The sequence below is a fragment of the Haliotis rufescens genome, unplaced genomic scaffold (assembly GCF_023055435.1).
Source record: "Haliotis rufescens isolate VD_foot unplaced genomic scaffold, xgHalRufe1.0.p SCAF_5, whole genome shotgun sequence".
NCBI classification, from domain to species: Eukaryota; Metazoa; Mollusca; class Gastropoda; order Lepetellida; family Haliotidae; genus Haliotis; species Haliotis rufescens.
This window is the reverse complement of record NW_025964223.1, coordinates 47,483,925-47,606,222: the sequence shown is the minus strand read 5'-3', so window position 1 is coordinate 47,606,222 and position 122,298 is coordinate 47,483,925. Positions and strand designations below refer to the sequence as shown.

General features: G+C 40.2%; 4 protein-coding genes across 5 annotated transcripts; 3 read left to right on the top strand and 1 right to left on the bottom strand.

Moving 5' to 3' along the window:
• The first annotated feature begins 39,605 nt into the window (after nt 1-39,605).
• Nucleotides 39,606-59,424, top strand: LOC124137129. The gene is made up of 9 exons (XM_046503306.2): nt 39,606-39,948; nt 42,374-42,481; nt 43,492-43,637; nt 44,049-44,207; nt 45,565-45,674; nt 46,829-46,940; nt 48,010-48,137; nt 49,864-50,011; nt 56,690-59,424. Exons 1-9 carry the CDS (start codon nt 39,676-39,678, stop codon nt 56,739-56,741), a joined length of 1,236 nt encoding a protein of 411 aa, XP_046359262.2. The 5' UTR covers nt 39,606-39,675; the 3' UTR covers nt 56,742-59,424.
• Nucleotides 59,425-61,313: 1,889 nt separating this feature from the next.
• Nucleotides 61,314-107,749, bottom strand: LOC124137130. 2 transcript variants are annotated; one of them, XM_046503307.2, is made up of 18 exons: nt 107,550-107,749; nt 83,941-84,165; nt 77,363-77,550; nt 76,766-76,908; nt 75,848-76,039; nt 74,516-74,740; nt 73,707-73,822; nt 73,325-73,453; nt 72,791-73,050; nt 71,498-71,693; nt 70,031-70,589; nt 68,174-68,298; nt 67,361-67,491; nt 66,818-67,020; nt 66,136-66,232; nt 65,440-65,595; nt 65,097-65,179; nt 61,314-63,778 (listed from the first exon to the last, which is right to left on the bottom strand). In XM_046503307.2, exons 2-18 carry the CDS (start codon nt 84,087-84,089, stop codon nt 63,719-63,721), a joined length of 3,012 nt encoding a protein of 1,003 aa, XP_046359263.2. In that variant the 5' UTR covers nt 84,090-84,165; nt 107,550-107,749; the 3' UTR covers nt 61,314-63,718. The 2 variants fall into 2 exon arrangements, with proteins under 2 accessions (XP_046359263.2, XP_046359264.2); XM_046503308.2 differs by lacking the exon at nt 107,550-107,749 and adding an exon at nt 85,838-85,877.
• LOC124137131 (PEST proteolytic signal-containing nuclear protein-like) lies at nt 86,077-94,630 on the top strand. The gene is made up of 5 exons (XM_046503310.2): nt 86,077-86,107; nt 88,832-89,031; nt 90,031-90,108; nt 90,489-90,544; nt 92,298-94,630. The coding sequence occupies exons 1-5, from the start codon at nt 86,086-86,088 to the stop codon at nt 92,419-92,421; spliced, it is 480 nt and encodes a 159-aa protein (XP_046359266.1). The 5' UTR covers nt 86,077-86,085; the 3' UTR covers nt 92,422-94,630.
• A 5,194-nt stretch (nt 107,750-112,943) lies between the features above and the next one.
• Nucleotides 112,944-119,049, top strand: LOC124137132 (glycine N-acyltransferase-like protein Keg1). Its single transcript, XM_046503311.2, has 5 exons — nt 112,944-113,250; nt 115,189-115,305; nt 116,027-116,138; nt 116,842-116,959; nt 118,066-119,049. The coding sequence occupies exons 1-5, from the start codon at nt 113,176-113,178 to the stop codon at nt 118,505-118,507; spliced, it is 864 nt and encodes a 287-aa protein (XP_046359267.2). The 5' UTR covers nt 112,944-113,175; the 3' UTR covers nt 118,508-119,049.
• The last annotated feature ends 3,249 nt before the right edge of the window (nt 119,050-122,298 follow it).

Below are 122,298 nucleotides of genomic sequence, written 5' to 3'. Positions count from 1 at the left end.
TTATTCTTTGAAAAAATACCACAATGAAGATAAGGTCTGGGTAACATCGTCTTAAAGATAAAGGCGTTTACAGCGTTTCACAGTCATCTGTCTTGTAGATTCGATCTTCATAATAATTTGCCTTGTCACGAAACGTTCTACCGGTTCTATTCAGTTATCTATATCTACATTTCTCGTGTTCATGTACATGTGTTTTAACATTTATCAACATTGTCTTTGGTTGAATTTATACAAATTCATATCAATAACTCTTATGTCTTATAATCTTCCCTTTTGACGGTATCAATAACTCTTATGTCTTATAAACCTCCCTTTTGAAGGTATGAAACACCAGGCATATATTTTCGATAAAAAACTAGTGCCCCTCCAAAACACAAGAGGCATAAGCTGCTGCACTATGGCGGTATGACACACAGGGCTATATCTGTGATAAACAACATCTCACCGGCTGCACCCACCTGTCTAGGACACGTCCCTGCACATAACCCGGAAACAGAGGACAGAGGACATTGCATTTTGACCTCGCACCCATTGTCCTTTCACAATCACCTGCTAACAGAAAACGTTATAACATACTCTCAACTCGGTCGCACCCACACCTCATACTGGGATCAGTTTACGCAGTATTTTGTCACAGGGAAGAAATTTGTAATTTGAATGTAAATGCTACTATTATAATGGAGACCGTCCTAGTACGCCCTCCCGTATTTTATTCACATGCAAATTTCATTTCGATAACAGATTTGATTAGTTTCAGGCGTCTACTTCGTTGTAGTGTTAACCATTGAAGTCATTCATCTTCTTTACGATCACTGAAAGTGAAGAGTGTTAATTTCAACATGCGACATCAAAGGTAAGTACAACACCAGAATCTAAGTGCATCATGATCATGTGATAATTTATCTCAGATGCATATCTAACTTCTTCTTCTTCTTTTTCTTCTTATATAGGTATATATACTGAAATATACTGCCGATTCGGGGTGGACGGAACATTCAGTTTTGTACTCATATTCGTGTATATACGAAGTTGGTTTTTTTTCGAATTTCAGAGTGAACAATTTGACGGATCTGTATAACGAAGTTTACGACGTACGACTTGCCGTGTAGACGGATTAGTATTTCTAGTTGTGTTAACCAGTGTTGCTGACCACACCACACATATCATGTTTTATTTTGGCGACAAGAAGTTTCACGTTTCTATAAACAGCTGTAAATCTCGAACCTTACAACCATCTGCAAACAATGACAAACCTTACCTGCCTGTTCTATATTCAAGCTATGACATGGATTAAAACTCAGTCGGCCACCTTTGCAAACAGTACTCCATGTCTCACCACTCCTCCCCCAGTATGTATACAAGCTATACCCTATCTCCCGTACCATCAATGGGCATTTGTCGCCTTGATAGTAAGTTCAAATTGGCTGATGATAAAGATATAAAGGTCTTACTTAATATTTTTGAAGGAATGCATTATGATCCCTATCATCCTATGATGGTGTGTAATAGCCGTGTCTGCTGTAATCTTTGACACCTTTGCTCACAATCCATCTGTCCACCTCTGTGTTATCAGAGCAATCTGTGAAGAACTTAGTTCTGCTCTGATGACTTAAAAAGGGATTCTGTCTCGTTGATATCAAGCGATCCCGCATATTGTTCGTTTATCACACACGTGAGCGAGTGGTTTAAGTGCTGTACTGTGTTGGTGGGATACAAGGATTAGGTGTAGGAGTCAGGTCTCGGTACAGTGTCGAACTTTCATTGTGATGGATACTCCGTAGTGTGTACATTCAGGGCAACACTTGCTTGAGTTGCTTGCCTCTTTGTGTTGAACGGTTACTTTATTTGTTACCCAGGACCAGACTTTTTAAAACTTATTTCATGAATTCGCCGACACCCAAAAATTAAAATTTGAAAAAAATAAAATAAAAAGAAGTGTTGTTTTTATACCGCTGACCAAAAATAAGTAAAATGAAACATCTAGATGTATTTGCTTTCGCTATCAATGTTAACACATTATTTAAACATCTAAACTACTAAACAACGAATTATGATAAAACCCTATAACTCTCAATCCCAACTTTTTACTTAAATTTATATTTTAAAATATACAAAGTTTAAGGAAATAATGTTACTTATTTGTAATACGATTTATTTATTATATTTCATCCTATCCATATAAGTTTGGGGCCAAACATCCGTAAACCAAAAGAAAAATGTCTGGCCCTATGGTACTATTATCCTTGGCTTGTAAATATAGTGTAATTGTAAATGTGTCCATGTGTGATTGTGTAGGTGTGTGTAAATAGTTGTGTCTGTCTGTGTTGGTGTTTACGAATATACATTAACACTTGAATGTATGTATGCTCGTATAAGCATGTAGATATTTATGGAGGTGTGTATATGATCGGGTATAGAAACGACTGTTGGCCTAGGTCTATTTGTGATACGTATAAATGGCATATAAATATACTTATTGGTTTTGTGTGATTCAATGTTTCTTTTATTGTATCTTAGAGTGTAACGATGTCTCATAGGCCCTTGAGGTCGGGTGCTGTGCATCCATTGTCAGACAATACGTACGCTTCAACCTGGTGTACATAAAGTGCCTTCTTAATATTATATATATCATACTAATTTCTTCATTTTCTTTTTCAGATCTTCTTCTATATCACATGCATCCTGAATGCTCATTTGATTTTTAACAAATGACAATAACGTGACATTACTTTGTCAAGTCTACCCGACTATCATGCGTTTCATTGTTTTACGTACATCAGTTGAATCTCTTTCTGATTTTAACTCATCCCTCTAACGGAGAGTATATTTACATGACTAGGAAGCCAGCAAACAGCCTACATGGGGAAAAATATACATGTAAGCCGTAGCGTTATAGTGGGGTAAGTGGGGACATTCTTCAGGAGTGGAGGGTGGTTATATATTATACGGAATGAGAAAGGGAGGGACAGGTGCCGAATTGAAGTTAAGGGGAAGATGAATCAAATATATGAAATACATAGAATCTTTTCTTATGCCGCAGTTGTTTTTTCCCACTGATATCACGACATACACTGACCTATATACCGGTAAACAACCCGGTAGAGCCAATTACGGGTTGATTGATCGATACTTAGATCTACAGTGAGACCGATACATATAGCCTATTACGGCTTGACTGATCGATACATAGATATACATACCGGTAAACAACCCGATACATATAGCCTATTACGGCTTGACTGATCGATACATAGATATACATACCGGTAAACAACCCGATACATATAGCCTATTACGGCTTGACTGATCGATACATAGATATACATACCGGTAAACAACCCGATACATATAGCCTATTACGGCTTGCCTGATCGATACATAGATATACATACCGGTAAACAACCCGATACATATAGCCTATTACGGCTTGACTGATCGATACATAGATATACATACCGGTAAACAACCCGATACATAGAGCCATTTACGAGTTGCCTGATCGATACATAGATCTACGTACCGGTAAACAACCCGATACATATAACCCATTACGGGTCGACTGATCGATACATAGATATACATACCGGTAAACAAACCGATACATAGAGCCATTTACGGGCTGGCTGATCGATACATAGATCTATATACCGGTAAACAACCCGATACATATAGCCATTTACGGGTTGACTAATCGATACATAGATCTACATACAGGTACATTACGAGACCGATACGTAGGGCCAATTAGAGCCGATTTGTCATAACAGAGATTTCAATCCGATAAACGTCAGGGACATTACATCGCATTTTTCGTTTAGGACAGCCTTTCGGTGGTCTTTGCGTCCCCCTATGTGGCAGTGTACGTGTTTAGGAAGAAAAAGCCCGACGTTGTAAACCTTCTGGGTGCCTGTTGAATGTACACACATGGTGTAACGGAAGAAGGGGACGTGAAAAATCGTCACCTGGGGAATATTAGCAGACGACAGTGGAATTCGTCAATATTTCAAAAATAGCACGTCTGGTCAAACTCCTATCTTGTCTATTCTAGAGGAGTGATCGTCGGATCACTGTCGTCTGCTTAGGGGAATAGGGTCACGAGACTTTTCCGATTGTCGTCTGCCACATTTGTTCGCCATCTGAAACGTACGGAGGGAGGCGATGTCATTTCCGGTGTTTGAACCGGAGTCGTGATATGGTGATTGTTTTATACACTTCCACACGGAGGAGGAAACATCTGAAAGAAATGAAAAGTTTGCCCTGAGTGTCTGACGTGTATGGGGGTCACATTTGTCAAACATTGGCATACATGATACGTCCCTGACATACTGAAACACTGGCCTACATTTGTATACACACAATTAAAGCGTTTAAGTAATGATTATATCACAGCAACACATTAGATATGCTGGGTGAACATAGGATCAGGTGTTTGCGTCTCTCATGGAAGAAGGAGTGAGACCTTTTGTTTTAGTTAACGCGATTTTGATTTTATATTTAGACAATGAATGAATGTCATCTTTGGGAATTGATTCCATCATTTCCACAGATCTTGAGTAGGGTTAGATTTGGCAACAATTGTCCTCTAAATGGTTGGGAACAGGAAACTGACTGTGTTGGTTGGCAAGGTAGCCTTTCACGGTCGTGTTGTGAACACACGACAAGACTATTACACACGGGCAGCATGAAAAACAACGGAACAAGATCAAGGCTGTAATGTTCATTGTTATAGTTAAACGTTGTCCTACATACCATCTACATTGCAATACATAAGTCCAGGTGATACCTATTTATTTTATCCCGCCGTGATATTGCTGGAATATTGCTAAAAGCGGCGTAAAACCATACTCACTCACTATACATTTTATCTCTGTCAAGTGCAATATTCCCATATCATAACTCGAGTTAGTCACATGTACGATCTACACTGCATTACATAAGTCCATGTGACACTTATTATTTTATCTCTGTCAAATGAAATAGTTAATGCAATGTTTCCATATCATAACTCGAGGTTGTCCCAGGGATGTGGTGATGCATTGATTTCCGTCTTGCAATTCCAATGAAACAGTGTCAATCCCATCGTCGTAGGTCTGTCGTTATACGTTTACGTTACGAAAAAGATCATTAAAAAACTCGGGACGCTCAATATGCGCTGTCTCACCGGTAACACCTGATGTCGCTATTGCTATGTTGTTGGTTCTAAACACACAGCAGCATCCTCCAAGTCTACGAAATGGATGTTTTCGCCTGCGTCAGCGGTACTCGTATTTTCGAGACTAATGTGCACATCGGGCACCCTCTAAAGAACTATCGAATTATTAAAATCATTCGAAGCGATCCTGACAAGCAATCTTGGGGGCACAGGTGATCAAGGCTTCTGTGGAGAGTTGCGTCCCTTAGGCGTTCCAGGAACATATCATCACAATACGAGTCCCTAATTCGCTCTGACTATGGCTCTTTGGTTTAGGCCCCCAAAACATTGGGCTTTCCTCCCCCTTTACGCTGACACACCCAGGTGTAACGGGAATACTGTTCAAACAGCTTATACCAAACACACTCACTCACTCCATCTATCCTGATAAGAAACAAAGGTTTTCCCCAAACATAAAAAAGTTGTTAATCAAATATTTACTCACATACCACGCAAAAGAAAAATGCGATATCGTTAAACGGGAATACGTCAGTCCAGGTATGTTGTACATGGTAAATTTTGTCAAATTAACGGTTTATAGTGCGAGGAATTTGGGGAATGCAGTGTTATAACAGTCATGGCGGATACCGACCACCATGGAGGAGACGCCGCACAATGGAGTGGAGAACGTAAATGTCGATCTCAGTCTATACCGGATCAAACGGGACTATAAACTCATTGATTTTTTAAATCCCTCGTCTCCTGATCTATCATTTATCAACCTGTATTGCTAAGATTACCCAACATTCACCAATCCGATATTTCAGGATCACGTGACACAAAAGGTCTGTGTTCACAAATTACAATTAGTGTGTCAGCGATATAAATCAGAAGCTTAATCCCACTCTTTATGCAATGCTCGTTTTGATTAGCCTTGGCGGCAGATCTGTCTTTGATGTCGTTGTAACGAGTCAGACCGGAGGCGATATTTCTTATGATAAATTTAAATCACATATCTTATTCTCATTAATATATGTCTTAATATGAGAAAACTATTTGTTTTTATGAACCTCTTGGCTTTTGATAGGGCGGTTTCTATGAAGTTTAGCCATATCCTTCTTTAGAATAGTTATGTGTAAAACAATCGAAAAAGAAACAAAATGAGATATACCATGATTTATTACTTATACACCAAGTGATCCCTAATAACAGACACTGAGATATATTGTCTTTTGTGAATCAGACGGCAAATGTTAGCTTTTAAAATTCCCAATCATAAATAAAATTGTTCAAAGAAATGCAAAGTCCTATAATGGGGTTGCATTACTCTGCGAGCTTGATGCAGAACACTACATGTCACAATTTGTGTGTGACTCACAAGACTGTACTTAAAACACTCCATTAAGAAACGTTTATGTAATAGAGAAAGTAATATATCTCTTTTCAATGGAGGCACATAAAAAAAATATATACCGTCTTTCTAAGGAGGGCATTTTCGATCAATTACACTTCTTCACATGGATGTAGTTGTATATAGGTAAATATACTCGTATGTTTTTTATCACGTTATGTGACATACACCGTGTCCTGTTTTAAAGTTTAAAAAATGTTCTGAATTAAAACGAATGATTGAATTTCTATTTATGACGAACTCGTGATAACGGAAGTACATGTACGAACAGGGCCAAGGAGGAACGGGCAAGATCATGTCAAAAGTCACCCGCACACGCACACATAAATATACACACACACACACACACACACACACACACACACACACACACACACACACACACACACACACACACACACACACACACACACACACACACACACACACACACACACACACACACACACACACACACACACACACACACACAAACAAACACATAAATGTGCACAAATACACGCACATACACAAACAAACACAAACACACACATTTACACAAAAACACACGCACGCACACACATACACATGTGCACACACAAAGACACACACACATGTACACAAAGACACAGACACACAAACACACGCATACATGTACACAAAGACAACAGATACACACAGACCCAGACCCAGACCCCCCCCACACACACACACACGCGCACGCACGCACGCACGCACAAGCACACGCACACGCACACACACACGGATACAACACACATATATCTATAAGCCCTCACAACAATTTTTTTTTTTTCAGCAATACATTAATCAGCCAGTGGACATACAGGAGTCATATTTCACATGCAGCCTGTAATGGCAATGCGTTTTAATGGGCGCGTTTACCTAAATTTTATACAGTGATAAAACTCTGGCAGACACACTGAATCTTAAAATGATAAATGCGTAAGGCATCGACAGATTGCGGCTACGGCAGTAGAGATGTGTTATAAATAATTGTCTTACAAATTAAACATTCTACTACGATACGCCATTGGGGTCGCATACTCTTTTTTACGACAATTTACATTTTAATAATGCATCGACACACACACACACACACACACACATACACACACACACACACACACACACACACACACACACACACACACACACACACACACACACACACACACACACACACACACACACACACACACACACACACACACACACACACACACATTCTGTAGTTGACCTCACAGTGTATTCTTCGTACTGATAATCGATGTAAGAAATCACCAGCCAGATTATCTCGGTCGCGTTGGTAGCATTCGTCCAATGTTCCTCTCATTGGACTCTAAATACCGATCCAGCCATCGAGATCATTTCAATTACTCCCTAAAATTATACCTTCGTTAATGAGAATAAAAATGAACCAAATGTACATTACCCCCTTATCTTAGTATTTATTGAAGTGCCCTGGTCCGTCTATCCTTGGAGTCTCACCATCACACTACACCCTACACCCTACAAGTGGTCTAACATCTAGACCTTCACCACTTTGCCTTTCTCCCACATCAAGCTGACGTGCCGTTATATAACGGTAATACTGTTCAAAGCGGCATTAAACCCAACCCAGTCACTCACTAATCGTTATACAAACCCCGCTTAGAGCATTATAGTATTATACGTAGTACAGGCATAATTTCCTGTAAATTATTTCCCAAGATGACGTGAATTCAGGTATTCTCTAGTTATATTACTACATACTCAGAAAAGTTCCAATATGAAATTTTTGGGCTGTCGGAAAAATAAATAAATATGTATCTAATTAATTTATCCCAAACAAAACGCCTGCCAGTTTGTAACCTGAAACATTCACAGTCGTCTCTCGTCGTCACAGTCGCTATTTATTAGCCATCATATTATTGCCTAGGTCTACTTATCCAAAACGCAATCACTCATATAAAATTAAAATTTGCGAAGAAAATAAGTGCATCCCTTACAGACCAAGAAAGTCAGGCCTGAAAGATCTCGTTTAAAACCCACCCTCTTCCTATTCATGCGATCACGTCTTCCTGTGTTCGGGTAGCCACATGTTACTTTGACTGATCCATCCGTTACAACAGCCCCATCTCCATTAAACGACTTCAGTTGTAGAGACATCACGATATAATACAAATCCTGGCCTTTCTTTCTGCGGTTTTACCTCAGTGGTTGTCATAGTTACGAGTATATGCAGAACATTCATATTCTAAAATCACAAACAACTTCTGTATCCGTCCCACCCAGAATTATGTATGTTAAACTCAGTTCGTTACACCTCCCACAATGCATTCAGCAGAGGGTACGATGGATGGTATTATGCGAGCCACAATGCATGGTTCGTTCTTAAGGCAGTATGAAACAACTTTGTTTATATCTATCTTCCACATGCCTTGTTCTGAATGGCTGGGATATTACATATATGATTGCTTAGCCAGTTTATACGTGACTTATGCGACCTAGTCTAATTGCTCCCCACTCCTCCTACCCCTACCAACAATCCAGTCGATCGTGAGCCTCACACCTGTATAGGGCAGGTGAATATTAAGGTGTGGTTATGTTCTCAGGTTAAGCTTACAGATCAATCAAGAATCGCTTTGCTATGACAAACAGAATCGATTCATTTAAGGTTAAGTGGATTTCTTGAAAGGAATGTGAACATAGGTATATTTTGAAGGGGAATGAACTTATATGACACCAAAGAATATATTAGGTTAACATATGTGTGGTCCTGATGAATTAGGTTAAATACTTACATATCGTATGTGGTTCGTTACGTTCATTGTATACTGTGTGGGTGGGTCGCGAATTATAACAGTGACCCAGTTATCCACTGGTCGAATGTGCCATGGCTTGCTTACTATTTAGCTGTCATGAGTTGGGTCCGGGGCTTGTGTCACTCACTCACTCACTCACTCACTCACTCACCCAAACTCACCCAAACTCACTCACTCACTCACTCACTCACTCACTCACTCACTCACTCACTCACTCACTCACTCACTCAGTTCAAGGCGGTGGTGGTTATTGCATACTTGACGTACCAAACAACATCTACATTGCATTACACAAGTGCATACATGTCGAATATGTGGTTGTATGTTGTGTTATACGTTAACTTCCATATCATAACTCGAATGCAACAGAGTTGGTCCCATGGTCGTAGCTAGGTCTGTCGTTATACCTTTATTTCCATGTTACAATTTTTTTTTTTTAAACTCGGGAGAATCAATATGGCCTCTCTCCGGTAACACCCGTGTGTGTCGATGTCACTATTGCTATGCTGCTGGTTCTAAACACACACAGACGTCCGTCACGTCTACGAAATAGATTTCTTCACCTGCGTCATGGGTACTTATATTTTCCAGACTAATATGTACATTGGACACCCTCTACAGAACTTTAGGATTTTTAAAATCATTCGACGCGATTCTTGCAAGCATTCTTTGGAGCATCAGGCGTCTGTGGAGAGTTGCGTACCTTGGGCGTTCCAGGAACATACTATCGCCATACGAATCACCATCCCACCCACTCACTCACTCAATCTCTCAATCAATCAATCACCCAATAACTTTGTAATTGATTACCCCCCACCCACACCCCCTCACCTCCTCGAATAAAAAAGGGCGAACCACAGTTCCTATATGCGTATTTACTTTTCCAACATCACACTTACACATAGACAGTTTGATAATGTACCCATATAGCATACATCTTATACCCTGGCACGTACGTTCCTGCGTGTCTACATGAACAGGAAATTACAGTTTCTCTTGCACATTTGATCATAAATGTAATTGCTGCAAAAAATGTTATTTCCCGTAGCGATGTTTACAGCATGTTTTGTCCGCAAGAAGTGAAAAATATAATGATAAGTATTGTAGACATTGTATAAAAGGCGCCCCACCCCGCGTTCACGCGTCACCAAGCCAGTGTGTGACGGAGCGACACCCAGTAGTCACCGACCGTCGTGGTGATATGACAGCCATTAGCAGGTGTGTACCTCCATGTCACGTAGATATATCCACTCGCAGAGGAATAGATTATATAAACAGTACATATCATATATAAGTGGCACTGATCGCCTTGAGAGCTGTGTTGATATGACAGCCAACACCAGGTGCTTATCTCCATGTCACGTTGATGTATCCACTCACTGAGGAATAGACCATGTAACCAGTACAGTACAGATCATATATAAGTGGCACTGATCGCCTTGAGAGCTGTGTTGATATGACAGCCAACACCAGGTGCTTATCTCCATGTCACGTTGATGTATCCACTCACTGAGGAAAAGGCCATGTAACCAGTACAGTACAGGTCATATATAAGTGGCACTGATCGCCTTGAGAGCTGTGTTGATATGACAGCCAACACCAGGTGCTTATCTCCATGTCACGTTGATGTATCCACTCACTAAGGAATAGACCATGTAACCAGTACAGTACAGATCATATATAAGTGGCACTGATCGCCTTGAGAGCTGTGTTGATATGACAGCCAACACCAGGTGCTTATCTCCATGTCACGTTGATGTATCCACTCACTGAGGAATAGGCCATGTAACCAGTACAGTACAGATCATATATAAGTGGCACTGATCGCCTTGAGAGCTGTGTTGATATGGCAGCCAACACCAGGTGCTTATCTCCATGTCACGTTGATGTATCCACTCACTGAGGAATAGTCCATGTAACCAGTACAGTACAGATCATCTGTAAGTGACACCTGAGACCTAGAAACTACATATGTAATAAAGAGTGGTGTTAATGATGTTAGTTGACAGCATGCGCTGTCAAAGTATCAAAGTTAATCATACATCACTAGTTTAATTTTCCGTTATTGTGCGGCTTAATGTTGAAGGGACGCCTAACACATGTCGTAGACATTAAATTTGCTCTGTGGTAAAACCCACGAGTACAGACTAAGGATCATAATCAGGGCTTATCTCAGATTCACACGTATGATAGCGGATCCTGATACATAAGCGCACAAGCGCCACCTGTACTACCAGTTCCAAGTATGTAACATACAGGACATGCGAAGTCATACACAGCACACAAGATCACAGGATATATAACTTACTTTTCTAAATGTTCAATACTGAATGCTTAAGGAAATGTCTACAAACTAGCAACAAATCTCAAATGGATATGTACCAAACCTGCAATACCAGCTGTGCCGAAACCATTATATAAACAAGTGTTTTTGTGTTAAATTCTAATTTGACGACTTTGCCATCGATCAATGCATTCAAGATGTGCTTACACATGTTAGTGAGTGAGTGAGTGAGTGAGTGAGTGAGCCTTTAGCAATATATATCACGGAGGGGGAACACCAGAAATGGGCTTCACACCTTGTACCCAAATGGGGAATCGATCCCGGGTCTTCGGCGTGACGAGCGAACGCTTTAACCACTAGGCTACCCACAGTCCCTACAATGCAATCTGTTTCATAGGGAACTCGAAACTAGTTATTCTCTGGCGTCGACATTTTATATCTAGAGCACACAACATAATGTCTATACAGAATATGCGGTCATGGCATTTAATGTAGTAGGACGCAGTATTTAAACATATGTTGGTGAGTGTTTGTTGTTGTAGCAGTTAATCTATAACACGATGTTCTATGAACAATCGGGAACAGGCAACCAGGTTATGTCACGATCAATGATCCTTAGATAGCACTCGTAATAATCAATCAGATCACACATTGTAACAGCTCGATCCTAATTAGTCATCTCTTACGACAAACTCCGAGTGCTGGGACCTATTTTGCCCCGGAACCCTAAAATCGTCAAGAATTCTGCACATCGAAAAAAAATGGTCGTGGGTTCGAATCCCGGTTCGCCCCGATTAAGTTTCTAGGTTTGTCAGCACCATACCCGTGCTCATGGGTTTCACCAAAGTCAGACCGACATTACTTCAGGCTTTCCTTCCACATTAAGCTGACGCGCTGTGATATAACTGGGATTTGTAGGGAATTGAATAACTGAAATACTATTCAAAGCGGCGTTAAACCAAACTCACTATCACTCACCGTAAACCGCTTCCACAGGGATGACACGGGGTCAAATACACTATGCAAGCCGCCGCAATATAACTATGACACTACGGCTCACAGACTCGCACACTCCCAATTGTAGGTGGTTATTTGTGTAAGGTACTGTATGTTCTCTATCCCTCTACAGTATACCAGTACAGACAGTTTGACATAATGACATTAGTCCGTCATATTGACTTGAGTGTAGGTCAATTATAAAGTGTTTTATACGACTAGTTCTGCACATTTTCAATGGCAAGTTAATTATATAGAGTGTTTACATGCACAGCAGAGGTGTCACCAAGTGCTGTCGTGAACACACTCAAACACAAAGTGACCTGCCAGTCAATGGACTTTTAACAAAATGTTTGAGAGGTTACTATACTTTCTACAAATATTATTGCCGTATAAATACCATGTAAAATAGTGTACGTGTGACTTGGTTCACCTATTGGGGCTATTGCCTTTTGTACCGCAGGGTTCAGCTAATACATGTACAAGTTTACATTTGAGCGAAATGAGTCCAGCATATTGCAATTGAACAGAGGTCTTCGCTGCGATTTTTCACATTAACCTCGCCATTGTGTGAATAATTTATCGTTGGGCGTTTCCAGAATTGTGAATTAAAAACAACATCTGAAGAGTGTACCTTAAATCTTGCACCGTTTGGTATATATGTTAGGTATTCTACGTATGTAAGTCAGGCTTACCTATGAAATCACATCTCGATCTTTGAACGAAGAAAAGAATAATTTTCATATATGTTGTGAGAACCTATTCTCTTGAATGCATCACATGTGACGTCATAGATTCACTGCTCGAGATCGACCTTGTGTCTCGTGTATAATTAGCGTGTACAGTTTAGAGATCACTGCACCTTATCGTGATAAGAATAAAGGCACACTGTACTAACACTTCACTGATTGTTAGTTTGGGCATTAAGTGGTACACATTGGAATCATCTTTTCTTAGCGTACATATTTTGTAAATGTTTCTATGGTTCGCGTTTCTTTTGGCGGTGAGTGTATAATTATATATAGTCAACACCTCGAGGTAAGTTGTTTTAACACTATATCGGGAACACATTAAAATGTTACAGGATAATATTCACATAATTTGTTGAATAATCTCAGGTTCAGTTTATGTACGTGAGGTTTCTTTTGCAGTCGTTGCCTTTATATTTTCACCAGTATACATTCATTAATGCTGAGATGTACTCATATACAGAAATTACTTATACTCATTACAAATTACGCTGAGGTAGATGATAGCTCTAGCATGATGTATAACGATATTGAGAGATCCCAGATATCATTCATCTTGCCCAGTGTAGTATCAGTCAAAGCGAATGATATGAGGATGCAATCATAATTTGGGTGTTGTGGAGTAAATGTTTTATGACAAAGTCTTTCGTGGTTAAAAAAAACATTTAAAAATCCCTTGAAACTGTTGGGCGGTGTTCATAAATCAACTTTTTGAACATCCAATCAAAGAAGTGCTTCCGGCAATCTCGTTCCTGCGTTCCATACATCATATTGTTGTTGGGCGTGTTCTCCAAACTCGACAGGAGGACAGTGAAACAGGTAATAATTGGCAGTTAACACACACCAATACACATGGTAGGAGGGAACACACGCGGACTCATCTAATGTAATTTATTCATTTATATAAAATGTAACAGTGATTATATATGTATATATATAATACATAAATCCGTAGAACTCTTTAATGTTTTACTAAGCTCTTAATGAGATGCCACCTATGGGTGAAACCTTAATTTATATAAGTTAATATTTAAATATAGTTAAATTATACAGGAGGAAACACTTTGCTACCACCACTTGATCAATGCGCGGCATCATTAAGTTGTACCGCGAAAATAGACAACATTCTGTATTTGTATAGAGATAAAGAAAAAAACGATGGAACGAACCCAGGTAAATATTCGTTTTCCTGCTTCCAAGGGTGTAAATTCAAGCTGTAATCACATTAGCATCTACGGAATGCGTTTTATGATTCACGAGCCAATTTACTTCACAAATGAAGAATTAGAATTTGTATTGCCTCAAAATAAAATATCGCATTGAAGCGTGAGGCGACCTCAGGGTGCTTTTACATAGAATACGTGACCTGATGAATAGACTCCTAAAACGCTCCGGTTCTAAAACCATGAAATATCAACAGTCTTTTCACCAATATTACACTACGGGGCCTCGGAGAACTATAGCAAAAGTGGAGTGTTTGTGGGAGACGTTAAGTATGTAGACAAAGGCCAAACATGTTATTTTCCCATCGAAATTACGGGTAAAATGTGTGCGCCGCATTTTCACCCTGTGTTCATTTAATGGCTGCAAATTCACTAAATTGGGTGGACTATTTCAGCTTAAACGCAAAGGGTCGCCAAGTGTTTCCAAGGTCAGTATTTCCAAACACTGGATTGTTTGTCATCACTGATACCTTTCCCGTCTACGCAATCTCTGCCGGTGTGTTTATCCTCGTCATCTGGAAACTGGAATTGAGAGCAACTGGATTTTTGAACATGGACTGTATGGAAAGGTTGGAGATTTTGAACAGTACATGTAAAATGTGTCAGGAAATATTCAGCCATAGTTTCTTCTGATTCACCAGATGATATACATAGCGTCATGTTTTTAAACAAAGCTGTGACCATCGGAATACGTTGCCTGGATCACCTTGTTTGTTGTTGGCGTTGTGATGCTGTTTATGTTATGTAGATAAAAAAAAATATCAGTCGTTCCTGCACGTCGGGTTGTGAAAAGAAATCTGTAAAATAATAACAGGACTGTGTCGTAAATGTGAATACGCGCCAGGCTTGTGAACATGCATATACGACTACTTTCTAAATGCTCACAAGAAACCAACACTATGCTCTTTCATTAAAGTTATGTTGTCACATTTTCCTAATTAATTTAAACACATAGTTATATTTACACACTTATTCGTATGCGTGTTCGCAATGTGTATTGTGATATTGTGAACTGATAATGAAATATGAAAATCTTCTCTGGAGTGAGTGAGTGAGTGAGATTGGTTTAACGCCGATTTTAACAGTATTCCAGTTAATATAACAACGTGTCAGTCTAATGTGGAAGGAAAGCCCGAAGTGATGCAGGTCTCAGACGTTTACCACTTCCGTGAAACCCAAGAACACTGGTATGGTGCTGACAAACCTAGGAACCGAATCGGGGTGAACCACAATCATAGTTGCTGGCGTACCCACGGGAGGCAACTCTTCAAGGGAATTGCGGCGCCTTAGACGACTGGGCCACCATCTGCTGTGGAAATATGACATCGAGTTTCTAGTCTATACAGGATTAGCGTATTCGGACATATGTATTGCATTGTGTGTTTCTCACTACTACTACTACTACTACTACTACTACTACTACTACTACTACCACTACCACTACCACTACCACTACTACTACTACTAATGGTAGAGCGACCGCTCGGAGAGGGGAAGGTCCGGGGTTCGATCCCCGACCGCGTCATATCAAAAGACGTTAAAAGATGGTACTTGTTGTTACCCTATCTTGCGCTCGGCATTACGGTGCTAAAACAAGGACTGGTCGGCTCGGAGTCAGTATACTGTGTCTGAGTGGGGTATTCATATCAAACTGCGGCATGGTATCTCAGTGAGCTAGCACCTTAAATCGGCATCAGTCCGGACTAGTAGCCACACACACACATACACGTGCATGCACGTCGCTATATAAGTGCAATAATCTTGGACGCGACGTTAAACCCCATTTCACCTCACCTCACTACTACTACTACTACTACTACTACTACTACTACTACTGGATGGGGTAGCCTCACGCCGAAGACCCGGGTTATATTCCCCTAATGGGTACAATGTGTGAAGCCAATTTTCCGGTGTCCCCTGCCGTGATATTGCTGAAATGTTGATAATGTAAAACCATACTCAATAACTCACTACTACTACTACTACTACTGCTGCTGCTGCTGCTGCTGCTGCTGCTTATTGCTACATCTGTAATAGTACCACGTGACCTTTGTGGACTTGCTGCCCTGGCCACGTTAACACGTTAACATATGGGGATATAACAAGGACTTGGCGGTTTGGAGTTAGTTAAATTTGTATGAGTGGGGATTAATGTTAAAATGCGTCACCTCATGATCAGTGTTCTAGCACTATAAAAACGCGTACACGCCCGCACTAGTAGAAGCAGCCACACACATACAAACATACACGTCGCTGTAGAAATGAAATAATCTTCAAAATCTTCAACGCGCCGTTCAACCTCATTTCACCTCTCCCCACCTTTAACTGGCAGTGTCTCAGTTACGACAGAAACACCACCATCAATGTCATTTATCTTGACAACTGTGACTGCTTGGCATCGACCTGTCTCGGGAGACGACCATGATCGAAGGAGCCAGACAATCAGCATTGGGACTCCGTGTTGAGCTATAGCTCAGATCCGTCGCAAAACAATACCGAGGATAATTTATAAAAATATATTGAAATCTACAATAATTCAGAGGGATCAACTCTTAAGCTTCTTGTCTAAAAAGTGAGTGAGTGATATAATGAATATTCCGACTATTTCACGGCAGACTGTAAATAACCGATTTCGGATCGTGTCAACTAGTGAGGAAATCTACAATAATTCAGAGAGATCAAATCTTAAGCTTCTTGTCTAAAAAGTGAGTGAGTGATATAATATTCCGACTATTTCATGGCAGAATGTAAATAACCGATTTCGGATCATGTCAACTAGTGAGTGAAATCTACAATAATTCAGAAAGATCAAATCTTAAGCTTCTTGTCTAAAAAGTGAGTGAGTGATATAATATTCCGACTATTTCACGGCAGACTGTAAATAACCGATTTCGGATCATGTCAACTAGTGAGTGCAAGCATGTGCAACTATCCAAACAATCAACACACAATCAGCTAAGTCGCAGAACTCAACCATCCAATTCACTTGAGTCTTTTAGCGAATCTGACCACCCGATCCCGTCGAATCGCTTCTTACGACAAGGGTGAGTTGCTGAAGACCAATTCTAACCTGGATCTTCACGAGGGTCCACGTCAGTTACTTCCGATAAGCAATGGAATATTGCGAACAAATTATAACTGAGGATCCCAGTTGTGAGAAATTGTGGCATGATTTTTTTTCTACCACGGCAAATTTCAATTACGCGCCAGTGGTTCTTATAAAGCACATGGTCACCGATGTCCGAACGTAGAGACATCAACCACACGTCTGCTGGCCGATGTTGACTCAGGTCTCCCTCAACGCACGGAGGGGATTATTCACACCTGGGTGTTGTGTAGATACACAGACAGCACGGGACGCGCTGTTTGCAGGGATACATTCAAATAAGACCACAGGGGAAGTACAGGCGGGTGTATGAGGACATCGTTAGCAAATCTTAGTGTTTCAATACAGTTGCCATTTAATATATCTTATATCTTTAATATATTAAGTATATGAAGTATTTAGTTGTTAAATCCTAATTTTACATGTCTCAGTCTGAAGAATGCTTGATTCTGATTGGTCAAAATCGGGTATTCGGGTATCCAATTCCATTCGATACCTCAAACTTCACATGCCTTTAGACGCATAAACCTTGCGTATGAAAACATTGATCTATCCATAACCTACCTACACATCGATACATATGACAATGGCTGTCGATAACCCACTAGAATTGCATACGTTTGATATCAGAACAAACAGCTTATCAAACATGATGAAATCTTTTTCAGAACACACACAGTTAGGTAAAACATGCACTAACCACTCTCCAAACTAGTCTCTCAGAGTCTCTCGTGTCGTACAGTGCCGACTCGTGTTCATCTAAAAATATTTGAATTCAGCCATACTTCCGGGTGGTTCGGTTGACAGTAAGGTTGTGCCAGCTGTAAATCATTACGTTCATGGTGAACATCATCACAGATCGGAGTTGTCCTCTTGGTTAAATTTGTAAACAACACTTTCACCAACTATTTTGACAGCCACTGACAGTGAAGAGTAACAGAAGTAGGTCCAGTTCAGTCATGTCGAAGGTTGGGATGGAGAGGAAGTCATTCTGAATATGTATTACTGTTACTAGTCAGTTAATTAACTGTCTTACAATCATAAACGATTTCGTTCTTGGAGCCTTTCAAAAGTGAGAATTATGCTTCGATGAGCAATGCACTAACGTGGCAATTTGTTTTATATACTCTTGATAACACAAAGTGATTTGTAACACAACATAAGCCAACCTCAGTACCCTTATATCAGAGCTTCATCACACACCCACTTCTGTACCAGCACGGGAAATTAGAGTTATCTCCCTTGTTTGCTTTCACGCCGTATCTTTCACCTGAGCTGACCTGTCGCGAACAAGATTAACTTTTTACCATGATCTGTCTGCTGGTGAAAGTTACTTCACAAGCACCGCTTTCAGCACCATTGAAGATGAGTCTCGGCTCTATAGTTTTGTCGGACTTACCTACTACAACTCACGAATTATAAAGAGAGCTTAGTTTAAACGCAGCTTTGAACAGCTGTTCAGTGAATAAATTAATGAATTGTCTTTTTATCATAGTGTCACTCATAAAATTACACGAACAGATACATGGTAAAAAAAGGTGGTATATGTATACAAGGCCTTATTAGACCGACGAGACACTTACAAATGTGTATGCTCAGATAAATTATCCATGTGGTATTAAAACATGTTTATATACTGTTTTCAATTTCACGTAAAAAGATATACAAAAACATCATATAACTTTGAGACATTTACGACTGAAAGAACACTTTTCAACATATTTACCCAATTTTTCTAACATAACATTATTTTGAAGTAAAAAATTCAATTTAACATCTTGGGTGTTATTGACAAATGCTGGATTATTAAAAATATATGATAATTTAGCTAAACGGCTATCATCATCAAATGGACATTGTAAACAAAAATGCCTTTTATGTTCGATACATTTTAACAAAATTTACTTACTCTTTGATTTAGTGTAAGAGGGGGATTACAATATCTTCTATTTCTAGTTTTAAAGAGCCACACCTTAAAGAAGCTAAAATAGAATGTTTGTAACGTGGGAGCTTAAAGGTTCTGTATTACCAGACAACTTAAAGAGCTTGTATATGTTCTTAATTTGGGCATTGGCTGGACGTTTTGCCAAGCGCAGTCTGTGTCATTGAGGCATATATATATATATATATATATATATATATATATATATATATATATAAGCTAGTGTCCAAAAGAAACGATACCAACTTATTTTCAAAATTGTTTTTTACTAAGTGAATTGTCAAGTATGAAAACATGCCAATTCCTATTGCACATCCCAAACACAGCATAGTCGATAAAAAATACCGGGAACACGTGATCACTTCCGGGGAAAAACGTAAATTTCGTGAAAGTGACATTTCCCTCTCTAGCATGTTCTGCACGTGCAGAAAAACTGTATAAAACGGCTGATCAGACACGTTGATATCACAGCAACAAAAAGAACACAAGATATGCCACGTTTGACAGCCATCGAGAGAGAGAGAGCCGTTGGAATGGTCCAACAAGGAGCGTCACACGTCGACGTCGCCAGAAGGTTGGGCTGCGCACGCATCACTATCACCAGGTTGATGCAGCGGTTACGTCAGACAGGTCAGACAGGCCCAGGAGTGGAAGACCACGAGTAACCACGCCCCGTGAAGATCGTTACATCCGGGTATTACACCTGAGGAACCGCACCGTAACAGCGACGTCCACGGCGGCTACAGCACTGGGACACAGGTTCAGTCGACAGACCGTCTACAGGAGACTACGGCAGTATGGTATCCGGCCACGTCATCCCTACCGCGGACCGCTCCTGACGCCTTGACACCGGAACAACAGACTGATCTGGGCCAGGCGAGTTCGACGTTGGCAACGGCGGGACTGGGCACGTGTTATGTTCTCTGATGAGAGCAGATTCCTCATCTTCAGAAACGATGGACGGCAGCTTGTATACCGACGATTTGGTGAACGTTTGGCGCCTAACTGTATCCAACAGGTCCGGCCGTTTGGAGGTGGAGGGTTAATGGTTTGGGGTGGCATATGTGGTGACGTCAAAACGATGCTTGTCGTAATTCGTGGAAACCTGAATGCACAGCGTTATCTTGATGACATCCTACGGCCTGTTGTGGTGCCCTTAATCAGCAACAGCCTCGTGGACTCCTTTTCCAACATGACAATGCAAGGCCACACACAGCAAGATTGACACAGAACTTCCTTGCCAACGCCAACGTACAGGTTTTGCCATGGCCCGCATGTTCACCGGACATGAATCCCATCGAGCACTTATGGGACCACCTCGATCGGCAAATCCGACGTCGCCGTGTGCCTCCAGTCAACGTCCAGGACTTGGAACGATGTCTCCTCGAGGAATGGCAACGCATCACTCCCAACGTCATCAGTCCGTAGGCGTGTTCTGGCATGTATTGATGCTCACGGTGGACATACCCGCTACTGACTTGACTTTGAGACGTGTGGTGTGACATTTCCCGTTGTTTCTGTGATCAGTGCTCCAACGAAATGTTCATTTTTCGATCCCACCCATCTTTAAAGGCTTGTCATATTGGTTGTACAGATTTTATTGAAATGAAAATTTTGTACAGATGTTGTGAAAGGATTTCTCAAAAGCATAACACCAATCCTAAACTTCTGCATTGTTTAGTTTTTCTTTTATGTCGTTGCAAACAGGTGGTATCGTTTCTTTTGGACACTAGTTTGTATATATAATACAATAATCTATAAGAATGAAATGCTTCACATGTGAAACTACAGCGGACGAGTCTCATGATATACACAGTCTGTTTTCTCTGGTAATGCCAGTCAAGTGACCAGTCTCAACTGGGAGCTTATGATTCGTTATAATATATTTTAATATAGTATAGGCTATAGGTTTGGGCCAAAATAAGTTGCTGCTAAAAGAAGGTAGGTGTTTTTGATATTGGTAATATGTGCCTTTAGAAGTTGACATGGTATCACTTCGACATTTTTTTATATGATGAGACAAGAGAGCGGCTTTAAAAATTTAAGCTATTTAATAGTTACTGATTGTATGTGACATAACCAAAGACATACATGAGCGTTCGCATCGTCCCGAGGCAAGGGCGTTCACTAACCATTATAGTCAGTTAACGCCCTTGCCTCGGGATGATTAAACATAGAAACACGTGATTTTATATCTTTGCACATGTTTTGGGTTAACAGAAAGAATTTACCGTTATACCGCTCTTAAGTAGCTTGTTCCAGAGACCCAGCCTCCGGTGTGAGTGAGTTGGGTTTTACGCCGCTTTTAACAGTATTCGAGTTATATCGCGGCGTTTCAGCTTAATGTGGGAGGAAAGCCCGAAGTGATGCAGGTCTCAGACGTTTACCACTTCGATGAAACCCATGAGCACGGGTATGGTGCTGACAAACCTAGAAACATAATCGGGGCGAACCGGGATTCGAACCCACAATCATAGATTTCTGGCGTGTCCAAGGGACGCAACTCTGCACAGCGATTCGGACATTATCAAAGGCTTTAGAGAAGTCAATGAATGCACAATATTGTTTTAAAAAGAATAAATTTTGAGTATGTTATTGGGGAGGTGCATTACAAATATGTGATCAATTGTTGAATGATGCTTACGGAAACCTGCCTATTATTTGTTTCTAAGAATGTATTCAGCCTCCTGTTGAGAATACCTGTAAAACACTTTCCAAGAAAATACAAGATAGTGACAGGAGTTAGGATAAAGGAGTTGGGATCTTCTGTGTCTTCCCTTTACATTGGTTGAATGTCTCCAATTAACCATTGGTCTGGGACTATTCCAGGTGTTAGTATGAGGTTACACGATAGTGTACATAAATAATATTGAGTCAATAATAAAACCATTTTCAATGTCATTTATTACGTTTTAAAGACTTGACTGCTTCTCTGACTTCTTCAGCTGTAACTGTTCTATTTAAATATCGTAGTCAAATTAATTTGGTTCCACTTCTTCAAGATCATGATTTAGGTCGTGATCATCATATCGTTTAGAATGAATATCTGTTTAAAAGGTATAGAATTCCTTCAAAGGAGGTGACTTTGCGTCATTAATATTTTTACTTTTAGGATTTATCTTTTTCCAAACTCCTGTTGGTGAAATATTTTAAATGATTTGTATAAACGTGTATATCGGCGAGTCAGCTTAACGTGAGAAGAAAGCTTGGAGGACGCTTAATTGGTGACTTTGAACAATTACTATGACAGACAGATTTGGCTTCAGTACGGCGTGTCAGCTTGCTATCAGAGACTAACACAAGAGCAACATATGGTGTCGACAGATCAAGCATCATACCCGGGACGACTCCGGTATATAGCAGATCCTGGCACTGGGACGTCTGAGTAGTTGCGGCGGTTTACATCACTGGAACAAAAGAAGTGGTAGAACTGATGGCAAGGAAGCAGTAAGCAACTATCTATGGCAGGTTACAACAAATAAAGGACTTTACAATGGGATGTATTTTTTTCTATTAAAGAATTATCTTGAAAAGATATGTCAATGCGCAAAAACCAGAGGGGGTGGGGGAGACGTAAGTGTGGGTTGGGTGGTTGAGATGCCGGGGTAGCTCTCTTGCAGGGCTAAAAATATGTAAATTCGGACATTTTATCGGGTATACCTAATGTAAACGTATGAACGTATAAAATCAACTCATTTCGTGATATGTTTTCAACATAATTACTCGGCAACTCAACACGAATTACATAATAAAAGAACGCACCACTCCCTACCAAAACGTTGTATCCACGCTCACCGGGGACAGGCATGGCCACTAGTCCGGGACTCGTGAACAATTAGAGGGACCAGTTACTTTATCCTGAAGTCTTAGTTATTTTACACAACTCACTGGTCTGAAATGAGATCAGGACAAGTTGGATATGAATAATGGCGTCTACCCCTGCTGATCACAATAACAGAGCCTGAAACATCCTTCACCACGAGCGATGCTCAAATAGTGGATTGTGTGCTTCATGAGAACAAATGTTACAAACTTGAAATAATATTGCTTTGAAAGAATGTGCTAGAACAATATCCAAATCAAAATGTACGTCGTGCATTAAATGCAGTCAAAGAAAATGTTTATTTCTCAGCAATATGATATAGTTTAAAGGCTTTGCACTTGCCGGCTATCGTTAATACAAATACACTGTACAACGTACGTGCTGACACCGGCCTTGAAGACATGTCCCGTCATCTTCCAGCACAGAATCAACGTGCACGTGTACCTAACCAAGTCACATGTACTTGTGGCCGTGAACCTCTGTCCTCGTTATGTCAACCGATGCAGTCTTTGGTTCCTGCCTTGTAGTTTGTGTTGCTTAACAGTGATCACAAAGCTTTTCCTAACATTAAATCATATAGTAAATAAATCGATGATTATCTCTCGGGATCCTCTCGCCTACACTGAACCGAGTTAGATAGCACTGCCAGATATTTCAAACCGTTTGATGTTTGTCGTTTGACTGTTGTGATTATGTTTATAAGAACATATCTGATCTTTTTTCAAAATCGCCCCTTAGAAAGCCATCTTGAGAGAATAGCCTCTGGTCGAATCATCGGTTATTAATGTTTCTGGTTTATTGCATAGCGACATTTCGATGAAGATTCTTACACCGTTATCAAGCTAAGAATCTACAGTAGGAATCGACATGGACACGTCGGTATGTGCAATAAAGCAGAAGTTATTATCCATAAAGTTGTACGTGTTCTTATTTACTCACTAACCAATGCCAAACAAACTGTTGTATTTCATACGTCATCCTTATGACAGTGACGTCTTCTCCATCCGAAGACCCGGGTTCGATTCCCAACATGGATACAATGTGAAACCCATTTCTAGTGAACCCAATCCTGATATTGCTGGAATATTGTTAAAAGCGGCATAACACCATACTCACTCACTCACACTAACGTTGAATTCAGATAATATGTGTTTTAGATACCGATGTTATTACAACGAGTGTATTCCAAAGGTATCTAAAGGGCGAAAGCGGTATTCTCTATCAATACATCATGCGTGCTGACACAGGCCCACGCAATCTTCGAGCACATTTCAACTGAGTCAATGCAAAATGGAAAACAATAACTGAGACCCATCAATCACTGTATATCAACAGTGCTGACACCGTGTGTTCACATCTTCCCGAGGCAAGAGAGTTAAGTGACTATAAAAGTCCAGTTTCCACCCTTGCCGAACTAGGCTGGTATTATGGAGCTTGATTTTGGATGGACTAACGAGTCTATGCATAGTCAGCTGACTCTCTTGCCTCTGAAAGATGGGTGATCATGGAACGGCAAGTTTTGCTAAAGTCTTAAATCTTAGCATTATTTTTGCTTATATTATTGGTCGAGTGTAATAGGAAATGACAACACCTTTTCTTTCTAATGAATAGTTTTTTTGAAAAAAGAGACCCCTGACTGTTTTGGCTAAGAGATTTGAAAAATGGGTGCTGGTCCCAAATCTGTGGCATAGAAACCGGAACATGTGCTTTTCTGAATATTAAAGAACATCAAGGATAACAATCATCACATTTTAGGAAGTATTCATAATATGGATGGATATTTCAGCGTGTGTATTGTTGACAACATTTGAGTTGCATGGTGCCCCAGACAGTTGTGATCGGCAAATTGTTGTTAAAACTGACCTATTATGCACCCAGCATTGCAAATTGTGTGAATGGCAGGTGCTACCGGTGGAGCAGAACATACTTACCCTTTCGCGAACACCTGGTGTCATCACTGATTGTCAGTGGTTCATTCATATAATTTTCACAGCTGCTTACCCTTTAAACCAAATTTTAATCTGTTCCTGTGGATAATCTCTACTGGTTATCTTGCATTGACAATGTATACATCAGCCCTGTACTTTGATTTCTGAGAAGTGCTCTGACAAGCCCTGTCCTTACTGATTTAGAAATGATGTTCTACTGTGCGTTTGGAACATATTTGACAACTGTCAGCTTCACGACAGAAAGAAAGTATTGCATTCCCAAATATGGTCGTTAGGACGTGACGATATAAGCAATTGAAAACAAATTGGACATGAAGTTTCGTACCTGTAATTCTAAAAAAAAAAAACTATACATGTACATCATCTCCTACTTGCTCACCTTCACTGAAGGAACGCTGTTGTTTGTTGTTAAATAAGTGCGATACCCCTAGAAAATAACCATGTTTAAGTTTGTAACATATACCGCCCGAACCCTCTACCTCATGCCTACAGTGAGACGTCTGACGCCTTCCTGGGGTAGGTTCCTGTAGATTAGCTGCTGCTGGGTCCAACGATGGTCGTGATGGCGATCTGCTGGAGGAACTCTGTAACCTGTCGAGAAGGATATGGTCTCGCGTTGGCGTCCTTGTAGCCAGATGGCGGTTATCAAATTGTGGTTCAAAGATTTGGCACCTGTACCTGCCACCCCTCAGATTCCTCTGCAAGGTGACCATGCCCAGCTTGCAGACGCGGGAAAGGCAACCCCACATAATAAACTCCACCAAATGGGACTGTGGGACGAATGTTCCCGTGCGTGTATGCCATGTTTCTGTACCACCAGACGAGACCATCTGTGAAACCCAACAAAAACCTGCTCTCGTCCGACCAGTGGATCTTCCTCCATGTCCTCAGGTTCCAGTCATTCACCTTTCCAAACGGTCCCTTCTATGACAAAATTGACAGCATAAGGCGCTTGATCACCCTCCATGACATCGACCTGCGGAATTAAGTCTCACAGTCCAGGATGACAATGTCTGTGGGGCATCCAGTTATCCTTCAGACAGGTGCTTGTGGCAAAAGGTTGTCGCCTAACCAAGCGGAACAGGTCGCGATCTTCGCGTGCTGACCTCACACGGTACGGTTTTGGCCTTGGACGGCCTTTTACCTCATCACTTTGTCGATGTTTATGTGCCAGTCTGCTTATAACCGAATGACGGTAACCGAATCAGCGATCAACAGCTTTGTAGGACATTCCTGTAATTAATCATGTCTATTATTCGCCACTTTAACAGTCAAATAAGCCCCCACGGGCCATGTTGAACAAGAATTAGGATAATTTCCAATTGAGCTTAGATTTATTGTCGACTGATAGTGCGTTTTTATCAAGCGTGTCTTGTTGCACGTACAACATGCACAAGCTTTACGCGTCAGAATAGCTAGCGAACATTCACATCTTAGCTATGCATAACTGTTCGTGTCATTGCCAAAATGATTTTACCCATTACATTCGTGGTGGCGCGACAGTGATTAAACTTTCTCAGGGGGCGCTTAAGGTTTTTCTAGGTGTATACATCTACAGACTATACGTTATTTTACCTTCAACATTTCGTGTACACTCTGAAGCAGACACATGGAATCAAGCTGTGGTCAAGCGGCCTTTGTGAGCAGTACATCGGAGAGAGTGTGTGTCGTATCCACAGTTTACTGCCGGAGACCAGACTGTGCTAGCTAGAGATAACAATAGCTTCTAAATAAATTATACATACTATAGGAGATTACTTTTTATATGGGTCCCTCCAATAAATGAACCTGTAGTGATCAACGTGCTTATGGATGTTGACATAATTATACAGACCTTGGGATTACTCATTCTGCTTTGAGTTTGTAATAAATAACCAGTTTGACTAACATGTTCAAAGCTAGACTTTGGATACTGTCGATCTGAGATAGACTTGATATAAATACGCACGTAAATCATAGGCCAGAAGTTGATTTTTTAAAATAACCAGAATAAAAGAATGAAAGAAAGTATGCATCCTTGTTTGATTGCAAGGTGGCTAAAATGAGACAAACAAGAATTGGTTATTCGATAGAGATGGGCGACATCTCATGCCTCATATCAATGAGAATCTCACAACAGTTCATCCTGGTAAAGTTCTGATAGCGTTTGTAATGTTTTGATCAAATACAATTTTCTAGTGTATAATTTCTTTTGCCAGGCAGAATAATTTCATTCATGCCATCATGCAAATTCCGGTCTATACAGCTTTTAAATTACCATGACTTTGATAGGTTCTACATGCATATATCATTTTAAGAATGTTAAACCATCTGTTTAAACTTTTAACAATAATTTCACTACACATTAAAACAACTTGAATAGGCCTAATTGTAATCAGCGTAAACGTTACCTGCAAATTGTTTCGCGTTCATTTACACCCCAGCACAAACATCAAACCCGAAATACTACCGAAAATAGCACTATAAACACCTGGTTCCTACATGATCTAATCCTGCAGTTCTTTAGCAACCTTGGCCCCGCTTTACCCCCGGTCGTGAGTCGGGTACATTAACCTAGTGCGCGGTGTTAGTATTCATCAAGCATGCCAGGCCTCATCTCACAGTTTGTTGATGTCATTGACAACATCGAAGCTCGTGGTGGCGACAAATCGCCAGCTCCGCCACACCAGAATGAGATGAGTTCACTGCGGGACGCTAGAAAAGGTGGTCAATTACGAGATTATTTACACGAACAATATCTATTGCGCAACTCTGTTTAGAGAGACAATACATTGTTTGTTTTTAAATGATAGCGCCATTTTTTTCTCATATTGAGTTGCTGTGGTTTCATATGCTCGTGGACTATAGATAATGTCAATATCAACAGTTACACAATGTTGTTTATATTTCGGCAGTCGTATTAAATAAAGAATACAAATGTTTATTGGAGATATATATGTGCTATTGATTAAACGTGCTATCAAACAAGCTGTTACGGTACAAAGATTATTTTGCGTTGCTTTTGCTTTCATAATGTGTGACACGCCACTGTCATAAACTTTTGAGATGTACTGTTTCAACATTGACGAAATGGGAATTTAAATCTGCATACTAATGTCATCACTGTTAAATCACGCCAAACGTATTCTATGTATTTTCTAGATTTGCCAAGAGTGAAAATGTCATGTATCTGAATATGTGATAAGCATCCTCGTGTGTTTTTCATAAAACTTATAAACTCATTTTGCTTATTCTCTGAATGGGAGATTATGCATCGATGACTCCCTGCATGCGCCCCGTCGTCAGTGACATCTCAGCTACCAAACGTCTCTCAACTGGTGTGACAGCGTTTGGCGCTGTATGCAACGAAGTACTTTTCTGGTCTGTGGTTAATAAATAAAATATTATATCCAGTTGGTAGAAAATATTCAAAATATTACAAATATCCCTAACTTTATAATTAGCTGTAGTGAAGGAGTGATGTCTTCCATATTCAAAGCCGTGTCGAAGCTGACAGAATAAACATGACTTCAAAACTGATACGCTGTAACACCCTTACTATTAAGACATCCTTGGCAACACTAAGTGAACTTCGTCAACCATGGTATTTCCATTACGTCATCTGTGCTGAGGGGCACGGGTGGCCCAGTCGTCTAAGGCGCCGCGATTCGCTGTGCGGAGTTGCGTCCCATGGACACGCCAGAAACCTTTGATTGTGGGTTCGAATCCCGGTTCGCCCCGATTATGTTTCTAGGTTTGTCAACACCATATCCGTGCTCGTGGGTTTCAACGAAGTGGTAAACGTCTAAGACCTGCATCACTTCGGGCCTTCCTCCCAAATAAAGCCGACACGCCGTGATATAACTGGAATGCTGTTGAAAGCGGCGTTAAAACCCAATTCACTCACTCATATTTGCTGAAAATTCAAAATGTCAAGGCATCAAATATCTGCCGAGACAGTTTCCAAATGGTGGTAAAGGAAAAATAGTGATGAAAATTATATTAAAGCGGCGTTAAAACCAACTCACTCACTCACTCATATTTGCTGAAAATTCAAAATGTCAAGGCATCAAATATCTGCCGACACAGTTTCCAAAGGGTGTCAAAGGAAAAATAGTGATTAAAATTATATAAATGGATCACTGAAAATCAGTGATGACAACATATGTTCGCGAAAAGGGTAAGCATGTCCTTCTCTACCCGTAGCATCGCCACACACAATTTTCATTGTTAGTCCCAATACCATAGTATGAAATCGCGCACCATACTAACATAGTCTCATTATTACACGCGTACTTTTTATGTATTTTTCAGAACCCTTGAAAACATATGGATGATATATCTGTCCACGAAAGCAGCCCGAGCGCCGTCATGACATCACGGTTGTAAAACTGTCGGTATCAAGGACGTAAGAGGTCGTTACCATACCGTGATGAACCTCAGTTCGAGACCAACAGTGTTTAACTGGAGACTTGTCTGTACATAGAACACACATACATGGACCAGTTTTGAAATAGAAATCTGTTGTGAGTCTACGCTTTTGAGTATTCAACGTGACGTTGGGTCATAGAGCGATGTGTGACATCACGAACTCAAACAAGGTAAGAAGAGATGGAAGTGGTGATACCAAGATGTCTCCCAAAAGTACCTTGGCTAATAGAATTAACACTTACTCAACCCCAGAAGGTCACCTAACACGTGCTACCTGTGTGTCGGGGTCAGAGGTTCCGTCAACTTGTCATGTTCATGGAGTACACTGTAGCTGGGTATGCTTATTGTTCACAGTTGAAGTTGATGCTTGGGGATGGAACTATATATATACACAACGGTGTCCCGTTGTCGCAGAGTTTAGAGGGTCAGTAAGAGCTTAGTATAACCCTGTTCCTAGGTACAGGGGTTAGACGTAAGGTATTTTAAAGTTAAGTGCAACTGAAATCTTGGATCAAGAGACGGATAATGATTGGATTCGATATATCGATTTTCGGTAATATGCTTTTGTTTGTTGTTTATGGCGACACTCAGCAATATTCGATATCTATGACAGCGGTCTGTATAAAATAGCTGGGATGAGACAAACCATTGATATTGTCAGCAACGACGACATGCCATCAAAGACACCGGGCGTGACCCGCACAAGTTGCTGGGGACCAATTCTGACCTGTAGTCCCCACGGGGCACGTAATATGCAATCTAGTTTAATTGTTATAAGAAACATAGGATCATTATCACTTAATTATTGGCATGTAAAGCCCAGGAAGCGTTAAGCCCCGTCATACTCATGTTAGTTAGTTAATTGGGGATTTAAGTGCGCTTTCCGACATACAGCGAAAATATCGCAAGCGTATTTGCTCCCAATTAACTGACACTAAATTGTTTTATGATGGCGATCGGCTGATCATATTTCAATATTACTTTATCTTCAATAATATTATTTTTCTTTTGCCTCATGCATAATATATGTCTACTTTTTATACGTTTGAATCGTGTTTTTGTATCCATATTTAAACAACAATTAATGCTTCACTCCATTAGATAGTTTTGACGTTTACATTTATTTTTGCTGTGTGCTGAAGGCGTCACGAACTGCGAAGGCTAATATGTGAATTATTGCATTCAAATATTTAACACAGTTTCCAGAGGCAAATTAGACAGAAAACTCATATTTAACGATTTCTGGAGTAGAATTCACAACAATTCTAAATTTCCACTCAAAATGCATTGAACTGTTCTATATGTGTCAAGGAAGAATCCTACGGAAGAGCGAAATTTGTGGTATTTTATTTTTGATTTGAACAGGGGGATAAGGTTCTCTATCTTTCCTCGGAGCAAACACACCTCCCTACATCCCACCTCGCCAAACACGACGGCTCGCAAGCAATGTGCACGCTGTTTATTCTTTGTAATATCAGGCTTCCGTTACGTCACACTTTTTAGACATTTCTCGCCTTATTCAATCAACATCTCGCCCTTTACAACGTGAAGTGACGGGACTTTCTACGGAGATTTCGCCTGTCTTGACACAAGGAATAGACGATAGCTCGTATGTTGACAATACGAATACCGGAAAACGACTTCGTTGAAAACCTGTGATAACTAAACAGAAGAGTCAAACGGCAGCTTAACCTTGGCTTTTCCAGAGGATCCAGGCAGATTTGACGGTCAGTTGTTGTTGACCTTCATTTGAGTCCAATATCCGTCTCACGTTAACTACTCCGAAGTTTTTTTCTTGTTAAGCTTTGATGACGACATTTCTGTTCAGTTTCAAATAAGCTTGTTTTTTTATAGAAGTCTCTGTTCTTGTGTATTTGCCTTTTTTTAGCATTTCGTCAAACATTCACAGTACGAGGGTGTAGACTGCATAGCAGACAGGTGGGCAGGTTGTCGCCAGGACAGACGGGGGGACAAACAGACTGGAAGACATGGTGTCTGAAAGGACAGACGGACGAGCAGACTGGCATACATTGTGTCTGATTGAAAGGACAGACGGACGGGAAGACTGGCATACATTGTGTCTGATTGAAAGGACAGACGGACGGGAAGACTGGAAGACATGGTGTCTGATTGAAAGGACAGACGGACGGGCAGACTGGAAGACACGGTGTCTGATTGAAAGGACAGACGGACGGGCAGACTGGCAGACTGGAAGACATGGTGTCTGATTGAAAGGACAGACGGACGAGCAGACTGGAAGACACGGTGTCTGATTGAAAGGACAGACGGACGGGCAGACTGGAAGACACGGTGTCTGATTGAAAGGACAGACGGACGAGCAGACTGGCAGACCAAAAGACACGGTGTCTGATTGAAAGGACAGACGGACGAGCAGACTGGCAGACTGAAAGACATGGTGTCTGATTGAAAGGACAGACGGACGGGCAGACTGGAAGACACGGTGTCTGATTGAAAGGACAGACGGACGAGCAGACTGGAAGACTGAAAGACATGGTGCCTGATTGAAAGGACAGACGGACGAGCAGACTGGGAGACAGTAGGCATAACGACGGAAGGACAGGTGGACAGGTAAACAAACCAAAGGGCCACGACAAGATATACATATGAGCGGGCGGCAGAACGAAAGGTAAAACAGAGGAACAGATTGTCGGACGTATATATCCTGCACACAAAAAAGACTGAACACAGCAGAATATATGAAGGCATAACCCATGACGATAACACAATAACACAATTGTAGTCACAGCATATGTTCAGTCGGGTCATTTCAACAATATACTTTGTTTGCGTATACAAGTTAAGACCTGTGTTAAATTAACGCATTGTATGAAATTTGGAAAACTAGTCAAACTTTTTGCTGTACGGAAACTTAGCCCTGAGCCTTGTTTGTCTGTTTACAAGTAATAGGGTATTAACTCAAAACTTTAATGATTAAATCCACATGGATTATAAAGGACTCTCAGCCCAACTTCATAAACTCAAACATATGATCGTAAGACCAGGAATGAAGTTTGTGATTACATCAGTGGAATAAACACTAAGAAAACAGTGTCCGACACCTGCCCAAGATCGCTGAAATACAAATAAAAAATGTTGTTTATTGCAAGTTGTTTGTGATGGGCGTTATGCCACGTTAAACGTGACCTTGCCGCCCTGCGCCACCTGGTGGCATATCTCACAGTTCGGGCAGAAGTGAGATAAGGCGCGTAGCAAACCTCCTCCATCCGGGATACTTGCTCCCCGGCCATCCAGGCGACATCGTCCCACGGAGGTGGTTTTCTCAAAGATGTAGGTGGACATGGTACGCAAGGTCAATGACAGAGGCCAAAGAAGGTCACATCGGGTCAGCTTGACCTCACAGCAAAGACAAACGTTGCGCCATTGGAATTGTAACCGTCTGGCTGCTTATCAATATTATGAAGTTGCATTTCTGGTCTTTGACGTATGATAATTACTGGACAGTTGTCTTTAGTCCCAACAATACCATTGAGATGCAAACGAGTACAAATACGAAAACACATTCATGTATATTAATGAATTTATGATTGTTGTCAGGCCACAAACAAAATATTTTGTTTCTTTTCATGCCGAACCATAACGTTCCCGCAGACTCCAATGAATTTGAATATTGTTATTTTATTTTCATACCCGTTCGGCGATGTATCCTGGTCAGGGAAATTACAGTAATTGTCAAATACCAACAGTTAATTTATAAAATAATTGATCACTTGTACGTAGTAATTCTTAATGCTTTGCAGTATAGTGTAAACCTCAGGCTCATAAGGATTAGTAAGCCACCAATAGCTCTCTGACACACTGTCATACTGACATCTATTAAACAACATTATTTTGGCTCAAGGTTGGGTGTTGGCTGTTTTTGAACAAAATTACTCTGTTCCCGAAAAAGCTTCATGTCTTATCCAGGAAAATAAACTTTAAGGCTTTCACTGGACATGTTCTGTGACATGTGGGTCCCTCAAAACTTGTTTCTCTCTCCCATTCGTCATTCGTTATACTCGAAATCGTTATTTCCGCACATGGTCATGCTACAGTAGATGTTCAGACACTGTACATTTTTCCTGAACTATCATTATTCACAAACCACAATGCAATGAAATGTACATAGAAAGCCTTGTAAGTGTGTCACTTGTGCCTAATCCATGCATTTGACTTTTCTCAATAAAAATGTTTAAATAGGTTCCGACGGTCTAGTTTCCTAACCACTTCAGTTTTAATCAGTGTGACTTCTTCGCAGTACGCTCTACCACCATGGCCTGAATCACCCAACTCACACACCAACGAGGAAACACGTGCAAACACATGAGGGGATAAGTCTTCGGCCAATTTACAGTAATCTTATAAAATGATTTTGGCTTCTAGTTAAGGATTACCCTTAGTACAGAAATACGATCTATCAGTTATACACTAGACAGTAATCACAACGCCCTGATCAAGTTTTAAGACTCGAAATGAACCCAGTTACCGTGCAGCGTAGTGTACCATTAAACTTTTCAACAAATCTCAATTGAGTACTAACCCAGGATTTTGAGCATGAAATTGGGCTGAGCACGAATTTCCTCCTGTAACTTTTGGGCCGGGGAGTGTTGAATTCCATCTATCCATGTACTCCTCGTTTAGTTGGAACCAATTATACGGCCCCAGCCAAACCATCCGAGGGGAGGCCATCTTTAATTGTAACTGTAAATAATGTCAGTGTCAAGCCAGTGTGATGTCCTCAGTTCAAATTTACAGTAGGAATTTGACTCCGACACTTGGCTTGGTCCTCGTTCCACAAAGCGATCTTAGCGCTACGACTATATTAAGTCAATGTTGGATCGCTTTGTGGAATGAGGTCTTCGGTTTTAAGCGGAAACAAATTATCAGCTTTATCATTTCTCCGCAGTTGACCGCGGTACAGTAGAAGTTCAGCATCCACAAAACGGCAATTTTTTGGAAACAAAAGGTGTGTTTTGGGGAGGGGGCACTTGTTGCACTCCCTTCTGGAACGCTCAAAGCTCTGGACGAGAGTACGAGCATCACCTGAGCAAGGTCAAGGCCGAATTAGCATCTCTGACTCTTATTATCACCAATCAGCGAACGGCTGTTTTGGCAGCTCTATAATATTATTTAAATATTTCCGGTTATTTACATTCTCTGTTTCGTTTGTCCAGCATTTTTAAGGTAAAGGATTATGTTTCTGTTTACCCTGAACATACCAAATAGAAGGGTAGCAGACTTGCCTAGTCTGTTTTGGAAAGTGTTTGTTGAGTAGACAGGCCTTGGGATCGATCACTCTGTAAACCATACGGTCCATATGATCATAATCATTATGAATTTTCAAAAAATCAATCGATTGATAAAATCAAAATTACCTTTTCCTGTGAGTATACGTTCTTGTTCAGTTTCATGAAACGTTGTTTGCAAACATGTTTCCATATCGCACGATGAAACGAGTTTCAATAATAAACACTTGAATTTTATAACAGGTCGTACACAAACACCCACTGTGACCTCAAAATCCCTTCCTAACCATCAATGAAACCGTCACCCGACCCCTTACACCGTGTTATATCCCGACCATGGATAAAACAGCGGCGGCCCTGTTCGCGCGACAATCTAGGGATTATCCGGCCTACGCCCGACTGTTGGATCTTGTCCCCCAATACAGTCGGGGCGCCCAGGGGTGCTGAACTATGGGCTGGGGTTAACAACCTACCCTCGCATGTTTATTGACAAAAATGGGAAGAAACAGAGAGGACAATTTGTAATTATGACCGGAGGTGTGAAAATGAAGTGACCCGTATACATTTTAGTCAGGTGTTTTGACCGGATTTTGAGTATACATAGGCTGAAATCAGCTGACCAGTGTATGATATGGGATGATGGTGATTTGGATATTGAGAATGTGCAATGCCCGCGGGTAACTTAGGTTTTAGGTACGGGTAGTTAATGGGGGTGATGTTTATCATTTCAAAGGTGACCTCTGAAAGGTTTTAGAATATGGTATGCCGAGATGGATGATAAATAAAGACTACCGTACATACATATATTGTTATTTTAGTGTGCAAGAGAGGGCCTGAGAGCGCCATTCATGTAAGTGAGAACGTTTTAACTATACATGAAAAATTTAATATAGGATACACGTTGGTCACGTTGCATGAGTACACTAAGCTGAACATGTGCACATTTGGAAGTGGAAGAGCAGATGAATGGTGTTTTATGCCACAGTCAAAAATATTCAATGTCTATCATGAGATATTATAATTAATCGAATCTGGGACAGGCAAACCAATGGTTGACAGCATAAGCAACGATCCACGTCTTCGGGGCACGAAAACACACAATCGTGTAGATTACACGTTGAAATAAATCGATCATCATTATTATCTTACGATAAGCAGGGATATTTTGGAACTATTCAGCCCCGAAACTCCCAGAGGGATGAAAATCAGTAACTCCTAATACAGGTACATGTAGCTGGTATTTTTATCAAACATAACGCAATTTTCACGACTTGTGCATATGTAGATATAGACAATGACTCCTTGGGCCGTTTTTTGCATACATAGTGACATTTTGTCCGATGATTGGTTAGTGATTTCAGTCGGGACGCTACATTCCGGATTAACGGGGTTTCGCTGTACATGGGTTCTACGCGTTTTTTTGGTCTTTTGATTTTTCAGTAAGGCACTCATTGGATGGAGTTGTTGAAAAATAAGCTATTTGTGGGAAGTCACAATACTGGCAAAAAGATTCAGTTGACCTGCAGATGAGCACAATCGAGGCTCCTGTTTGCATATACAGTCTAACTCACGTAAACCGCTTTGTTGCTCTAGTTACATTAACTTTTCAAAGTTAATGTATGTTCGTCTGTGTTTTTACGATTTTGTCACTTGCAAATTGTGTAAACACTCCTATTTATAAGAGAGAAGGGGCGGCGAAATATTCACCTTAGACATATTAGGTATACTGTAAATGATATAAACAACAGAGCCAAAAAAAGAGTTGCTAGGCTTAAAACTGTCGCCGAAACACTGCAAACTACAATCACCGTCGAATAATCATTTCTATTTTGTTTCATTTTTAGTCACCACCAAACATGAATGTATACTTTCTTTTGCCCGACAGTTTATGATAATAAGTTCAATAAAGTACATATCTATTAGTCAAACAAAGACATGTTCATGAAGTAAACACACATATCGTATATATCCCGCAAGAAACGCCTCGTCATCCATGAAGCAGTGCCCTATCCTGTATATGTCGCGCTGTGTCACGGGAAATACCGGGGTTCCATTAACATGTTTACATGCTTTTACATCGTTTACATTTCATGTGGTGTGCCCCAGCACGCCATGTTTCATCCCCAACCCTATTATTAGTGTTAATTGCTCAATTAACATGTGAGAGCGAAGCCGGAGAGGGAGTTTTAGGTTAATACAGCCGCCGGCGGCTTCCACCCCAGAAACCAAAACATGGATAAGACAGGGATATCGCTTACCTCCTATCTCCTTCATGGATGGGCGTGTTACATATAGCATTAAATATTACGTACAAGCTATCGACATCGCTGTAATTGTTTTACACCTTGAACTGATATAATCATAACAACACATTAATGCTGAGTCAATAGCAGTAATATCCTGTTCAATCATGGGAATGTAAGAAACGTGTCATATCTAAATGTTTCTGTTCTTTTACCAAATATGCAATCGCAGGCTCAAGCCATGCATTATTATTGTTCCGATGCGATTTAAGGTAATTAAGTCAATAAAAGGTACCTCAATAATATTGACAAATCAATTTCCAAGGAAACCAATCTGTATTAGTTGGTTTCCAGGGTATTTCAGAAATAGACGCTTGTGCCTTCCATTAAAGGGATGCTGCCAGATTTAGGGGATATAGGTTAACGCCCATTGTGTATACATGGGAAAAACAACAAACTTACACTCACATCAATAAGACATTTTAAGCATACCCAATGTCATTATGTACACATTAATCACTGTCAGGCATGTAACCTCAAGCTACTTGCATAGTCTATACCAACATAAACGTATTATCTAATAATCGCGTGTCTAGCCACTGAATAATGCATGGCGACTTTTTTAAATCATAAGTAGACATGTACGTTTGTTTGGATATGAGACCGTCATATCGGGACTGTTTATATGCCACAAGGAATACGTTGATCGTGCTGTATGAGTAATTGTTTCACACTGTTGCACACTGAATCAAGACAGTAAAGATATTTGCAGTAAGATACTGAAAAGCTCTCGTGCAAATCCTAAAACACATAAAGATATTAGATTAAAATCCTTTCCAGTTGTTTTATTAAAGGTTAATCAGTGTATAGTCTTGGCGTTTCTTGGACGACCACAAACATGGTATAATTCATGCAAACAAAGCCCGTTTCTCACAGGGAGGACCCGGGAAGATCTGGGTTAAAATAGGTCTTCAGTTACCTATGCTTGTCGTAAGAGGCAACTAACGGGATCGGCTGGTCAAGCTCGCTGACTTGGTTAATGCGTGTCATCGTGTCCCAATTGCGTGTATCGATGCTCATGATGTCAATCACTGAATTGTCTGGTTCAAACTCGATTATTTACAGAACGCCGTCAGAGAGCTGGAATATTGCTGAGTGCGGCGTTAAACAACAAACAAACAAACAAATAAAACTCTTAGAGAGCCGTGCCAACAAATGTGACAGAAAGAGCTCTTAAAACGCAGCCATAACATCTGGTTCTACATGTGTTTCAAAAATGGTTAAAATTTGTTCAACATTTCCCTATTTTGAATCATCGAGGACGAGGGATATCTTCAAGATTGAAAGCAAATTTCTAGATTTTATTGGAGCTTCACTATGTTTACTCGCATGTCTGTTGAACGCTGGTGGAGTGCGGCGGTGTAGTCGTCATGCAGGTGAACGAAGGTGTAAGGAACATAAGAGATTAACAGCCTGCCAACCCCCTTCTGATACGCAAGACTCACGGTTCTATTTAGAGGTTATTCGGGAGTCAGCAGTGTCGTACGCGAGACTCATACAAAATCGTACTTGGTACGCAGATCGAACATTTATTTTAAAAAAGTAATGGCGTACGAAGATTTAAATAGATAGATATATATTTTCTTTTTCATGTTTTTTTAGAAATTTTGCTTGAAATCGGACTGTTTTCTCAATGTTTTTAAGATTTTTGTTAAGAAGTATTCAGGATTCGGGATGATCAAATCAGACTCAAAGTTAAAAAAAATAGATGGTATTCGGTATTCAGGGGAGGAGAGGGTTGGCACCCTCACATAAGTACACCATACCTTTTTGTTTTTCACTACGAATATTTCGTTGTCAAGTCGAAAGTCCACTTTTTTACCCTTTGGCTCTGTGATTCATTATTTCATTTCTAGACAATACTAGGGTTATTTTCATTGATACTGCGCTTCTTCGCCGAATCTAACATGTTTCACCAGCAAAGGAATCAATAGCGTTCGGTCGACATGAGGAGCTGTGTGCAGCAGCATTTTAAACACGTTGAAACGATCGACCTTCCTAGAAATTCTGGTGTCATTGTGGGATATTTTTTCCATGATAACTACTATTCAAAAATGACATACACCAAGTTAATGGTCTTTACAAATATTAATGAAAACAGACAGTAAAATGCACGGCATTCTAGCGGATTGAACTCACAATGATTTAAGGTCCATTAATTGACTGTTGACGGTCGTTGCATTTTGCAAGCAGTTTAGAGTTATCCGCCCTTGATCGAAGCATATCAACAAAACATCTCCACATGAACTTCGATCAGCGCGGATTCACCCTACTGTCAAAATGATCACACTCGTCATTGCTGGTGCTGTTGGTATTTTCTGCATCAAATGGATCTTGACACCAGAGCCACCACTGAAATGCGGCATTTACGTGCAGCCCAACAAATGGTACCCTCTCAAATATCTGATCTTTCGGGTTCTCATGTGGATGAGAAAACGACAAAATAAGAACTTGAAAAACACCAGCGGTGATGATGCTGGGTATGGTATGCGATCAAGAAGTTCACCCGAGGACATGGACAAAGTCCAGATACTACCACCTGAGCATCCAAAGGTAAATGACGCGTCGTGTTATCTTTGACTTTCTGTGAGTCACCACATGAACAACTGATGAACGGAACTTCGAACTGTTTTTAGAATAGCTATTACTGATCATAGTGATCAGTAGTGTGACAAGGAAGATTACAATAAGAATTTCAGTATAACAGTTATCATGAATTGAAATAACACTCTTTTGTTTACTGCTTAAGGCGGCACTCAGCAGTAATCCTTACATAAATATTATGGCGTACTGTAAATAATCAAGTCTTAACCAGTGATTGATATTATGAGCAAACATCCACACTGCTGGGGTATGTTGACATGCCATCAACCACATCTGAACTTTCAACCATGTAGTTGCCCTTAAGACTAGCATAGGTTGCTATGGACCAATTCTAACCCTGAATCTCAACTGGCAAGCGACCAGTTATCGCCGAGGACCAATTATCAGTCGCAGATGTAACGTGTACGCGAGACCGCTCTGCCGTCTCTTGTACGCGAGATGGGTGCGGTCCGCAGTACTCAGTGAAACGCTTGATACTAATTAATTCAATCACCGTGGCTGTGCTGTCACCCGCGACCTCCGCGAAAGTAATTAAAGCGCTATGTAAAATCACCCACTGCCGAGAGCGTTGAAAACATTGTAATAACATGTTATGAAATAGTTTCGCCTATGTTATAGCATGATGTTCTTGAATAACATTTTGAAAACATTTCAATAACATTTCATGAAATAGTTTCTGGCATAACATTTCTGTAATGTGTTGAAAACATTGTAATAACATGTTATGAAATAGTTTCGCCAATGTTTTAGCATGATGTTCTTGAATAACATTTTGAATAGTTGTAAAACATTTCTAAAACCTTAATAAAATGTTTTGTCAAAAATGTTTTTGAAGAACTACAATGAAATCTTTTGAAAATGTTATGTGTTTGCTGGGTCCCCGTTTTAGCGCATGTGATCGCATCTCATTTTACTTTTGCTAGTTTTCATTAGAAGAGAGAAATATTTATCCGAAAATGATGAACAATACGGACTCTTGTGAGGAAATATTTTTAAAGACCCACCATAATCACCTTGCTCAAATACAACTTTAGAAAAGACACGTGGGTGGTGTTACGTGACTAATTCACACGAAAATATAAAGCAAACACATGATGATGCACTTTCAGTTCTGTCATTGCTTTCTATCTGTCTGTTATTTCTTCCTCAAAATACAATTCTGAAACCTATTTGAACTATATTTCCAAAAATGCATAACCTGTATACATGTATGTAGCATAATTCATAGAACATAGTGAAGGGATAAACATGTGTGGATCGAATTGGGGGAATATTGTTTTTTGTCAGTTTGCAGACGACAAATTGATACCAGCATTTCTTATTCCTTTTGATGAATGAAAAAATTGAGGGCGATACCCGAGATACTAAAATATGTAATTTGTATAACTGAAGCCGTGTGCGTGATCACGTGGCATGTGCTGTTAAAATGATGGCAATAACTGGTACAGTAAGTCGACAGGAAAGTTCTATTCCACTGTTTTGATTCCTGGTCGTAGCGTTATAACCGAAATCAACTGAATCTTATTCCATTGACAGAAATAAGCACATTTGCTCATAGTTTCACAAAAAAGAAAGTTATTCGTACAGTCAACTTTGCACACGGAATATGTCAGAAATAATACGAAAAAATTGGCGATAACTAGTCAGTGACCAGTATATATGGGTTTCAACTTTAGGCACCTCCTGCAACTAGTGATAGGGTGCTGGGATACATTCTACCTTCTGGGGAATTTGATAAATGTACATTGTAACTTTTTGTGATTGCAAGAAAACAATGATAGATAGGTTGATAAGATACACCAATGAATAACAAAGTGTTGGAAGATAATATATGATAATCAAACCTAAGGCTTAAAGTCAGTCCATCCCTTGTCTAATTCCATTTCAGATGGTAATGTTATTTCTGTTTGTTGTTTAACATCAAACTCAGCAATAATAACCAGCTATGTGACAGTGGTCTGTAAATAATCAAGTCTGGACCAGACAATTCAGTGATTGACATCACAAGGATCTATTTATGCAATTGGGATACGATGACATGTATCAAGCAAGTCATCAAGTCTGACCACCTGATCCTGTTGGTCGCCTCTTAACACAAGCATAGATTGCTGAAGACCTATTCTAACCCGGATCTTCACTGGTTAATATTATTTCACAATATTACTTTCTAGACTCTCTACCATTTCTTAGGTCATGTATATATAGGATTTAGAACTATAATGTGTATTTGTATCATGCAAAATATCTGACATGATTTTACAACATGCTTTAAGTGTAACACTGTTACATGTTATTTACACTTACTTGTCTGTCCTGTAGATTTGATTGCTGGTGGCCATGATCACATGGTGTTGATAGACATGTTTATTTACAGGCTGTAGATGCTGTCTATTTCAATGGTGGAAACAAGGAAGGCTATTTTGTAGTCACAGCGACAGCAAGGCGGCACAAGAATCTTGTTCAGACTATAGTTTTACTTCGGGTAAGCATATTTGTTACCAGAAGCTACTTTCACACTTGCAACAATATTGCAATATGTGGGACACAGTAGAGACTTGCACAGCCTTTAAGGGAATAACATGTCATATATGCATCATAAAGTATAGATGTGCAACACTGTTGTTCAGTGTGGTAGTACATATGTTTTGTTTAGTTTGTTTTTAATACTGCACTCAGAAATTTCACCGTGGTATAGTGGAAAGAGCATCTGCTTGGAGAGCAGAAGGTCGGTGGTTAGATTCAGTGGGTCTATCATACCCAAAGACGTTGAAAGATGATACTTGTTACCATGCTTAGCTCTTTACATTAAGGGGATCAAGCAAGGACCGGTTGGCTGAGTGGGGTATCCATGTTAAACTGAGACATGGTATGTCAGTGGGCTAGCATGGCATTTGTCCTGACTTGTACAAGCTCCCACCCACACACACACCTGCAGGTGCCTGTGGTGGGTCTGTTGATGATGCCATCTTTGCCTGTTGATGATGCCATCTTTGCCTGTTGATGATGCCATCTTTGCCTGCAGGTGCCTGTGGTGGGTCTGTTGATGCCATCTGTACCTGTAGGTGCCTGGAGTGGGTCTGTTGATGATGCCGTCTGTGCCTACAGGTGCCTGGAGTGGGTCTGTTGACGATGCCGTCTATGCCTGCAGGTGCCTGTAGTGGGTCTGTTGACAATGCTGTCTATGCCTACAGGTGCCTGGAGTTGGTCTTTTGACGATGCCATATATGCCTGCAGGTGCCTGGAGTGGGTCTGTTGATGATGCCATCTATGCCTGCAGGTGCCTGGAGTGGGTCTGTTGATGATGCCGACTATGCCTACAGGTGCCTGGAGTGGGTCTGTTGACAATGCCGTCTATGCCTACAGGTGCCTGGAGTGGGTGTTTTGACGATGCCATCTATGCCTGCAGGTGCCTGGAGTGGGTCTGTTGACGATGCCATCTATGCCTGCAGGTGCCTGGAGTGGGTCTGTTGATGATGCCATCTATGCCTGCAGGTGCCTGGAGTGGGTCTGTTGATGATGCCGTCTATGCCTGACACCAACCTGACCGGTCCGGGGGACAGCTACTCGGCTGGGGGTCTCACCATGGAGGTTCTGGAACCCATGAAGACATGGAGAGTTGCCTTCCAGGGGAAACTCAGGTGAGGGGTAAATATAGTTACCATGTTTACTGGTTACCTATTCTGACCCTGAATCCTCCCAGGGTTGACATTCAGCAAATATGGGCAAGTTATAAGTTTGCAGTTTTATTTCATCTTGTTCATTGTATCACATATCGCAGACTGGCAACTTAAAGGTACCAGCCTTTCAGAATATCTCCATGGTTACCAAGCCTCTGACAAAATGTTAACTGACTCCTCGTCTGTCATCAGAACTTAGGGGCACACCTATTTGATTTTGAAAGTGATTTGGATAAAGGGAGACAACTTGCTCCCTCTGTGATCCTCTTACTTTAACCTCTCAGCAATGCAAGTCCTAAGGATTGTGATGCAGATTATCTTCAAGAAGAAAATATTATTGACATGACTTTAAGGATTTTCTTTGAATTGCAGACTTTCTGAGACAGGGGAAGAAAAGGCTGTCAGCTTTGATCTGAAATGGACAGCCATTACAAACTTCTTTGATTTTGACACTGACCTTCACCCTGCACCAACAGCAGACGCCATAGCCAGGGAGAAATGGTCAAGGGGATACTTCGAAAATCTGAAAACGTATGTCGGTTCAATCATTTGGCAAACATGACATACATCTGTAGTATTTGTTTGTACTCAACGCAGTCAGCAGCCTGCTTAAGGAAGTATTTTCATAACACACAAACATAGTTTTATAACCAGTAGGCTTGCATGTACAGAGCAAACTGTGTATAAAACTGTGACACTTTATGATGCAGCAGAATAGCACCCCCCCCCCCCCCCCCCCCGGTACCCCAGTCTCATCATGCCTGTCATTAAATCCAGATGTTTGAGGATCAGGGTACAATGTGTGACATGGTTAACCACTGTGGCCAGACTTTGTTATTGGAGGCCTCTATAATGATGATATATGACCAATCCCAAACACTGTGAAATATAGCTGTATGTACAGGATCATATATCATTCTCTCACTCATTCCCTTGTGATGCCGAAACAGGTCATCCAATGTCTCATAGATTAGATGGAAATGTGAAAGCAGAACCATCCAGTGTCAAAGAGGCAGTTTATGTTGTATACTCCCCAGGGTGCTGAGATTTAAAAAGATGTACACTGATGGGCAATCCATTGACTCAGAAAGTTATGGTGATCTGAGCATGCACTAATGATGACTGTGCCTCATTATACATGTATATGCTCCTAATTATCGTGATGATTATTATCATTATTTTGTTGTTGATGTTGTCATGTCATCATTGCAAGTGTCATAATGAAAACAAATTATCAATGCTTGTTTTCATTCATGTTGGACATCAGATTGATTTGAACAATTTGATTAGTACACTGTTACAGAGAAGATAGACACAATTTTATGGATAACAACTTCTTTAATACTGTAAAAAGCGACGTTTCGGTATAGATCCTTATACCGTTGTCAAGCAAGACTGAATGAGGGACATAGTGCAGAATATATATAGCAAGTGGAGGATTAACAGCAGAGGATTAACAGTAGAGGATTAACAGTAACAACAAGGGCATACATGAGTGGGATAACATAGGTAGGTGTGACAACAAGGATGATGCTATCACAACACGATGGACAGAAACCACATAGCTAGAAGCCAATGGGGCATGAAGCCAATAACAGGTGATTATTGTTTGATGAGTTCATAGTAGGCGGATGGGATGAAATAGCCTTGATCTCTGTTGATTGATGGGTTGTGGCGGCGAATGTGGACTGCTTCTGTTAGTTTTCTTTTGGTGAAATCATGGAGGTTGTTGGCAAGGATTTGGTTTGATTTGCTTGACAACGGTATAAGGATCTATACCGAAACGTCGCTTTTTACAGTATTAAAGGAGGTGTTATCCATAAAATTGTGTCTATCTTGTCATCCGCCAACTTCTAAGTAATGCCTATCAAACAAGTCACTGTTACAGAGTGCATCAGACCCACTATGAGCAGTTCGGGGAGCTGGTGGGTGATGTGTGTATCGAGGGAATGCAGCCGAAGCCACTCCGGGTCAGGGGAGTCCGGGATCACTCGTATGGTGAGATTCATGGAGGAAATGTCTTTCTGAGAATACGAGAGTGTTAGAAGCCGGTTTGAACAGCATTTCAGTTACATCAAGCCCTGTCAGTTTGGAGGCAAGACTGAAGTGATGCAGGTCTCAGACATGTAACATTTTTGTTCCAACCAGAGCATGGGTATGGTGCTGACAAACCTAGAAGCATTATCATGTCCAATCTCAGATTGAATCTCACAATCATAGATTTCCTGCATGCCTAAAAGATGCAGCTCTGCACATCAAATTGCAGCACAATAGATGACTAGGCCATCCTTATCCCACTCAGAATGAATATTGGTAAGATATACTCACTGCCAAAAGAAACTCGAACCATAGAAACATATTGAGAAGTATGTATATTAAGAAGAGATGTTTCCAATGTGTACCGCTTAATGACAAAACTAACAATCAGTCAAGTGTTACCACAGTGTCTTTATTCTTATCACGATATGCTACACGTGATTTCCAAGCTCTACACGCTAACCCTGCACGAGACAACTGGTGCATCTTGAGTCATGCATCTATGTCGTCACATGTACAGTGTTCATGAGCATCAGTTCACACAACATACCAGTATGTTTGTTTGTGCATTGAACCAATCAACTATATCTTGAATATGAGTAAGTCGTCATATATTAACCAACCTGTAAGGTGTTCGTGTTTCTTTTGGCGGGGAGTATATAAGTATACATGTGCATGTTGTATGTAATACAGACCAGGTCCCTCTGGACATTTGGGGTAGATTTGTTGATTATGGAGTTGACTTGGAGCACTACACGTCCTATAAGGAAACATTGTTGAAGGTAGAATGTTTCTGATGTGACTATTGTTGAGGGTATTATGTTTCTGATGTGACTATTGTTGAAGGTATAATGTTTCTGATGTGACTATCGTTGGAGGTATTAGGTTTCTGATGTGACTATTGTTGAAGGTATAATGTTTCTGATGTGACTATTGTTGAAGGTATAATGTTTCTGATGTGACTATTGTTGAAGGTATAATGTTTCTGAAGTGACAGTTCCTGAAAGACACCTTGATTTACGACAAAGCACTTTGTCTCTTGTCTTGCTTATTGTTAAGTCATCCCATTAAGGAGAGCTGCTACGTATTGTATTCAGTACCTATTTTCCTTTCAGGCAATATCCGAGACTGGAAGTACTTCCATCGGTATGGCCTGCAGTACGGCTACTTCAGTGACGGCACCTGCCTCTGTGTCGGCGCCATCTCCATGCCTATGTGTATGTCCAGGTATGTCCTCTCACAGCACCTATGAGTGAGTGTGTGTGAGTCTATATATGTGTGGGAGTGACTATCAATGATTTCTCAAAAGGAATTGTCAGTACTGTTTTTTTGCTCCATTTGGTGATCAATGCTTTACATGCCAAAATGCCTCCTGTCAAACTCCTGGTCGGGGATGTCATGGTGACAACTTGATGAGCATACAAAGTCTACATACACTGATTACCAGCTGGTTATTGACAAGGTGGGAGTCAGTCATGTGGAGACCACTTCCCGAGGCAAGGGCGTTAACTGACAACTACAAGTGTCCAGTTCCCACCCTTGCCGAACTAGGTTGGAATTTCCAGACTCGATCGTAGCGCCCCCATTGGCTGTTACGAGTTAGGTCCATTCTGTGTCCCTCCTATTGAGCAATCAGCTTCCATCACTCATATCACTTACATTTGCTTCAAACAAAATGGCAGTGCCCAGTCAAAACGATGTGATCGATAATCAAGATCTATATTGTAATAAAACGTGCTGACGGTGCGAAGTGCATCAAATTACTTGAACACCTTGATTAAAAACATGAAAAGATTTGCAAAATATCTGTCGACGCCCAATTGACAGTACTCACGCTTTGCAAATCCTGCAGTCGACCTAAATCTGCAAGTTGAAATCCATATAGTTTGTTATGTGATTTTGATTAGACTATGCATAGATAAATTAGTCCAGCTAAAATGTAACTCCGAAATACCAGCCTAGTTTAGCAAGGATGAGAACTAGTCTTTTCTACTCAGTTAACGCCCTTGCCTCAGGAATATGTGTGGAGACAGGTTGTGATGGTGCAAGCTGTGTCTTCCTGATTCCATTTGTAAGGAGGCCAGCATGGTTTAGTTTTGTAAAGACTGAGTGATTCACACATGTGAAGGTGTAAGTGTCTATATCATATTTATTGTCTTTTCCTTGATGTCTATAATTATTTGAAAGCTAGTGTCTTCTGTATTGAGACCAAGCCATGGCCACCTGCCCAGAGAACCAACACTATACGGTGCAACTGCTTTGTGAGACAGGGTCTAAAATGAAGTCTTTGTTACAGATTGTCCGTCGGCTACATGTTTCTGAAGGACGGCACTCTAGTCCCTGTGTCTCACACAGACTTTGAATTCTTCAACCATGGAGAAGATCAGAATCCCCCGAAACAGATGACTCTGGGGTTCACAGCAGGTATCTCTATCAAGCTGTGACACTTTACATTCTTGTGGGTGTCAATGGTGGCAGACTCTGAAGAACACTGACATAATACTGCACCTTTTCACATGAACATGCACTTTTTATTTGCATTAGTTGCTTTTAATTTACATCTATTGTTGCCAATGATATTTGATTAGTGTGCACAGCCCTCTTCACAGCTGTATTTTGGGAAAATAATCTCACGAAAATGCAGTACATAGCACATGACAGGGTAGATCAACCATTCTCATCCAGTCAGGTATATCACTACTACAGCACTCAAAGAGTGAGTGAGTGAGTTGGGTTTAACTCCGCTTTTAACAGTATTCCAGTTATATCGCGGCGTGTCAGCTTAATGTGGGAGGAAAGCCCGAAGTGGTGCAGGTCTCAGACGTTTACCACTTCGGTGAAACCCACGAGTAAATTGTGCTGGCAAACCTAGAAACATAATCGGGGCGAACCGGGATTCGAACCCACAATCATAGGTTTCTGGCTTGTCCAAGGGATGCAACTCTGCACAGCGAATCGCGGCGCCTTAGATGACTGGGCCACCTGTGCCCTCAAGTACTTAAAGAACACCTGATAGTCATGTGAAGAAAATTGGGTGTTCAACTTCTTTTGAGTAGTATGTATGTGTTATAGTAGACCAAAAGGCATTGTGAGGATGATCCAATGTATTCTCATTGATACAAATACATACCGTATGTAGCATTTATCATAAACCTGTTGCTTGTTTATTGACAAGATATGCATATATAATCCACTATGGGGATACAGGGTCTGAGTTGGTCCCCATCAAAATTACTGGTGCTGCTGTGCTTGTAGCAGACCTGAAATAGGAAATGGCACATTTGAAGTTTATGTACAGTGCCTCGTGGGCATGGCCATTTTCATTACAAGTACTTTTGTGGATTTTTATTTCATGTCTTGACAAAATTAAACTGTGAAGTGAAAATAGTTTTCCCCATTAGTTGCATGTTCCACTATCGCTAAACAACTGCCTGTTGTAAACTCAGTCAGCATTATTCAGTGGTTTCTGTTGACTATATCTTAATATATCTTACAGACGTTTGATGAGATGTTCCAGATAGCACGAAATACATTTGAATGTACTTGCTTTTTGCTGGAACATCACAAATATTGCGTAGGTCTTGCGGTTTAAACGGAAGTGGTTGTTCGTGTTGACTGTTTTGAGACACTGAGCAGATGGTCACTATTTGTCAAGATGTCTAAAAAAAACTCCACTAATTTTTATTTCTGTAGACCTAGATCTATGACTGTAACTTCTAATATAGTTACTGCAGTCAGTGAGCAAAGAACAACAGACTATAACGAGTGCTTGTGCTGACGTTGACATTGAAAAAATCCCTGTGAAGCAAATATTGAAGTTTTTCTAATTTGAAGCCTTTCCATGCATTATGGCTTGGGTGGTCAGGCTTGGTGACTTCGGTTGATTGCATGTCATCACACCTCCATCCCTTGGCAAGTTGGGTATAATATCAATGATTGGTATGTCTGGTTGGTTATTTACCATGTCTACAGGCCACTGTCATATAACTGGAATATTGCTGTGTACAGCATTATACAACAAACAAACAAACATGTCAATTTTCTAAGTACCCTGGGTGATTAATATGGCAAATACGGTATATGTATAAGTACAAAATATCTGTTGCTGAAATTCGGTTGCCATACCAATCAATCTTCCTTACCATTGCAGGTGGGACGAAGTACGAGCTGTCCATCGATGTGGTTCAGTGTCCAGTGTTCTACATGGGGGAGGAGTGGGATGCTAAAATCTTCGAGCGTCTGTGTAACTTCCGACTGAATGGTGTGGAGGGCTGGGGCATCAGTGAGTGGGACTACAGGTACAGTGGTTGTGACTAGTGGTACATCTAGCAGCTTCTGCAGATTAAAGTGGCTTTCCCCCCCACCCCACCTCACTCCTATAACCATAACCACATATCTCTGCTGAGATCAGCTGGGCCCACTTGCAAAGCGATCTTAGTGCTAAGGTTATTGTAAGCCTATCTTAACATATGGGAGTTACGCTCATCTTAGTGCTAAGATCGCTTTGTGCAAGTGGGCCCTGGTTTTAGTTGTGTGTTAACCTAGGGCGAGGAATAGTTGTTACACTAACCGATTGGTTTGTCTGATCACATGATCAAGACTGATGACGCCAGCAGGTTGTGGGGACATAGGCGGGGTGCTATTACTGACTCATAATTTGCAATATTCCAACTTATTGAACGAAATGTGTTGTTGAAAATATGCTCCTTCTTTGTAGGTGTTTTTTTGTAATTTGTCACTTGCCCTGGGACATATGTAAGACAAGACCTGGCATGAATCAAGAAAGTAGAAGCACTTGCTCACTGCACATACAGTCCAGTGGGGATGTTATGAACTTGTTTAGACTGGACAACAGCACAGGTCTCTAGTACTCTGTACATTACTGGTTACAGGGCTTTACAGTGTCCTGTACTTTACTCAGAGGTGCACTTCACTGTTTAATGTAATTTACAGGATGGTGTAATTTTTGTATTTTGCACTTTCATGTGGTGCAATTTACTGTGTGGTGTAGTTTACTGTGTGGTGCAATTTACTGTGTGGTGTAGTTTACTGTGTGGTGTAGTTTACTGTTTGATGTAGTTTACTGTCTGGTGTAGTTTACTGTGTGGTGTAGTTTACTGTGTGGTGTAGTTTACTGTATGGTGTAGTTTACTGTGTGGTGTAGTTTACTGTATGGTGTAGTTTACTGTGTGGTGTAGTTTACTGTGTGGTGTAGTTTACTGTGGGGTGTAGTTTACTGTATGGTGTAGTTTACTGTGTGGTGTAGTTTACTGTGTGGTGTAGTTTACTGTATGGTGTAGTTTACTGTTGGTGTAGTTTACTGTATGGTGTAGTTTACTGTATGGTGTAGTTTACTGTGTGGTGTAGTTTACTGTGTGGTGTAGTTTACTGTATGGTGTAGTTTACTGTGTGGTGTAGTTTACTGTATGGTGTAGTTTACTGTGTGGTGTAGTTTACTGTATGGTGTAGTTTACTGTGTGGTGTAGTTTACTGTGTGGTGTAGTTTACTGTATGGTGTAGTTTACTGTGTGGTGTAGTTTACTGTATGGTGTAGTTTACTGTATGGTGTAGTTTACTGTGTGGTGTAGTTTACTGTGTGGTGTAGTTTACTGTGGGGTGTAGTTTACTGTGTGGTGTAGTTTACTGTATGGTGTAGTTTACTGTGTGGTGTAGTTTACTGTGTGGTGTAGTTTACTGTATGGTGTAGTTTACTGTGGGGTGTAGTTTACTGTGTTTAGTAGTTTACTGTATGGTGTAGTTTACTGTGTGGTGTAGTTTACTGTGTGGTGTAGTTTACTGTATGGTGTAGTTTACTGTATGGTGTAGTTTACTGTGTGGTGTAGTTTACTGTGTGGTGTAGTTTACTGTATGGTGTAGTTTACTGTGTGGTGTAGTTTACTGTGTGGTGTAGTTTACTGTCTGGTGTAGTTTACTGTATGGTGTAGTTTACTGTATGGTGTAGTTTACTGTGTGGTGTAGTTTACTGTGTGGTGTAGTTTACTGTCTGGTGTAGTTTACTGTGTGATGTAGTTTACTGTCTGGTGTAGTTTACTGTGTGGTGTAGTTTACTGTGTGGTGTAGTTTACTGTATGGTGTAGTTTACTGTATGGTGTAGTTTACTGTGTGGTGTAGTTTACTGTATGGTGTAGTTTACTGTATGGTGTAGTTTACTGTGTGATGTAGTTTACTGATTGATGTAGTTTACTGTATGGTGTAGTTTACTGTGTGGTGTAGTTTACTGTGTGGTGTAGTTTACTGTATGGTGTAGTTTACTGTGTGATGTAGTTTACTGTGTGGTGTAGTTTACTGTATGGTGTAGTATACTGTCTGGTGTAGTTTACTGTGTGGTGTAGTTTACTGTATGGTGTAGTTTACTGTGTGGTGTAGTTTACTGTATGGTGTAGTTTACTGTATGGTGTAGTTTACTGTATGGTGTAGTTTACTGTGTAGTTTACTGTATGGTGTAGTTTACTGTATGGTGTAGTTTACTGTATGGTGTAGTTTACTGTGTGGTGTAGTTTACTGTATGGTGTAGTTTACTGTGTGGTGTAGTTTACTGTATGGTGTAGTTTACTGTGTGATGTAGTTTACTGTGTGGTGTAGTTTACTGTATGGTGTAGTATACTGTCTGGTGTAGTTTACTGTGTGGTGTAGTTTACTGTATGGTGTAGTTTACTGTGTGGTGTAGTTTACTGTATGGTGTAGTTTACTGTATGGTGTAGTTTACTGTATGGTGTAGTTTACTGTATGGTGTAGTTTACTGTGTAGTTTACTGTATGGTGTAGTTTACTGTATGGTGTAGTTTACTGTATGGTGTAGTTTACTGTGGGGTGTAGTTTACTGTGTAGTTGACTGTGTGGTGTAGTTTACTGTGTGGTGTAGTTTACTGTATGGTGTAGTTTACTGTATGGTGTAGTTTACTGTATGGTTTAGTTTACTGTATGGTGTAGTTTACTGTGTAGTTTACTGTATGGTGTAGTTTACTGTGTAGTTTACTGTGTGGTGTAGTTTACTGTGTAGTTTACTGTATGGTGTAGTTTACTGTGTAGTTTACTGTATGGTGTAGTTTACTGTGTAGTTTACTGTGTGGTGTAGTTTACTGTATGGTGTAGTTTACTGTGTGGTGTAGTTTACTGTATGGTGTAGTTTACTGTATGGTGTAGTTTACTGTGTGGTGTAGTTTACTGTATGGTGTAGTTTACTGTATGGTGTAGTTTACTGTGTAGTTTACTGTATGGTGTAGTTTACTGTGTAGTTTACTGTATGGTGTAGTTTACTGTGTAGTTTACTGTGTGGTGTAGTTTACTGTATGGTGTAGTTTACTGTATGGTGTAGTTTACTGTATGGTGTAGTTTACTGTATGGTGTAGTTTACTGTATGGTGTAGTTTACTGTGTAGTTTACTGTGTGATGTAGTTTACTGTGTGATGTAGTTTACTGTATGGTGTAGTTTACTGTATGGTGTAGTTTACTGTATGGTGTAGTTTACTGTGTAGTTTACTGTATGGTGTAGTTTACTGTGTAGTTTACTGTCTGGTGTAGTTTACTGTGTGGTGTAGTTTACTGTGTGATGTAGTTTACTGTATGGTGTAGTTTACTGTGTAGTTTACTGTGTGGTGTAGTTTACTGTGTGGTGTAGTTTACTGTGTGGTGTAGTTTACTGTGTGGTGTAGTTTACTGTATGGTGTAGTTTACTGATTGATGTAGTTTACTGTGTGGTGTAGTTTACTGTGTGGTGTAGTTTACTGTATGGTGTAGTTTACTGTGTGATGTAGTTTACTGTATGGTGTAGTTTACTGTATGGTGTAGTTTACTGTGTGGTGTAGTTTACTGTGTAGTTTACTGTATGGTGTAGTTTACTGTGTAGTTTACTGATTGATGTAGTTTACTGTATGGTGTAGTTTACTGTGTGATGTAGTTTACTGATTGATGTAGTTTACTGTATGGTGTAGTTTACTGTGTGGTGTAGTTTACTGTGTGGTGTAGTTTACTGTATGGTGTAGTTTACTGTGTGATGTAGTTTACTGTGTGGTGTAGTTTACTGTATGGTGTAGTATACTGTCTGGTGTAGTTTACTGTGTGGTGTAGTTTACTGTATGGTGTAGTTTACTGTGTGGTGTAGTTTACTGTATGGTGTAGTTTACTGTATGGTGTAGTTTACTGTATGGTGTAGTTTACTGTATGGTGTAGTTTACTGTGTGGTGTAGTTTACTGTGTGATGTAGTTTACTGTGTAGTTTACTGTATGGTGTAGTTTACTGTATGGTGTAATTTACTGTATGGTGTAGTTTACTGTGTGATGTAGTTTACTGTGTAGTTTACTGTGTGGTGTAGTTTACTGTGTGGTGTAGTTTACTGTATGGTGTAGTTTACTGTCTGGTGTAGTTTACTGTGTGGTGTAGTTTACTGTATGGTGTAGTTTACTGTGTAGTTTACTGTATGGTGTAGTTTACTGTCGTGTAGTTTACTGTCTGGTGTAGTTTACTAGTTTACTGTGTGGTGTAGCTTACTGTATGGTGTAGTTTACTAGTTTACTGTGTGGTGTAGCTTACTGTATGGTGTAGTTTACTGTGTGGTGTAGTTTACTGTGTAGTTTACTGTATGGTGTAGTTTACTGTGTGGTGTAGTTTACTGTGTGGTGTAGTTTACTGATTGATGTAGTTTACTGTATGGTGTAGTTTACTGTGTGGTGTAGTTTACTGTGTGGTGTAGTTTACTGTGTGGTGTAGTTTACTGTGTGGTGTAGTTTACTGTATGGTGTAGTTTACTGATTGATGTAGTTTACTGTGTGGTGTAGTTTACTGTGTGGTGTAGTTTACTGTATGGTGTAGTTTACTGTATGGTGTAGTTTACTGTGTGGTGTAGTTTACTGTGTGGTGTAGTTTACTGTGTGGTGTAGTTTACTGTGTGATGTAGTTTACTGATTGATGTAGTTTACTGTGTGGTGTAGTTTACTGTGTGGTGTAGTTTACTGTATGGTGTAGTTTACTGTATGGTGTAGTTTACTGTATGGTGTAGTTTACTGTGGGGTGTAGTTTACTGTGGGGTGTAGTTTACTGTGTGGTGTAGTTTACTGTGTGGTGTAGTTTACTGTGTGGTGTAGTTTACTGTATGGTGTAGTTTACTGTATGGTGTAGTTTACTGTGTAGTTTACTGTATGGTGTAGTTTACTGTGTGGTGTAGTTTACTGTGTGGTGTAGTTTACTGATTGATGTAGTTTACTGTATGGTGTAGTTTACTGTGTGGTGTAGTTTACTGTGTGGTGTAGTTTACTGTGTGGTGTAGTTTACTGTGTGGTGTAGTTTACTGTATGGTGTAGTTTACTGATTGATGTAGTTTACTGTGTGGTGTAGTTTACTGTGTGGTGTAGTTTACTGTATGGTGTAGTTTACTGTATGGTGTAGTTTACTGTGTGGTGTAGTTTACTGTGTGGTGTAGTTTACTGTGTGGTGTAGTTTACTGTGTGATGTAGTTTACTGATTGATGTAGTTTACTGTGTGGTGTAGTTTACTGTGTGGTGTAGTTTACTGTATGGTGTAGTTTACTGTATGGTGTAGTTTACTGTATGGTGTAGTTTACTGTGGGGTGTAGTTTACTGTGGGGTGTAGTTTACTGTGTGGTGTAATTTACTGTATGGTGTAGTTTACTGTATGGTGTAGTTTACTGTATGGTGTAGTTTACTGATTGATGTAGTTTACTGTGTGGTGTAGTTTACTGTATGGTGTAGTTTACTGTGTGGTGTAGTTTACTGTGTGGTGTAGTTTACTGTATGGTGTAGTTTACTGTGTGGTGTAGTTTACTGTGTGGTGTAGTTTACTGTATGGTGTAGTTTACTGTGTGGTGTAGTTTACTGTATGGTGTAGTTTACTGTATGGTGTAGTTTACTGTATTGTGTAATTTACTGTGTGGTGTAGTTTACTGTGTGGTGTAGTTTACTGTATGGTGTAGTTTACTGTGTGGTGTAGTTTACTGTTTGGTGTAGTTTACTGTGTGATGTAGTTTACTGTATGGTGTAGTTTACTGTGTGATGTAGTTTACTGTGTGGTGTAGTTTACTGTGTGATGTAGTTTACTGTGTGGTGTAGTTTACTGTGTGGTGTAGTTTACTGTATGGTGTAGTTTACTGTATGGTGTAGTTTACTGTGTGGTGTAGTTTACTGTATGGTGTAGTTTACTGTATTGTGTAATTTACTGTGTGGTGTAGTTTACTGTGTGGTGTAGTTTACTGTATGGTGTAGTTTACTGTGTGGTGTAGTTTACTGTATGGTGTAGTTTACTGTGTGATGTAGTTTACTGTATGGTGTAGTTTACTGTGTGATGTAGTTTACTGTGTGGTGTAGTTTACTGTATGGTGTAGTTTACTGTATGGTGTAATTTACTGTGTGGTGTAGTTTACTGTATGGTGTAGTTTACTGTATGGTGTAGTTTACTGTATGGTGTAGTTTACTGTCTGGTGTAGTTTACTGTGGGGTGTAGTTTACTGTGTGGTGTAGTTTACTGTGTGGTGTAGTTTACTGTATGCTCTAGTTTACTGTATGGTGTAGTTTACTGTCTGGTGTAGTTTACTGTGTGGTGTAGTTTACTGTGTGGTGTAGTTTACTGTATGCTCTAGTTTACTGTATGGTGTAGTTTACTGTATGGTGTAGTTTACTGTGTGGTGTAGTTTACTGTGTGGTGTAGTTTACTGTATGCTCTAGTTTACTGTATGGTGTAGTTTACTGTATGGTGTAGTTTACTGTGTGGTGTAGTTTACTGTGTGGTGTAGTTGACTGTCTTGTGTAGTTTACTGTATGGTGTAGTTTACTGTGTGGTGTAGTTTACTGTATGGTGTAGTTTACTGTCTGGTGTAGTTGACTGTCTGGTGTAGTTTACTGTATGCTCTAGTTTACTGTATGGTGTAGTTGACTGTCTGGTGTAGTTTACTGTATGCTCTAGTTTACTGTTTATGTTCACTAACCCGCTTCTCTGTCTGTGTTCAGAAACTATGCCGGGAAGGAAGAAGAGATGAGGAAACTAAAGGCTTCATCGTGATGGAGAACAGCTGAATTAGTTTACACCTTTCTATCTAATGTTCAAACTGAGTGGCTGGAACATTGTTGAATACTACTGAAGGAAGTGACAGGCTCCCCATTTCCCAGCTACTGAACAAAATACATTGCATGTGACGTATAGGTGGACCTTACCTGCCATTGCTGTGGCTTGTGAGACAATATGCTACTCACGTGGACAGCTTTTACTGTTTTTATTTCACCTCCTTGCGAATCCTCTGTTTGAATGGACTGATCAATGGGTCTACCTACACACCCCACTTATAAAATGAACTGATCCATGGGTCTACTGACTCACTCCACTGTTTGAAATGAAATAATTTGTTTGTTGTGCTCACGGAGTCAAGTAAGGATAAGAATTTATGGATGAACAACTTCTTTATTACAATTAAGAGCTTAAATAAATTCTTATCCTTACTTAGTACTCCAACTTCTAAATGCCTATCAAAGAAGTCACGGAGTCAAGTTTTCAGCATTTGGGTGAATATTTATGTGTGATTGTGTGGACCAAGTTTGTATTGCAATTCGTGTGTAACCATTCCTCTTGCTAACTGATCGTTAATTTGTGTGGGTTAATTTAAGAGATGAATATATTTCATTCCTGCAAGGGTGTTTTGTCAAGGGTTTACCATTCTGACTTTACTGCAGTGATGCCTGTCAGTTCAAAGTAGAAGAGGGCAATTGGAAACATTAGTATTGAGATACATGGATAAGAAGTGCCCTTGGGAATGCTGTTTCTGTTTGATGGGTATAATGTTCCTCACAGCTACATTGTGTGTGCTCGTCACGATATGGCTGAAATACTGCTGATGTGACGTTAAATATTAACTCACTCACTCACTCACATTGTGTGTGGGAGTGGGGATAACTTGACACTGAACAGTAAGCTGTTATGCTTCTAGGTATCTCATGATTCAGTATGGGAGGTATAACGCAATCCATGCACAGAGAACTGGAGACCAACTGTAGGTTCATATTTGCAAGCTAAAGATGCAAGTACAAGAACTTCGAGCTCTGAAACTTTGCTGTTCTCTTCTTTCAGCCTCTCTACTTTGTTGAAAACTTATTATGTCGCTATGAACATCCAAATCTATAGTTTTGCTGGTTTACTTGTTGTCTTGGGAGGGCGTCGGCTAACAACATTTGATTGCCAGGTCTATGCCTAATCTTCAATACGTATGGTTGTATTCTTAAAAGCATGCGCTGCAATTTCTGAGGGGCTGCTGACAGGCTCTTCTCGTGAATCATCTCCAGTGGCTTGTGGTCAGATTCTGCAATGAAGTGCTTGCCATGTACTGGAATCTTGCCAAACACTGGAATATGGAATCTTTCGCACTTGAAGACAACTGCCAACATTTCTGTCTATGTTTGTGTATCTCTGTTCCATGTCGCTCAGAGACTTCGAGGCAATAGCTAAAGGCTTGTCATTTATTAGTAGAACTGCTCTGAGGCCTGTGGAGGAGTTTAGTCTTGGGTTGAAGTAGTTCAGGGTTACTTTGCCACAGATTAGGTCCATTATTTCTCTTTAAATACTTTCTGATGGGACACAGACCATGCAAACTCAGTGTCCTTCTTTTCACAAACACCTGGTGTCATCACTATTTGATAGTGGTTCATCAACACATGCTCATGACGGAATTGTACAGTGAATTCTGATTTTAGCAGAAATTTCCTATGATTATGGGAAGGGTTTTGTCACTTTATTTACATGTTCCCTATGTGGTGCTGTGTGCTGAGACAGGTGGATGATGAAAGTTCCCATATTTGTTGCTATTTCTAAAGAAATCTTGTAGCTACTTAGCGTCAAAAGGGGGCCCTATTTCTTTGATAGCCTTGACCTTGTCTAGGTCTGGGTTTGAGATTACACCTTTGGTGTTGAAGACTAGTCCAAAGAATTTTCTTTTGTTTGTCTAGATCTCACACTTTCCAGAGCTTAATTTAAGACCATTCTCTCTTTCAACATTCATCGTGTTTCTCAGGTTGCTGTTGTGTTCTTCCTCTATGTGAATACTGCAATATTGTTAGCAATGCCCGTGGTGCCTGGGCACTGTTCAAGGATTTGGTCCATGTTTTGTTGGAATACATTTTGGCTAAGGTTAAGTCCGAATGGGAGCCTAAGAAACCTATATCGACCAAGGCGGCTGTTAGAGGTCATTAGAATGCTTGACTCTTTGTTAAGAATTAAGGACAAAAATCCATGGCGGACATCAAGTATTGAGAATATTGTTGCACCTAAGAAGTCATGAGTGAGCTCACTCAGTGTTCAGGTCTTATAATGGGGCCTCTTGATTGCTCTGTTTAAATCTTTAGGCTCCAGACATACTCTCATTTTTCCACTAGACTTGCAGCTGTAGGCAAGGCCAGTCTGTAGACACGGACACTTCTGTAATAGTCACATCTTCCAGTTCTGCCTTGATTTCATCTTTGAGATGAACAGGATAGGACAGAGTCGGGGAGGGTCAACAGTCATCTTGCACTTTCCTTGAATTGACAAGTGACTTAGAATCTGTCGGGGTCAGCAGGATCCAGTCTCTGTACTGCGCAGGTTGGTTGGTTGGTTTGTTGTTTAACGCCGCACTCAGCAATATTCCAGCTATATGACGGCGGTCTGTAAATAATCGAGTCTGGACCAGACAATCCAGTAATTGATATCATGAGCATCGATCCACGCGATTGGGATCGATGACATGCATCAACCAAGTCTGAGCCTGACCACCCGATCCCGTTAGTCGCCTTTTACGACAAGCATAGTCACATTTTACAGCAAGCATGGGTTGCTGAAGACCTATTCTACCCCGGAATCTTCATGGAGGACTGCGCAGGTAAGTGGGAGTCCCTTGATTGCTGGTCCATCTGCACCAGACAGCCCTCCACCGGCTCCATCCCAGACATCCCCTTGAGCCTGTACTTGTACAGTTTGTCTGTACATGAACATGGTGATTGTGCACATGAATAGCCATAGTTACATTCTGGTATACACAGTCATGTCTTCAAGACAAAGGAGTCTCTGTATGATGGCTAAACATTGCACTGAAGTGTTTTATCCACTTCTTGTTTGGGAAGAATATACACATGGAAGGACTTGGATTATTTGATTTTTCTCAATCACATTTTATGATGACATGTAAAACATTCCTTTAAAATCAAAGGTTGATAATGACCATTTTATGTCACGGGGATAGAAATTAATTTCTTATTTCACTAGTCTGCAAAACTGATCTTCAGAGATACCATCTATCTAATGGTAAAAGTGGTAGTCCACAAGGAAATGTCACTTATCCTTGCAGAAATTTACTTGCCTTGAAAATAGTGGACATACATGTATGTTAATTTGGAACCCTAATGTTAGCCCCTAATAATGATTGACATTTGCTCAGTATGTATAGGAGTGCCAATCTTATCAACTAGGCCACATCAACAGCATCTTCCCTAGGCAAGGGCGTTAACTGACTGTAAAAGTCCAGTTTCCTCCCTTGCCGAACTAGGCTTGCATTATGGAGTTATTTTTAAGCTGGACTAACGAGTCTATGTATTGTCTAATCAAAATCATGTAACAAAGTCCAAAGCCTCGGCAAGATGCATCAAAGGCGACTATTTATTTGATATTTATATCTGGCAGTGACTTTTTTTCAAGGAGGAAAAGATATTTACCTCTTTGAATAGCAACACATGTTGTGTTGACTAGTCAACAATGCATATACTTTTTAGTCCTTCTCCAAAGGTAATTTTGAATTTTTGCTTAATGCAGTTATTCAAACAGACCAAAATGCTTCTTCTAAAAAACCTTGCATATTGTTTCCAGCGAACAAATAAGTAATGTGTTGTGGCCTTAGTTTGGCATTTCACTTCATGTCCATTAACACAAGTTGCAAATATTGGATTTCCTCCTGAAAATGACCAAAAATGTTTTAAAATGAAGGGACACAGACATTCCTGTTTTACGCTGTACTTATTTACCGATGTGAAGAATATTTATGGAATGCATTGGTAAATGTTCCTCTGGTGTGCTGCTATGTGTTCCCTAATCTTTTACCCATGAGTATTTTATAATCTTGGAGGTTTCCTGACATGACATTACCTTATCACCTCATGGAACATCTTCCTGAGGCAAGCGTGTCCCCTGGTGTATCAAAGTCTAGTACAGTAGACACTCTTGCCTCAGGAAGATGTTTACTGAACAGAGGTGATTGTTATAACTTTCACTGTTTAATTGATATGTGTGATATTGTTTGTGGATATATTCAGTGCGGTTTGTACACAAGAATGTGTATTTGAATATATTTTTGTACTTTTTGTACTTTGATGATACAAGTAAATAAATATATAACATTCCTGTGTTTGTCCAATATTTTCCAGGTGTTAGTAAAATCGATTCCAGGCAGCCATTTTGTCCACCTGATTCACGTGTTATAGGACAAGGAATGGCAACTTTGTCATCCACATGTTCACAGAGTTGCACACCCAAGTGACTGTTGTCTCTCTCTGCAAGTCTGCACTGTGGGGACAATGTTCTGTCGACGATGATGCCTTGAGACACATGATACATACAGGTGAATAAATGGAATCTAAAAACTATTTATTTCTGTTTAACCGGTAAGTACATATATTTAACAGATTAGAAATTTGAGCAATGTCAAGCAATTTCACTGTTTTGTTACAAGTTGTTAAAAGCATATTCAATAACATAGTTCATCACTGTAATGGTTGAAGTTTCAGACAATGGAAAATGTAACCATGAAGTTTTGTTTGAATAGTTCATAATTTTGGACATACTCTGAAAATATGACCAGTATTATGTATAAATATGCATGTATTAACAGTTCTTTCCAATCATACTAATGCAAAATAATAAAATGAAGAATTCGGGTCAATATTTCTGAAGTTCTCGTAATAATGTTCAGTTTACCCTTTCATTCTCCTCTCAATATCTAAGAAGGACAATGCTGATATGACCAGTGTTGACCTAAAGACAGATAATGATCTAGAGCTGTTTGCTACACGATATCAACATACAAGCCTGAAATATCGAAACATCACCTGCTTCAACACTACTATCAGCTTCCCTATTTCAAACTAATTCAATAAATTTAAGAAGTACTAAACCCTAAGAATAATGACCACAGGACACAAGGGTACCGGCCGATATAAGCAGAAAAGTGCCTTTACATGGAATTCTATCTGTTAGCTGAATTGGACCTAAGTTAAATATTGTGTAATATGTATAACATATACACACTCACATGTCACATGGACATAGACAAACATGATAGGATCCGGAGGGCTTTGAAAAGATGGAAAGTCATTTTATAGTAGCACATTAGAAGGAATTACTGTCTTTGGCGATTATCTATCCTACGGGAGGGGCATGATAAAAACAGACCATCATTTGTATTTGGGGTGGTTGAGGGGTGGCGCTGTTGGGTCTTCATGGATAAAACATCTTGGCCACATCTCCCTCATCGAATTTAAATGACTGGTCCCTGAACCTTGACTTTGATATTAAACTCGTCACCAAGGCCCACTTGCACAAAGCCATCTTAGCGCTAAGACTATCGTAAGCCTATGTTAAAGTATGGGCGTTACAATCATCTTAGGACTAAGATCGCTTTGTGCAAGTGGGCCCAGGATTGTTGAATGAATCTCCACCAAATGAGCAATAGAATAGATGTAATGTGGGTAAGAATGAGGACTTTCTCGCTATATCCTGTACAAAATATTTCCAAATGACTAAGGCACATGTTATAAAGGCAAAACTATTGACAAGTAACGAAGACAAAGTTTGCATAAGATTAATATTTGCAGAATTCTCATTCCATCATAAATCATAAATTAGGTTCCAAAAGGAACAAAACATACAATGATTTGTAAAAATAGAACTATGATAAAAATTAGCCACTATGTCATAACAAAGAAGGAATAACAACACTAGAGTATCAATGTTAAAGCAATCTAACCTTCGGTTAATTATGCTGGCGTAAAGCCTTGCTCTAACCTTGATAAACTTCCACTATGTGCTGAGATCAACAATTGTAAGAATCATCAGTAACATGATCAACAGATCTATAATATCACAATCACAGAGTATCGAAATCTTCACTATCTGTAGAACATGCGTAGAAAAGCAATACCATTGTAAATGTTCTCAAAGTTCTGAAAGTATGTAGGCAATAAATAGGTAAAACAAGTATGACAAAATCCATCCTTATGTTTCATAACAAAATGTTACATTAGTAATTAACATATATCGATATACACTGAATTATGAGTAATAATTACATTTTCAACATGGTGCCATTGATGTCGTAAAAACATGTGAGCACTGGAACCACACACGAAAGGTGTGAGCTTCATGGGCCTTTTGACTTCAGAGGAAATGTCAACAGAGATGGATCACATGAATGTTTAGCAAGTCTATGTTATGCTACATTTCAAAGGGGTCGTTTCAAGGGTATGCATAGTAAATTTGGACTCGTTCCAGCCCTAAAGAATACTGATATATGTATTCTTTAGGGCTGGAACGAGTCCAAATTTACTATCTGGGTACCTGAACCCTATTACCCGACCTGGGTCCTACTCAGTACCCACCCGACCCGAGTTACTCGTCCCAGCCCTAGAATTCTTGCAATGGAATCTCCTCTGAACGATACAGTACCGGGTAATCCCAGTTGTCAAATAGAATGTACCCAATAATGTGTCAAATAATGCTGTATCTGTAAATACTTGTAGAGGCTCATAGAAGCTTAACCAAATCCCATACACTTGTCACATATTTCGGCAAGTTTGGCTTATGATAAATTGGCCATGTTATTTAATGTTGGAAGATCCCACTTTGGTTTCAGCAGCTATCATAAACACAACAAATTTGGACAATCATTAGTTTGCAGTGTAAGTAGCTGTAACACTAAGGAAGCTGTAGGTTCAGCTAAACAGTAACAGTGAACAATGAGATTCTGTCATCCTCTACATCCACTTCTGAAAGACTCGCACCACCTTGTCCTCGTAAAGCCACCTCTCCATTATCTGAAACACAAGGCACATTGTCACAACCCCACTACCACACACAACACACATTCAGGCCATGTACGTGTGCAAGGCTGAAAAGGGACATAAATCTCAGGCCTCTGCATGTCACTTTAAATCCTACATGCCAGTCATTCTTATCACCAGCAGTTTGTAATATGAAGCAGACACTGTTATCAATGCTTGACAGCTGATGCTTGACAACTGATGTATAAAAGAGCGCAGCTCAATCTTCCCTCAGTAAATTGATTTGTTGATATTGTTCCTCCTTCATCACTTTTCAGGCAAAATGTGCTACAGAAACCACACATTTATGCAGCCATAATGCTAATAAATCTAAAAAAAACTTTATGATGATGACTAATGATAGTCACATATTCACAAAGTATCCACATACCACCACATGGTAGGTTCATACTGTGCTGTAACAGTGTGTCACAAACAGTGACTGAAACTGAGGGTGTTACAACACAGTCCTCATCATTCCACCTACATCACATCCTTCTGTCAATAATTGTGTCTGGGCCAGGCAAACCTGTGGTTGCTAGCATGAGCAATCATCCACACAGTCGCGTCCAGGCAGGTCAAACATTCCAGCCATCAGATCCTTATTCTAATCAGGGATTGTCACAAGCATGGGTACTGAGGACCTATTCTGCCCCAAGCCAACTGGTCATTCCTAACTGAAGTGAGGTGAAGTGGGTTATTTCACTCTTACAGCGATGTGAGTGCACATGCAAGAGTGGCTGCTTGTACTTGTACAGACTTAAAGCTGATTTTATAGCGCTTTCTGACTGAGATACCATGGCACAGTTTAACATGGATACCCCACTCAGACACAGTATGTTGAATCTGAGTCGGCCAGTCCTTGATTTGTGCCCTTAATGTCAAGTGCCAGGCATGGTAACATCAGGTTTCATCTTTTGATGTCTTTTGGTGTGACAGGGCCCAGGGATTGAACCACAACCTTCTGCTCTCCAGGCAGATGCTCTATCCACTACACCAGTTTGTCACTCATATATGAATTTCAAGACCTAATAATACATCTCAGCTATGAGGCTTTCATTGTTCCTATCAGTGAGATTCCCCCCCCCCCCCCCCTTCTCTCTCTCTCCCTCCCTCCCTCCCTCCCTCACACACACACACACACACACACACACACACACACACACACACACACACAAATCTGAATAAATGTATATTTAACAAACATCAATCACAGACATAATAATGTCATTTTTTGTATAGCATTCATTCCTGACAACAACTATGATTGACCTGATACAGGTTTCTTCAGTGTATCCCTTTGTGTACTCACATTATCCCAGATATCTGGCTCCTTCCCATCGTCGGGACGTTGAGCTGGTGCTGAGCTAGGCCTCATGGTCTGCCGGGACATGCCTGCAGATACACAGGGTTTACTGCATTAACCAGACGTATCACAAACATCCAAAGCTTTGATCAAAATAAAGACATAGCATAGTGTGAAGTAGACTTGATCTCCTCCCTCAACACCCCACTGCTGTTGTGGGACATGGACCCATCATTAACCCTGCCACACCCACCTTGTGTGAGGGCTGTCAGGGTACACTTGATCTCCTCCCTCAACACCCCACTGCTGTTCTGGGACATGGACCCATCATTAACCCTGCCACACCCACCTTGTGTAAGGGCTGTCAAGGTAGACTTGATCTCCTCCCTCAACACCCCACTGCTGTTCTGGGACATGGACAGCAACAGGTTGGCCCCACCATGGCGGTTGAACAGCTGCTTCAGGCGGTAGTCACTAGTAATCAACATCCTCGTCAGGATGATAGCTGTCAGTAGATATGTACATCATTGAAGTCAGTGTTAAGATGACTAAAATTTTTGAATGTTACAAATTTCACATTGTACAGCATGAACATCCAATATATCTCTCTCATCTCATGAGTTTTGTTGAAGGTTTGAGCTTATGGGGTTTTACAGTGATCACCCACAGACTTTTTTCAGGCAGTTACTTTGACAGCATTTCATGGTCTCTAATATTTTGTTTAGATTTCTAGATATATTCAGGGAGGAAAATGTTTTTTCTTTAAAAAAAATGAAAAGTAGCTAGGGGAACTATAATAATTTATGTGTGTTTTGTAATGGCATGTATCACAATAGTGACCGTTGAAGTAATGACATCTGCAGAATCCTGCGGATAGGCCTACATAGAAAATTCTCATCCCTATGTAGTATTATTTTACAGCTCATAGAGTTACAAAAAAAATCAACTTTTTGTGTATAATGTCACCACTTTTGTATTGTTACGGCATCCATTGACTCCACTGTGGCATAACTACTGATGTGGCATCAGTATCATCAAGGCTCACCAATAATCTCCAGCATCTCGTCATCTTCATTGATGCGCAGGAAGTCAATAAGGCGGGGGATACACCCCAGCTCCGACAGCTGCATGTGTGTTTCAACCTGACAATGATCATACAGGGTCAACATGGCATTCACCGATATATACCACTCAAAAGGCTTCATGGACTACCCAATTCTTTCATATTACTACAGTTAATCTGTCGTGGGTGGTCCTTAACTTCTTTTGAGTAGTATATGAGGCAGCATATGTGAGTGAGTGAGTACGGTTTTACGCCGCTTTTAGAAATATTCCAGCAATATCACAGTGGGGGACACCAGAAATGGGCTTCACACATTGTACCCATGTCTGGTCTTTGGCGTGACGAGCGAACGCTTTAACCACTAGGCTACCCAACCGCCCCAGGCAGCATATGTATTTTCTTAGGTAGACATATTATGTTCATACAAAGGGCATAACCAATCAAGTTCATCTACAAGAAGATGACTTTGAACGTTTATTTTATAACATTTTGTAGTTTGCAGTGTTACCTTACTGTGGTGAATCAACATGTACAAAGACCACTGGCACTAACAAATCTGATCACATTTTTCTGACTGTAACTACCAAGTTCTTATGTGCAATCAATATCCTCATGCAATTTTGATCTGTCAAATTCCTCAAAGGTAATTAACAGGAAGACTTACATTTCCATGACTGACAAGATCATGAATCAAGAGGAGACAACTCTTGCGGACATCTCGAGATTTGCTGAACAGCCCCTGCAGGAGTTGACTTCCACAGTTGTCCACCGTCACCTTGCGACACTGCTGGGCAATCGGCTGGGTCAGGTCAATTGTCGGCTGACCGCGGCCAAACTTAGAAACTGACCTGTTTCTCTGACTCACATCTAGTCATGTACAAGAATACAGTGGCATCAGGTGTCTGACATACTAGGATAATTCATCAACACAATATACAATATGAGTCTTTTTATACATATGGAAATAGAATATACAGGCCTGCATTATATTCATATCCTTGATGGAAATGGTTAAATGTATTTTGAAACATTTTAAAAATATGACTATCTTTTAAAAAATAAAAGATATCTGATTAGTTTTCAATTCAGTTATACAGGCTAGGTCAGTGAACGAATAGGGGCATTTGCTTTCTCACCATAAACAATCTGCTTTACATCAGCTTGTTTGCATGTGATGATCATGTTTGCATGTACAAGTTGTACTCACTGTATGTATCAGCTGACGAGGGGCGAGACCCTATGGCTGACCTCATCACCCCTGCCACTTCAGGGGACATCCTGTGCAGGGCGATGTTCATCTTCCTGTCCCGCTCCTTGTGCGTCTTGGCAGACTGGGGCCTGTAGCAATGCATAGACACAGTTAAACTATAGTTCAGTACACCAGTCAATACCATAGACATTATTACACTCACTTGGGAGATAGACATGCTGTGTTTACAATGTACAATGTACTTGTAGAGGGTTTTTTTTGCACTAAAATTAATTTGTAAATGCAGTGGAATAATCTTATCAGAAGATAAACGACTGTACAAAACAGTTATTTCATTGGGAAACATAATATTACACAATATAAGCAAAATCCAGGTGAGCCAAATATCAAATAATTATAGCACTCCTGCTCCATCAAATGAAAGCTTGGGGTAACATGACTAACAGTTTCCATGTTCTTTATTGCGTGTGTGTGTGCATGTGTGCTTGCGTGACTGCGTGTGTGGAAATTTGACAATTGATCGCCCCATATCATTGATAGGTATATGATAAAGTAGCCTGGCGTCCCCCTCTGGGTGATATCCATTTCAACACTCGAGATGTTAGCTATATCATATACAAACAACCTTAAAGACTGATTCCTCAAGAAAATAAGCTTACAAAATACAAGGCATCGGATCATCAATCCTATTTCTTTCATACTGTGCCCTGCTAATCATTCTTACGTTTATCAATGATTAAAACAGAATTAGTTCTAAAATGACAAATGCCCAGTTTTTGATACAATAGCAGAAAGTAGTGTATAGCTGACCTGAGCCTTGGTTTGTAGACATTCACAGGTCCAGCGTTTGACCCATTGGATGTGTGGAGGTCGGAGGCCACCAGCTTCTCATCAAGGGGCTGAATGCCACACCTCAAGATCATGGCCGCTGTCTCCTGGAGGATTACAATAACTCATTACTGTAGGGTGACTTACAGCCAACACTATTCAGTCTTTGTGTAGGTAAATCAGTGGGTGAAGTGGAAGCCTCATTTATCAACTCTTGCTTCCTGGATACATCCAAGTCAGGATGCACTGGGATCCACCTGCCATCTCTCGATCTCTGCCTAACCACATATGTAAAATGCATTACTGGGACAAGGGGAGGTGGGGTAGCCTAGTGGTGAAAGTATTTGCTTGTCACGTGGAAGGCCTATGTTCAATTCCCCACACGGGTACAATGTGAGAAGCCTATTTCTGGTGTCCCCTGCTGTGATATTGCTGGAATATTGGTGAAAGCAGCATTAAACCATACTCACTCATTCACAGGAAAAAAATTACCACCAACCCTCTTGGCAAACACAAAGTTCAGTTCCTATTTTGAGGACTTTCAAAATATCCCATGAAAGCTAGAGGATCTAAATATTAATTTCTACTCAATTATTAATTTCCATGGCATTCCCACTGGATCTGCGGGGGTGAGTTACAGGTTGATTGGAATTAATATGCTTTGGGATATTCAAAGAGTTATACTTCATAGAAACAGTGCATTATATATGTCTGCTGTTCTATCAAATGATTGATCTCGGGATAATAATTACGTAGAACCTTGAGTATTCACCTGGTGTATGGAATCTGGTGCAATCCAAAGGAAGTTATTCTTATCATTAGTCTTATTAGCATATTCACAGTGAATGAATTAACAAAGTTTGGTACTTTTAAAAAAAAACCTACACAATAAGTTCAATTTGTAGTCAGAGATCAAGCTGTAAAGAACAAACTTGGTTCAAACATTGATGAAATGCAAACTTTTTTTATAATAGTCACTAGGCAATTATATACCCCATCAACACTGTGTTTGTTAAAAATCTGTAACATACACAAGAGAATACTAGCTATTATGTAAATTTCCAATCTTTGCATGGTCACTATACAGTGAGTGAGTGAGTTGGGTTTAACATCGCTTTTAACAGTATTCCAGTCATATCACGGCGTGTCAGGTTAATGTTGGAAGAAAGCTCGAAGTGATGCAGGTCTCAGAATTTTACCACTTCTGTGAAACCCACGAGCTCGGGTATGGTGCCGACAAACCTAGAAACATAATCGGGGTTTCTGGCTTGCCCAAGGGACGCAACTCTGCACAGAAAATCGCGGCACCTTAGACAACTGGGCCACCCGTGCCCCCTCACTATACTGTGAATCTGGTATTATCAATAGCAAACTGAACTGCAACTCATTATGCAACATATCTAAATTATTAAGGTGGACACTGCTTGACAATAATTTACAATATATTCTTTTACAAAAGAGTGTACTTGATTCCCATAAATGTTGGACATATATTGGCAAGGTATGAAATATCCTCTCAATAGACATCAATGTACCAGCTGAAGTAATTATTATGTTAATATTAACACCCAAAGACTTAGTGTGAGTGAGTATGGTTTTACATTGCTTTCAGCAATATTACAGCAACATCACAGCAGGGGACCCCAGAAATGGACGTCATACATTGCACCCATGTGGGGAATCAAACCTAGGATTTCGGTTTGACGAGCAAATGCTTTAACTACAAGGCTACCCATCATCCCTCAAAGTTTGGGAACTCTATATGAAGAACATTATCCATACAGAAAGAAGTGGCATTATTAACTCAACCAAAATGTTCCCTTTTTCATGTAGACTCACCCTCAAATCTTCATTCTCAAATGTAACAAAGGGAGAGACAAATCTGAAGAGGTCTTCCTCGTACAGGCCTTTTCGTAGCAACCTGCGATCTGCACTGGCTTCTTTCTCCGCCAGCTCCTGCTGTCTTCTCTCTATCACCTCTGCTGCGTCCGTCGTCGACTGTCGCTCAATACTCTGTGTAAGGTGGGGGTTCTCCATTACCCACAATCCTTCCCTTGAACGTGAAACCGACTCTCTTTCAGGTTTCTCTACAACAGTGTTTTTTATGAAGTTCTTGTTTGTGCAGGTTGCCACAGACACGAACAAGAAAAATTCCAGCAGGCTTTTAACGAGGGTGATTTCTGAATCATTCAAGATGTCACCTCGAGGAGTCTTGCTCCTCCGACCTGACATAGGTGAAGGACATCGCATGGATTGCCGTGAGCCAGGACGGGCTGACAATGGATTGCATCTGATTTGAACTTTTTCTGCAAATTTGGATAAAAGAACAGCAACTTGACGACCACACGTCGTCCAAACTTCTGCTGTAAGCTGTCGATTCACACCTTTGAGTTTGTTTCTGAAAAAAAGAATATTTTGCTGTCACTACAAGTCAGCTGAATTCTCTAATAAAACACAATATCATAAGAATAGGCAGCTGGTAAAGTTGCCAAGCATGCAAGACAATTAGAATCTTATGTGACAAGAAAAAGGAGTCAATAAAGAAAGACAAGGGTCCTTGTAATAGGGCCAAGGAAATATAAATAACCACCTTTCACAGAACAAACTCAAAAGTGTCTTAATATGTTTATAGCTGATTATCGCCAAAATATACCAGCCAGTGTGGTGTTTTAGGTACAGAAATCGACAAGTCTGCTTTTAACCCTTGCAAAAAAGCTCCATCCCGAAATACTTTGCTTCCTGTGATCTGATCTGGAGGTAATGAAGGTGTCATGATTTGCACCAAACAGATCATTTCCGATGTAAACATATCGACAAGTGGAGCATATTGACGGATGTTTATGTCATAAATGCATTTAATGTTTATGATATGAGATATGAGAATGCCCCTATATAGCGACATACATGTGCATGTGCTTGTTTCCTTGACTAGTCTGGACTAATGTCACTTTTCTAGTGCTAGCCCACTGGACACCATGCTTTAGTTTAACATGAATATCCCACTCATACACATTGTACTGACAGTGCTGACCAGTGCTTATTTTATCCTCTTAATGCGAAGCAGGGTAACAAGAAGATCCATCTTTTAATGTCTTTTGGTATGACGCAGTCAGGGATTGAACCACTGACTTTCCGTTCTCCAGGCAGATGCTGTATCCATTAGACCAAGGAGGCTCTGCCTTATAATGAACACAGATACAGGAGCACTCAAGAATGAACATTGCATGATGTTTTTACTGAAGTGTAACGTGTTCATTCATCTTTAACACTTCAATGTGGTTACAGCTAAATTCTTACACATCTCACCTCATGTTTTCATCATCTGTCAAGTCTGAAGGATCTAATTTCTGAATTGACTTGGTCTTCTCAACTGGCCACTGGGTGAGTTTGGTTGCTATGGCAACAAGCGATGCTAGGTAACCAAGTTGGTGACAGTTCCACTCGGTGGTTGGGTTGTCATCTATCATCAGCTGCTTGTTTAATGGATCCTGTTTTATCATTGCTGGAAATAAATAGCTCAAGTCAAGTCGTGTTCTCATCAGATCCAATGACACCCAGTCATCAGTGTTTGTTTGTTGTTTAATGCCACACTCCGCCATATTCAACATTTATATGACAGTAGCCTGTAAATAGTCAAGTCTGGACAAGACAAACCAGTAATTGATAATATCAGCAAGAATCCACATTGTCAGGGCATGCTGACACACTATTAACTAAGTCACTGGGTCTGACCACCTGATCCATTAAGTGAGTGAGTGAGTGAGTGAGTGAGTGAGTGAGTGAGTGAGTGAGTGAGTGAGTGAGTGAGTGAGTGAGTGAGTGAGTGAGTGAGTGAGAGTGAGTGAGTGAGTGGGTGGGTTGGTCGATGAGTGAGTGAGTGAGTGAGTGAGTGAGTGAGTCGGGTTTAATGCCGCTTTTAACATTATTCCAGTTATATCACGGCGTGTCAGCTTAGTGTAGGAAAGTCAGAAGTGATGCAGGTCCCAGACGTTTACCACTTCGGTGAAACCCACGAGCACAGGTAAAGAAAAGAAAAATACCAATTACAAACAAAATCCCATTTTTTCCCAACTCCAACTTTTGAACCCTATATAAATCCCAGATAGTCCGAAGAGTTATCGGCTACCTTTTACTGAGGCAAAGATCAATTGTAAGTTAAATCATTATACTCAGTGTATAAATAGTATTGCAACAGTTTCATAAACTACTTTTTACTTCTCTGAAAAATAGAATTTCCTTGACTCACTCTACATACTGACAGAGTCTTACATGTCAACAAGTCCTTGATTCAACGCTTTGTTTGGGAAGATGTCAAGGGAGGTACTGGTACCTCTGAATACTGTCTGATATAATCAACATTTACAGCAAAATAAATGTAAATTTTAGTTTTTATGTCCATTGCTCCTTACCATTCAGTAGTGCAGCATTGATAACTATCACTATTTATCACATCATAGATGTACATGTACTGTTAATTGCAATGCATCGATAGTTAAGTCTATCTTTCCATCCCTTCCTAAACACATGTCTATTGAGATGAGATCAGCTCACAATACATTCTGACAGAAATAATACCTACAAACAAACCATAGAGCTCACCATGTTTAGTTATCAGCTTCCCAATGAGAGCGAGGAACTGATCAAATGACTGCCAGTTCCGTGCCTCTGCCTGGTGTTTCACTCTGACAGGGTAGACAATCTTGGACGACCCCCGCGCAGTTGTGTCCCCAACTTGATGGAGGTGGTCCTCCTCTGGGTGCAAGAACGCTGTGAAGTGTTCCATCACCGTGCGGGCGAGCGAGCCTTTACGACACCCACACATCGTCTGGACTATCTTCCCTGCAACCTCGCGCACTTTCCTGGACAGAATTTTGTTCATGTAAGTTAATGTAGTTTTATACCAGTAAAACCACACAATTCTTTGAGTGTAATTCAAGAGCAGACTCAAACAAAACATAAAATTCATGAGCCATGTGAAAGGTCACAAAAGTAAAATATACTAAGTGTTGGACCTCAAAGGTCATCCAATCACATTGTGTCCATCATATGAAGCCATTGTGACGATCAAATCCTCTTTCCAATCACCCTTAGAACAAGCATAAAGTACTGACGACTTGTTTCCGGATGACTCACCTACACTTGGAGTCCCTCATCAGCTGCATCACGTACAGCATCAGATCCTTGTTGTTGATAACGTCGGCTACTTCGGCGTCATCCTCCACCAAACAACACACCAAGTAGAGAGCTTGCCGCTGCACACCACTGCAACACATGCAGAGTTGACAAGTCATAATCCTGTGAGCCATATAGTTCAGAGTTTTTAAATAATTCAAATGCTTTTCATCAGTTTTTAAAGTTTTGAATGTTTCATTAACTGTTCATGGTGCCTAACTTCACCTACAAATATATGAATAAATGTTCGTCAACCCCAGATACCCAAAATAGTTTGCCTAGTGTTTGAGAATGTTGCTTCATATATTTCTATCAGAAATATACAACTTCAAAGGTACATTACCATGGTCCGTCAACAATCATCGATGTGGTAGATCTAATGATGTTCTTGTCAATCATATCTGGGTATATAACATCAGTTTGACGATAAAGGTTGATCACAATCTCCACAAATACTTCCTGAAATATACCATGAACAAATCCATGAGACCATGTCGTGTATTATGAAACTGTATGCCAAGGTGAATAATCAATGCAGTAAAACCTGTTAATAACCTAACCCGGCAACCTATGCAGGTTGTCTCAGAGACGACTAAATAGATGGAGTGGTTAGGGTCATTGACTTGGTTGATTAAATGTCATCATACCCTGACAACGTAGGATATCGTTCATACTATCAACCACTGGTTTGTGTGGTCCAGACTTGATTATTCACAGGTCCCCATCATAAAGCTTGAATAATGTTGAGTGGAGCATAAAACAGCAAATAAAGAAAAGAAATTCCTTACGATAATGGCCTTACATCATTATCTGCTTTTATGTCTTGAGTTACTTATAACACTTTTGGTAACAAGGTAACAAGGACAAGATTTTGACACAACTCTAATTTACAGAGGAACAAACTTTGAATGCAAAGTCATGTGGACATACGTCATTAATATGTTATTGTATGGGTGTTTTCATATCGGCCTTGGTATAGGTCCTTGGTCAGTCATATTGGCCCGAGGCAACGCCGAATCCAGTACAGCCTGACGAGGGCCAATATGACTTAAATATGCTCCTCATCATTCACACTGGAGTGTGCACGTGGTAGCACAATGAAAGAATCAATACTTTAGCGTTTCAATCATAAAAGGAATAAATTAGGGGTACCTTCATTTTTGAGCTGCTCTCCTTTAATTCTTTGACAATGAAAAGAAGTTCCTGACCCACCAGTCCTGCAGTGCTCTCATGTTTTGACAGTGTACGGAGCACACAGCAACTGGCATATTTCATCTCTAGTGGGTGCTCACTGTAGAGAACTCTCAAGAGCACCGCCATCAACACTTCATCAACAGCCTCCATCAGCTTGTCAGCAACTTGACTGTGAGAGAACAGCTGCAAACAGAGACAACTGCATCTTCACATCAAAAACATTTTACGTCTATAACACAAAAGATTCCAAATAAATATATTTTGAACCTCTGTTTCCTTACATTTTTTTAATCATAATTTAAACAACTAAACTTACGTATAACCTCCCCACCTCTCTCTGAACCATGTGGCTCTCCCTGAACCCTCCTATTGCCCCTGAGCCCTGTTACGCAACCTGATCCTCTCCAACCTGGTCCTGGTTCTTCATGATCCTCCTTAAATCCTGAGGCTCTCCCTGAACCCTGTGGCGCTCCCTGATTCTCCCTGAACCCTGTGGCTCTCAATGATTCTCCCTGAACCCTCAATGATTCTCCCTGAACCCCGTGGATCTCAATGATTCTCCCTGAACCCTGTGCCTCTCAATGATTCTCCCTGAACCCTGTGGCTCTCAATGATTCTCCCTGAACCCTGTGGCTCTAAATGATTCTCCCTGAACCCTGTGGCTCTAAATGATTCTCCCTGAACCCTGTGGCTCTCAATGATTCTCCCTGAACCCCGTGGCTCTAAATGATTCTCCCTGAACCCTCAATGATTCTCCCTGAACCCCGTGGATCTCAATGATTCTCCCTGAACCCTGTGGCTCTCAATGATTCTCCCTGAACCCTGTGCCTCTCAATGATTCTCCCTGAACCCTGTGGCTCTAAATGATTCTCCCTGAACCCTGTGGCTCTCAATGATTCTCCCTGAACCCTCAATGATTCTCCCTGAACCCTGTGGCTCTCAATGATTCACCCTGAACCCCGTGGCTCTCAATGATTCTCCCTGAACCCTGTGCGCTCCCTGATTCTCCCTGAACCCCGTGGCTCTCAATGTTTCTCCCTGAACCCCGTGGCTCTCAATGATTCTCCCTGAACCGCGTGGCTCTCAATGATTCTCCCTGAACCCCGTGGCTCTCAATGATTCTCCCTGAACCCCGAGGCTCTCAATGATTCTCCCTGAACCCTGTGGCGCTCCCTGATTCTCCCTGAACCCTGTGGCTCTCAATGATTCTCCCTGAACCCAGTGGCACCCTGTGACCCTTTTAACTCCCATACAGATACAGATACATATACATATATAAATATAATGTACCTTATCTGCTGCCTTGAGTGCAGCCACCTGTACCCTAATGCTGTGAGGTGATGAAAGAACTGTCAGAAGATCATTGAATATTTCTTCTTCAGCCATGATGACAGCGTTATCCTCTTGACAACACAGCTGCTCTATCAACAGCAGACCTGCTTCTCTGAGTTCTGGTTTGGTTCTACGTAACAGTGCTTGCAGCTGCATCAAAGGCAATAAATGTTTGTCAGGATATCCCAAAACTTTGCTACATCAGAGGCCAAAATTCTCAAAAGCTTGAGCAACCATTCCTAAAACCATTCCTTTTTACCACAAATGCTGTCATTCATAAACAACAAACATGATTTTGGTGACCATGATCAAGATGAGACATATAGAACACACACTCATGTTTTATTCTTTGATATAGCCTATGTCTCTGTGCTAGAGTTGTCTCCCTTTCAAATACTCATGTCCAAGAAAATAGAATAGGGTCCTTGAGTCAAGGTGCTGTAATTAATGGCACGTGAGATTCTCTTAGGACTAGGAATGTCATCGTACATTGCGAAAAGACGATACTGTATCAATACAAACTATGAATATCGACACTAACTTAATAATTCCCTGCCACAGAAGCATTAAGCATGGAAAAGATGGACCATTAGAAGGCAGAAAACTTAATTTAATGGTTCAGCCTAGTTCATATTTTGCATTAAAATGATTAATACATTAATATTTTATCTATACACATACAGAATAATTAACTTTATAATTTTATTTTTTTTATCAATATATATTGTGATGCTTTTGAGTCAATATATCTATATTTTATATTTCCAATCAATGAAAACTCTATGTCGGATCCCTTATTACCTGAGTCAGAAGAGTGATTGTGTTATAAAGATATCAGATCTATAGTCCACTTATTGTGAATCTGTTGCCAAGTACCTTCCTGACTTGTTCTGCCATTATGTAATCTGTAATGGTGTGGTTGTTAATGAGTCTGACCATTGTCTTCATCTGAGAGGCACTTGTTGCACGAGTCATATACCGCTCCATTAATCTCAACATGTTATCGATTGTTAGAGCATCTGAAACATATTTCATTACATACATCATTAGATTTTTGTTTGTTAATGCCACAGTCAGCAATATTCCGAGATATCACGGTAGACTGCAAATAATTGACAAACCACTGACATCAGGGTAAAATGACTTGAAATGAACCAATTGTAAGAGCCTGACCCAATCCAAAGTAGTCACCTCTTATGAATAGCTAAACAGTGCTGGGGATCTATTCTAACACAGGTCTGAATGGAATCAACCTGGAGAAATTACAATCTAAAACGATGCTGATGGGAAGAACCACAGAACACATAGACGTAGAAGCACGGTCTCATTAAGTCTACATACTGACAGTTTAAGAAACCAAGGTGAATGGGGTATCAAGGCGCCAAGTTCTGGTAACCAGACTTCAGATTTACAAGCAAAGTAACGTTCTGATTCCCACTTGGATCTTGCCTATCAACGTCTCACTAATCTCACCTTCATCGTCAGTGTCACTGTCGCTGTCCCCGCTATCTAAAGCCATTAGTGCTGACTTGGCTTTGCCGGCGGCCTGCACGTTTCTCTGACACTCACAGACCACACACACTGGTGGCAGGCCCCGGTGATGCTGGTAGTTCTCCAGTCTTGCCAACACTGCGTTGATACTCTCATGATCTGGGTCATGCCTGGAAATATATAGTGAAATATACCAGATATAAAGTACTGTAAATCATGAAGTTAATGTGGCACTAAATTACTGAAAGCACCAAAACCTAGTCTAAAATCAGCCATAAAATTAATATGCGTAGTCCTGTGGGTACCCGGGTCCTACTCAGGAGTCGCATGACCCAAGTACAAGAGCTACCTGCCCCCTCCCTATAGCCTTATTTTAATGATTAACATAAAGAAATACCCTTGTAAATGAGTGAGTGAAAACTAGATTTAGTTAGCAATAACTACCAAAGCTACATCACAATGAAAATGTTTACAAACCTGTAGAGGTTATGAATTCTCTGATGAAATCCTCCTTGGGGCACTTATTACATTTTCCTTGCTCAAGAAAATCTACATGACATAGTTGTAACCATTTTTCCTTAATAAGAAATGTTACCACACCAAAATCTTTACAGTGCCTCACCCTGAAAGGCACCCCGCGCCAGGGGGAGTAACTCTCACCCAAATCACTTTCCATATGTCTAATGCTGAAGGAATGTGGGGAGGTGGGTGGCCGTGCCCCAAGGAGGATTTCATCAGAGAATTCATAACCTCTACTGGTTTGTAAAATTCTCTTTGAGATTAAATCCTCCTTGGGGCACTTATTGCATCAAGATAGACTCCTAAAGATAATCTAGGAAGTGGCATCTGTCAGCAACAAGAGTAAATAAATACATCGTATTCTGATTATTCAATGAATAAAAAAAGAGTTCAATAAATGGAACCAACCTTATCGTGAGGCACCACCGTCAAGAGGCGGGGGCTAGAGACAGGGCGTGGTCAACCATACTCTATGAAAGAAATAGCCAGTAATGTGTGGCTTATCATAATTCGAGAACTCGAAACCCCCCCCCTCCTCCGCTTTGTTTGAACAAGTAAGATGGGGGCGAAGATCACGCGAGACTTAACCTGCGCAAAACTAGGTCAGAGGTTCCCCGAAGATCGAAGGAGTGCGTGTGCAGATACGAGTATTATCGAGTAGTAAGGACTGATATTTATCGACCGCAGAAGATAAAATCCAGACCATTACTGAGCAGTATAACCGGAGGACGATCTAAAATCTCGAAGGCTGAATCAGCTAGAGATGTAGAACTTTGCCCAGTTCGGAGAACTGACTGACCAAACCGAGCACGCTCGCTTGAGTGTTTGTCGAGTTGGTAATGTTTGATGAACATGCTTGGCTGGCTCCAAATAGCCGCGGAGCAGATCTCCTCAATGGGCAGAGCTGCGGTATACGCTTGTGACGTAGCCACTGCTCTAACTGAATGAGCCTTCAACCTGGTAGGGGGGTCCCTGCCTTGAAGCATATACGCTGTACAAATGGTTGAAACTATCCACCTTGAGATAGATTGTTTGCTCGCAGGTGAGCCAGCCTTCCTACCGCCGTAACAGCAAAATAGTTGGTTATCCTAACGGATACCCTTAGTTCTGCTGAGCATGTCTTGCAGTGGTCCCCGACGAGGAAGGCTGTTAAAGAGCAGGTAGCTCAATAGGAGCGGTCACGTGGAAGGCGTGTGCGACCTTAGGACGGTAAGAGTCTGGCAGCCGAATACTGACTCGGTCCCGGTGGAAGACAGTTAGTTCGGGATCAGCTGACATTGCAAGAATGTCGTCTACCCTTCTGCAGGACGTTACTGCCACAAGGAATGCTGTCTTCCAGCTCAACAGCTGAAGAGAGAGAGACGACAGATCCCGAAAGGAATGACCGGACAGCCAATCAAGAACGATTGACAAGTCCAAAGGGGGACTGATCCGCCGCACAGGGGGTCAGATCCTGTCCACACCTGCTAAAAAGCGCTGCACCCAGAAGTGCCCCGTCGACAGGGCGTGAAAAGCTGCAATAGCTGTAGAGTACGCCTGGACTGTCAATGCGGCCAGGCCGTCATCTAGTCGCGACTGGAGGAACTCAAGCATGGCTACGAGATCTGCAGAAAAGGGATCTGCAATCCTTCTATCGACACACCAGCGCCCATAGCAGGCCCATCTATCCTCTTACTGAACGTTTGTCGAATCATTCCGCGAAGCCAGTATTGTGTCTGCAACTCGTGCGGGAATACCGCTCTTCTGGAGGCGATTCCTGACAGTGGCCTAGCCACCCATTGAATCCTGGGATTTGGGTGGAGGGCCCCGTTCTGGGATAGGAGGTCCGGTCATAAAGGTAATAGAACAGGAGGCTGAGCCAAAAACCTGAGTATTACTGGAAACCAACTCTGCGCCGACCAAAGAGGTGCCAGGAGAACAAGTAGTCGCGCAGGCTGAGTGGCTAGCTGAGATAGGACCTTGGAAATCAGAGGGACTGGCGGGAATGCCCACAGAACGTCCGTCCAATCTAGCTGGAAGGCGTCTGGTGCCACCGACCTCGGGTCGGGGACTCGGGAGCAGAACGTTGGTGTCTGGTGATTCACCCCAGACACAAACAGATCCACCTGGAACGACCCGTATATCTGGGAGATAATCCCGAATATCCCCGGGTCGAGCCTCCACTCGTGAGAAGCGAGGATCCGGCGAGACAGAGCGTCCGCACGGACGTTTTCCACCCCCGAGAGATAAACAGGTATCACCCTGATATCGTGAGTGTCACACCATAGGAGGAACTGCCACGTCTCTTGGAGAAGCGACGGAGACACCGTTCGCCCCTGCTTCCAGATGTAAGTCATCGCCGTTTGGTTTTCCATCTCTAGACGAACCACTTGGCCACGAAGCAGATCCAGGAAGCGTTGGAACACCAACCTGACCGCTCTCAGTTCTAGCACATTGATGTGCAGTTTGATCTCCTGCTGGGACCATAGTCCCGAGGCAGTGTGATTGTTCAGAATGCCTCCTCAGCCGGAGAGTGACGCGTCTGTTTGAACTGTGAGAGAGACGGAACGGGAGTGTCGAGGGGGAGCCCCGGGGACAGATTCCCAACCTGAAGGTGTGTAATGAGCCACTGCGGAGTCTCAAGAACAGTCTCGAGATCTTCCGAGTTCACCCAAAGTCGATGGAGCGCTTGTTGAATGGGTCTCATTCTCAAGCGCGCCCGCCAAACCACATCCACTGTCGCCGCAATGTTGCCCAGTAACTGGAGCCATGTACGAGCAGTGTGTCTTGTGGACAGAAGGAACTGGGAAGTAACACTTCTGACCTTGACTATGCAATCTTGTGATAGAGATACATGTTCGCTCACTGTGTTAAAGTTCGCCCCTAGGAAGACAAGATTCTGAGTAGGGCTCAGATCTGACTTCTTGAGATTGACTATCCACCCTAGAGTGATCAGAATGTCTATCACTTCTTGTGTAGCTATCTGACTCAGGGACTGCGATAGAGCTCTTAGTAACCAGTCGTCGAGGTACGGATGGCAGAACCGACCTTTCGACCTGGCCACTTGGGCAGGAATCATCAGCTTGGTGAACCCCCTCGGGGCCGTGGAGATCCCGAATGGTACAACCCTGAACTGATAACACCTCCCGTCGAAAGAAAACCTCAGGTATTTCTTGAACTCGGGGTGTATGGGTACGTGGAGATAGGCGTCTTTTAGGTCTACTGACGTTAGCCATTCTCCTGTCTCGATAGCTGAGATCACTGAGCGCAGTGTCTCCATCCTGAAGGACGGTACCTCTATAAGTTTGTTCAGCCTTCTCAGATTGAGAATAGGTCTGAACCCTCCGTCTTGTTTGGTGACTAGGAAATACATCGAGTAGAAGCCCTCATTTTCCTGTCCCTTGGGAACCGGTTCGATCGCAGCTTTCATAAGAAGTGCGTCGACCTCGGTACGGAGGAACTCCGCCTTCTCTCGGGTAGCAGGCACCGGAGTGTGATTTATTCCGGAGAAGGGGTGCGGATGGTGTTTCCACCGAGGCAAATGGCCTTCCCTGATAGTGGACAGGGTCCAGGGATTGGATGTTACTGTCTCTCATTCCTTGAGGAATAGAGCCAGTCGGCCGCCTATGGGGACATCCGGCTTGAGGCAGTGGATCCCGGCTGTCTGCAGTTCGAGAACTGGTGACTGTGCGTCCACCCGGGGCTCTTTGGGCGCTAATGGGAACCCGAGGTCTTCCCGGCCCCGCAAAACGGCTGCTGGCCTCGACCAGCCGCCTTGCCCCGGCCCTTGTTTCTCTTGCCTCTCCCTGCGCCTTTACCTGAAGGAAGCGGCTGCTTTCAAGCAGGTGCAGACTTCTGACCCGGCGTGTCAGCGTGGGAAGAGTCAAGGGGAGAGGTCCACTTACGCGGCTTAGCGTTAGGTACCTCCAACAAGGCCTTAGAGTCCTTGATCGAAGCGTACAACTGAGCGGCCTCTCGGACCACCTGCTGAGCCCCAGGGAAGAGGGTGGCACCCATCTTATATGGCAAATCTAGGAGGTCCAGGCGTGTGGATGCGGAGTACTTAGACACCGACATCCACAGCCTGCGCATGCCCATGACAGCGCACATCATCTGCGAGGCACAGCTACGAATAGCGTCCCGCGCGAGATGACTATGAACTTCTGTCAGTTGCGCATCAAACTCCGAGGAGTCAGCCGGCCCCTCCCCCACCAGCTCCCTCTGTACAGCAGACAGATAGGCGGAGTGTATTGGCATGCATTACGGTATTGCTCCTCGAAGCAAATGTATGCAGCCTTCAGCTCCGCAGCGCACATGGGAAAGGGGGGCAACCGCGGGCCCTGCTTGGCCTTAGCCGAAGACCCCCCTAAGTCCAGACGCATTCGTTGACCACTGGAACCTCGAAATCACCGTCCTCTGCTAACGGGTACCGCTTAATAAGTTCGGGCAGGATCGATGACCTCGTGCGCCAAGGAGGACAAAATGCGGAGCCGCACCTGGGGCGCCTTGCTTGGAGCAGCGAAACTCAGTCGGATCCTATGTGGGCATGGGCGCAGCCACCTGAGGCAGTACCTGGACAATCTTGTCCCGTACGTGCCTCAACGAGGATACAAAGGAGAATGTCTCCGAAGCCTCCGAGTCATCCCCTCCCACCTCCATCCACTCCTCCTCTCTCGATTCCAAGCCGACTGTAATCGACTCATCCTCGAGAGAGGTAGCGGACGAGATAGGAATAGGATGCCTGAAGGCCTGCCGGGCTGCCCCCGGCCCTAAGCCGAGTCCCGGGCCACAGATCCAATAGTGGAAGCCTCGGCCTCGGAGAAGGCATCTGGCTGCGCTAGGGAAAAAGGTGCGGAGGAAGTGAACGGGCCAGCGCCCGCCACCCCTCCGCTGGTGAGCGACCTCGAGCCGGAGCCGAAGCCCGGTCTCGAATTGTCCCCGAGGCCAAGTGGCCTGCCTCTGCCGATGTCGGGCATTCCACAGGGCCTCGAGGCCGCGTCCGGCGCCGACAAGGGGGAAGGCCCAGCCCGCAGCTCCTCTCAGAGTTAGGACTTAACCTCCTCCATCATCGACGCCATCTGCGACTTTTGTAAAGCAGAAATGTCTGCCAAAGAGGGTGCAGGAGAGGGTGCAGGTGTAGGAACCTCGGGGACCCTAGAGCCCTCTCCCCCGTCCCTCGTAAATTCTGAGTTGGGCAGGGGGCGGGAAAATAGTGTATCAGTGCGATATAAAGATGGGAAAGATACATGCAAAATTGTGAAAACAGAAGCAAAGGCGTAATGTAGAATGCGATTTGTAATGCAATACTAATAGCCAATGTCTGTAGTATAATTATAACACCAAAGGGGCGTGTTACGCACTAAGGTGTAAAACCCGTAAAAAAGGTAAGTGTAGTGTGTAACCTGTGTAAAGGAAAACCTGTAGTTCAATTCTGTATGATATAACAAAAAAATAAGCCGTTTTGATGGCCTTGGTGTTACATGTGTCAGACAGTGGAACTACACAATGGACGCCATTACGGCCATTTGAATTCAAATGTACCATGCACGTGGCGTTTCTTCTATTAGAAGTACAACTCTATAACTTTACAATGCGAGGTATTACGCCTTTGCAAGGAAAGAAATGTACCATACATACAGTTTGGTCAGTCATAGTCTCTCAGTGAACGATTAGGTTCCTCTTAGAAAACTTTCTTGAGAAAATCAAAAGTCTTGTCAGTCGGATGACATAAAGGAAAGTGATTTGGGTGAGAGTTACTCCCCCTGGCGCGGGGCGCCGTGGAGGGTGAGGCACTGTAAAGGTGGTCGTATATCATACAAAAACGAAGTTTTTTGTGTGGTAACATTTATTATTAAGGAAAAATGGTTACAACTATGTCATGTAGATTTTCTTGAGCAAGGAAAATGTTATAAGTGCCCCAAGGAGGATTTAATCTGAAAGAGAATGAGGATTCTAATTCCATCCTTATGAAGAATCCTTCAGTCATATCAAGATATGCAGAAAAAGATAAGATAGATCAATTTCACTTTGTACTGGATATTCAAATTAAGTAGATCATTTACCTGACTTTATAAGCAGTCTCATACACGTGTAGTCCAGTATTGAGGAGTGTTGCACCAGTAATTTGAAGCTCTGGATAGTCTAGGGGACGGACTGAGTATCTCTTATGACTAGGGTAGTGGCGAGATAGGTGGTAGTGGTGGCGGTCCATTGTTGACCACTGTCCTTCTACATCTCTTATCTACGTCATCATGTGACACAGCAGGGAAGAGTGGGAATCCATATACCTAAAAATAATGTTGAGAAACATAAACATCATGTCCTTTATATAAAGGATGTTTAGACATTATGTGTTACCAGAGACCATAAAATAAAGGGACATCCCTCTAGTCTATGCGCAAAACCATCAGTGCTATGGCTTTCACTGTGCAGCCTTATATCCAGAAACTAGCGGAAATGCGTTCACTGCAGTCATCATGGGTCGCCTTATTTCCATGCAAAGAATATATTTCACAATATATATTTATGCTCATGCATTTCTTAACATTGTCAACATTACAACTGAGATTTGGTGGTGTGCTAAAGCATATTGTTGCCATTGTATTCGATGAATGTGGTCACTCTTTGTCTTTGTCTGAGTGAGCAAAATGGTGCACATAAAAAAAATCGGCAAAAGAGCAGATTGTAATTTTCAATGACAGCTTCTAATTCACAATGAAAGTCCTTGGTTATCAATGTGTAAATAAGGGCATTAATTAATTTACTGCCATTAACAAATCTGGGGCAGTTGCGACATTTTTTATTTTGACTCCTGAAATGTGACTAAATCTGAATTTTCATAAAAATAATTACGCACCTATTAATTTTCACATGCTTTAAGCAGAATATTTTCCTATTATCAGTCCGGAAATAAATATTTGTAAATTTATCACAATTTCCCCTTTTGCTTGGTTCCAAAATTATTTAGGTACGATCGATTGTTATTTCTTAATGATTTTTGGCATACACCCATAGATACATCACATATAATATAGTGAAGCATTTACACCAGCCAGAGGCCATGCATGTCTGCAAGTAAATATAGCCTGGATTTATTATATGACATGAAGAAAATCTGGATATATAGTTTGTGAACATTTGGAACATGGTGAACTGTTACAAGTGTCTTGCTTGCGTCTGGATGAGTTTTATTTATACTTCCAGAGTTCCACTGCAATTTATCAGATTGTATTTTTCTGTGGTATTCATAGTGGATATTATGTAATATTGTATCTGCATCTGCAGCAGTACCATGAGGTTAAGAGCAGGGTGTCAGGGCATATCAGTTACATGGCAGACCATAGCGCCGATGGTTTATGATAAACTGTTGGGGAGGGCCGTACCTTTATGTTATGGTCTCTGGTTCAGAAAAACCCAAACTTTCAAGTTTGCTGTAGATATCTGATATAGATATCTGATATCAACAGTATCATGCACATGCAAATGTAATAATTCTATATAAGTGCATATCATAGCATATATGAAATCCACAACAACGTCATATCATTTACTTCAAATGTCACCACACATACCTGTAGCTATAATGGTGTCCCCAAATGTTATTAAATATTGTAAATATTATAGCTTCTTGAAATTTAAAAGAAAAGTTTTCATCATGGGTTATATATTTCATTGAAAGATAAAAGTACCATCACGTATCTAGCGACCTTCGCATTCATGTTAAGCAACATGTGTTATATTCTTGAAATGTTAACTACTGAATGAAGCGCACATATAAGGCTCCCTAAGTCAGTTAAATGTAATAAAACTCGCAGTGTATTTCCACCCAAAAAGTAATGATATTTCAGTACAGAAATACTGTAATATTGTACAACAATAAAATGGAATACAGACATTCAATAACTAGTACGATTCATCTCCTAACAGCGGCGTTGTTAATATAAACAAACAGGCACGTACGCAGTCAATGCCGAGAGGTCCGCCATGATGAATATCATCAGGAGGGAGAAATTATTTACACATCAAAAAGAAAACTTCCAAATATATTTATACGCACGGCGACACTATTTAGTATCATATATCATCATATTAGTATTTAAAACACCAAACACAATGTGTTGTATATTTTTAAACATTTGTGCTGAAATATATAACCACAAATTTGGCGACTGACTGTCAACTTACCGAATACTCCCTTTTCTACCAACATGGCAGACAAGTTACCCTCAGGTATAATATGCATTTGTGTTTAGCTCAATATTTATATCCCTCTTTGACATGCCATATCAAAATGTAGTTTATTTCATGACAGAGGGTTTTATTCAGCTTGTGTCATACTTCACATTGTTCTTTGTAATTCATTGTCATCATTTTTTCGCGTAACAACATCACCAGTTTGCCAGACAGCAACGCAGTTGCGGAGAGTGTTGACGTTGACCTGCGGTTGTTGTGTAGATACGCATTGTGCTAACTATATTTTATTTCTCTTCTATTTTCAAGTAATATTTCGATGTTGATGTGCACTTTTCGATGATATTCAGTTTTGATGTTTAATCATATAGCCTAGATTTCTAAATGCAAACTGAGTCCTTTTTTCTGCTAATTTAATCATTTTATTTTGAAAATAGCTGGTATTCTGTAGATGTACCAATAAGTCATAGCAGACTAAGCTGACAAATTGTTCCCAGCCTAGTCTCACTTTAAATTTTAAGTATTTATGCTCATAATAATTATGAATCGGATAATGGCTAGCGACAAGTTATCGCCGAGGACCAATTATCGCCAACTCCCCATTATACATGTTATAGCATGTACATGATCGAATCTCGTTTTACTTTTGCTCATTTTCATTAGAAGAGAGAAAAATTTAGCCAATATTGATGGACAAAACTGACTTTGTTGCTCAAATACAATTTTAGAAAAGAGGTGACTAATTCATGCGTAAATGAAAATTCAGTACGATGATGCACATTCAGTTCTGTCATAGTTTACTATCTGTCTGTCATATCTTCCCCAAAATACTGTTCTAAATCCTATGTGAGCTATTTTTCCAAAAATGCATAACCCTGTGTATATTGCAAAAATCCATAGTACAAACCGTACATCGCCGTCTATAATGCGACCCCACGTATAAGGCGACCCCCCTGTACAAGCCTTCAAAATCGATGCTAATTTATATACCCCATCTATAAAGCAAATCAGAATGAAGCACGTCACCACGGCATACACAATCCCTACATTTGCAATAAAAATGTGTTTGTATTCCTCAGAAAAATATTACATCGTAGATCTACATCTATCCCTTCAGTGAATTCAGGGAAACGTTAGTAGTGTTGAGGATAAGCGCGTGTAAATTAAATATAGGGGAATATTGGTTAACGTCAGTTTGCAGACAACAAATTAAAAGCATTTCTTATTAATTGTAATGAATATAAAAATTGAGTGCAATACCAAAGAAAATAGAAAATGTAATTATGTTTTGACGATGTCCCTTGACCCAACTTAGGTCGTATGCACACTGAGTATGTATAGTTCTTAACAGGAAGTGATGTTACCCACAAATTCCACACCTGTCACACCAAAAAATAGTGATGCAGCAATAACATAGAGTTGCCCACCCTTGAATCGCTAATAACCATTACCATAACAGGTAATTTAACTACCGCAATAGTACAGAGTACCATGCTATCAATGCTACTACACAGTACAGTTCATATTGTATTTTGCTCCTCCTTTCTGAGACCGCTTCTGTGGTCTAGTGGTAGAGCGTCTTCCCAGGAAGAGCGGAAGGGGCGGTCAAGTCATACCAAAAGACGTTAAAAGATGGTACTTCTTGTTAAATTGCCTGGTGCTCGGCATTAAGGTCGGCTCGGAGTCAAAACACCCGCTAATCTTTCTGATTAAATACATGTGACACTCTAATCATCTATTGACCTGACTGTTCATTTTGACTGACAAGCATTAGCGCTACTTGTTTCAGTCAGTTTTAGCCATCTTCCCAATGCAAGAGAGTTAACTGACTTTAAAAGTCCAGTTTCCACCCTTGCCGAACTAGGCTGGAATTACTGGGCTCGATTGTAGCGCCCCCAGTGGAGTTACCAGTTATGTCCCTTCTAAGCCTCTCCTATGGACCAATCACTTGCGTTTGCTTCACACAAAATGGTGGCGCCGAGTCAGGACGATCTGATCGATAATTAAGGTCTATATTGTGATAAAACAGGTCTTACATCGCGAAGTGCATCAAATCACGTGAGCACCTTGATTAAAAACATGAAAATATTTGGAAAATATCTGCTGACAACGAGTTGGAGGTGCACATGCTTTGCAAATTCTGCAATCGACCGAAATCTGCACGACAGTTTACGAACCGGATTTCGATTTCGGTGCGCGATTTTGATTGGACTATGCATAGACTCTTTAGCATGTTTAGTCCAGTCAACATGTAACTCCATAATACCAGCCTAGTTCGGGAAGGGTGGAAACTGGACTTTTATAGTCAGTTAACTCCCTTGCCTCGGGAAGATAGTTTTAGCATGATTAGTGGTACACTATCTGGTTACTTTCTCTAAAAGTTTTGCGAATCCATTTCTAAATGAACTTCTTTAAAATTTATGAAAAGGCTGGATGATGAAAAATGTGTTGTGCCAAGAAAGGTGTTGAGATTATCATGATTGTTTGTTTTACTGTACTGGAGTGTTTGTGTGATAAAGAGATAAATTGCAAACCAAGCATGTTTTTCAGGCTTCATAACAATCATGATTCAGTCAACATTTCTTTTCATACCTAAACGATCACAAAGAGACACCAAGATGTAACAGTTTTCAACATTTGTAGGATATTCTTCTAATTTAGTGTTTTGTTTCATTCTTTACATTTCACAGTGACGGTTGGGTCAAATCCATGTGTGGATTGTGACAAAGTGTTTCAAATTTGCCAGTATTTCAAATTACCCAGGGGTCAACACAGAGCGGGGAGAAGGAGAAAGTCCAGAGAAGCGGAAACTGGCTGATGATGACAGTGAGACAGCGCCACCTGTGAAGAAAAAGTTCTCCATGGGTTTCAGTTCGAAACTCGCTGATTCCAAGAAGAGTCCAGTAATCCAGATTTCTCCAAAACCAGCACCTGCACCTATCAAGATGTCCCTCTCAACACAGGTAAATCATGGGTTAAAATGAACCGCAACTCCCTAGTACACAAATATGAGTCGGGAAGTGGAGCATGGAATTGAGGCCCTCACAGAAAATCAATTTTCCACCAAAAATAGATTCTCTGACATGAATATGGGACCTACTTGAAAGTAGAAGCTAATGTCAAACTTTATGAAACAGATGTGTAATCAAAATCATTGATGTTATTTGCAATGTCCTTATGATGTTGTGCTAGATGTTTTGAATATGAAGAACAGTGTGTATGTTTCCGTTTACTATCTCAGCTTATAAATGTACACGGCACACATATTATACTGGTTTTAGCAGTATATAGGACACCAAGAATGTGCTGCACATATACACTCTCCTAATGTAGGAAGGGAATCTGATTTGGGTCATTCATATGATTAGTGAATGCTATCACCATTAGGCAACACCACAGCCTCTTGAAATCGTCGTCTGAGGAGCCACATTTTGCTTTGTTAACCTGCATCAGCCATTCCAAAATCAAGCTGATACACTGTGATATACTAAATACTGTTCAAAGTTCTCTTAATCCAGCTGTTGTCGAAGAAACAGCCTCATTGTTGCTGTCAAACTGTCACCAATTTTGAGTGTATATGTACATGGGTAGATATAGTTACTGATTTTAGGATAAGAGGTTTAGCAACTTATAAGTCCTGTCAGTGTTTATTTATGATTTTTTGATGTGTTCACCGACACATTAAAGAAAGTTGGAGTAAATCAAAGATGTGAAATGTCTGTTGAAAGAACTTTGAATAAGTCATCCAAATCCAGGGGCGGTCGGGTAGCCTAGTTGAGAAAGTGTTCACTCGTCACCCCAAAGACCCGAGTTCGATTCCCAACATGGGTACATTGTGTGAAGCCCATTTCTGGTGCTCCATGCCATGATATTGCTGGAATATTACTAAAAGCGGTGTAAAACCATACTCACTCACTCATCCAAGTCCAGTCATGTCATCTAATGCAATGTGAACCTTTCAGAAACCCAAAGACTGCCCAGCTACAAGTGTACTGCAGAAGAATGCTAAAGTAGCTGCTATATTTAATCCAGATGATGAGGTATGTGAACATTAATGTCAGTGTGCATTAATATCACGCCAGACATGTTATATGGGGTAATGATAACTTTGAATGAAAACGTCAGTGTGCTATGAATATGCTTGTGGGGCCTTACCAAAAAATAATCACATTGTTTGAAGTTATCACAAAAACACAAGGTCATTAGTTGAAACAAAAATATAACATGTCTTTTCAGGTGATCTTATAAATAAGTTGTAAGGGTCAAACCAAAAAAAAAGAGAAAAAAAATGCTGAAATATTTTGAGAAACTAGACTGGATAAGAAACGTGTGAAGTTTTGTGTTGAGGGCTGAACACAATGAACGTGACTTCAGCAGAATGCGATGATTATATTTGATATATATCATGTTCTTTTGACAGAGTGATGAAGAAGAAATGCCACCCGAGGCTAAGATGAGGATGAGAAACATAGGAAGGTGAAGACAATTAGCAATGGAAAAGTGTTGGTTCCCTAGCATCACTTGCAACAGTATGATAGCACCAAATGAAAACAGTTTATTTCTGTTCGCTTCTGAGACAGATATGAAGATTCTGACATTTTGGTAGCAAATCTTTTACACACTTAAAAGAGACTGCTTGCCAGCAAACTGTTCTCATCACATAAGATATTAAAAGACCTAAACTATCATAAATCTACAGGAGGATATCTGGTCTTGGATGGCCATGGTTTGTTAAACATTTTGTTTTGACAAATATAAGTCATGCAAATATATTCTTTTACCATTGAGCACCAAAAGTAAAGATTCAACATGTGGCTGGGAAACCAATAAAATTAACATGATAAGATCCTGTGTCATCTTGGCTCAAGTAATGTCTTTCTTGATTATTTCCAGTGGAAATTTGGTGTAGTGGAGAAAGATAAAATCTGCAAAATATCTGAGCAAACATATTAACCTGTCTATCTGAAATGTATACTAATTCTTGAAAAAAATGCTGGTTTCTCAAAATTTATGAATAAATGAATAATCATTTGCATCTGAAAAATGTCATGCCACAGGGTTTTACCTGACACAGAAATGTGAATCCAGTATGCCCAAATGTATGGTATGGGGGCAGAATATTTATTGTGTCCCGAGGGATGCACAATAATATTCATTGAATCAAATTCTTGACAACAATTACAAAGATCCTGTAATTATCCTATCTTACAGTACATTACTTTACAGGGCCCTCATATCTCCTGTAAGGACCCTCGAAATGAATTATTGGGGGTCTCCTGGACCCCTAGTTGTGTAGGTCATGTGCCTGATGTCATATGCTCCATCAAGTTGTTCACAGTAATCTTTGTTTAGGCCTGCATTTTTGTTACTAGGACAACACATTATTACTTTTGTAACACAGTGAAAATCCTGGAGAAAATATGTTAGGTAAAATGTAGGCAAGCAGAGGGCTGCTTTCTTGTACAATAGTGCCAATAAAAAATTCTGTTCAGACAATAAAGTTAAAAAGTCTGAAGAAAGTTTTGAGTGTAAGGATTTCTAGTAAAGGAGGTTTCCCAGGTTAACCAAGCGATATTTGTGGCGTTCATGTTTCAAAAAAACGAAAACAATTAGGTCATGCCCACTCAGAAACTACTGTGTCCTGATTGGCTGATAATAGAACGGGCGGGGCTTGCTAAACGATGTCACTGATTTTGTACTGTTTTCTTCAGTTTTGTGTGTGTTTATCATTAAATAAGCAGTCTGTGAAGTAATTACTGTTGACTATATTTATTTGTAAGAATTATTAAGAGTTCATGTATGTTGAGGGTCATATTAATTATTTAAGAATTGACTTAAATTCCTTTTGCGTTTACCAGTTTGTATACTCGTTTTTATATTAATACCTCCATAAACGCAGAAAATATTGAAATCAATCCTTAAATAATTAATGCGATCCTCAACGTACATGAACTGCAACAGATGTGGGAACACTGGTTTAAGTCTTGTTAGTTAGCTTTGTAGATATGCATCCCATAGGAATGACAGAAACCTATGAACATCAGTTGGAGTGCCAGGTTTGCCTCTAGTATTATCTGCACCATACAGGGTTCTCCAAAGTGGTAAACATCTTGTATCATTTTGAGCATTTCTCACACATCAAGCTGACATGCCATGATATAAGTATCAACTGAAACACTGTTCAAAGCGCCATTAACCAAACTCATTCTTTTCTGCATATGTGTTACAGAGACACACCAACTGCTGCAGGTCCTAACTCATTTGGTAAAAACCGACTCGGATTTTGTGATCGTCAGAAAATCATGGAACGAGAATTGAAGGCAAAGATGGATAACCTGGGAGAGAAAAAGTGAACTCTATGAGATACAATTGTGATAAAACTGCCATGGAAAGTGGTAGCTTCCACAGACCGGAATGCCATTTTCTTTCCAACATGAATAGGCTGAAGGTGATCGCATCCAGCTGCTGGCTACATGCTCTTTGTGTTATGTTTATCAATGTACAGCTTTAGTGGCATTGCCGAGAGCATAGAGACTTGGCATATGTGAGCATGGTACGAGTTGAACAGGACACGGAGGAGCTGTTGGATTCAGTCTGAGACTTCAGTCAGCTGCCAACCACAGAATCAGTCAGGCTTTCAAATGAAACTGATGGTGGTTGTAATGTGATGTGATGATGATGCAAAAGCATCTTGCCTGGGGACAGATAACTTATTAAGCACATTCATTGTACTTCAGAGTTTCAAACATTTTTCATGTTATATTCATACTGTTCTGGGCCCTGTTCCACAAAGCGATCTTAGCGCTAAGATGATCGTAACTCCCATACTTTAACACAGGCCTACGGTAGTCGTAGGCCTAAGATTGCTTTGTGGCATGGGGCCCTGGCGTTTAAAGATGCAGTTCACAGAGAATGCATCACACTTTCAAAATCTCAGACTGATGGAGTGGTGGTATTTTGTTATTTCTCAAACAATTGTAGGTGGAAGTATTTTTGTGAAAAAATATGTGGGCCCATCTTGAGGTTTTACAGAATTTAGGCTAAGTATACTACTCCACTTTTGATAGGGATATTTTTTTATCTTTCCACGATACACAAAACTGATTCTCATTGTATGTCAAGTGTATATTTAAATAGAATGATGTATCTGATTTTCCCTATCAAACGTTGAGTAGGATGAAATAAGGTGGTGTACCAGTCACTGTAGTATCAGGAGCTCCTGTGGTAGTTGAAAACTTCTTATAGTTGCTAACAAAATAAATTTTTCAAAAAACATAATAAAGGTGAACTTATCAAGTACAGACAAGACTGATAGTTTTGTTATCACATGACAGATAGTCTACTTGCCTGAGAAAAGTTGTTTTCACCTTGATCAACTGGTAGTTCTGTTTTATGAGTTAGTCTGAATGAATTGTGTCTAGTTTGATATGACATAAAGTGTCTACACCTGTTTGATACTTAATAATAGTTGGGTAATAACTGCTAAATTTATTTTAAAAATCATGAATTCTCATGATTCATATAATTTTAATGTGGATTATAAAACGTATGTTTTACATTAAAGGATCATTTGCAGTGTTCAAAATTTAAGGATGAAAATCAATGGGCCCTTGCAATAAAGGTCAAAAGTTATATCTTTAGCCTGTTTAGGGGTCCCTAGATTCAAATAGTAATTAAGTATATCCGCAAGTCTCAAGGGACCCAAGGTCGCCTTTAATTTTGAACACCGATTGAGATATTTTGGGGGTTATCATGGCTTATCATATGGTTTTATGGACTTAGAAGACATTTGTTTTCGGAATCGCATGTGTTATTGAGTATTCGATACCCGGAAATTTCATTTGGAACCAACACCGTTGTTTATCGACCTTGTAACATACAAAAGCTCTCAGAAATTTTTCGAAGCAATCTCATTCTACATGAATTCTTGCAGTTGTGAAACAGACGTGACGTCACTCTGGAATACTTTGCTGTTACCCTGGAATGTAATGATGTCATGATACAATAGATTACGTCACAATCATGTTTCCGTAGTGACAAACTTGCCTGGCTAGCAGACTTTGGAAAGAAACAACTAAATTAAAGTTAATTAGATAGATATTGATCAAACATAATATTTAATTAACATGGTGTCCATTTTGCCAAGATGAATGGCACATTTTTCAAATTTGGGATTGAGGAGAAAAAAGATACTTAAAAAAAGAAAAATATTCTTATACAGTCAAAAATCCAAAAGATTTCTGGGATCAACAATGTTTTTCAACCAATCAGATTGCACCACACACAAATGTTTCATGCAGCTTTGTCATAATTTATTAGGTTCAGGTGTTTTAGTTCCTGCTTGTCCTACAGTTAAGTATTCATTATTTGTCGTCCAATATTATGTGAAATCACAGAATGGTTGCAAAGTAAGATTGGTTCTAAAAATATATATAGACACAAAATGACAGTCATGACATTTGATATGGATATCAATTGCACTTGCGAAGTATTGCATTAGTTTTGTAACGTATGAGCAGTTGTGCTTTGTAATTAATACTTAAATAAACAGGCTATTTGATACACCATGTTGTCAGTGATTATGTAAGCAGTTGACACTCTCAAATGGCTTCAACCACATTGACTTATGTGCAAATAGTACTTCAGGACTCTTGTCTACAGTTTTATGAAATAATCACGAGTGATGCCAATCATCAGTCAAGCTCAATACCATATGGGGGGCACGGGTGGCCAAGTCGTCTAAGGCGCCGCAATTCGCTGTGCAGAGTTGTGTCCATTGGGCAGGCCAGAAACCTATGATTGTGGTTTCGAATCCCGGTTCGCCCCGATTATGTTTCTAGGTTTGTCAGCACCATACCCGTGCTCGTGGGTTTCACCGAAGTGGTAAACGTCTGAGACCTGCATCACTTCGGGCTTTCCTCCCACATTAAGCTGACACGCCACTATATAACTGGAATATTGTTAAAAGCGGCGTTAATCCCAACTCACTCACTCACTCACTCAACACCATATGTCATGTACTGTAGATGGTATGTTGCAACAGAAGCTATGTTAGTTAAGCAAGACTGCAGGCATGAATATGCTGCTCGGTATGTTATGGACAAAACCAATGTCATTGTGTTCTGCATCTTACTAGCTCCATATTTGGCCACATAAATATATTTCCTATTTCTCATAAATTAATAATAAATTATAACAAAATGGGCAGGTAGGTCAAGTTTTAATTTCGATTTTGACTGTAGATCCCATCCACACCAAACCAATTCACAAATGCATGAGATTAAAATATTCATAGAAGTAGAGATTATGTTTATGTGGTTTTCATGGATTTAAGTGTTGGTACCAAAATACCCCCCTCCAAGGCTTTACAAGCTTGCAGACATCCCTGATTTAACAACATACATGTACAACAACAGTGTTGGTAGTCAGGGTAGGTCACAACAGCAGTGCAGAATGAAAATATAATACAAAAAACTGCTACCAATATATCATGCACAAAATATTTTATAAAAATGTCAATTTATATAATTGTTTGGGTAGGTTAGTAATGAAGAACAAGCGTATTTGTCCTCTCAAAGTCACTCTCATACAAAATTGGTAAATTCAGATGTACTATTATGCCACATACGATACTGAAGATCTGACTAACCGTCCAGGTTAACTTTAATCAGTCGGCATTGAGCTTTGTAAATTACCATATGAACGAATGACCAAGGTAATCAGAGCAGCATGGTTGATTTCTGTTTTGTGGAAACAAAAATAAATGGACAGTTACTAATAGAAATACTACTGGCTGTGCTATTAAATTGTTGTTGATATTTGGACACCATGTGGCTTCTGAGCACCATGCCATCTGCACACTAAAGGGAGTAATATTGAAAGAATAATTAGGTTCTGTGCTGGTTTTCTTTTGATAAGGTTTTTATTTCTAAATTGAGGTATCATATTTGAGTGAAAGATCTGACTTTAATGAGATTTACCGTATTCGACGTAATAAGCGCCCCAGGCGATATTTGCTAATATATTGGCTAGTGAACAATCCCAATTAGCACCCTTCCGACTGATTAATGTACACAAGACTTATTTATTCATGTATAATACACACTCATGTGGTATATGCATCCTAAATTAAATTCCATAATACGCACAGACTTTTCTTTTGTATCATTTCATGCTGTAAGCATAAACCATGAAATTTACGATCTTTCAACTTTTTCACTAAAATTATATTCTAATAAGAGCCCCCTATTTCTAATTTTGAGAGCGCCCTGGGCGCTTATTATGTCGAATATAGAAAGTCCATTTATAACACGCCAGATTCCATTCACCAAGTGAATGCTCATGGTGCTACGTTATTATTGCCCTGGTCTTTGGAATGGTGTGCACAAGAATTTCATTCTCATCTCTCTGAGGAGTATACACTGTGAATGTCACACATGGCGTTGTCTCCAAATAACCTTAACACAGAAGTATGGTCTTGTACACCTGATAAACTTACACACACTGATAGCAGTGAAGGTGGATGTCGACATGAGAAGGGCATCCTTTCTCAAATGATGAAAACAACAACGTACACTTTGAAATGTCATAGGAATCTGATAAGGGATACAGTTATCTTGGTATGAAAAAAGCTTCTCTGAAAATACAATACAAAAAAACTGCTTGTGTGCAAGCAAGTGATCTAGGGGGTTCATAATAATTCTGTGTTTGTTGATACAAATTTGTGTCACCTTGTGTCATTGTTTCATTAAAGATACAAGATCTGTGTTGAATATATTTTTTTATCTCAGTTTTAGATATGACTGTTTCTACCCTGCACTGTTGAAGGATATCCCGAAAAAATATACGAAAGGTCGTTCCTAATACTGGTATTGGCTCATTTCGAGAATCCATGTGTACATGTGCTTTGTGTATTGAAGTGCACAATGCCTGGAACCAGACTATATCCATATAAGAATATATCTATACTGCAGCCTGTGATATGGCTTAGCTCTCAGTAGGGAACGCTCATCGCTTGGGGAAATCAGTGTGCACACAAGTAGGTGACAGCAAGATAATGCCATGGTGTCTGGCATTACATTGTTGCAGAAAACATGTCGACAGTACTATTTCTTTATCAGGATATGTAAATAACATGGACCATAGGCATTGTTAGTGAGCAGATATCAATCCCAGTGCAAATGTAGTACCTACTAGTCCCTCATGCATTTGAATACATTCATGAAGCGTTTGTTATAATTTGAACATTGGTACATTTGGATTCGATGAAAAAATATTCCCCCCCAAAATGGAAGCAGAATGATAACATAGTAATGGTAAACTAATGTAAATTGTTATTTCTAACTGGTACATGGTCAAACTATGTCGATTGAACATGATCATTTAAATATTAAATTTGAGTACAAACAAAGCAAGTCATTTTTTACGAATACATTGTCATTCTGATTTGTGATTTGCTGTCGTCACTGAGAGCAATGTTAGTCCAGATGGTAAGCAATTCTCTTTCATTTTCAATATACATGTTTCAATATAACAGGAAGCAGTGGAAAACGAACCTGTATTAAACAAGGTTGAAGTTATTACAACATTATGGAACTTGGACTCCCTTCATTAGTTACAAACCACAAGATGATATAATTGACTCTTGATCATCAGGAAGTGTTTCTGCCTCGAGTTCACACAGGGTTCTAACGGTTCCTTACACTTTTATGTTGCTTCTACCATCTCCAGAGTTTCGTTTTCTCAAAGTGTATCCTATGCCACAGATATGCTTCAGTGGACTTTAAATACATCTTAATTTGTAGATTCTGTAATGTTATTTTAAAAGATAGTATGATCAGTAACGAGGCTGCCAACCCCTTTCAGAACACCGGATTCAGGGGTCTATTTAGAGGGTATCAAAGACTAAACAGTGTGGTACACAGGATTCAAATACAATCATAGTAGTATGCAGATTCAACATTTTAAAAAACGGTGTATATAAATATTTACTTTTATTTCTTCATTAATTTCAAGTAATTTAACTTCAAATCGCACCCATTTCTCAATGCCTTTTGGGTTTGTTTGAAATAGTATTCAAGATTCACGGATGAGAGTGCAAAATGAGAAAATATGATAATATTCTGGATTCCGAAATGGGGGTTGGGCATCCTCAGTAACCACCATTGAAACAAATGGTTTTAATTCTGCCACTTTATTTCAATACATTGCATCATTGCTACATTAAACCTGATCCAAGAACAAAGTAATTAATTTTAAGTCATTAAGTCTCTAAACAAAACCCCATAGAGGTCCTCCATCTTTTGTGTAATGTATTCTGACACTCCCAGCAACATAGAGGTTAGTGTTAGTCACCAGGACTCTGGCCCTGTTCCACAGAGTGAGTTTAGTGCTATGATTATGTTAAAGTATGTGATTTACAATCGTCTTAGCGCTAAGATTGCTATGTGGAACAACGCCCAGATTTGTGTGGACGAGCCCCTATGTTTCACACATGGGAGTGGAATTGCTCCAACCATTTGAATGCTTTGCACAAACATGCCTTATACCTGTCATGCAGCAGGTAGTACTTTGTCAGTGTCTGCTGTGGAAAGGCAGTGTAACCCACTTTATTAACAATGCATATGTTGGTGGGTGTGATTGTGTTGAGCAGTGGCTGTTTTGTGTATATTTGTATGGGTCACTTCATGGAGTGCTGTAGATATCAATGCGGAGAATAGTATGGATATGGATAGTAGCCTGATAGACTGCCAATGTAGAACTGTAGTTACCCTAGGATCATGGTATCCTCATGGTCCAGTTTTCACTGAAGGCCCGACCAGTTGGATTACTTGTCTCACAGACTTTCATGCCATAAATACACAAAGGAAAGGGGGAAATAATAATCCATTGCTATATTTAAAAAAACAACCCACTAAATATATGACTAAATTGTGCCTATGACAGTCAGGGGGGGAGGGGGGGGATGTTTTATAGAAAACAATTTTATTTGAATCAAGTTGGGGACAACTGATACTTGTACAAATATTTGCCCCCCTTGTAAAAAAAAGTTAACTACGGCCTAGTATGTATGACCATAGTAATACTACTTAAAAGAAGTTGAGGACCACCCAGTACTTTCATCTTGCTATAGTTAATATATCATGCATCACAGAAAGGACCACCCAATTGTTTCATATCAATGCAATTAATCTGTCATGACTTGATAGGTTAACTTTAGTAATATGAAAGAATCGGTTTGTCCTTAACTTTTATTGAGTAGTATATACATATAATACACGCTCACCTTTTGAGGGTTATGGGGAAAATATTCTATTTAGCTTCAGGTGAAATGGAGCCATCAGAAATGAACATTCCCAGTGAAATGTCAAATGTATATTATCAGATAATGGTTGCTAGACTAGTATTTCCCTTTACAGATTTATGTTTTGAATGTGTGTGCTTGGTGTGTTGAAGGACTGAAAGGCAAAAGGCTGATCCGTGGTACAAGTAATTGTACTGGTCTGACCTTACTGGAACGTCCGTGCTTCAAACCAGGCCATATGTGTCAGTGTGTCACCAGAATGTTATTATTTAATATATATTGTTGGCATAATTCTTACTCAATATTTTAAGTTGTTTATTATCCTTGCCCAATGTGATTGTTCTTGATAAGCTTTCGTTCACCTGCCCAGTATGTTTTTGTTTAGCCAAATGAGCTCTGAGCATCTGCAAGGTTTCGTTATCTGTATATTCTTCATGAATTAATTTATACAGAGAGTGGGGAAATAACTGAATTCATGAATACATTATGCCGACATTATGCCTATAGACAAGAACAATTGATTCTAACACATAACAGCATTTCTTCACTTTAACATTGTTTAAAGTTCCAATAAAGTGGACTTTGGTTAGCATACATTGAGTCAATATTTCACCCAACCTTTTCATCTTAATTTATGCCAAGCAGCAAATTTTCTGCATTATTAATGCACACATTATTATTATTATACCATGTAATATGTTCTTGATTATGATATTCATATGAGGGATGTAACAGTCCACTGTTTGTCAATGTACCATGTTGTTTATATTATCATGCCTCATTATACAACATTATTCAAGTCAGTAGGTCGAAAAAATACTATGGCACAAAATACAATTTCAAATACACATTTTTTTATTCCCTCTCATGATTTGTCAGATTTTTGTTGTGGTTTGTTTATGTCTTTGAGATAAATGTTCAATAGGTGTTATTTTTAGTATTTTAAATAATTTATTCATATTGATAATGACAGCAAATGAGTTTCTTTTATCCTTTTACTTATATATTTCATGTCAATGGAATTCACAAAGACCATTTGTTTTCATAGCTTAACTATTTTTCAACGTGTCAATCTTCGTGAATTTGTTGACCAAATTGAAAAACAAGCCTGGCCCCAGGAAGATGTGTACTGTTACATCTCAAATACTCCATTTACTTACAGCAGTTACATGCATTGGTTCTTGAATGTCTTGCATTTTCCCATTTTGTTTTGTGTTACTTGCATATCCCTCATTGTTTGTGCTATGTATCGCTGCATGTTGCGTATTGCATAATATTTTAAAAAATCAGAATGACAAGGTGTTTTTTTATACATCAGTAAAGAATGCTTTGACAAAAATAAATGCTATGAAATGCCGCTGTCAGATTTTATATTTATAATATTTGTAAGGAACCAAACCAGACCAAAATTATATAATTATTTGATCCTCTCCTGGTCCAAATCAAACTATAATATAATTTCAAAAATCCTGTAAAGTGCTATTTTTTTCAAATTATATTTTGGCGTACCGACCAACTTTATCACTATCAAAATCAGTAAGGCCCCAAAAAAAGTCTGGCATATGCTGAATGATCACGTACTGCAACATGCTGTACATGCAGTATATAACTGGATTGTTGTGAAGCTTTCTGGCATACAGGTATGTCACTACCTGTTATTAATATGAGACTGATGTTTTATAATTGTTTGTATGACTAAATAATATTTAAATTGTACACTTCATATACTGTTGTATGTTCCAAAACATTTGAATTTGTCCACTGGCAGATACAGATCACCAGCTACTGAATGTAGACTGAACACTTTGTACCAACAAAGTTCACTTGCTTCAAGAAAAAGAAGTAATATTCACTACTTCAATAGGAAATTATGCACTATCACTGAAAGAGACCTTAAGAATTGTTATTTTATTATGTCAAGGGTGGACCATTTTAGAGCCTTGTATAACAGTTTGTTTAAACAAATTGTTGAAGGCAGGAGGTCCGGGGAAAAGCATTATGATTAACTTTTAAGAAATAATGTTAGTGACTAAATTATCACTGTATTGTGCTTTAGCATGATTTCCATTTTGGTAATATTATAATTTGTGTGTAATACCAACCCACTTTTTGGGGGGGTGGGGACAAATATATCATCCTTTTGCTTCGGGTGAAGCCTTTTGCTTGGGTAAACAGGAGAGATCAAACATAGTCAAACTGTCATAATAACTGTAAATTTTGAGGTTACGAGACACCTTTTTTGGGGGGGGGGGGGGGGGAGGGGAATGGATAAAAAGTGACATGCAATTCTGTGAAACAAGACATTAAATTGGTCTCATAATTTATTTCGATTAAGAATGTTAATATCTGTTTTAGGGGATGTGTCCATGAAAAGTCATGTCTGTTTCATCCTTCTTTCTACTGTGATTGTCATGTGCTTACAACATGATTTTCAACATGTACAAGAGACTAAAATAGCATTCCCTTTTCTGCCAGTTGTGTGTATTATGAATAAAACAGTACTTATTCTATCTATATACAAGCATATTCATTTGTGAAAGACTTCTTCCTGTGAATCTTAGTTTTGTTAAAGAATTCCAAGCTGTTTCAGTTATATTGGTGGTTTCCTGGTATTAACCTATTGTCACTAGGGCTGGCTATCGGTACTGATCACAGAGATCGGTAATCATTCGCTAAATATTGATCAATTATCGATGAATATCGGAGAAGTAACTTTGAGCAATATGCAAAAATGTCTGAAAGAAATCAGGACACTTATGACACATTTATGCATGGATTACTCTGTTGACATTTATGTTGTAACAAAAACTGTTGCTTTCCCTCTTTGGCAATTCACATGATTTATAATAACAAGTCTGTTTCAGTAAATTTAGACTTTATTTCATCAAAATTATTTATGCAAGATATCATCGATGACATAATTTTCATATTGATAATCGTTAATATTTCTTCCCATCGATGATAATTCTGGTTATTGATCAAAATATTAGCCAGTCCTAATTGTTACTGCATTTGTGTCTGGAACTAGAAATCATGACGACATGAAAGGTATATAAATTGACAAAGGGTCAAGAAGTTTGACTGAAATTGTGTTACAAACTAGGGGGTTATAATCCATAAACGTTTCATGTCTTCATGGTTTTGAAATGACTATCAAACACTTGAGAATCAGATATTGCTGACTTGTTCAAATGCCCAAAGTCTTCTGTTCTTATTCATTGCTCTCAAAGTGCTTTTTATTTAGCAATGGTTGTGTAACATAGTCATAATGTGTTCATTTAACATTTCAATGTTTTCATTTGCATTCTGTTAAATGCTTGAAAATCAAATCACTTACCAACACATATGATATCTGGATTAAAACAGTGGAAAGATAATTTCCTTGGCAAATTTGATAAACAAAAATAAACAATATGAAATGTTTGGGGCTTTCTACATAACAGTTTAAATATTTCCACTCATTTATGTGTATATGGTTCGTCTGTATTGTAGCTTGGAGTTGGTGTATTGCATGACAGTTCATGTTAACATGTTAAAGAAAATGGTTCTGAATAATATGAAATGCCTGACATTTATTCGTTTATGTTGAATTGCCAGTATTGGCCATTATCAGCATTATCAGGGTATATACTCAAGATCTGGATATCATGGTTAATCAATGGTCTCTGGACTGACATGTAGCACTTGGTGTTAGTGATTGTTATGACAATCGAAGGAATATTCACTTGCTGTGTACACATATATTCTTGTGTAGTACAGAATCTTATTGCACCATTGTATTGTCCTGTTGAAGTTAATCGAGAGATTTCACAACAGTAACAGTATAATAAGATATTCAGCAAGTCTGAATAATCTTTAAGACTTATGCTCAGGCACACCAGAATTATGCCTGACGTCAAGAACATTCTTTCCATTTTTAGTAAAACACAAGAATGCTGGGTTAGTCTTGCTGTCCAAGCTAACAGGGCATTTGTTCCTCATGTAGCAAATGCTTTCAGAGGTGGATCCAGGGTTTTGAAAAAGGGGGATTTGGTCACTGCCTAAGTGAACAAAACCACAACATATGTAGACAGAAGTAAGTGCAAGTTGTCTGATGAAAGTGGGGTTGAGCACCCCCTGCACCTATACTCCCCCCTTTGACCCATCCTGAATCCACCATTGCTTTGTTTCGTTCCCATCACGTACCCTGCTCCAGCTGACCCCTGCTGCTGTGTATGACCTTATGCATTCATTTCTTGAGATAATACTTACCTTGGAGGAAATTGTTTCAATGAGAAATGAGTATGTTGACATATGAATATTTTGCTGAGGTCAAAGATGACGAAAACTATTATTCATTGACAGTTGGCCATGTCTCTTGTAGCAAGAATCCATGTTTAATCATACACAAAAATATTTTTTTGAAAGTACTTACAGCATGATATTTGTTTACTTGATTATAAAAATTATATGTAGTTTATATATGGTTTAAGTTAGACATCAGTGTTTTGTTGCTTGTAATTATGTGAATTTCTTCATGTTGACAATGAAGCTGTTATTTTCAACAATTTGTACAGTGGCATTTTCAATTTTACTTATATCATCTTTAACACTTTTATGAGGTAATATGTTTGAATATTACCAATAAAATGTTTCATCAAATTATGTTATTTCATAATTTTGACAGCTATGAAATTTATGTTTTTAAAACCCACATGTATGAATTTCTGTATTTGACCTGCCTGTGAGTGTTAGGCAATTTGCAGTGTCTATAAATTGGGGCCCTGGTATCTAGTCTGGTTTGAGACTCTGCGTGAAAATCTGTCTGGGGCTAATCTTGGTCTACAGTGTCATGGGGGCTGGTCTCTGAGACCAATCTGTGTCTTGGATGTAACCATGGCATTGTGTCTTGTCCTGGGTCTAGACTTTGTATAATGTCTAGTGTATCTCTAATATGTGAACTATCTCCTTTGACCAAGACTTGTGTATGGGTCTGATCTGTTTCCTGACTGTCTCTATGGCCTAGACTATTATCTAGATCTGATCTGTGTCAAGATTGTCTTAATGGCCAAGACTGGTATCTGTGTCTGTGTCTAGACTGTCTCTATGGCCTAGACTATTATCTGGATCTGATCTGTGTCAAGATTGTCTCAATGGCCAAGACTGGTATCTATGTCTGTGTCTAGACTGTCTCTATGGCCTAGACTATTATCTGGATCTGATCTGTGTCAAGATTGTCTCAATGGCCAAGACTGGTATCTGTGTCTGTGTCTAGACTGTCTCTATGGCCTAGACTGTAATCTAGATCTGATCTGTGTCAAGATTGTCTCAATGGCCAAGACTGGTATCTGTGTCTGTGTCTAGACTGTCTCTATGGCCTAGACTGTAATCTAGATCTGATCTGTGTCAAGATTGTCTCAATGGCCAAGACTGGTATCTGTGTCTGTGTCTAGACTGTCTCTATGGCCTAGACTATTATCTAGATCTGATCTGTGTCAAGATTGTCTCAATGGCCAAGACTGGTATCTGTGTCTGTGTCTAGACTGTCTCTATGGCCTAGACTATTATCTGGATCTGATCTGTGTCAAGATTGTCTCAATGGCCAAGACTGGTATCTGTGTCTGTGTCTAGACTGTCTCTATGGCCTAGACTGTAATCTAGATCTGATCTGTGTCAAGATTGTCTCAATGGCCAAGACTGGTATCTGTGTCTGTGTCTAGACTGTCTCTATGGCCTAGACTATTATCTGGATCTGATCTGTGTCAAGATTGTCTCAATGGCCAAGACTGGTATCTGTGTCTGTGTCTAGACTGTCTCTATGGCCTAGACTATTATCTGGATCTGATCTGTGTCAAGACTGTCTCTATGGCCAAGATTGGTATCTGTGTCTGTGTCTTGACTGTCGCTATTGCCTAGACTATTATGTGGATCTGATCTGTGTCAAGACTGTCTCTATAGCCTAGACTATTATCTGTGTCTAGACTATCTCTATGGCCTAGACTATTATCTGTGTCTGTGCCTAGACTGTCTCTGTGGCCTAGACTGGTATCTGTGTCTGATCTGTGTCTAGACCATCTCTATGGCCAAGACTAGTATCTGTGTCTAGACTATCTCTATGGCCTACACTGGTATCTGTGTCTGATCTGTGTCTAGACCATCTCTATGGCCAAGACTAGTATCTGTGCCTAGACTGTCTTTGTGGCCTAGACTGGTATCTGTGTCTGATCTGTGTCTAGACCATCTCTATGGCCTAGACTAGTATCAGTGTCTAGACTTTATCTATGGCCTACACTGGTATCTGTGTCTGATCTGTGTCTAGACCATCTCTATGGCCAAGACTAGTATCTGTGCCTAGACTGTCTTTGTGGCCTAGACTGGTATCTGTGTCTGATCTGTGTCTAGACCATCTCTATGGCCTAGACTAGTATCTGTGTCTAGACTATCTCTATGGCCTAGACTATTATCTGTGTCTAGACCATCTCTATGGCCTAGACTATTATCTGTGTCTAGACTATCTCTATGGCCTACACTGGTATCTGTGTCTGATCTGTGTCTAGACCATCTCTATGGCCTAGACTATTATCTGTGTCTAGACTATCTCTATGGCCTACACTGGTATCTGTGTCTGATCTGTGTCTAGACCATCTCTATGGCCTAGACTATTATCTGTGTCTAGACTATCTCTGTGGCCTAGACTGGTATATGTGTCTGATCTGTGTCTAGACCATCTCTATGGCCTAGACTATTATCTGTGTCTAGACTATCTCTATGGCCTACACTGGTATCTGTGTCTGATCTGTGTCTAGACCATCTCTATGGCCTAGACTATTATCTGTGTCTAGACTATCTCTATGGCCTACACTGGTATCTGTGTCTGATCTGTTTCTAGACCATCTCTATGGGCTAGACTGGTATCTGTGTCTGATCTGTGTCTAGACCATCTCTATGGCCTAGACTATTATCTGTGTCTAGACTATCTCTATGGCCTAGACTGGTATCTGTGTCTGATCTGTGTCTGGACCATCTCTATGGCCTAGACTGGTATCTATGTCTGATCTGTGTTTAGACCATCTCTATGGCCTAGACTGGTATCTGTGTCTGATCTTTGTCTAGGTTGCCTCCACGACCAAGACTGTTATCAAGTATATTTCAAGATACATAAACATTCAACTGGCTATAGAGTAGTTTTCAGCTCCTCTGGTTTGCAGGAACACATGTGGTCACATGTACTCCAAAGTACACTGAAGATTATTACCATACAGCACAATAATCCTGTGTAGCCAGAATTATAACCAGAAAAGAATATATTCCTTGGGTGTACCAAAATTAGCACCCCACACCCCCACCCCCAAAGGTTATTTTCTTTTCCATAAACTATCTATAACACCAAGTTGGTTGTTAGTTTACTGGAAAACACTTACATCTATATTGACAGTAAAATGTCCATCTGTACCTTTACACAGAAATACTAATATGATAATTCATCTGTACCCTTTTTTTGACAATGATATAAATGTGGAAACAAATTGAGGATGGTTTGTGCTCGGATTGCCTTCTTTCTGTAGAGGGGGCGGTCGCTCGTTACGGCGAAGACCCAGGTTCGATTCCCAACATGGGTACAATGTGTGAAGCCCATTTCTGGTGTCCCCTGCCGTGATATTGCTGGAATATTGCTAAAAACGGCGTAAAACCATACTCACTTACTCACTCTTTCAGTAGAGACCCCTGTGGGAATACTGGGACAGAAGGGCCCCCAGTACACCATACTTGTCATAGTCATGTGCATCTTCTCATTTTCCTGTAAATATATTTATTCATCTATACCTAATGTTACAGTGTGATACTAAGGCACAATCCCCTCCACTAGTGACTCACAGGGGGACCATGCTTCCTGAACTGTCTCCATTGCCAGTCCCCAGGTGTAATTATTACAATGTGAGAAACAAAGATATTCTGTAATACTGTAACTGCTAGATAAATATACATCATAAAAGGTTTGCAGACAAATGGGTTGATTTTCATCAGTCTTGCAGGAACTGCCAATCTGCCTCAGGCCTGAACCAGGGGTGTATAACATGAATGGATATATTCCCAGTTTATCACCACAGTTTAGTAGGAGCTTGGAAGACATCACAGACGTTCATGATCTCACAATTCATTACACCAGTATGCTCGAAATAAAAAATAAGCAGTACTTACTCTCCCCGTAGGCTATATCTTTCAGAAGTGGTATACCGTTAGTTTCTTTTCTCCAACATAAACGTATGCGTGAGTGATAGTGTGGGTTAATATTCACATGAACACATTTGCGCTGCCATAACATGCGTCAATTTGTGTCCAACAGCGGACACTATTGTTACAAATGACTTTTGTTGGCTGTATTAACTGTGGCTATGAAAGCTTAGGGCACCGTCTGGGTCCTCGTTTGTGGGTCGCTGAATGACTTCTGTCAGTCGGCTTGAGGGGCGTTTGTTGGGTAGTTGATCCGTGACAGGTATCGGGAGAAATGTTGTCAAGGGAAAATCACAACAATACAAAATATTCCGCGTTTGATATAAATACGACTGGGCTAAGAAGATCACCCCAGCTGTTGCGAAGGGAGGAGATAGTCGGGTCATCACCAACACAGAGTTGAAGGCGTGTTTTGATCCTACATGAGTTTTTTTCTTTAACGAATACATGATAATGAATGGGATAATATTTATACTTATTTTTGATAAGCGCACTGCTGAATTGATACCTAAATATGATTCATCTGCTCTCACACTTCCACTCAGAAGTTTCCATTCTGGGAGCACAAAGGTCACAACGTATGACAGAAACAAATAATTGCTGATACAAAACGAAATTGAATAAACATGTAAACATTGGGTAACTATTGGAATCAAACACAGCAAAGTAGGTTCTGCAAGCAAGGTTTTGCTTGGACGAGCAAGACATCAAGTTATCTATCATGATTTGTATTTATTTAAAAAATGCCCCCTTGTACATGTCTTGTCAAATATACGCTGCGTCTCCAGACTCACTAACGGAGAATAGTCTATGTTTATTGAAAGTATGTTTCTATTGAAGATCTATCGTCTGATATTATCAATTTCTTAAGAGAAGAAGGTTGGTCGGGTAGCCTCTATAATGGTTAAAGCGTTCGTGTGTCACAACGAAAGCCCAAGTTTGATTCCCCGCATGGGTACAATGTATGAAGTCCATTTCTGGAGTCATCTGTCGTGATATTGTAGGAATAGTGATAGAAATGGCATGAAACTATACTCACTCTTATTCACTTTATTCAAATAATGAAATTACTTATGTGGAGTTGGCTAATACTGGCACGCAACTGCTGCATTATTACAACGCGGACAAACTGCTGTTTGCTGCTTTGGCTACATTTAAGATTGCAAGGAAACTATAATTCAAATAATCGGGTAGCCTAGTGGTTAAAGCGTTCGCTCGATTCCCGACACTGGTACAATGTATGAAGCCCATTTTTCTGGTGTCCCCCGCCGTAATATTGCTGGAATATTGCTAAAAGCGGTGTAAAACCATACTCACTCACTAACTTTATTGGATCTGGTGGTCATAATGTGTGTCACCGTATACTGAGGGTGTTTTTCGTTGTTCAAACAGTCGACCATTGGTTTATTACCCCTGATTCGGGGGTTTCACTTCGCCTTGATATACGTTCAGCTGAAATATTGCTTACTGCGGTAAAGCAAGAACTCAAACTTTACCTTGTAGCGATGATAACCCACAGGGGGTGTTCTGGCACTCTTTTGAACACAGAAAGATAGGTCGAAATCAACATACATGTACGTGTCCGCTGATGATAAATATCCTTTTGAGAAAGACCAACATCCCAACACACCCCACTTGTCAAATCACTGTGTCCGTTACCCTGCTTAGTATAAGTGATTATTTGTGGTTTGGGTTTAAGGCGATTAAACTTGGGAGCGGTGACCTTTTGCATAGTTATTATGTACTTAGCGCAGTGATCAAAGAGAAAGACCATGATTCGGCCATGACCTGCTATGTCCAGTTCGTCATCAATGACAACCCAGCGATGCTCACACTCTCAACCACTCGTTCAAGGTACGATTGGGCCTACCAGGGGCGTAGCTTAGGGGAGTGAAAATGAAAGCAAACATGTTACAGTATATATTTTTTATATTTAAAACTTACAACGCTTGTCAATCCGACCGAACACAATATGTCTAAAACAGATATCACAAACCTATCCCAACCACGTTCTGGACATAACAGGGGAACGAGTGGCCCAGTCGTCTGAGGCGCCGCGATTCGTTGTGCAGGGTTGCGTCCCTTGGGCACGCAAGAAACCTATGATTGTGGGCTCGAATCCCGGTTCGCCCCGATTATATTTCTAGGTATGACAACACGCCTGTGCTCGTGGTTTCACGAAAGAGGTACACTTCTGAGACTTACATCACTTCGGGCTTTCTTCTCTCTGTAAGCTGAAAAACAATGGTAAAACAGTGGTGAACGTCCGAGACCTGCATCACTTCGGGCTTTCCTCCCACGTTAAGCTGACATGCCGCGATATAACTGGAATACTGTTAAAGGCGGCGTTAAACCCAGCTCACTCCCTCTGGACATAACATAGTGTAAGTGTAGAACAGTTTCCTTCTTGTGATCAAAACCCAGATATTCCAAAGAAACAATGCAACAAGCAAACAGAACAATGTCAAACCAGCTCATCAAGGACAATTTTCACACTGGTAGCCGGGTCACCCTGTTAACTGACCAGAGATCGTGCAACTATCCATGTAAGTATCTGTGAACGATCGAGCAATAAGTCAGGAACCACGCATTAGGTGTGTTATTTAGTATGCTTATTGGCGTTTTATATAAGTAATCTTTGTAATAATTAAAATGTTAAGTCGCTGAATTAACTTAATATCAACTCGGTCAACAAACGTTAGTGTCTTTTTGTCCATAGAATTTTGGATTAAATGTAATTTGTTGTCAGGATAAAACGCCCGTAAAATATATAAAACGGAGCTCCGAACACTGTCTACTACACTGCTTCGTCGATTGAAAGGTATATGTCGATGTTTGGAGTTGACAAAACTTCAGCTTCACGTATTCCACCACTCTCCAAACCAGAGTTCCATGCGGCTAGAATAGTACCTCTGCATATGTTTAATTTTAGTGGCTATTTTTTTACGAGTCTACACATTTCGATAAACATACGTCATCGAATGGTTAACTTTCATTGAGAAAAACCCTAAAACGTGAAAAGTATTTCCATTTGCGTAGTTATCCTTTGTTTAATTTGGTTTAATGTTCCTGTCATGGAAGCCATACGGAGAGCTAGCGATACGGCTACTTTTATGTACAAGTAAACTTTGATCCAGAGGATCAACATGGAACAAAGAAATCTTTGTTGTGTGGTGGTTTGTTACAGTTGTGTACGGGGGCGCGGGTGGCCCAGTCGCCTGAGGCGATGCAATTCGCTAAGCAGAGTTGTGTCCCTTGGGCACACCAGAAACGCATGATCGTGTGTTCGAATCCCGGTTCGGACCGATTATGTTTTTAGGTTTGTCAGCGCCATACCCGTGTTCAGTGGTTTCACCAAAGTGGTAAACGTCTAGGACCTGTATCACTTCGGCCTTTCCTCCAACATCAAGCTGACAAGCCGTGACATAAGTGGAATACTATTCAAGGCGGCGTTAAACCCAACTCACTCACTCATCACTCTTGTGTACGTTTCCGGTTGGTTTGCTTGGTTTGTGTTTTGATAACTTCCGGTTTAGTTTTATGTATGTTCAGAAGAATGTTTCTCTGTTCCACCCAACATCATGAATATATCATGCAAACGTATTGTTTTAGGAAAATAATTACAAACTACAGACCAACCTGTTCATTGCCGATGTATCCAGAAGCAAAGAACACACACGGGTGGATAATCTCTCCCGATGTTAATAAAACTGTCCAAGCAATAAACCATGTAGAATCGTAAACCACCGCATGGAACATGCAGTGAATTAATTACTTGAAACAATACTGTGCTCAACTTCGCACACTAAGCAAGCGCCATACGAAAACAAATAATTACACATAATTTAACAAAGTCATACTTAGCCTGGTATTTAATCGTGTTGAACATTGGGGCGGTCAGGTAGCCTAGTGGTTAAAGCGTTCCCTCGTCACGCAGAAGACCCGGGTTCGATTCCCGACATGGGTACAATGTGTGAAGCCCATTTCTGGTGTCCCCCGCCGTGATATTGCTGGAATATTGCTAAAAGCGGCTCCCGCGTCCTGAATCAGGACCATTTTTTTTTTATTATAGGGCTTTCGTTGGGATATTAGATCAGGAGGTATGGGTGGGGGAAAAATAGAGTAGAGATTGAATAGGTTTGTTTTGGAGACGTTTTACTTTCGCGAGTTAAGTTAGAGGGATGGTTGAAAGAACAAGTTTAAGAAATAAGGTTGAATTTGGTTACGTAGGTAGGGAAGGAGGAAAATTACGTAGGTTATATTTAAGTGGAGAAGGATTTTGCCCCTGTTTTTTTTGTTTGTTAAATAAACTTTTAATCAAACTTCTTTCTTTGTGTCTTATCTATAATTATAATTGGTAACCCGGTCAGGAGCCTCCTAGAACATAAAGACATAAGAATACTGAATATGGAGAAGAGAACACAACGCAAAGCACCACAGTAAAACATCAGACCTTTTGTCAACTATTTTTATAGTTCTACTGTCACTGGGCTCCTTTTACAGGCTTTAGGGGGCGCCTATTACAAAATCATACTCACTCGTGTTGAACAATAAGTTGCAATATAGCAATAAATAGCCCTGTGAAGGGAGAAAGATTGAGTGCGCGTTGCATGCTTGACCTGAATTCCTCCCTGGCTGCCTGAATAATATACAATACATTGCAAAGGCAGCGCGCAATAGAGCTATTAATGGTAAGGGAGATAATCACTCACTCTCCAAACCCGCGGCAGCTTACAGCTTGAATAAGATACGATGTACAGCATTTGCAGGGTCAGTGCGTGATAAAGCTAAAGGAGATAATCGCTCAAAACGTGATGTTTATTCTTACAAAATATAGACCTGTTAACTTTGGCGACAGGATATATATTTCCCTAAACATTTTAAGCTTTCTTGAAAACAAAATCAACAAATTGCCTTGATTAACTCAAAGACGTATATAGATATTGTATATATACGTCTTTGATTATTGTATATATGTCTTTGACTACATTTCGAAACATGACCAAGTCACATAATATGACAGGCGATTGCTTAAAACATGTTCATTTCACAGCTTTTGAGAAACCAAAATGGCACTCTCCTTAAATAAAAAACAAACTCTAACCTGTAAACTTCCCCGCCTTTAGGGCGTGGAAGAGTAGGGGGGTACAGCCTGGCGCCGTGCAATCAAGATACATTGTCAGGCACCTAACTGTCGCAGCTGCAGTAGCATATCTACATAATTATGCTAAACAATATGCAAAGCAATATTCCGAAAGGCTTGCATAAGACCATTCTGTTCTGATTTCAGAATAAGCGCATATGTTTACTTAAAAGAGAAAAGTCGACCACCTAACGTGGCCGGAGACTGCCGTGTGATATAGACCGGTCCCCTACCTCTGTTGCGCACGCTACACAGACACGAGGGCAGTCCTGTGCGCGGCAGAGATTTTGTAAACAAACATCATCTTCACCCATCTGCAGTATGTAGCCTATTCCTAGGATGGATGTGAACCCATTTCGTGCATGTTGATAAGGGTCGCATTGCAGAAGTGGAGCCGTGTCTTAAATCTCGAGCAAGAAGGCCGACCCCCTCTCAACACGTCACAAGGCCATGGCAGTCTTTCTAGCAGACCATAAACTTCCAGAGCTGAGGGACCGAATTCAACACAAGCCAAGATATTTCAAGGTGACACTTTCACTGTGCTTAACATTTTACGTAACTGTCATGCTGTGATGACGATGGAATAAGGGACAGGACCCCACCCCATCCCCAACCCCCATCCCCCATCCCCCACCCACACACCGGGTTTGTTGACTGTTATCTTTTATGTGCAAAGGAGCTAGGGATCCTAGACGATTGCGTAATGCTGCCTTCTGATGAATAAAGAGAAAACCACCAGTAGATCTACTATTGAGATAAGGTTTAATTTTAATACATTTATCAAAATATTCCCGTGTAGCCCGTTCGGGGATCTCGCTTTACCGAGAGTGTTACGAAGGTGTTCACGCTGGGAAGGAGCTTGTGTTGGTTGAATGAAAGGGGGGTAACTCTTGTATCTGTTTTTGTTAGCTTATTCACTCACGTGCACAAAAAGACAATGACAGATTTAAGAGTACTGAAATAATGCAGTTTATTTTTTCATTAAATATGTTTTCACTTCAATACACAATACGAATTTTTTTGAATAATGATAAAGTATTGTTTTAAGAATATGAAAATTACCAAACTCTGCTCCAAGCCAGTCCATTGTCCACCACTGTATGGAGCTCAGTGGCGTCTGCTACACAAAAATATATTTCCTTACAAATATTAATGATTGCCTTGGTCTTCATTACACAGTAGCCTCAGAAGAATAGTATTAAGAGTTATTCTTCCTCTCCTTTAAGGCTGGGTTAGGGTTAGTTTGTTTTTGACTGAAGGAGAGCGGCATTTGGTTTCTCTTAAAAATTTGGAGTTTTTAAAATGAAATGAGAGTGACTTAATCTGAACATGTTTTAACCAATCGCCAGTCACATTCTGTGACTTAGTCCTGTTTCGTAATATCGATAATCCTTGCAATTTGTTCATTTTGGCGGATCTAACTGCAATTCTTGTCTTTTTTACTGAGCCCGGGTTGGGCCATGGTCTTGACATTCCAGTAAGCAAGTGAGCAATGAATTCAGGCTGATTGCAAGATGGGCCTACCTTGTCATAGTGCTTTTTGTGAGGCGTGAGATGGCTGCTTCAACTTTCCCTTCATTTAAGTAGAGTGTTGCTTTGGGTTGAATTTTGGATAGCCACCTCCTGATTTGCTTGCTTGAGCTAGCTTTGCCAGTGTGTCTGCTTTTTCACTTTGTGCGACCAGTGTTGACACTTTTTGTTTGTACCTGCACAAAGTGATACCCAGCATTTCATTTCCGTTTCATCTTATTCTTAAAGCCTTAATATTTACACATAAACTTTTTTTTGCATGCAATCTTCCTGTTTTATTACAGTGGTATTTATCAACTGCTTTTATTTTCCAGATTGTTTCCATGATGTTTTTCTTTCGTACCAACTTGGAGATATGTATCATACAATACACAAAGGTTAAACTACATTAACAAGTTTAAAAAATATGTACTTTTTTCATCCAATGTAAGCCATAAGAATAAATCAGCCTGCAATAATAAGTTGAGCTGACGTGAATGATCAATCAGCGCAAATGGCAGCCATTACAGCCGGGTCTGGAGAGGATGTGGATCCAAACACCTTCCTGAAGCAAGGGAGTTAGGTGACTCTAAAAGTCCAGTTTCCACCCCTGCTGAACTAGGCTAGAATTCTGGCTATTACAAGTTATGTCCCTTCTGGACAATGCATAGACACGTTAGTCAGGCCAAATTACAACTCCATAATTGCAGTTTTTGACCCGGGAAATCCATTGTGCCATACTTGACACTGTCAAATGTAAATCATTTGTGTGCCAGGTATTTGGCCATCCTGTCAGAATGCCAGTATGCACGTGCAAGTATCATGATACGTATCGGATCTCGAGAAAGGTATCATGATCGCACAGCACTAGTAACAATGGATGTTGTTTTACCAGGCTAATGTTTATTTACACGACTCCAGGTAATACAATGCAAGTGTGTGGTATTATTTCAGATATACAATGAAGTGATAACAAAGTTGGACTCAGTGGTCACAGGGTTTGATTTTGTTGTGGACAAATGGCCAGACTTCAAGGCAGTTATTACCAAACCAAATCCTGAGATTGTGGAGGTGGGTAGCAGATATTTTCTCAATTAGTGATTAGAGATATGCTGAACTAAATGCTCTGAATGTTAATAATAATACATGGTTTCATCTTTTGATGTTAATTCTGGAACATGGTTTGGAATTATTTCCTGATTAAAGGATTTTGTGAAGTACACTGCTGAACAAATGAATAAGTGGTCTGAAATGTTTAGAACGCCTGTTGTTATCACATGTGTTGTCACACTGCATCCCAGGTACAGAGTTCATTCTTGGACTTACTTCTCCAGTGTGACACATTTTAGATAAACAGACAATCACACCTGGGGGTCTTTTGATGTCATATAATTATATCAACACAAGTTAATAAATGTTTAAGACTGAGGCTTGCCAAAAGCGTTCTTCCAACTTTTTCAGTTTCTAAACAGTAATAACGAGTGCGTGGAGAGAGAGAATAGTGATGCCACTTGACTGTTACTTCATGGTAACCAGTGACATCACAATGTATGGAAAGTATTGTGATGCAGTTCATTGTAGCAGTATTTCCTAGGAGATATTACTTGATTTCACCCACTAGATATGTCCTGTGTATGTCAGTTTTGGATTATAAAATATATGCTTATTCAGTATTCTAAATTTAGCATGGGGTCCTTGTCATGACTATCATGTGAAAAGTCAAGGATTTAAAACTCAAGTCCCAATGAGAAAACCTCAAGAACCCCCCTTAATTCTTAACACTGAATTATAGTTTGAGTTTCTCAACAACATCTACAATGTGGCTGCCGAAGATGAGAAGGCCTTATCCGAACTTTTAGAACAACAAGGAGTTATCAACTGGAGTCAGGGCATTGTTTTTGCATGTAAGTTGATTGTGCATAAATGATATATAAATGTGTATAACTCAGTTGTTAACACATTTGGTCATCATGACAGGTTTGATTCCTCATATGGGTACAATGTGTGAAACCCATCTTTGGTGTACCAACTGTGAAATATTGCTTTTTTGCTGGAATATTGCTGAAAAAGAAAATAATGAAAAAAACAACATACTCAATCACTTTCTCACATAACTGGATAAGAGATAGTACTGAATGTTTTAATGATAGCCTTATGTGATAGTAAACGACTACCGGTAGTTGTGTTATTTTAATTTTGATTTTTTTAATTGTTTTATTAATAGGTCATTCCACTGCATACACTGTTTATATGAGGTAACATAATGTTATTGTCTGATGTTTATTTGCTGTTTGCTAAACATATAACCAAGTAGTACTGACAATGTTGAAAGTGTTACAATATATATTTTGATCAGACCAATGTACAACTTGTTTTACAGCTTGCCAGTGACAATACAAGCCGCAACCTCTCCTTCCACATGCCCTTCAGTAGACTTTACTCTGAACACAATGTCTGTCATGAGCTAACCGCACTTGACAGAAAAAAAGTTTACTTGACTAAGGCTTTGGACTAGTGGCTTATGTCACAGACTGGCGATTTAGCACCCTACAAATGTACATATAATTTTTATTTATCACATATACAGATGTTGATGTTTGTTTACAGGTGTGGACACTACATTTTCCAAAGTTATAAATGAAGCAATAAAATGTCACGGAGGAAGCAGTGATCCCTCAGAGCCCTGCTATATCCAGTGTGTTACACAAGAGAGTCTGAATGTCAAGTAAGTTCGTAAGACAAGGGGGACTACTCAGGTCGGAATAATAATGAAGAAATGCTACTTTCAGAAGGTTAATAGAGCATTTCAATTAATTGTTAGTTATGTGTAATAACATTGTGGAAGTACTAAGGTTACGATTCTTCGATATGATTTGCGATATGCGATGTCATGTACAGAAATGTGAAGTAGAAAGGTTATGTACATGGTTAATGACACAACAGATATGGTTGAAGTTTAAAGCCTGATTGATGTCAATATTGTAATAAATAGCATCAACAAGGCATGCTTGAGTGAAACAATACAATGATTGATATTGACAAGTTTATTTGAGTGAGTGAGTGAGTGAGTTGGGTTTAACAGTATTCCAGTTATATCACAGCGTGTCAGCTTAATGTGGGAGGATAGCCCGAATTGATGCAGGTCTTCAGACGTTTACCACTTTAGTGAAACCCACGAGCATGGGTACGGTGCTGACAAATCTAGAAACATCATTGGGGCGAACCAGGATTCAAACCCACAATCATAGGTTTCTGGTGTGCCCAAGGGATGCAACTCTCCACAGCGAATTGCAGCGCCTTAGATGGCTGGGCCACCCGTGCCCCCCCAAACTGATTGGAAGCCAGTATTAAGATGAGAAGGATATTGGAATAAATAGCATTAACAAGGCATGCTGTAGTAAAACAATACAGTGATTTATATGGACAAGTTGTTTGGAAGCCATCTTAATACCAGTTCCAATCAACTTGTTTATCACAGAATACATTGTTTTAGTTAGTGAGTGAGTAACAGTATTCCAGTTACATCACAGACTGTCAGCTTAATGGGGGATGACAACCTGCAGGTTTTAGACTTTACAACTTTGGTGAAACCCATGAGCATGGGTATGGTGCTGACAAACCTAAAACATAATCAGGGCAAACCAGGATTTGAACCCACGATCATTGAAATCTCATTGTGCCCAAGGGACCCAACTCTGCGGAGCTAATTGTGGCCCCCCAGACGATTAGGCCACCTGTGTCCCATACCTTGTTTGATCATTTCTCTTTTCTCTTTATAAATGAGGGATTAGGTGCATCATGTAGTGAATAAGATGTCACATTGTCTTCCAGGCCGGTTCCAAATGGCTTCAAGCTGTTACCCTTAACCCAAGATGATTCCAAGTTAGTTAACACCGAGTGGAAGTTTACAGGAGGAAATGAATCTCTTGCATACATCAACAAGCTCATTACATGTTTACCTTCCTGCTGTCTGTATGATCCAGATGGCATCATTGTTGGATTTGCCATGTCCTACCATTATGGGGCCCTTGGTATGCTCCATGTTATGGAGGAGCATCGTGGGAAGGGATACGCCAAAGTCATCATGTCACATCTGGCACAGAAGAGACTTCAGACTGGCAAGGAAGCATTTATTGTGATTGAGGAGAGTAATGCTGTGTCCCTCAAGGTTCATGAAGGACTTGGCTTTAAGCACGTACCCAACATGAAGGTGGTATGGATCAGATATACACCCAAAGGGACCTGCAAAGGACCCAAGTCTTGTTGTATTTGATCATAAATCTGGCAACATAATCTGAAACCAGTCACAATATCCACACAATCAGCTTGGGGAAAAGGGGAAATCATAATATTGGAGCAGAATAATACTGTTCAATAAAACTGCTTCATATCACAAATATAACATATTACTATTTTGGTGGTGAGATTGCCTAATCTGTCAGTGAGCTGAAGCCCTTACTTCTGGAAGTCATGATAAACCAATATCCTCTTTTGTGAATGCTGATGTCATATATCGTCACATCGATCAGTTCAAGGCCACTAGTCATGGCTCAAGATAAGGATTGTTCAAGTCGAACTGCTTGGTTTGAAGAAATGGGTTACAAGCACTTGTTCCAGACATTCCTGCCAAGTATATCATCTATTTTGTTTCTTCTCTGTTGGAAAAATGTAGGTCTTTCTTCTTAAAAGGGAAGTGTACACGCAAAATTCACTTTCTTTCTTTTTCTAAACAAAACGCAATTTTAGAATTAGTTAGTATCTGTGTTTGAAAATATACACTCATTTTTTTCACAGTGAAAGTAGGAAGCTCACAATAGTGTGAAAATGATATGCCATTATGAGGCCTTCGTTTTTCGAGCTAAACAGGCCTGAGTTATCCCCCTTAGCTTATGACGTAATTGGTGCCAATTCAACTGGGTCCCTGTCTATTCTCAACGCAAAAGATATCAAGTACCAGTTTGTGGTAAAACAACATGGCCTACGACACACTCCGGCGCACTGGTGACTCAGCATAACACTATGCTGGCTCGCATCTGAGATCACACACCTGTACCTACACAACGTGAAGCGGCTCTAACAAAGCATGATGACGTCATAATGTTTATCAATTGGCACCAATGATGTCATATTGCAAGGGGCATAAGCCATGGTGTTTTTGTTATGGAAATAGAACACTTGGTAAATGTGAAAAATATAAATAGTTTTAATGCGAAAAATATGTTAATTAATTGTGATATTTTTATATTTTTGTCTATGACACTTCTAGGTTAACACTTTTAATGTGGAAAAAGTACAAGAAAAATAGGTTCATTTCCGTGTGAACTTGCCCTTTAATATTGAAATAAAAGTTACAAGTCCATTGAGTCCATTGTACAATTCAGACTAAGTCAAATGCATGTATTTATGAATCACTGTCAAACAGGCTTGTGATCAACTGTTATAAAATGGGGTGTGTTCGATTGAAGGACCTTAGTCGACAGAGGGTTACCAAATTTCTGGAAACCAGGGTTGACTAGATTGAACTGGATTTTGTGTGTGTTGTTTTCCAAATTTTGTTTCCATTTCAGTAGGATGTCACATTTCCACATGTCAGGCATATTTGTTTTCTTGTACATCGTCAGGAGTAGTATGTGACTGTGAGATAGTCGGACAGAATGCATATAATTAATTGGACAGAAAAATATTCATATTTCTTAACATATGGACAAGGTATGATATTGGTTGGCGCATGAATATAAATGTGTATGTATACATACCTAGCAAATATTTTGTATTAAAGAATTTCAGTAATTGTATTGGCCATTTTTCCTCAAACTTTGCAACACAGCTGTTCTTTCTAGCAATAAAGTGCTCCACTTGAACAATATCTTGCAATGACATTGCTATCAAGTTCTCTTTTAATACACAGTCAGATAGTTCCTGAGCTTCTTCACATGCTCACAGGAAACAAGGAGGTGTTTTCTATTTTGTGCTTCATCCTCACAGAATGTAGTAATCTATTATTTTCATCTTTTCTAAATCATTTTTAGTGTATACTATATGGTGAATAGACTTGTATTGAAAATCGACCAACTTAGTAGTTTTTGTACATCTATAATCAGTGAATATAACCTTCCATGGTTGTGAAATATCTAATGTTTTCCCATTTTTTACATACTACCAGTACAGTTTACACTTTCGTAAGTGCATCATGACATATTTTGCATCTTTAGGGTGTAGTTAAGTTCAACAAACCTTATTAGTTCCTGTGTCCTGGCTACGTGGACAGTATCGACAGTCTCTCTGCAGGCTCTGGGAATATTCCTTATAACCTTTTAAAAGTCTAAGTAATTACCTTTGACATGTCTCCCCCTAAAGTCTTCAAAAGACATTTAGCCTTTAGAGTTGCAGAGATCTTAATTGTATATACACCCTTATTGAACCAGTTATTAACAAAATGTGTGTTATTGAACTGATGATTAAACAATAATGGTTCAAGTCAAATGTTTTCTGAGTCAGTTTGATCAGTTTTTAATCAAGATCTGTACCTTGTTCACGCTGCAAGGGCATCCTTCTAAAGTGACTTACTGATGGTAGTATATTTTTCTATATAAGACCCGAATATTGCAAGATTCTCAATTGGGACTTTACTAGGATTTGTGAAATTTAGATTGCAGAAATGTCTCTTCATGGTTGAAAGCTGATAACTGGTCTAACGGTGGCTGGATATATTCAGTCTGGTCAGCTTCGGATCTTGTGAAGACAATCTGGGTACAGATCTTGCAGCTAACAGCTTGCTCACGAGGAGTGTTTCAGTTAAGATAGATCCAAACTGATCCCAATTTTGTATCCGAAATGTTATGATACGTTATCCGATACCAGTGCGGTTGACAGACGTGGGATATTTAGGACGACAAGACACAGGGCCATCATCTGTGTCACCTCTGCCTCTCTTAAATACGGCAGTCACCATCAATCACGCTTTTCGTATCGTGTATTATATTTGGTTAGGTGCTCTTTTATGCGGGTACCTAATCACTGCCCGTTTCTCCATTTCCCCCCATTTTTGCGGCTTCTCTCATCCCTGCCAACTTCTTTAGTTGACTTCTCAAAAACAAATGCAGTTATCAGTCGGTGTCTTCCAAGAGAAGATATTATTCACACAAGTGTTGACATCTCACAAAACAATACCACTGAGGCCTCAAACTACGATTTACATTCGCAATGGTTTGAGCGTTAATGTTGCATTTATAATCAATGTGTTTATAATACATGTGTATAAATGATCAATGCAACTTTTGGAGGGTAAACAAGCTGTTACAGAGTCGAAACTGTTCAGTTCAAAACTAGATATGAAAATAACAAAATCAGAGTGGTCGAGAACCACCATCTTCCCGAGGTAAGAGAGTTAACTGATTTTAAAAGTCAGTTAACTCACTTGCCTCGGGAAGATGAGGACCACACGACGATGAAAGTTGTTTTACAATAAATGGAAACAAGATGCAAATGAGTAAAAGTGATACAAGAGCTGGCAATCACTGCTCTAACTTTTAACAAATATAAGATTTCTGTTCCTAGTCACAAAATCATCAACGTACAATCAATGCAACTATCATCTGCACGTGCCAGTCTAAGTGTGGACACATTGTTTACAACATTGTTTTGAGTAGCAGATGCCAATAGTCACTTGAAACAATGCGGTGTTTTACTTGTTGGTAGCCTGCGATCGGTTATCCCCTACACTGTCTTCACGGTAACTCTTATGTGGCACTTTGTTGCTAGGGGGAGATGGGGTTATTACAAAGATGTCTGTATTCCCGGAGAGTTTTTCCACCACGCTTCTTCCCATCATTCATCGCATTGATAAACTTCTCCCATTGTATAGAACTTCTTCTAATTTCCAGGTCCAAGTCCCATGTAATGTTATTTACTATTTACTAATTCAAAATATAATGTGACTTTGTAACATGCTGGCAGATAGATGGTTTTTAGTATTGGTAGACCAAAAGCCTTGACGACCGAAGATTTACCTTCTTTAGATGAAGGGCAGAGATAATTGTTTTTGTTCAAAGGGATAGCATATGT

Coding starts and splice junctions, on each gene's coding strand:
- LOC124137131 (XM_046503310.2), top strand. CDS start 86,086: ATGGCAGACAAGTTACCCTCAG. Junction 90,109..90,488: donor TATTTAATCCAGATGATGAG/GTATGTGAACAT, acceptor TTCTTTTGACAG/AGTGATGAAGAAGAAATGCC. Junction 90,545..92,297: donor AGGATGAGAAACATAGGAAG/GTGAAGACAATT, acceptor TATGTGTTACAG/AGACACACCAACTGCTGCAG.
- LOC124137130 (XM_046503307.2), bottom strand. CDS start 84,089: ATGGACCGCCACCACTACCACCTATCTCGCCACTACCCTAGTCATAAG. Junction 70,590..71,497: donor ACAGATGATGAAAACATGAG/GTGAGATGTGTA, acceptor TCTTTTTTTCAG/AAACAAACTCAAAGGTGTGA. Junction 63,779..65,096: donor AGCCAGATATCTGGGATAAT/GTGAGTACACAA, acceptor CTTGTGTTTCAG/ATAATGGAGAGGTGGCTTTA.
- LOC124137129 (XM_046503306.2), top strand. CDS start 39,676: ATGATCACACTCGTCATTGCTGGTGCTGTTGGTATTTTCTGCATCAAA. Junction 43,638..44,048: donor GCCTTCCAGGGGAAACTCAG/GTGAGGGGTAAA, acceptor TTTGAATTGCAG/ACTTTCTGAGACAGGGGAAG. Junction 45,675..46,828: donor AGTCCGGGATCACTCGTATG/GTGAGATTCATG, acceptor TTTTCCTTTCAG/GCAATATCCGAGACTGGAAG.
- LOC124137132 (XM_046503311.2), top strand. CDS start 113,176: ATGGCAGTCTTTCTAGCAGACCATAAACTTCCAGAGCTGAGGGACCGA. Junction 116,139..116,841: donor TCAGGGCATTGTTTTTGCAT/GTAAGTTGATTG, acceptor GTTTGTTTACAG/GTGTGGACACTACATTTTCC. Junction 116,960..118,065: donor CAAGAGAGTCTGAATGTCAA/GTAAGTTCGTAA, acceptor ATTGTCTTCCAG/GCCGGTTCCAAATGGCTTCA.